Below are 121,896 nucleotides of genomic sequence, written 5' to 3'. Positions count from 1 at the left end.
AATACATCCAGTGTGCTCTCCCTGAACAGCCTCGTGTGCTGACCAGTCAGCCCCAAATGCTAATCCTGGCAACGTCACTCATGTGACGGCAATCTAAATCCCCATTTTCCATTCTCAATATGTGCAGAGGACCTCAGTTCTCCCAACCGAGTATCTCTGGCTTCCCAATTTCCACGCGTCCACTCTTATCAGACCTGCATCCACCGTCAGGTATTCTAAGTCTGTTCATAGTAACTCCATTCCTACTGCCTTTAAAATGATGACAAGTTCTTCAAAATGTTTCACTTCTGATCTTCAACTTTTCAGTCTTACTTCCCATCACACTCTCTCTTTACAGTTATACCCCGCTAGGCCATCCTTCACTTCTCATTCCCTTTACGTGGGAATGCCCTTTTCTCCAAATCTTCCTTAAAAAATGCTTCTTCTGCAAAAACCCTCATTTCCTCTCATCAGTCCTTCCCTGTGTTCCTTCAGCATGGTCTTTGCTCCTCCACACAAAACTTATTTCGATCGGGCTTACTAGACTCGAGCGTCATCACTTTCAGATCTCTCACGTCCAGCTTCTAACTCAGGGTCTCAGACACATATGCACACACTGACGGAATTAAATGAAACACGTCACCAATCATGAAAGCAGAGAGAGACAACAGGATACGGTAAATGATGTCAGACAGAAGTCTAACTTCACAGAACATAGTTGAAGTTATCTTTTAGTTTCAAATGAAGTCCAAAGACATACTGCTATAAAAGCTAAGAAAAAAAAAAAAAAAACTCAATCCACAAAATCAGTACAAATCAATTTTCAATAACATAGTCAATGGATCTCAATCCACAAAATCAGTACAAATGAATTTTCAATAACATAGTCAATGGATCTTTTAAGGAGCAGTACTAAAATAAATGTAATGCCTCAATTAACATGAATTGCTTCAATTTATTTGGTGTCACTAGGGTATTATGATTGAGTGGAAATTTACTCAACAAGGTTGGCGGCTCTTGCCATCCAGTCTATCACGAGGTCTCTCCAATGACTGTGATGAGGCTGGTAACCACGTCTGCTAATGGAGCAGTAAGAGTCAGGTGGATACCTGGCCTTGCCCGTCCTTTCCTCAGAACCAGGCGAGTGTGAGTGCAGGTGAGGAGGGGTGTGAGCTCCCGATATGAGGGTTATCTGGAGCAAGAGTCGAGCAAGACAGAGGAGAGTCAACAGACTGGACATATGCAATGAACGAGCCTGCTAGCCTGCCCAGTACAGGCAAAGAGAACACCTGCATGGCGAAGCTGGAAATGCGCTGAGCTGAAATCCCTGGGTAGCTTTGAAACAGATCCTTTTAAAATACTTCTTGCCAAGTGGTCTGCTGTCCATGTGACTGCTGTCTCACACAGTTACTAAGAACTAGGTTAAGGGCATTGAAGCAAATTCCTTTCTTAAGATAATGTTTCTCTAGCAAGTTCAAACACCAGAAAAGTGTAGATAAGTCAGAAAACCAGGGTGATAGTTTAGCCTTTTCACAATTTATATAAAATCCAAATCTAAGAGACTTGCCCTAGTATCCCTTTAATCCCAAATCCATAGGAAATCTGATACCTGCCCAGAAAAACTTTTTACCAAAAATTTGTATCTTGTTTTCAATGAAAAACTCTTAATTTCATAATTTTCATATCACTTTTTTCTTTTTTATTTAAAATATTATAACCAATTAACATACTAAGATAACATTGTTTACATTCCAGTGGTGCATGTTTAATGACTAGGGCATGAATGATTAAAAACCACAATAATTATCTCAGCATTCCCTACAAAGTGCCCCATTTTGTTTTGTCTAGAGGAGGGGAGAGGAGAGGGAATGGAACACAGGGAAGGGAGAGGAATGAAGAAGGAATGGCATCACACAGGGAGAAAAGCAAATGTCAATTATCATACTTAGGTTTCAGGTTTCAAAACCTGTTGAACAGGATAAACTATGAGAAAATAGATGTCACAGTCCAGGTAGACAGCTAGTTCAGTTTTAACTTCATCATTCGGCTAAAAGATTAAGAGCTTCTCAAAAATATACCAAATATCGGGCCTACAAAAGTAATTTATTTCTTCGTAAAATTTACTAAGATTTATTCCTTTTGTAAAATGTAAAGAATGGACTGATATCACGAGCAGGTTTCTACTTACAAAAACAGACAGTAATAATGTCCAACGAGCACATCTAACACAATTTTCGAAGATACATAGTGAAACATTTTACAGGTGAGTCTCTCTTACTGATGCAAGGTATATCTTTTACATACTTATTGGTATAGTGTTGACATTGGCTATAAAGTACTTAACACACATAATTCACACTCAGTGAAGATCTAACAGTAAGGGCAACTGCTTACTTGGGAAAGCATAGAAAATTAGTGTGAGGTAGTTCAATAAAAACCTAGTTTAATTTGTAAGTTACTGTGAGAATAAACATTGTGCAAAAGTAATCCACAGGTAATATTTCTCAGAAGTTTCAGTAATGAAGAGAATCTAAATCAGAAACGGCCAGGAAGTGTTACTCTTACTAGACTCTCCTTAAGAGCACTTAACTAAGAGCAAGTTAGTTTGAAACTAATTAGGACATTTTTTCCTTACCAGTTTTTAATCATACCCCAAACTATACATTTCTGCTTCAATGCCCTTTACCCCTCCATCTTTCATGCTACTCAGGAAAAACTAGTTTCCTCTCATTGAGGAAAAACCTAAGAGAGATCAGTAGAAACACAATGCATACCGAAATGCACAGGATCCAGAGGCAACACTCGAGAGGGCTGCTAACGAGAGAACAGTGGCGTCTGCTTTTCCTACTGGCGAGCTTCCTGGGGTCACGGGGCGTCATGCACTCACTCTACAGCTAATGTGTGACTAGTGAACAACACTCACAAACACACTATAACAGGATTTTTGAAAAAAGACTATGTTTTTACCTCAAAATGTTGTACAGGCTTATGTCTAGGCAACAATGAGTAGTTACATCTTCATAGTGTAGCACATACTGGCCAATAGTGTGTACCAAGTCTTATCTGTTACCTCAAAGGGCTTCATTCGCCTGCTGCTGATTGCACCATCAGATATCCACAGCCTCTTCACCTTTTTAGACAACACAATAGTATCAGCATGGAAAAAAATAACAAAAAGCGCTTATGGGAAAGTCTGCCATTTTACATGCAATCAAGCGTCTTGCTATTGCTAAGGGGGTTGTGTGACAGCCTTCTCACTTAGGAGGCTGGTGTTTCTCTGAGGAAGTCTGGTGTGACGACACTGTGCCTTTACCAACATAGGGTGTGCATACCAGGAACAATCAGCGGCTGAGGCTGTATAACAAAATGAGAACTGTCCAGCAAACAGTATGAAAGCGTTGAGATGCTCTGTTTATGTCTATTATAATTAAGCAATCCCAACAATACAATCATTTAACAAATGGTCAGTTTATATTAGAGGGTAACAGAATAGTAACCAGGAAGAAATACACAGAAAGAATTACTTTCCTAACCTATAACGTTGAATACTAAATCTTGGTCTAAATAATTTTCTGACAGTAAGACCATGGGTATATTAAGTATTTAAAGTCGAAAATCCAAAGTTATAAGACAAGCAAGGTGGTTTTACATAAGTACTGCTTGACAGAAATCTTATTTCCATTTCTTTAAAAAGTGTTTAAGATGTTTTAAAGGTTCAAAAACTTCTAAAAATAAAAAGAACTAGCCCATCTTTAGTTTATTTAACACAGTTAGAGAAGAGGGAAAGTTGTATTGAGATACTGCATTTTAAAAACCCAGAGCACACAACACTTAAACAGACTTTGTTTTCAGGATGTATCTTAAGTGTACATGACTATTAAGAGTTTTGTTTTCTCTGAATCAACTGAAACATGCTGGTTGGCAAGTGGAGCTGGCATTTACAACAAATGATACTGTTGAAACACCTGGTTTTCCTTGCTGAACCAACACCTGTACCACGAGATGGCTTATCAGCAAGGAAACAGAAAACGAAGGGAGTCTTCTGGGAGCGTGGCAGTTGTTAAAGTGCAATAGTGAAATAATCTACTCTATAGAAATAAAGCTAGTTAACTGTCAAGCTAATACAAACTTAACACATTCGTGCTCAAATTCTCCTGAAACTGCAAATCCAATCCTATTTCTACAATTCAAGAGGTGTTATAGTCTCAAAACTTTATTTTGCCTAATAAAATTAATGCACCCTGTCATACAAGTAGAAAAGGAATTAATAAAAAGACTGCCACTTCAAGAGAGGCTGGAAGTCATGGCTTAAACAATCAAAAACAATCTTACTATTTCAAAGCATATAAAATGGCTGTTAATGTATTTTGATACTAAATATTGCACATTAACAATGACCTAAAATACCTTATTCAAAAGGAATTTTTCACTGAATACACGAACACCATGCCAAGTGGACTTTCATATGCCACACGCTGAATTGCACCAGTTCCTACTCCTGCTGGTCATTAATTCCATTGGGCTTTCTGCCTAGAACTTTTTGCTTATTTAAGTATGCATTTCCCAGTTCATTACAAGAAATCCCTCTTGTTCCAAAAATAATAAAAAGTGCCTGGGGCATTACAGACAACATATTTCAGAGATGAGACTTCAATGACATTTTACTTAAGAAAAATTCTGTTATAGAGAAATAATTTTGCAGATATAAAATGTAAACAATTAACATACAACCGTCAGGAGCAGCACCATTCTTACACTATTCAACATCCACATCGTGTGTGTTTATTGAAAATCAGGTATTAAAACAAATGAAAGACTCGGACTAAGTAACTACCACTTATGCCTGCTCTGCTCAATATGAAGAAACAGTCCTTAGAAAATGATATCCTATATATGGCTGTGCGCTACTATTTTCAGATGAACGGTATATTGCTCATTTTATACATCACCTACAGAAATCTAAGTAGGCTTTGGAACCTCCCAACAGCTAGTATAAATATGATTATGCCACAGGTAGAATCAAATGGCCAGAAACACCCTGAGAACTGGTGCTCGACTGACTGACACTCTAACAGGAAACTGAATAGGTCCACGGGCCCGAGGCTGTAGGAAAGAGAAAGACCAGACTCGAGGTCATTGCTAGGACCTACAGCCTGAGGAGATCAACTCAGTGTACACAAAAACAGGCTCATGGCTAGTAAAGGTGAACCATCTGTTTATTTGCATTGAAATGTATTATTCATGAAGTATCCTCTTGACTTTAGTGATCATAAGCTTTGAGCATGCCACAGATGTGCAGGAAACACCATATTCTCTTACTGTACTGTTGGTGGGTGGGATGTGGGGATAGGAAGGTGGTGGTGGATGCCCAACACTTTCAAAGACATGCTCTGAGTTATTCTGCCGTTTAGATGATGGGGCTTTTGCCAAAATTCACATAGGATTACCTATCAATTGTATGTAACTAAATTAGAATTGGCAAGTAGCAAATATTGGAGGTTTTTTTTCTTTTTTAAAACACGTTCATCATTTACAGTAGTTATTCCTGAATATAACTGGCTACAGGTTATTTTCCCTCACTCCTCTGGGGTTATTTCATTGATAAGCACATAACCCTAAAGGATAGCATCATGAACAAAACATTTGAAATAAATTCTAATAAAAAAAACTATAAAATCTTAAATAATTCATGATATAGGCAAGTCACCACTTAATAGTTGCTTTGATAAACAAAATCTTACAAATTCAGTAAAAAAAAAAAAATCAGCAGCATAAGATAAAGCAAATATGCAAAAATTTTAAACCATGATAAAATAATTACGTTTACATTATACAGTTAATTACAGCAAAAATACACAGTTCTGTTGCTGTTTTAAAACACAACTTAAGTTTTAAATTACATCACTTGAAATTAAAAAAAATAAACTACTTTACTACAAAATGAATTCTACATTTTGAAAAATCACTCAAAAATAAGACCACTGAATTGTTTTCAAAGTAGTTCTATCAATGACTAAACAACTGCCCATCCCTCCCACCCCCCGAGGCCCAAGTAGTCATCTACAGCAGCCCAGAGGCCCAGCTGACGCTTCTAGACTGCTGTCTGTATCCGAGGCCAAAGTCGGATCTGTTGACATTGAGGACACATCATTGACAGACGACGATGACGATGGATGCTGAGAGCCATTGATCACTGCTGCACCTGTGCTATGAGAAACAAAACAGCAAATCAGTTGCAGACAGAGTCGCAGATCGAGCTACTGGTACTGTACTGACTACTTCCAGTGGTCAATAATTGTTCTTTCAGTTTAAAAGGCTCATTAAAAATAATCACAAGTGACACGCAACACAGCACTAACTTACAAACACGTCACTGCAAGCTGCACGGTGAGAATTTGGAAAACGTCTGGAAACCTGGAGTCCCTGCCCTTTCTACTAATTTTTCAATTTCAGACAAGAACTGTCAATGCCAAGCAATATTTAGAAATAGTCCTATAGCAAGATTCATGAACTGGCTTCAGATTGTGTGTGAATAATACTGATAATACATGCAAAACTGTCTGTATTGCCTTTTGTTGTAAAGAGGATCTCAAGGGATGTATGACTCAAACAGTTAAAAAACTACAGCCCTAATAAATGTAAAGTAGTGCAGTGACTATGGAAAAGAGTAGGAAGGTTCCTCAAAAATCAAAAAGAGAACTGCCACTCAGTTCAGTTCAGTTGCTCAGTCCTGTCAGACTCTTTGTGACCCCATGGACTGCAGCATGCCAGGCTTCCCTGTCCATCACCAACTCCCGGAGTTTACTCAAACTCATGTCCATTGAGTTGGTGATGCCATCCAACCATCTCATCCTCTGTCGTCCCCTTCTCCTCCCACCTTCAATCTTTCCCAGCATCAGGGTCTTTTCCAATGAGTCAGTTCTTCACATGAGGTGGCCAAAGTATTGGGAGTTTCAGCTTCAGCATCAGTTCTTCCAGTGAATATTCAGGACTGATTTCCTTTCAGATGGACTGGTTGGAGCTCCTTGCAGTCCATGGGAATCTCAAGAGTCTTCTCCAACACCACAGTTCAAAAGCATCAATTCTTCACTACTCAGCTTTCTTTATAGTTCAACTCTCACATCCATACATGACTACTGGAAAAACCATAGCTTTGACTAGATGGACCTTTGTTGGCAAAGTAATGTCCCTGCTTTTTAATTAGCTGTCTAGGTTGGCCATAACTTTCCTTCCAAGGAGTCAGCGTCTTTTAATTTCATGGCTGCAGTTACCATGTGCGGTGATTTTGGAGCCATAACTTTCCTTCCAAGGAGTAAGCGTCTTTTAATTTCATGGCTGCAGTCACCATGTGCGGTGATTTTGGAGCCCAGGAAAAAAGGTCCGTCATTGTTTCCCCATCTATTCGTCATGAAGTGATGGGACCAGATGCCATGATCTTTGTTTTCTGAATGTTGAGTTTTAAGCCACTTTTTCATTCTCCTCTTTCACTTTCATCAAGGGGCTCTTGAGTTCTTCTTCACTTTCTGCTTAAGGGTGATGTCATCTGCATATCTGAGATTATTGATATTTCTCCCAGCAATCTTGATTCCAGCTTTGCTTCATCTAGCCCAGCATTTCTCATGATGTAATGTACTCTGCATATAAGTTAAATAAGCAGGGTGACAATACACAGCCTTGACGTACTCCTTTTCCTATTTGCAACAAGTCTGCTGTTTCACGTCCAGCTCTAACTGTTGTTTCCTGACCTGTATACAGATTTCTCAGGAGGCAGGTCAGGTGGTCTGGTATTCCCATCTCTTTCAGAATTCCCAGTTTGCTGTGGTCCACACAGTCAAATGCTTTGGGATAGTCAATAAAGCAGAAGTAGATGTTTTTCTGGAACTCTCTTGCTTTTTCAATGATCCAACGGATATCGGCCATTTGATCTCTGGTTCCTCTGCCTTTTTAAAATCCAATGGTTCACATACTGTGGAAGTCTGGCTTGGAGAATTTTGAGCATTACTTTGCTAGCGTGTGAGATGAGTGCAATTGTGTGGCAGGTGGAGCATTCTTTGGCATTGCCTTTCTTTGGAATTGGAATGAAAACTGACCTTTTCCAGTCCTGTGGCTACTGATAACTTTTCCAAATTTGCTGGCAAATTGAGTGCAGCACTTTCACAGCATCATCTTACAGGATTTGAAATAGCTCAACTGGAATTCCATCACCTCCACTAGCTTTGTTCGTAGTGATGCTTCCTAGGGCCCACTTGACTTCACATTCCAGGATGTCTGGCTCTAGGTGAGTGATCACACCATCGTGATTATCTGGGTCGTGAAGATCTTTTTTGTGCAGTTCTTCTGTGTATTCTTGCCACCTCTACTTAATATCTTCTGCTTCTGTTAGGTCCATACCATTTCTGTCCTTTATTGTGCCCAACTTTGCATGCAAAGTTTTGAGTTTCTTCAAAAAACTAAAAAGAAAACTGCCATATGATCCATCAACCCCACTCCTAGGCATATCTCCAGACAAGACTATAATCTGAAAAGATACACGCACACCAGCACTCACTGCAGCACTATTCACAACAGCCAAGACACAGAAGCAGCCTGTATGTACAATATAACAGGTCAATGGATAAAGAAGATGTGCTGCACACATACACACACACACACACACCTTGGAATACTACTCAGCCATAAAAAATAACAAAATAAAGTTATCTGCAGCAATATGGATGGCCTAGAAATTATCATTCTAAGTCAGAAAAACAACTACCATATGATGTCACTTACATGTGGACTCTAAAATACGACAAATGAATTTATCTATGAAACAGAAAAAGACACATAGAGAACAGGCTGGTGGCTGGCCTAACAGGAGGGGTGAGGGTGGCTGGACTGGGAGTGTGAGATGAGCAAAAGCAAATCTGTACTACTGTGCTACTGTGTATATGGATAACTGAAGCACTTCCCTGTACTCCAGAAACACAGCATTGTAAACCAATTATACTTCAATAAAATAAATTTTTAAAAATAAAACTACTGCCCTAATAAAAAATGCTTCATGACATCTTCTCACTGTAAAGTACAAACCATCCTTCTGATATATCCTGTTTTAAAGCAAAAGCCAGGACAAAGATTAAAATCATTTTAATTCAAAGGATCCTTGGTCCAACTGCCCCATTTGGTTACATGACTTGCCAGAGCCACACAAGTGCTCTAGATGGGTAAACTCGGGTCTTGTTATTTCAGTTCTAATAAGTACTTGATAAATGTACATATGGGCTTAATAAAGAGATAAACGTAGGGGAGACTCTTTTCCTTTACCAAAAGTATAGCCAAACAAGCATTTCCTAGATTTTAAAAAGTAACAGGAATACTTAACCTACAGAAAAATTCTCACAGTGCAACTGGGTCAGGAAGAAGAAACGACATTATGGGGCGGGGAATATGACTCATTCAATAGATAACAGCTTTTGAACTACTAAATAAGAATCACTGAATAAGAATCATTCCAAATTTGAGTATATTAAATAATGCATGTTATACAGAAGTTCTTAAGAACAGATTTATGGAATAAAAAGCAACAGTTTTCAAACTGAGTAATAAAAATTTTTAGGGTTGAGTTTCAGGGACCCAATGATGTTAAAACTTAGCGAGTTGAAAACCACTGCTCCAGAACCCAGTACCTCAGTGTTTGAAATTATCCCTCCTTTCTGTCCAATGACAAGAAATAAAACATTTAAATATGAACGGGCCTCTGAGAGCTTGTCTTCAAGTCCAACAATGAATTAACTAGGGGACTTGGAATAGGCAAATCTTTAGGGCGCTGGCAGGGACTGGGAGACAGAGAAGAATGAAACCTCAAGGGACGGAGCAGGGGATGGGAGGTGCACTGGCAAAGGAGGTGCGCGGGATGCCTCAGGGCTGACAGGAGAGAGGAGAAGGAGGGGTGTGATAACCTAGAATTCTAGACCCAAGAACCTTCTAAGCGCCCAGTCACAGTACAATGATGACACTAAACTCTTAGAAGTTCAATTCTGAGTATCATTTAGAGTCTGTCATCTACAGATTAAAATCACTTCAGAAAAAAAAAAGTTCAGTTCGTACAGCACTACAGGATGCACCTTTTCTGACTACAGCATACAATCCCACCGATGGCTTCAAAGACCTGTACTGAAACATTCAAATCATAAGAGTGTTTTATCACATATACTTTCTCATGCCTCTATTTTTAATCCAAATTTTATTTTATCCAAATTTCTTAATTTAATAAAAATTAAAATTTAAATGCATCATAAATTAGTTAACTTTTTAATCTGAAAATCAAATACCTAAGGAAAAAAAACTTGTTTACTCTGACCTTTCAAGCAATATAGTAAATTCTCAGTAAAGTCTCTGAATGGCAACAATATGGAAAAATCTTTAATTTATCTGGATCTGAAAGTCTTTAATTTCTGGATCTGATATCTTTTATTTCAGGTATCTATCATTTCCCTCTCCGTTACTCTCTACATACTCAAAGGCATGCAAACTCATTTTAATATTACATAAACCAAAATAAAGACAAGAGGAAATCCAGGGGGCTAAATTATATATTTACTTTTTAAAATCAAGACAAAATGGTATTATGAATTCCTGATATTTTGAGTAATTAAATATTGTTTCTTCTGTTTTTGCATATAATCAAGAACTGAATATTTTTACAGCATTAATTTACTAACACTCTTCTTTGCAAGCTGTAACTGAGAATCTAGAAAATGTCTAGAAACTTCTAGTCCTGTCCTTTCACTGACTTACTTTGTCACTAAAATTAAAGGTTGTCTAGGATTAAAATTTTTCACTTATAAATTAAGAACAAATACAACTGCTGTATCTTTCATGAGATGATTAAGTTTACTCAAACATTTGACATGATGTGCCACTGACTAGGATATTATGCTAAAGTATAAAAGTCTTCTAAATAATGGATTTTTCAAATTCAATTTGAGCCTCCATCATGAACAATTCACTTACATGACTACTGCATATCAATTACAAAGCCAATTAATTAACTCAGTTATTATGTGAAGTCACTTAATCGTGTCCGACTCTTTGTGACTCCATGGACTGTAGCCTACTAGGCTCCTCAGTCCGTGGAATTTTCCAGGCAAGAGTACTGGAGTGGGGTGCCATTTCCTTCTCCAGGGGATCTTCCCAACCCAGGGATTGAACCCGGGTCTCCCGCATTGCAGGCAGACGCTTTACCATCTGAGCCACCAGGGAGCCACCAAAAAAACTCAGTTATTAAAGCATTTATAACAGACCCTTCGTTACAACCAATTGTAGGTATAAGCTGTTGAAACCAATTTATATTTTCAAGAGAATCTATATTATAATTTGGAAGACTGCATTTCTGATCAAGGATTTAAAAAACAAAGAATTAAAATATAAGCAAAAATGTCATAGAAAGCTACAAAAATTATTTAAATATATGTTTACAGTATAAAAAACTGGGCACCTGAAACTGCAGTTATAAATATTACTTCATAAACAAGATGCTAGATATGATATCCCATTTTTTTTCTTAGAATTATTGTATATGAGTTTTAGAAGGATGATTAAAATGACACAGTTTTACTCTAATTCAAGACCTATCAGTGTAAACAGTATTCTTCAAGACTCAGCTCAAATTTAATCTCTCCCTAATCTTTGTAGCCACAAGTCTCTGCTGCCAGCCAGAGACCAAATTGGATGCTGGAAAAACCATGCCTTCTTGAAGTTACTGATAAACATGGCTTCAAGTATTCACTTTTCTACATAAAAGATTTGTAGTCTTATATCATTTAACTTTTCTAAACTGGTTCCTCATCTGTAAAATGTGCATACAAATCCCTTCCTTGGGGTTTTCCAGGGCTGAATGAAATGCAGTACAGAACCCACCTGTGTCTACCCTGTGGTATGTGCTTACTACGTATATGCTGTCATCTGACTCTTCCCTTCAAGTCTTCATGCTTTACAAGCACTCAAAGTTAACATGAGCTTATGATAAAAGAGAATGTTTAACTCATACAAAGCTAACATTCTTAAGAGATAGAATACCTTCTGACAGCAGTTTTAACACAACAATGCCAACAATAAAAAAGGTTTTAAATTTCAGTTCTTCAATGGGATGTCAGTATCACAGAAAAAGATGCGCATTTTATGAAGTCAGTTACTGATATATTAGTACAATGTACTGATAGAACGGTGTGCCAGTGCTTTCAAATTTAACCACAGAAACAGTATTCCTTATATTTACTAAACCTGGATACGAATGGTAGTAAATACAGAAAGAACAGAAAGTTTCAGGCCACTGAAGATTACGACACCAGAAGTAAACTGCAATCATAACTGAGCTTATATTGTAACCAACCTAAAGGAGAGGGCTGCCCCCGTATAACTCCATTCTTGGTTCTCTCCTCCAAGTCCATAACTTCTTTGTATATCAATTCTGAAAAAGAGGTAAATAAAAACTTTTCAAAGTCTGAGAGACAATCTCCCAAGATATGTATATGTTAAGTAAAAAATATTCACACACATTAAATACTTCGAATGGTGTCCTTGCAATGGTAGAAGGTTGAAAAGTGTCAACTAAAGGTTCAAAGGTGTTAATAACAATTTATCAATCCTCAACCATGAATTATATTGAAAGAAAAAAAATCTCTGTTGTAATATTCCAAAAGTTAGATTAAGATAGATCTGAGGTTAGAAGTTTCATCTTCTATACTCCACCAGGACTTTATACTATATCATTCTATACTACAAATACTCATTTAATTCTCTCAATGAGAGCTTGAATCAAATTTGTCTTACTAACTTCTATTTCCCAATAGAGCATAAAGCCTGGCATACAGCATGGTACACTGTAGGTACTTACCCAGATACCTGTTAAAAGATATAAATGCAAGAGTATATGGAACCTTCTTTAATCAGAAAAGAATACAAATACATCTTCATTAAAGGAAAAGAATCAGGTAGCTATCCTTCAACATCTTCTGAGTTGAAGCATGGCCTATTATTACTATACAGATTTCTTCACGAGCATCTCGTTCCTTAGCTAGGCTTCTGGATGGTGGGTATACGGCTGGCAGGGCCACTCCAACCGAGTCTGCCTGTCAACTTAAGACCTTTCTGGAGTATGCTAACATTGCCATTATTCTTCTCAGGTCATAAAGTTCTTTGAGGACTGCATAAAAGCAATGAATGCTCTTCTGAGAAAAATGTATACACAAAAAACGCTGCACAGAATTTCAAGGAGTCTGTAATTCATTAAACATTTGATAAATGATTTCTGACCACAGGGTATGGCAATATTCACGTTGATAATAAGGTAAAATAAGTGGATATGTTGGGATGAACAAGAGCTGGAGACACCGAAGTCTGCTTGTGATGGTAACCTACTTGAGCTAGGAAGAAGAGAAATAGGAAGTCTTTTGATAGAGGCAAGAACGGGAGATGTCTTTAAGAAACAAAAAGGAATGATAAGCATTCCAGATAGGAGGATTAAAAAGAGAGAGAGATAAAACAATATCTCTTTGTAAAAAGCAACCTAGATAGCACTTTGCCAACAAAGGTCCGTCTAGTTAAGGCTATGGTTTTTCCAGTGGTCATGTATGGATGTGAGAGTTGGACTGTGAAGAAAGCTGAGCGCCAAAGAATTGATGCTTTTGAACTGTGGTGTTGGAGAAGACTCTTGAGAGTCCCTTGGACTGTAAGGAGATCCAACCAGTCCATCCTAAAGGAGATCAGTCCTGGGTGTTCAGTGGAAGCAATGATGCTGAAGCTGAAACTCCAATACTTTGGCCACCTCATGCAAAGAGTTGACTCATTGGAAAAGACGCTGATGCTGGGAGGGACTGGGGGCAAAAGGAGAAGGGGACGACAGAGGATGAGATGGCTGGATGGCATTACTGACTCGATGGACATGAGTTTGAATAAACTCCAGGAGTTGGTGATGGACAGGGAGGCCTGGCGTTCTGCGATTCATGGGGTCGCAAAGAGTCGGACACGACTGAGCGACTGAACTGAACTGAAGGCAGAAGAACCAAACTAACCCAGGATACTAACTAGACAAATTAATCTGTAGTTAATGGCTTTGGCACTGAATTTTTTCTGTTATGATGCTAAAAAGGGAGTTTGTAGGTAGCTATTAAACTGCATTTGGGTAGGAGAAAAAGATACAGAACAAAAATAAGTATGTTTAAAGTAATCAAAAATCCTAGAAATATACAAATGAAAATACTATGTTTCACTGATTTTTAGACATACTTTTTTCAGTTAGCTTAATGGTGCGGTACAGCTGGCATTGTGTTTCTCTTTCTTAGTGGTATATAATAGTGTGTTTTACAACTGGGGGCCTATTAAAATTCCACAAAATATCATATATGTTTCCTGTAAATGTAATGATATATAAAGTATCAGGTTAGACATTTTAACACCCACTCTGATCCACAGTTTCTATACTCTTGTATACGACATGTTACACTGTCAGATGTACTAGGTTCCACCTCATTCTGTCGTCTTGGTGGGCTCTACAGAACCTTATTAATACTATATGTCTCCCAAGTCAACTGAGGGAAAACTAATTTCTGATTATTCCGAAGAAAGAATCAACTTAATTCCTCCCAAATAAACCTGTAAATGGACTACCTGCTTTGGTTTATACCTCCCCAGTCCCTTTTGCCTTCCAAGTATTTAGGTTCTTAGCTCTTAATAACATATCTTCTGTCCACCTGATTTTAAGTGACTTCTCCAAAGTCATGCAGATACAAAATTGGTCAAAATATTACATGACAACAATATAAACAGAAGCAAATGAGATCTAAAGGTAACTTGGCTCAAATGTCCCAGGGAATCTTTTAAAGAAAGAAATACTTTAACATTTCCAAGACTTTCAAAGCATTATTAATATTCAACCAAAGTAAAAAAAAAAAAAAAAAAAACCTACTCTGTTAGATATTCCTATACAATGCTGATGTGAGTGTAAACTGCTATAATTTCTTCAGAGAGTAATTAGAAACAGCTGAAAATATCCTTTGGCCCCAGCAAATCTCCTTTTAAGATCTTTCTCACAGGCATATTCTCAGATGTGCACAATACTACACAGCTGACTGCAATAACAACAGACTAGACCCAGCTTAAGCTCTTCAAATGGCTGTCAGAGCGACCCTGTGACACAGCCGCACAGCAGATCACTACCCAGCTATTAAAGCAGAGGAGCCGGGTATATGGAGCAAGAGGGAATAATCTCTAAAATATACGATAATATCAACAAAGCAATTGTGAGTTGCATACAACTGTATGTGATTAAAACAGGGTGGGAGAGGAGAAGGGGGAGACAGCACACACACAGGTTTGTGTATGCGCAGAGTATGAAAGAATATTAAAGTTCCTGAAAGTACAAATGTGCTTCTGTCTGGGGTGGGGAACATAAGGCATTAAGTTAGTGAAGGAAGGAGGTTTAGTTTCTACTTCTGCAAAATATTTTAAATCATATTATCAAATATCAGCTATGAATAACAGAAAATATCTTTCATCTCCCTAAAATGATGAATAAACAGCATAGAAAGCCAGAGCGCTCTCAGCTCCATCTTAAGAAATCTGGTGAATGTTACCTTTCCACTCTTCTATTGTGTGTTCCCTTTCATCTAACTGCTTGTCAGGTATCTTTGGTGGTGGCTGAAAAACAAGGTAACAAAAATTGAGTCAGTTTATTCAAAGTATATAAATTCCTTATAATTACTTGAAATATTAATCATGCAGAAGCCTTGGAAAAACACACCATTATACCAAGACTGATCAATGATCAATGCTGATTTTGTGTAGACAGACTAATTTGGGAAGACTCCATGACAGGAAAAAAGATGCTTAACAGTCTTTTTTTTCTTGTTTTTGCAGCTAGTATATTTTATTTACATCACAGAATTGTGCTATGCTTTGGGCACAGTAATTTGTTTACAACAAAGTTAAGATGTTTTCTCAAAGAGCTCAACTTACAAGGTAATAAGGCAAAAAGGCAAGAAACAATGGGAGGGAAGTTTATTTTGTGTAGGAGGTACTTGGATATGTTCATTCTCTAAAGGAATTTTTAATGCAAAAACAGAAAGCACCATCATCATTTATTTATATTTTTATTTAAAATTAAAAAAATATACTCCAAACCTAACTTCAACTCTAAGAGTACAATATATTCTTCAAACATTCAGAAAAGAACTTACAGCTTCTGCTTCAGAAGGGTCATACCAGACATTGATATACGGGTGCTGGAGAGCTTCGTCTACAGAAATCCTTTTAGATGCGTCGATTACCAGCATTCTGGATAACAAATCCCTTGCCTGACTGGCTGCAAAAGTAATGAGATGTTTATGTACACGTATCTCATAAGGTTTTAAAATTATCAATCAATTTCAGAAACCTGAAATTATCATTTACTAAAAAATGCTTTAAAAAGAATAGATTTACTATAAAATTAGATCATACATATGATTAAAAATATAACTAAAAGTAACTAAAACCTCACAGTGTTCCATTACTCAGAAATAATGCTGAGTTACGTCCCATAACAATATAAATACACCCCCATAAAAACCTCCTCCACAAACAGCCACCTACCCACAATGGAATTAAAGGTAATATTTTAAAAAGTACCTTTAAGTTTGTTGTGTTCCGAGTCAGCTGGGAAAAGTACATCAGGGAAGAGTTTCTCAAAGCTATATCCGGCATATTTAGGTCTGTTTTCAACATAAGTCCTTACTGTTGGTTGTAGTTTCTTCATGAATTCAGGACATGGTGTTCCAAGCTGTTCAATAACTTTATTCCACTGATCAATATCTAGTATCAAGTAGCTAAGAAAAATACTGTGCATCTCATGTTCAACATATCAGTCATATCCATATTAAAATAACATGAAAATAGCAATTTAAAATTCTAAGAAAGAATGTGGCAGTTATAAATCTTATAGCCACCTTGCAAAAGGCAATGACTGTAGGTGGACAAAAAGAATCAATAACAAGCTTTTGTTAACCTTATTTATTATGTGTATGTGTGTGTCTACTAATACTGATTTTATCATTAAAATGGAAGCTTAAACTCACAAATTCCAAATACAAATAATGAGTGGCTCAAAGAAAAATGGTAATTACTACCCATACAGACTCTAAATATAAATGACACAATTTTGAACATAGAATTTGCCTTTTCTTCTAGCTTATCAGAAAATGTGACTGCATTTTTGAGAAGATAAGAAATATTTATTATCTGTCCTGCTTTTCCAAGTTTTCTAAACTAACAGAAAATAACCAGTAGCAATAAAAATGACGGCATTTCTTTTTGCCATTTGTTTAGCTTATGTTAACTAAAATTAAGTTTAAAGCTCTGAAATCTGAGAAAATGACTCACTATTTTGGTTAAGGAATAAGGCTAGAATTCCCTGGTTTCTTTCCTTCTAGTCTTTAGTCTTTATACTTCAAGTGCTCCCCGTGGATTAAGACCTAAAACTTTCTTACTGTAACCCAGTGAATACGGTTTCTCCCATTCGTCTTCTTCAAACTAAGTGTCACTCGCTGAGAAACACCTAAAAGACCACTGCTACTATAAATACCAGAAGTAGTCAGATGAACAAAAATCGTGAACCCAACCTATTCATCACCATATTCAACTATTACTGCTGAAACTCTCAGATGGAAAGATCAGTATGTTATGTTGAGAAACGAGACAACAACGGAAAGACACAGAACACACAGAACATTAACAAAAAAGAAGGTGGGGGGGGGGGGGCAAAACAAAAGGATGACCAGAAACGACAATTTCAAAATTCATAGTATGTCCTAAGTACTTCTAGACTTACTCAAGTGTATAATTATTAGAAAAATTTAATGCAAGCCATGATTTTTGATTTAGGTTAAATAAGTCAACTCAAAGCCAACAAGTAATTGTGGATAATTAACTTGAGTAGTTTTCAGAATTAACAAATGAGACAACCAATGAGGGAAAGGAAAGTCTATGTCAAATAGCAGGTGGTATTTTGAAAGAGTAATTTAACAATACTTTATTAGGGAGAGACAAAATACATTATACCTGATCAAGCTGAAGTGCTGTCATACATTTTGACCTTTAGAAACTACACTTTAGGCCAAAGATAAGGATACGATCTGTACCTGGGAACAAAACACCACCTTTGATCATTTCTCCCATGATGCACCCAACTGACCAAATGTCAACTGAAAACAAAATGCAATGACATTAACATAAAGATTTTGGTTAAAATAAAAAAATATATAAACATTAAAAAAAATCACGCACACCATGTATACTTCAAAATTAAAGAAAGCAGTATAAAATAAAAATGGGTGACAGTGAATGTGCTCTGACTACCAGCAGAGACTGTATGTCCTACTGCCAAATGCAGCCTACAAACATTACCGAAATTTTTGAACTATAACAGCCACAAACTTTACGTCTGTTTAAAAAACCCCACGTGTATGAATGTACACTATATTCATCTTCATTAGAGAACATAAGGGAGTTCATCACCTAACTAATCAAACTGCTGCAGCAGCACAAGGATACAGTCCCTTCCTGGAAAGAGGATTTTGTGGCAAACCATTTCTCCCATAATGCACCCCACAGACCATAAATCCACTATATGTTTGCAGCACAAAAGAAGGAAAAGCAAAGCAAAAGGTCGTTAAAATCAAAGAAGCATAATATGACTGCATTATATAAACATTGCAAAACATCACAGAAAGAAAAAAGTGACTTTAATTTTAGCTAATGGAATAATTTAAAACATAAAATATTTTTCAAAAGGCTTTGATTCACAAAAGCAAATGTGAAGTGTAGCCTTTTAGCTACATATCTAATTTAAAGGGAGAGCTATGCACAGAAATCACATGATTGTAAAACCTATAGTTTGCCCCTGAAAATTTACTGATAAAATATGAAAAGGAACCAACACAAATTTATAAATAAGGCTGAAAATGTACAGGAGGTACCAAAATTTAAAAAATAAAATCTTGATACTATTTGGAGGGTCAACTGTGCATTATACTCTCTCTTTAAGTAAAATAACAGAAAAAAGCATGAGCAGAAACAGTCTAGCGTATTAAAACATTGAACAGAAATAATGTTTCTATGAATAATTACAGTTAAAAAGTTAACCTAAAGGTCTTCAGAAACTTTCAAGCTGGAGTTCATAAATTTGTTTTGAGAAGTGCTATGTTTACTCTGAATAGAAAATCATTTGTTTTCTTGGCAACACCATGTTGCATTTACTCTACTACCCCAAAGGGAACAAGTACATAGAGAATGAACAAACAGTCAAGAAAACACAGCCAAGAAAGTATATTTCATGTTTTCCACCTAAAGTGTTTTAAGCCTGTAGAACTAAACCACTTTTGGTGTAAGAAGCTGGTTTCGGCTGAACACAGCATGAAAGCTCCTGCAAATTTATTATCTACAGAGTCTCCCACTAGACTTACTGACCCTTGCCGACTTTATTTTTTATTTTGGCCACACGGGATGAGCAGGGATTGAACCTGCATCCCCTGTGGTAGAAGTACGAGTCTTAACCACTGGACCACAGGGGAAATCCTGTGACGCTTGTTAGTTTTAAATGAGAGTTCCAACCAATGTTGAAAAGAATGCGCCGAACACAGAAATGAGCAATTTGAGGATCTCCACCTATTTCATTAAAACTAACCACATACCCTGACACTTTATATCTTTGGGTTTGAAAGCAGATAAAAAGAGAAGGTGCTTACAGTTTAATACCAGAAGGGGAAGAATAAGCAATTTGAAGGGAAAGTTTTAGTAATATGCATTTGTTTTTGAAGTCTGAAGACTTCAAATCTTTTAATAGCAAAAGAATAAAAGAGCAGGAATAGATGTTAGAGATGTACCTTTAACCATGCAGGATGACTTGGGAACTTAAAATCTGTACTTTCTAATACACTCATAAGGAGACTATTAGCTCATTACAGAATTTTAGGAGCTATATTTAGGAATAAATTTTGGAAATCCTGTGGAACTAAAGTTTCTCTAAAATTTCACATTAGAATACATACAAATCTTTTTTATCTATGGCATAATTCAACTTCCAAGGATAAAATTTTAGAGGGAAAGTTATATTCACCTATCAGTTCAGAGAAAATTTTTTTCCAGGGTTTTCATTTCTGGCAAAAATCTATTACAATTTTTCCTTGTGGATTTTATAGAGAACACCAAGCTTTAGTTAAATATCTAGGACACAATTTATGTACATAATCTTGAGAAAAACATATTTTAAAACATTTCAAAAGCTACAAGCATGAGAGGCTATTGCAAGCATTGTCTGGGCTAATGAAGGCTTTCCTCAGAATATGACAAGCCTGATTCAAACATAAAAAGAGCTTTACAGGTCTAACTGCTTAGTCTATTTGGCAGTTTAAATATACCCCGTTATCTCACTTTCCAAAAAGCTTTGAGGGTAGCTTGCAATAAAAGACATATATATAAACAAAGTTGATAAAAACAGGTGTAGGATGGGTGAGAGGTGCCACTAAAAGGTGGAAGTTCTTATATTTGACCTTGCTGGCTAATGTAGTTATCAATATTAAGCATTATATTTGACTCAGTTTCCTGGAGACAAAAGAAAGAACGCAATAAAGTGAATCTATATAATTCTTATCTAAGAAAGGAAAGTATGTCAACTCTTTACATGACAGTTTTTCTGTCATGTGCTGATTTCTACTAGGGAGCGCCTAAGATCACAATGCCAAGATGAAGTGACACACCGCACATTATTCATGACAGTCAATGGTTTTACAGCAAATACAAAGACGATGATCATGTTGTCACTTGAAATAGCAATTCTCCAAAAAAAAAAAAAGAGAGAGTCTAATACTAAATCTAACTCACTGGATTTTACAGGGTGTAAGACAATTTTAGGTCAAGAGTAAGACAAGAGAACAGCATGTTTATTTAAGAACAAAAGAATAATACTGATAATAAATGTTTAAAGTGTTTTTAACTAGCTCAGATAAGAATATTAAGCTAAAATCCTCACTTCAAAGTTATCTTTTTTAGAAAAAAAGAATCCTCAAAACTGATTTGATACAGTTTCCTGATTCAGAGTAAACTGCTGTTTCAGAGTCTTTTGCTAGAAAAAATGTCTATGTCCTACTTTATAAAGTATTTTCAATTATCACATTTTAAAAGTTAAAGTCAATAAAATCATGTGTAGACTTATTCATCTTCCAAATGACTGAGATTCAGCAAACTTTCTTAGGTAGAAATATGTGTATGTATACATTTTTTTAAAATTCATGAACTACATGCCTGATCATTTTCTTCAACCTAATTCTAGTGTTAATTTATGTAACTGGCTATATTCGCACATAATAATGCCATTTCTTTAAGGTTGGACACAAGGGCTTTGATGAAACACCATTTCCTCTGAAAGGTCACCTTCAATTAATTATCCATCAGCTTTGCACAACAGCCTTACTGTAGCTCTTAAAGTCTGCACTAGGTGCTACTGCTATTAACTTTAATGTCATGGGACAGGAAATGTGTGCAAATACCATTAATGCAAACTCAGATCACCCCTAAAGCTGCGGGCCCACTATACACTTCCTGCGCCCATGTCAGAGTGCTCATCTTCACGCTACAGGCAAGAAGATGGTATGTATTCTATATACGTATTCTGTTACGGGGGCCATGGTAACAAATTCTTTATTCGATGGTTGTACTGATGATTATGTATTTGTATTTAAATAAACAGGGGCCCCAAGTTTTTCCAAACTTTTATGACAAAATTTGTAGTTACTTCCAAAGTCTTGATAAACATCTCAAACAGCGATAATTTTCTTTATGCATTTCAATTTAAGTATTTACATAAGAAATCTGATAAACAAAAGCAAATAAATCTGAACAGAATTTCAAGTAAAGAGTGTTTGCTGACCGTTTTCTTTGTAGCCCATGCCTAGGATGACCTCAGGTGCTCTGTAGTAGCGAGTCACTACGTAAGGTGTCATCATAAAACTAGTTCCTGCAGTCCTGGCCAGTCCAAAGTCAAGAATCTTCAAAGTGCAGTCTGATTTTACTACTATATTACTGGGCTTTAAGTCCTTCAAAAATAAAAATACAAAAAATGACTGCTATGATATAAACAAATATTTTGCAGTATACTCGTTATGAATGAGATCTCTTATAAAACAATTCATGCTAATTGTTCATTTTTCTCAAACTGTAATTGTTACCACTGCAAAGATTCATCATAAATAGGCAAATCTGAGAAATTAGCTTGATGGCATTTTTAATTTACAAATACATACAGTAGTTATTAGAAGTTAGTAATGTTTTATTTGCTAGAAAATATGATTAACTAGACAGTTTCAATCAAGGGGTGTAAAAGCGATTTGGAATGGCATCTCAGAGCTCATGTAAGAACTTTCATGGTTAAATAAAGAGAGAGAATCATAAGTTAGCATTTATATTCACTTGTACACTAAATTACTAGCTTTTAAAATTCTCATTTTAAAATCACAGTAAGCTTTATATAGATATTATATACCAACAACAGGCCATTCTATGTCAACCCAACCACATGGCATTTGACTTTTCAAACAGGCAGATGTTCCACTCTGAAGGACCAAAGTAATCATCATCAGTTTTCCCATCACTGATCTCTCACCGAAAATCATACAAATTTGTTCATACAATTTTTTCCTACAGAGGCAGGACACCACTGTCCTGGTGCCACTAACCCATAAAATCACCTGCTGCTGATGCTGCAAAGTAACGTCCGTGAAAAGCTACCCACGTGAACCCAACCTCAAGGAATTCTATGTTACAAGCATAAAAAGGCAGCAGCATAAATACTCAAGGCTTCAAGTTCAACCCATCTTGCCTTTTAGCTACCATGAATCCTATTATGAACGGAGAGACCAAAAAAAGCAGGCCTATAATTCACATATATTGAATATCAATGATTAACAATACAGAAAACTGGCCTGAAAAATAATGATTAATTACTCTTGCAATGTCTATATCCAGCAAAATATGTATACTGTCTTCAGCCTATTTTGATAAGCAATCATAGATGGAGTTAGAAGATATGTCACCTATTTGTTGTTGCTGCTCAGCTGCTAAGTTGTGTCTGACTCTTTGCAACCCTATGGACTACGGATGGCATGCCAGGTTCCTCTTTCCTCCACTATCTCCCAGAGTTTGCTCAAATTGATGTCTATTGAGTTGGTGATGCTATCTATCTCATCCTCTGCTGCTCCCATCTCCTTTGCCTTCAATCTTTCCCAGCACCAGGGTCTTTTCCAATGAGCTGGCTCTTTGCATCAGATGGCCAAAGTATTGGAGTCACAGCTTCAGCAACAGTCCCTTCAATAAATATTCAGGGCTGATCTCCTTTATGACTGACTGGTCTGATCTCCCTGCAGTCCAGGGCTCAGCCTTCTTTATGGACCGACTGTCACATCTGCACATGACTACGGGAAAAACCACAGCTTTGACCAGATGGACCTTTGTCAGCAAAGTAATGTTTCTGCTTTTTAATACGCTGTCTCGGTCTGTCATGTCATCGATCGGTTTTATCAAATTAAAAATAAGTATCAACAGGCTTATGGAACAGAAGATGCACATTTTTATCATTGCTATCCTATAAATATGTGGTCATTATTTCCAAAATGCAATACCTCAGCAAAGAAACACTGCATATTCAAAAATAAATATGAGCTTTGATACTATTTCAATGTCTATCATGTTGGTTAATGATTTAATGGCTCATTGTAGTACTGCATTCTAGTCTAGGAATAAGATTTCAACCTTAAACACTTTACTCTGGAAGAAGAACAAAATAAAAAAATTTTTAAATAATCATTTTTTGTTAAGGGAAAGAAACTTTCAAAAAAGAATATAATCTGAAATTCATCCTTGTATATCAGTATGTATGGGCTTCCTAGTGGCACGGTAGTAAAGAACACGCCTGCCAATGCAGGAGATGCAGGTTCAATCCCCGGGTCAGGAAGATCCCCCGGAGAAGGCAATGGCAATCTACTTCAGTATCCTTGCCTGGAAAATCCCATGGATAGAGGAGCCTGGCGGGCTGCAGTCCTGAGGTGGGGAGGAGCCGGACGCGACTCAGCACCTGAGGACACACACACCAGCGTGCACCCTCCCACAGGCGCTGAGCAGCACTGCTCTCTCTATCTCTGAAGGGCTGAACTCGTATGAATGTGTGACAGGAGCAGTGGACTAACTTAATATTCCATCCTCTCTACCACATTTTTCCAGCCTGTGATTAATTCTAGTCAATGGGATGTGAGTGGGAACTAAGAATAGAAGGGCCAGTTTCTTATACCCTAGCAGTGGACAATCTGAAAGAGAAATTAAGAAAATAACTCCATTTATAATAGTTTCCAAAAGAATAAGATACCTAGGAAAAAATTTTAACTAAGGTCCTGAAAAGACTTGCACACTGAAAACTGTAAAACATAGAAGATTTGTCACAGACTACATTGCATTCCCCGCCGCCCCCCCATCAAGTGCAAACATTGAAGTCCTACCCTTAATGTGACTATATCTGGAGACAGGACCCTTATAGAGGCAATTAAGGTTAAATGAAGCCATAAGGGTTGGGCTCAATGCACAAGAACTGGTGTCCTTATAAGAAAAGAAACACAGACACCAGAGTTTGTCTCTCTTTTTACAAGCACGGAAGGAAGGGCATATGAGGACACGGCAAGAAGGCGGCTACCTCCACATCAGGAAGAGAGATCTCACTAGAAACGCAATTTACTTGCATGTTGGTCCTGGACTTCTAACGTCCAAAAACTGTGAGAAAATAAATTTCTCTTGTTTAGGCCACCTAGTCTGTGCTGTTTTGTTATGGTACACAAAATAGACTAATACAACCTAAGTGGAAAGACAACCTATATTTGTGAATTGGAATACTAAATATAGTTAAGACAGCAAAACTACCCAAGCAACCTACAGAGTCAATGAAATCCTTATTATTATTACAATTCCAATGGCCTTTTCAGTGGAAATGGAAAAGCTGATACTCAAAATTCCTATGGAATCACAAGGAGACCTCAAAAGTCAAAATGATATTGAGAAAGAGTGAAGGTGATGGACTCGTACTACTCCATTTCAAAATTCACTACTCAGCTGCAGTGTTCAAAATAAAGCGGTACTGATAAAAGCACAGACACAAAGACCAATGGAGGTGGGAACGGAGAGTCCAGAAATAAAACCCTATGTCTACAGCCAACTGAATTTCAGTAAGGATGCCAAAATCATTCAGTGAGGAAACAACGGTCTCTCTTAATAAATGGTGCTAGGACAGCTGGATTTCCACAAGCAAAAGAATGAAGTTATTAGCACCTTATCTCAGATCATATATGAAAATTAACTCAAAATGGGTCAACGACCCAAACGTAAGAGCTAAAACGATCAGTGAAAGACTAAGAGTAAATCTTTATGATCTTGAATTCGACAATGGATTCTCACGTAAGACACTAAAAGTACAAACAACCAAAGAAAACATAAACTGATTTTAATGAAAATTAAAATGTTTGCATATCAAGAGAGATCAAGAAAGTGAAAAGACAACATACAAAATAGGAGAAAATATTTACAAATTACTCATCTGATAAGGATTCAGTATTCAGAATATATAAAGAATCCTGATAACAACAAAAAGACAAACAACTCAATTAAAAAATGGGCAAAGGGCTTAAATAGATATTTCTTCCAAGAAGATATACAAATACAAAACAATCGTGAAAAGATGCTTAATGTCATTAGAGAAATGCAAATTAAAACCACAATGAGATACCACTTCATACTCACTAGGATGGCTAGAATGAAAAAGTCATTAGGAATCAGCAAAGATTTGGGGAAATTGGAATTTTTGTGTACCATTGCTGGAAATGTAAAATGGTGTACCCACTGTGGGGAACAATTTGCTGGTTCTTCAGAAAGTTAAATAATACATTCTCTATGTTTTTGATATTTGATAATGAAAAAAAAACCTTTGCTTGTTTATTTCTGAAAAATAATTGTATTTAGTGATTATTTTAGATAGTGATATTATAGCATTCATCGTGTGTAAATTATTTCATATAGGGAAGAGTTCTGACCTGTACCTATTATGGTTCTTATTGAAAACAAAACTGTATGTGCATTTCTGTGATGTTATGAATACATTTCTACTTTATTTTGAAACATTTGCCAAACTAATTACTATAACACTGTATAACATTAAAAGTGTTCATGGACTGCTTAGCATTAGAAGCAGACTGTGTCCCCAAATTCTAAAACAGCAGCAAATGATGCTGCTTGTATAAAGCCTAATAATAATTTTTAGACTAATTTCCACAGTGCCCTGTTGGCGTTAGCACTACCATTGTACCCTGCTGTATAATAAACAATCTTAGACATTTATCAACTGTTGATACAAATGTTAGTCCCTAACCACTTTTTATATGTTTTAAATTTTTGAAATTCAAGTGTACCTGCCGTAACAAAATAAACACTAGACTATCACACACAAAAAAAAAAAGACCCAGCAATAAAACTCCTAGGTAGATACCCAAAAGAACTAAAAACAGGAACTCAAATACTTCTACCTTAATGTTTTTAACAGCACTAAAAGCTAACAGGTGGAAATAACCCAGATGTCCATTAATGGATGAACAGATAAAATGTGGTAAATATATACAAGAGAATATTCACCAGTCATAAAAAGGAACGGACTACTGATACACACCTTAATACAGGTGGAACTGAAAACATTATGCCAAGTTAAAGCAGCCAGACAAAAAGCTCATCTACTGTATGACTCTACTTATATGAAACATCCAGAGAGGTAGATCCATGGACACCGAGAGGAGACGGGTATATGTCAGGGTTGGGGAGAGAAGGGATGGGATGACCACCAGGGCTAGGTAGTTTCCTTTTGGAGCAATGAAACTATTTTGAAATTTGCTATCGGTAGTGGTTGCACAATGCTGTGAGTGCACTAAATATCACTGAACTGCACACTCTGAAATACCGTGAATTCTATGTTACATCAATTTAACCTCAATGATTAAAAAAAGATATGACCATTTTTTCTACTAACCCGGTGAATAATTCCAGCAGAGTGAAGGTGCTTGATCCCACACAGCATCTGATAGAGCAGGTAGGACATTCTTTCATGATCTAGCTCCATCTGAATCACTTGACAAAGATTTGCATCCATGAGCTCCATGACTATGTAACTTTATGGGCGAAAAAAGATAACAGCTAAAGTATGCAGTAACAATCAAAGAATAATATGTATCAACAAAATTTTAATTATTACACTTACACATCTTGAAATTCTTCTAGGGATTTCTGTGGTGTAAAAACATTCAAAAGGCCAATTATCTGTGGCAAAAGCAGAGAAATAGAAAATTTTTCATTTGGAAACTGCAAATACATGGATTAAAAAAAAGCCACTCTCTGTATGAAGTTTTTCAAGTCTAATGTTCTAAGCTTAAGTAATTGCCTTATCTTATATATTAAACCTTCATGGCCAGGGCTGGGGGCAGGGAGAGAAGCAGAGCACAGAGGATATTAAGGGCAGAGACAAGACTCTGAATGAGACTATAATGGTAGATATATGCATCATTACACAGTCGTCCAAACCCACAGAATGTACACCACCAAGAGTGAACCCTAAGGCAAACTCTGGACTCTGGGTGATAAGTATATGTCAATGTAGGTTCACTGATTATAAAAAAATGTACCATTCTGGTGGGGGATGTTAATAATGCAGGAAGCTATGCATGTATGCAGGCAGGGGATATATGGGACATCTCTGTACTTTTCTTCAGATTTGCTGTGAACCTAAAACTGCTCTAAAACACAGTCTTACACACACACACACAAACTATACCAACAGAAGAGCTCCAGAAAATCCATTCCATTTATGCACATTCAATTATTATGGACCTATATTATACAGTCCTCTACATAATCTGTAAGCAAATCTTAAGTACTTTCTGCCAGCTTTTATACAACTCAGTACTTTTATATAACCTCAGCCCTTTTGACTCCTGGTTCTTCATAAAACTGCACTTTCCCAGATTTCCTCATTTCCCATCTAGTTCACCAGTTTATCCATAGGCATGCAATCTTTTCCACTATTCTTTTTCCAATCCTCCTCCCTTCTCTATTTGTACCCTTTTCCTGGGTGATACTATGTATGTTTTTTCCTCCAAATCTATATGGATAATTCCAAATACTCATTAAAGGTTCTTCAGGTTTATGAGTCTCAGATTCTCATTGCTACTTCACATGAGGTCTCTCAAAATAATATAAAATTGAATTCATTATCCTTCCAACCCAAACCTCTTACTTTTCCAGAGTATCTTCTTTTTTACAACAGAAAGCACAGAGTGATTTTTTACTCTTTTTCTCAATATCTGAAAAGTGAAAGTGCAGTCTCTCAGTTGTGTCCAACTCTCTGTGACCCCATGGACCCCATTTGCACCATAATAAATAAAAGAATGCTATCTATTCACTATTATCAGGGTAAATTTCAACCTCTTTTCACCCCCTGTGCTGTTACATATGTTGAGGTGTCTAACATCTCATCTAGACTGTTCATGCTGTAATAACTTCTAACACTTGGTTCCCTAACAATGGTTTTCTGCAAATCCAGCTACCATTTTACTGTCTATGATATATGGTAATAAAAAGATAGTATTACTCACCTTTTCAGAAATCTAAAGCCACCAAAAAAATTTCTAAAACTCCCCTGCAGTACATTCAAAGCCCTCCATGACAGGACAGCAACCCACTTCATCTCTTGCTAAGCCTTCTATTAAACTTGATACTTGAGCAAGAAGGCTGTTTCTCAAAAACTGCCAAGGCCTTTAAACATTCTATTCCCTATGTTTGTCACTTTCTTACTAAATGCTACCAAATCTTCAAGATAGGCTTTTTTCGTAGGGTCTGACAATGCCTGGTTCTTGACAGAGTGGAGTAGTCTACTTTGGCCCCACAACATCGATGTTATTATGGCATTTAATACACTGGTGTGCTTTCACAACTGCCTCTTACTCCTTTTCGCAATTCTGACATATAAGAAAATACCTGACACATATTTTTGAAATGTGTTGACAATTATACTTAGAATGTTTTTCTGGACATAAACTTCATGCAGCAGAGCCCGTGTGAGTCATTTAAGCATGAGGCTTTGCTCACAGAAGACATCCAAATACATGTTCAGTACATGTTCAGTGTTAAAATTCTGAAAAATAATTTTCAGATAGGAGAGGGTAAAACAGATTTGTTTAAGACAGAGGAATAAGTATCCAACTGTTCTAAATGAATGCCTCCTAACATGTCTAACCAGATGAACTACACACTTGGAGACTTGAAGAAATAGTAAAACCATTCTCACTAATATCTAGTCAATCCCAGAGTAGAAGCCTGGTATCAAAGGATATCAGTGGTTTCTCAGAACTGAGAACGAGGGAGATGGGGGAATGTGAGCCAAAGGAAGAGGGTTTCTTTGTAAGGTGATGAAGACGCTATAGAACCTACTATGGTGATAGTCACATATATCAGTGAATTAACTGAAAACCAATGAATTAAATGGATTAGTTGTATGTGAATTGTATCATAATAAAGCTGTTACATAAAAAAGATTAAAATGGATAGCTGTCTTCTTTTCCAAAAGAGAAATGAAGAAAATTGCATCAGTTGTGCACTGGACAAACAGAAGTCAAGGGCTGATTAAATGGGTGGCACAGGACCACTTTGAAAGAAGTAAACATTACTAGAAACATGTACAAATTCACTGAGAAACTTCACTTCTGTGAACAGAAACAACGACAGCAATGATAACAAAGAACAGCAACAGATTGGAGAAATGCCACCAGACATATAATATATGGATTTCAGAAAGGCATTTTTGAATGAAAAAATATAAAAGGGTGAAAGTCATATGCCTAAGTTTTTATAACCACTAGAAAATAGAACTGGGAATGTTTTACTAATTTCATTTAAATATTTTTTAAAGTTTCTGCTAAACTGCTTTATCCAATATTATTAAATAAAGTTCCAATGTCAAAGAATAATGGGAACTAATTCATCTATGTGCAAAGGTTCCAGTTTTCTGAAATGTCAGCTTAACAGAAAACAAAAAGCAGATGAGATAAACCCTACATAGAGTTCTAAAACATCTACCTGTTTAAAATTCCTCTTGAAAAGTAGATGTCAGAAAATTACACAATCTTCATTTCATAAAGTATTTTTCATCTAATATTTAATAAAGTTGAGAAAAATTTCACAATGCAGATACACTTTTAAGCAATGTTTCAACCCAAAAGAACAACTTAAAACACCTACTATTTTACAAGATTTTGATATTCAGGTATTCATGAAGAGGTCTTGATTTTCCACTTAAGAAATGTTCTGAATGTTCACTTACATTTTTGTGATTTACACATTTCATGAGAACTAGCTCTCTGTAAGCACGCTTAGCATGAGTTTGATTCTGAAATGGCCGACTTAACTTCTTGATTGCAACGTTTCTTTCAAGAATGGCATCATAAGCTGCACTGTAATAAAAAATTTCAAAACAACAAAAATTTAATCAAAAATCTGCAAACTTAATTATGAAACATTCATGTAGATTTCTCACTTTCTCCAAAGATAAATGCAACTCAATCAATTTCCAGCCCTTAGTACTCAACACGTTTCTTAAAATATTAATGGATTAAAAGCAAAAATGAACTGTGAAGAAAGAGGCTGTGTTCACTGGGGGTCACCCCAGACCCACCTGGCACACAATGGGCACATGATGCACAAAGCTGTAACGAGCACTCAAGTCCAACAGACACACCCGAGAGCCTACACGAAGGCCTCACCCAAATCGACATTAAGACAAGACAGGATAAAAATACATGTGCTCATAAATTCTACTCAAAACACCTGTTGAAGAATCCTACATCACCTTCTCCTCTTCAGACACAACAAAATGAACACAGAAAGAGCAAAGTACATATAAAGGCATCCACATGAAAGACTATTTTATAAAAGTAAACACAAAATTTGTTTTGGAGGCGCAATTAAAAATCAAGGTATTTATAAATGCTAGATTTCAGGACACCAGAAGCCACCTCATAACTATTAATGAAACACCTATAATTCTGGGAAATATAACACTATATTCATTAACTCTTCATCTCTCTACCATATGACACTGATAAATGGTACATTTCACAAATGGCAGGTCAAAGAAAGTAAAGCACAAGTAAGGTAAAGTGCCTACAAGTTATAGAATAGTATGACTGAAGAGATTTAAAAAATCATTTGGATTAATCACTGCCTGACATAGGGCCAGAGAGGCTAACTAATTTGTTCAAAGTCAGCCAGAAGGTTGAAGGCAAAGCTGAGTCTAGAAGACTGAGACATAAGGTCATGCTTTTCCTGCTGCTGCTGCTAAGTCACTTCAGTCGTGTCCGACTCTGTGCGATCCCATAGATGGCAGCCCAGCAGGCTCCCCTGTCCCTGGGATTCTCTAGGCAAGAACACTGGAGTGGGTTGCCATTTCCTTTTCCAATGTATGAAAGTGAAAAGTGAAAGTGAAGTCACTCAGTCGTGTCCGACTCTTCGAGACTCCATGGACTGCAGCCCACCAGGCTCCTCTGTGCATGGGATTTTCCAGGCAAGAGTACTAGAGTGGGGTGCCATTGCCTTCTCCGGCTTTTCATCCTGGACCATTATAAAAGATGATTTCTCTTTATGTAATACTTGGAAAATCAGCATTTGTTGTTGTTTAGTTGCTAAGTTGTATCCAACTCTTTGCAGCCCTATGGACGGTAGCCCGCCATGCTCCTCTGTCCATGGGATTTCCCAGACAAGAATACTGGAGTGCGTTGCCATTTTCTTCTCCAGGTGATCTTTCTGATTCAGGGATAGAACTCACATCTCCTATACCAGCAAGGGGATTCTTTACCACTGAGCCACCAGGGAAGCCCAAAGGTAGCATAATACTGATTAAAATTGTTCTCTAACCTTATTGGAACCTATTCTCCAACCTAAATTATTCTCTAACCTATTCCTAATAGAGGAAAACAATAGAATGGGAAAATAGAGATCTCTTCAAGAAAATTAGAAATGCCCAGGGAACATTTTATGCAAAGATGGGCTCAATAAAGGACAGAAATGGTATAGACTTAACAGAAGCAGAAGATATTAAGAAGAGGTGGCAAGAATACACAGAAGAACTGTACAAAAAAGACTTTCACAACCCAGATAATCAGCATGGTGTGATCACTCACCTAGAGCCAGACATCCTGGAATGTGAAGTCGAGTGGGCCTTAGGAAGTATCACTACGAACAAAGCTAGTGGAGGTGATGGAATTCCAGTTGAGCTATTTCAAATCCTGAAAGATGATGCTGTGAAAGTGCTGCACTCAATATGTGAGCAAATTTGGAAAACTCAGCACTGGCCACAGGACTGGAAAAGGTCAGTTTTCATTCCAATCCCAAAGAAAGGCAACGCCAAAGAATGCTCAAACTACCGCACAACTGCACTCATCTCACACGCTAGTGAAGTAATACTCAAAATTCTCCAAGCCAGGCTTCAGCAGTATGTGAACCGTGAACTTCCAGATGTTCAAGCTGGTTTTAGAAAAGGCAGAGGAACCAGAGATCCAATTGCCAACATCCACTGGATCATTGAAAAAGCAAAAGAATTCCAGAAAAACATCTATTTCTGCTTTACTGACTATGCCAAAGCCTTTGTGTGAAAGGGAAAGTCGCTCAGTCGTGCCCGACTCTTTGCGACCCCATGGATTATACAGTCCATGGAATTCTCCAGGCCAGAATACTGGAGTGGGTAGCCTTTCCCTTCTCCAGGGGATCTTCCTGACCCAGGAATCAAACCAGGGTCTCTGGCATGGCAGGCAGATTCTTTACCAACTGAGCTATGAGGGAAGCCCTCACAGCTTGACTGTGTGGATCACAATAAACTGTGGAAAATTCTGAAAGAGATGGGAATACCAGACTACCTCTCCTGCCTCTTGAGAAACTTTCAGGCAGGTCAGGAAGCAACACTTAGAACTGGACATGGAACAACAGACTGGTTCCAGAGAGGAAAAGGAGTACGTCAAGGCTGTATATTGTCACCCTGCTTATTTAACTTATATGCAGAGTACATCATGAGAAACGCTGGGCTGGAAGAAGCACAAGTTGGAATCAAGATTGCCGAGAGAAATATCAATAACCTCAGATATGCAGATGACACCACCCTTATGGCAGAGAGTAAAGAACTAAAGAGCCTCTTGATGGAAGTGAGAGAGGAGAGTGAAAAAGTTGGCTTAAAGCTCAACATTCAGAAAACTAAGATCATGGCATCTGGTCCCATCACTTCATAGCAAAAAGATGGGGAAACAGTGGAAACAGTGGCTGACTATTTTTTTAGGCTCCAAAATCACTACAGATGGTGATTGCAACCATGAAACCTAAGACGCTTACTTCTTGGAAGGAAAGTTATGACCAACCTAGACAGCATATTACAACGCAGGGACATTACTTTGTCAACAAAGGTCCGTCTAGTCAAGGCTATGGTTTTTCCAGTGGTCATGTATGGATGTGAGTTGGACTGTAAAGAAAGCTGAGCACTGAAGAATTGATGCTTTTGAAGTGTGGTGTTGGAGAAGACTCTTGAAAGTCCCTTGGACTGCAAGGAGATCCATCCAGTTCAACATAAAGGAGATCACTCCTGGGTATTCATTGGAAGGACTGATGTTGAAGCTCAAACTCCAATACTCTGGCCAACTCATGCGAAGAGCTGACTGATTTGAAAAGACCCTGATGCTGGGAAAGATTGAGGGCAGGAGGAGAAGGGGACAACAGAGGATGAGATGGTTGGATGGCATCACCGACTCAATGGACATGAATTTGGGCGAACTCCGGGAGTTGGTGATGGACAGGGAGGCCTGGTGTGCTGTGGTTCATGCGTTTGCAAAGAGTCAGACACGACTGAGGGACTGGACTAATTGGAAACTTGAGTTTTTTTGGTGGTTATCTTACTGTATTAAATATAGCGAAGAAATTATGTATTAAGAAATTGGCACTGCATAAAAGGATACATCTGTACATTCTATATACCATAACTATTGCCTATATACATATATATATACATACACATACCAAAACATATTATTTTTATTAGAAAATGCCATTATTTACAGATATGTTTTTCCCAAATTAAAAAAAAAAAAAGGCAAAACAAAAAAAACCAGAGGTCATGCAAATGTTTAGAATTTTTGATTGTTTCAGATAAAGCATGTTATATTTTTAACCATTAACTTCATTCCTATTAATTTTTTATCTACTGTATCAAAGTAATCTTTCAAAGTCTAAAATTGAAAAATACAAGTATCTCATTGAACTATTTTGTATCCAAGGAAGTTAGATTTCTAATTATTGATTCTTAAACGTGCACAAATTAGAAACACCTGGGTATTCAGAGGCCCCAATCCAGACCCAATGAATCTTACTATCTAAAACTGGGGCCCAAAATAATGTCTTTTAAAAAAAATTAAGTTCTCCAGTTGATTCTGACAATAAGACAACAGTGCCTTTAAAAAAGTTATTATTTGTCTATTTCATAGTCATGTTTTGGAAGGAATAATCAAAAATTTGAAGGCATTTATTCCTTAGGACTGGTGTTACTTTCCAAAGCAATTAAAAAAAAAATTCTGGTACATAAATTTCAAAAAGCACTTACCTGAGGATTAAGTGAAGGTACCTGTTGAGGCAGTCCAAGTGCAGGTTGGAAAAGAATTTCCAGACACAGAGTATTTCAGAAGGGAGTGAGTTTATTAAGCACATAGAGCAGAGATCATACGGGCACTGCAAGCGCGGTGGACTGGGGAGAGTCTACAGTTTTCGTGAGCTCACAGCCCATTTTTACAGCCTCAACATAAAGGAAATTCCTAGGTGACTGGCTGGGGTGCTACAGGTGTTTACTGGAGTGGGCATCGTTGCCTAATTTGGAGTCAGGAAGCTTGTTGGCGATGATCGGGGGCTCCTGGCGACAGTTACAAGGGGCTCAATTAGCTTTGGAGATGACCCTGGTCCTAGGTCCTGCTTCTGTGGCCTTGGGGCACAACTCAACAGTACAGAAACTACATTTTTCAAATACCATTAACCATTTTATAAATAATATATTCCTCACAACAACCATGCATATATTAGGTGGGGAAATAGGCTACAGAAGAGTAAATTTGCCATGCGTCACAAAGTTAATAAATCAAAGAGCTAGAATCTGAATCAAGAGTTTGCTTTCAAAATTCTTACAACATTGATAATTACCACATTATTTTATTCAAATTTAACTTGTGGTTAAATGTGATTAGTTAAAATGATAACCAGTCAGCCAATAATGCTTTGTAAAATGACCCAGCTTCTGTAATTTGTGACAGTATAAATTACAGCCCATAAATTAAGAATACAGAAAAGAGAATAGATATTTTTGTTGTTGCTGTTCCGTCACTAGATCATGTCTGACTCTTCGTGGACCCATGGACTGCAGTATACCAGGCTCCTCTATCCTCCACTATCCCCCGGAATTTACTCAAATTCATGCCTGTTAAAAGTTGGTGGTGTTACTGTTCCCATTACACAAATTTACTGATTCTAATATTTCACCATTATTCTACTGAAGTTTTTTAAAAGAAATATATTATTATTGGTAAAGCCCTTTCCTTTTCCCTTATTCTCAGAGGTAAGTACTACTCTGAGTTTGGTGTTTATGAATGTTTTTACATCTTTGCGTTCATAAATTATACACGATATTGCTTTATATATTCTAAACTACATATATATGTATATTCTACATCTTGCTTTTAAACTCAACATTACCTTTCTGATTATCCTTGTTGATACATATAGCTCGTTCATTTTAAATGGTACACAGCATTCCACTGTGCTTCTCTTCTCCTACTGACAGATTCGATACTATTCCCAACTTTGCTATTGTAAATGGCATTGCAAAGGACCGTGCTAGATATGTCTCTTTCTGGACATACGCAAGAGCTGTGTGCAAGAGTTTTTCTTGAACCTGGAAGAACTGCAGGATTGTAAACACTTAGGATTTTTAATAGATTCAAAAACAAATCTGGTCCAAGAAGAGGTAATACAGATATAATTATGCTTGAGTGAGGCTTAGACTCCCCAACACTAGCTTATTATGCTAACTTATCATTAACAGAACTGTCCCAAAGAGTGTTTTGATTTTCAGTTTATAAGGAATCATAATGATCTATAAAGCCTAGGTCTTTTGTAGAAATTAGCTTGTAAGTCAATTTTAAAGATACATATAGTTTTGAAATACATACGATGAGACGTTAGCTGACTTTATTCCCCAGTGTAAAATAAGATTTATGAAATTCCAGAATTTCATTACAGTGTAAAAGTGATGATTAAGTGAAGCGTCTTACTGAACAGTTAGTTATGGGAATAGACATAGAATTAATAAGCATGCCACTTATTCATTCCTGATATAGATACTTGTCTTTATGTGGCTTAAGACCAAGTATTTAATCATAATTTACACTTAGGGATGACAGAGCTGATTTATAAAGTTATGTTTTCTGAATAATAATAAAAAACCTTAATGTCAGAAGAAAACAACTTATTATTACAGCTTTAATCTTATAGTTTTAATTTAATTTTTTGAGGCAAGCTAAACATTTACCATGGAATTTATGAGAGGAGAAAACAAAGCAGTTAATGATTTTTTTGCCTAACTTTGGAAGTAAAAACTTACCATACTATTCCTTGGGCTCCTGAACCTATAGGTTTTAAATTCTGATACCGTTTCAGGACTGTGAATGTAGAATCTCCAATCTCTACACTATAAAAATTGCTGTCACGCTTGCTTCTGCTCATGGTGGCAAGCAATTAATTTAATGGCTTCATCCAAAAATTCACCACAAAGCTGCAAAATGGAACAAAATGTGATGTTAACAAAATGAATTTGCTTAATCTTAAAATTCAAGTCATTACTCTGTTCACAGATTGCTAGATCATGTTAAAAGAGCTGCTTCATTACAAATCACAGTTAGAAAGAAAAAATACCACAGAGCCTAGTTAGCATCTGTTACACTTAGAAATAACTGATAGTTTAAAAAAGACAAAAACAAAAAAGGCAAATATTATAACTAAACATGTTTTTAAGATCACTTACAGTTTAAAAATTTAAACTAGTCCTTTTCATGTGTTGATTATAGTGTTAAAATCTTAATTTTTGTAACTGATAAACTTTCATTCAAAAACAGTCCCCCATCTGATTAAGTGCATGTGGAAGGAACAGCAAACTGGCAGGCCAGTCGTCTCCTATCCTCCTGCCAAACAAGCAGAGCACCTGCTGCCGCTGCGGCAGCTCCTGACGCCCAGCAGCAACATCTGGGTGTGCTGTCTGTGCTGAGGCTGTCATGGCTGAAAAATGAGAATAGGATAGAAAATACAAGATTAAAAAAAGAGATAAGGTAAAATTACTTTAAAAATAAGAAAATACAAGTGAGAAAAGCACTTAGTATCCTGAGATAGGAAACAAAACGGTACTGCTTTAAACTGCTTGGGTCACCTAAAGCATAACCTAAGTTCTGACCACAGTCTTTTTTTTTAACCATTTGTCTGATTAAAGCCAAAGCAGTCTTTTTCTACCCATCTGAGTACTGGTTACTGACAAACCTCATCACCTATCCTTACTAGACAAAACCAGCCTATTGTTAAAGGCACGCAAACGACGTCCCTGGTGGTCCAAGGTTGAGGCTCTGTGCTTTCAGTGCAGGGGTACAGGTTTGATCCCTGGCCACAGGGAACTAGGACCCTACATGGCATGAACTACAGCCAAAAGATAAAACAAAATTAAATGAGTCTTAAAATGCATGCCATACAGTTCCGTATCCCAGGATAAGCTGAGAAGCCAATGAGATCTAAAGGACTTCTCATGCGTATGGTCTTCAGACAATGCTAACAAGAGAAACAACAAACGCCCGAGCTCTGCTGAGACTTCTAACGCAAAGATTTAATCTGAAGTGTGCTAAATGCTTACTGTGTGTCAGGCACTACGATGTACCCTGGGGCCACATCATGTGGCGCTTCAAGAACCGGTTACTAAGAGCTGAATTCGTAAGAGTAGGATAGAAACCACCAGAAAGTTAAAGTACAGAATAAGAGAGTGCCTTGACCAGCTGCTACTTGGAGGTTACACTATTAGAGGAGAGGGAGCAAGAGCTGGAAGAAGAAAACTAGTGAGCTACTGAATACAAATGAAAGAAATAAAATGAATAAGTTTTAGATATGTGGAGTTAAAAATAAAAGTTAAACAAAAAGTACAAACAGTATAGGCTTTAAAGGAGAAATAAATTAATTGAAAGCAATTGAGAAGGTAAAGAAACTAATTAGACAAAAGAAAAGCCCAGAGGAACATCTCCAAAATCAATAACTGAACTAGTCATGTAATACTCCAGAGAATACTGTCTGAAACCAAAAGTCTCATTAACTTTGCCTAGGTTGAAAGACCCTAGATTTGTCAATTTCTACAAAAAAGCCTGTGGATATACTGATTGGAACTGTACTGAGTAACAAACATCAATTTGGGGAGAAATGATACTATAACAATTTTGAGTTTTCTGATACTCATTTCAGTTTTCTGATCCATATTCATGATATTCATTCATTCACTTGGTTCTTCTTTAAGCTCCCTCAGCAACATTTTATAGGTTCCAATATACAGATCTTGCAAAATTCTGTTCAGCTTCTCCATAGTATTAACAACTTTTACATGCTATTGTGGATGTTTTTATTTTCACTTAAATTTCAGTTGTTCATTGCTAGTACAAAGAAATACAAGTTGTATAATAACTTCATACTAAGCTCACTTGTTACTTACTTAGTAGACTTTTTTTGTTCTACATACGCAAGCAGTTCCTTCTTCATTTCCAGTTGGGATGGCTTTGACTTCCTTTGCTTTCCTCACTACAATGACTATAATCCTGAAAAGAAGTGGTATGACCAAACATCAGTCCCCATTCCCTATCAGGGGGAAAGCATTCAGTCTTATACCACTGAATGTGATGTAAAGTGTGATACAAATTATTGGACTTTACTAGATGCCTTTAACAGGCTAAGAAAGTCCCCCTCCAAGCCCTAGTTGACTGAGTTTCTATCACTATAGAACATTTAATTTTGTCAAATGATTTTCCTGAATCTATTCCAGTAATCACAGTTTTTCCTTCTTACTTAGTAGGTTCATATAGTGAATTACACTAACTGATTTTCAAAACTTAAACCAAACTTATATTCCTGTAACAAATCTTACTTGGTCAAAGTGTTATCCTTTTTTTGTTTTTAATAACTACTGATTCAGTCCCATCACATCATGGCAAATAGATGGAGAAACAATGGAAAAACACTGATAGACTTTAATTTCTTGGGCTCCAAAATCACTGCAAATGGCGACTGCAACCAGAAATTAACAGATGCTTGCTAAACTTAGCAGTGGCCACAGGACTGGAAAAGGTCAGTTTTCATTCCAATCCCAAAGAAAGGCAATGCCAAAGAATGCTCAAACTACCACACAATTGCACTCATCTCACACACTAGTGAAGTAATGCTCAAAATTCTCCAAGCCAGGCTTCAGCAATACATGAACTGTGAACTTCCAGATGTTCAAGCTGGTTTTAGAAAAGGCAGAGGAACCAGAGATCAAATTACCAACATGTGCTGGATCATGGAAAAAGCAAGAGAGTTCCAGAAAAACATCTATTTCTGCTTTACTGACTATGCCAAAGCCTTTGACTGTGTCGAGCACAATAAACTACAAAATTTTGAAAGAGATGGGAATACCAGAACACCTTTTCTGCCTCTTGAGAAACCAGCATGCAGGTCAGGAAGCAACAGTTAGAACTGGACATGGAACAACAGACTGGTTCCAAATAGGAAAAGGAGTACGTCAAGGCTGTATATTGTCACCCTGCTTATTTAACTTCTATGCAAAGTACATCATGAGAAACACTTGGCTGGAAGAAGCACAAGCTGGAATCAAGACTGCCGGGAGAAATATCAATAACCTCAGATATGCAGATGACACCACCCTTATGGCAGAAAGTGAAGAGGAACTAAAAAGCCTTTTGATGAAGGTGAAAGAGGAGAGTGAAAAAGTTGGCTTAAAGCTCAACATTCAGAAAATGAAGATCATGGCATTTGGTCCCATTACTTCACGGCAAATAGATGGGGAAACAGTGGAAACAGTGGCTGACTTTATTTTTGGGGGCTCCAAAATCACTGCAGATGGTGATTGCAGCCATGAAATTAAAAGACACTCATTTCTTGGAAGGAAAGCTATGACCAACCTAGACAGCATATTAAAAAGCAGAGACATTACTTTGCCAACAAAGGTCCATCTAGTCAAAGCTATGGTTTTTCCAGTGGTCATGTATGGCTGTGAGAGGTGGACTATAAAGAAAGCTGAGCACCAAAGAATTGATGCTTTTGAACTGTGGTGTTGGAGAAGACTCTTGAAAGTCCCTTGGACTGCAAGGAGATTCAACCAGTCCTTCCTAAAGGAGATCAGTCCTGGGTGTTCATTGGAAGGACTGATGCTGAAACTCCAATACTTCAGCCACCTGATGCGAAGAGGTGACTCATTTGAAAAGAAGGACCCTGATATTGGGAAAGATTGAAGGCAGGAGGCAAAGGGGATGACAGAGGATGAGATGGTTGGATGGCATTATTGACTCAATGGACATGAGTTTGGGTAAACCCCAGGAGTTGATGATGAACAGGGACGCCTGGTGCACTGCAGTCTGTGGGGTGGCAAAGAGTCGGACATAACTGAGTGACTGAACTGGCTAGCATTTTATCACTACTATCAACCTTTTTAAAAAGCCAGGTTTTAATTTCTGATTTTCTTTTGTACTTTTGTATTTCTTTGGTTTCTGCTTTTGCCTTTACTCCTCCTTTTGTTTTGGCATTACTCTTATTCTTTAGTTTCTTTAAACAGAAGCTTAAGAGTAATGATTTGAGAACTGCTTTTTATAATATGCACACTTAATACTATTAATTTACCCTTAAAGCAGCACTTTATAGCTTCATTCTACAATTTTTTACCGTATCTATATTTAATTATAAAAAAGTAAAAGTTTATATAGAGCTTACTTTATGCTATGTCCTATTTCAAGTGTTTAATAAATACTCTTTTACCCTCACAACAGTCCTATGAGGGTTTTCTATTAATAACTGCTTATGGCTAGAGAGTAAATTCAGTCCCTGCTACCGCATCTTATTGGAAGCCCCACACACTGCTTCTGTCTGATGCTGCATTACATTAAGAAAGGACCTATTGTTTTTTTCATTTTACAGGTGATAAAACTGAGTCTTAATGATTACAAAGTTAGTAAGGAGTAAAGTGAGGGGTTTTTGTGTGTTGTTTGTTTTGTTTTGAGTCCTTCATCCATGCACTATATATACTGAGTCCAAAATAAACCAGTCTTGGTGCTGAAGAAGATATAAAGGAAGAGGAGAAGTTATAAACACGTTACACATGTTAAGCATGTTGAGATAGATCCCTGAGACATCCAAACGGAAATATCAATTTGTTAGCTAGATACAGAACTGAACCTCAAGGAGATGTCTGGGTGAAAGATACAAATTTAAGAGTTGGCATTGTTATTAAAGCAATGAGAAAGAATGGTATTACTCAAGAGGATGTTGTAGCAAGAAAACCTTGAGTCAGCTTTGTGGATACCCACAATTTAATGAGCAATTAGAGAAAGATAAGCCAACAAAGAAGTCAGTAAAGATGTAGCCAGAGACAGATAGAAAATGGGGAGAATACACTGAAGAAGCCAAAGGAAGAGTGTTTTAAAGAACAGAGTGGCCAAAAGTACTGAATGCTATAGAAATGTCAACTAAGCGGAGTGATGGGAGTAGAAACTAGACTGGAATGAGCGTAGGTGAGAATTACAAAGTGGGTGTAACTATGTCTTTAGAGAACTTTAGCAAAGAAGATGAGAGGAAATTGATGGAGAATGATATATGGTCAAGAAAGGATGACCAGATTAGATACAATATATAACATTCTACAGCATAGCATGCATAACATATATAATACAAAGACAACCTGAGCATATTTATCTGTTAACAGAAAGGACTGCAAAAGGTGGGAAGGGTGAGACGAGGAGAATGAAAAAGAAAACTAAGGTTTCAGTTAGAATAATCTCTCTGAAAACATGGAAAGAAATGGGATCCACAGCATGTGTGGCCATACAGACAAAGATACGAAAGTAGCAGTGCCACCAGAAAATGCCTTCAGAAGACTAAGGCAGAAGGGACAATTTCCAAGGCACCTTTGCATTAAGGATACCGGGGAGACTTAGAGAGGGTGCATTTGGCATACTATTCGCTCCATGATGAAGCGGAAGCAGGAAGAGTGTGAGGAGGCAATGATACTGAGTCTGATAACTCATTCCCCTACTCAAAAAGGCCTCTTTGTGGATTAAAAACAACAAAAGTATAAGTAGAGAATTTAGATGTGACTGCTTACGTGGCTCATAGGAAACAGAGAAAAAACAGGCATTTATTATGCCACTTAATAGATGAGTAACTTAGGCTGCTGCTAAGTCACTTCAGTCGTGTCCCACTCTGTGCGACCCCATAGGCGGCAGCCCACCAGGCTCCCCCGTCCCTGGGATTCTCCAGGCAAGAACACTGGAGTGGGTTGCCACTTCCTTCTCCAATGCATGAAAGTGAAAAGTGAAAGTGAAGTCGCTCAGTTGTGTCCGACTCTTCGAGACCCCATGGACTGCAGCCTACCAGGCTCCTCCGCTCATGGGATTTTCCAGGCAAGAGTACTGGAGTGGGGTGCCACTGCCTTCTCCGTAACTTAGGCTAAAAGTGATTAACATGCAACAGAATGTTGTAGACATGATGAATTTCAGCTTTAGCTTTCAAAATATTCCTCTGCAAGAACACTACACTCATGTCAACGTGGCTAAACTAGCACTCCCAAACTCCCATGCTCTGATTTACTAATTTCCCTTTCTTTTTTGGGGAAATATTTTTCACCTCTTTTTTTTGTATCTATGTAAATTATATCTACAGAGAGAGAGAGAGAGAAAGATAGAGAGAGAGAGAGAGAAAGTCGCTCATTCATGTCCAGCTCTTTGTGACCCCATGCACTGTAGCCTACCAGGCTCCTTCATCCATGGGGTTTTCCAGGCAACAGTACTGGAATGGGTTGCCATTTCCTTCTCCAGCGGATCTTCACGACCCAGGGACTGAACCCAGGTCTCCCGCATTGCAGGCAGACGTTTTACCATCTGAGCCACCAGGGAAGCCTTCTATCTACCAAAGACTAGTTTAAAAATAATATTAATGAGGCCTTTTCCAGCTTGAATCTAATTTCTCATCAAAACTACCTTGCTGTATACTTGGATACGCATATTTTACTACCAGACTGTGTGGTCTTTCTGAGGGTAAGGACTGTGTCTCCTACACCTTCAGATTTACAAAACACGTCAGCTCTTCAAAAGAGATAAAATTTAATAACTGCTAAAAACGTTAACCAAGAACATGAACCTTTTTAAAGTAACAAATTAAAGTGTTCTGTTTATCTTTACCACTGTTTTCCTTCATAAGTAGGGGAAAAAAAAAAGACTGAATTAGGTTTTTATGACCGAAGGTTTACTTCTGTAATGTCTATACAAACAAACAAGACTCAACTGCTATCAGGCCGGTCATCCATGCAATGGTTGGTCTGGTGAGCCTGAATGTAGAGACAAACAAATTAAACTCAGTAGTTTTATAAAAAGTACTTAGGGAAAAAAGAGTGAGTTCAATAGAGCCATAAAGCCAGGCCTCACAGACAAAGGGAAATAATTCAGGCAATGCAATGAAGTTCAGAATTCAAGACAGCTTTAATCATCACATAATCTTAATAAGAAGTCTCTGGGGTTGAAGTGGAGCTTATCCATCTTTACTCATTTTGTTTTTATGGCTACCAACGGTGATGGTTAACTCTGCATGTCAAAGTCATGTTAACTCTGACTAGGCCACAGGTACACAGATACTTGTGAAACATTACTCGAGGTGATTCTGCGAGGGTGTTTGGATGACTTTAACATCTAAGTCAACTGAGTACAGCAAACTGCTCTCCTTAAAGTTGGCAGGCCACATCCAGTCTGCTGAAGGCCTGAATAAAAACAAAAAAGTTTATTATACTGCAAGTAGAAGGGAATTCCTCCTGCTTGACTGTCTTCAGGATGGGATATCGTTTTTTTCATGCTTTCAGCCCAGAACTGAAATAGTGATTATTTCTGAGTCTCGAGCCTGCTGGCCTTCAGGCTAGAACTTACATCATCAGCTTTTCTGGGTGTTAGGCCTTTACACTTGTGTTACATCAGCTTTCCTGGGTCTCCAGCACGCCAACTCAGATCCTGGAACTTGTCAGCATCCATTCATAGTCTCTCTCTCCCTCCCTTCCTATCCATCTATCCAGCCACTCACCCAACATCTAGGTTCTGTTTCTCTGGAGAACCTTAACTAACATAACATCTCATTCTGCTCTGAAGGTTTCTTCTGTGTAACTCCTGGCTTCTCATGGTGGCTGCATGCTGCCTTTTCTCTCTTCATCTGACTCTGCTCAAACATCAGCTTCTCAGAAATGCCTTACATGACTGTGTGTGTGTGCTCAGTCACTCAGTCGTGTCTGACTCTTTGTGGTCCCATGGACTGTAGCCCACAAGGCTCCTCTGTCCATGGAATTTTCCAAACAAGAGTACTGGAATGGGTTGCCAATTCCTACTCCAGGGGACCCTCCCAACCCAGGGACTGAACCCACATCTCTCACATCTTCTGCACAGGCAGGCGGGCTCTTTGCCACAAGCATCGCCTGGGAAGCCCTGTCTTACATGATTAGCCTATCTAAACTAGCACCTTCTAATCATACCCTCTTCCTCAGCCTGTTTCATTGTTCTTCAAAGCACTTACCACTACTGACATCTATCAGATGCTAATTATCTGTCCCCTCAAACATGACTTTCAAGAAAGCATAAACGTTGGTCTGTTTATGATTAAATCATTAGAGCCTAGAATAGTAACTGGCAAATACTGGTCATTCAAATAGGTGAATGAACGACAAACGAACAAACTGTAACTGTGTAAGTTCCCATTACAAACTGCCCTCATTCTCTTCCTCTCAAGGAGTAGCTTCCAGGGAAAAAAGAGGTATGTGATTGACTAGTTGAATCCCCATTATTGCTTTTTGTGCAGTTTTCATACCAGGCTATTTGACAGACCACTAGCCTTAGGTCAAAGGTCTGCCCTGGGCTTATCAGTTATGGCCAAGGTGGCAGAACCACAATCTACAGTATCCATCTATGCTAAGGAATTGCTTAGCCCTGCTTTCTCAGCAAGTAGATAATAGCCTTTTATACGACAGCCCTATGCATGTTAGTCTCTGTGATATCAGGTCTAACTAATGAAGTCTGACTACTTTCAGAGTATAATAAGAGATTTCCTGGCCTAACACTGAAGCCAATGTTTCAAAAATCCTATTAAATTTAATAAACTTACATTTTATATCACTTAAAAAACTTTTTTTTTATTGAAGGATAATAGCTTTGCAGAATTTTGTTGTTTTGTCGAACTCAATATGAATCAGCCACAGGTATACATATCTCTGGTTCCTTTTGAACCTCCCTCCTGTCTCCCTCCCCATCCCACCTCTCTATGTTGATACAGAGCCACTGCCTGAGTTTCCTGAGCCACACAGCAAATTCTGGTTGGCTATCTACTTTACATATGGTAATATAAGTTTCCATGTTACTCTCTCCATGCATCTCACCCTCTCCTGCCCTTTCCCCATGTCCATAAGTCTATTCTGTTTCTCCACTGCTGTCCTGTAAATAAATTCTTCAGTACCATTTTTCTAGATTCCGTACATGTGTGTTATAATATTTATCTTTTTCTTTCGGACTCACTTTACTCTGTAGAATAGGTTCTAGGTTCACCCACCTCATCAGAACTGACTCAAATGCCTTCCTCTTTATGGCTGACTGATATTCCATTGTGTATATGTACCACAACTTCTTTATCCATTCATCTATCAATGAACATCTAGGTGGCTTCCATGTTCTAGCTATTGTAAATGGTGCTGCAATGAACAATGGGATAAATGCGTCTTTTTCAATTTTGGTTTCTTCAGGGTATATGTCTAGGAGTGGGATTGCTGGTTGTATGGTGGTTTTATTTCTAGTTTTTTAAGGAACCTCCATACTGTCTTCCGGAGAAGGCAATGGCAACCCACTCTGGTACTCTTGCCTGGAAAATCCCATGGACGGAGGAGCCTGGTAGGCTGCAGTCCATGGGATCGCTAAGAGTCGGACACGACTGAGCGACTTCACTTTCACTTTTCACTTTCATGCATTGGAGAGGGAAATGGCAACCCACTCCAGTGTTCTTGCCTGGAGAATCCCAGGGCCGGGGGAGCCTGGTGGGCTGCCGTCTATGGGGTCACACAGAGTCAGACACGACTAACGCGACTTAGCAGCAGCAGCAGCAGCAGCAGCATACTGTCTTCCATAGTGGCTATATCCATTTACATTCCCACCAACAGTGTAAGAGTGTTCCCTTTTCTTCACACCCTCTCCAGCATTTATTGTTTGTAGACTTGCTGAGCATCTTTTCATGTTTGTTAGCCATCTGTATGTCTTCTTTGGAGAAATGTCTCTTTAGGTCTTTTTCCCACTTTTTGATTGGGTTGTTTTTCTAGCACTGAGTTGTATGAGCTGCTTGTATATTTTGGAAATCCTTCGTCAGTTTCATTTGCTATTATTTTCTCCCATTCTGAGGGTTGTCTTTTCACCAGGCTTATCATTTCCTTTGCTGTGCAAAAGCTTTTAAGTTTAATCAGGTCCCACTTGTTTAGTTTTGTTTTTACTTCCATTACTCTAGGAGGTGGGTCACAGAGGATCTTGCTTTGATTTACATCATCGAGTGTTCTGCCTATGGTTTCCTCTAAGAGTTTTATAGTTTCTGGTTTTACATTTAGGTCTTTAATCCATTTTGAGTTTATCTTTGTGTATGATGCTAGGAAGCGTTCTAATTTCATTCTTTTACATGTAGCTGTCCAATTTTCCCAGCAACATTTACGATGACGCTGTCTTTACCCCATTGTATATTCTTGGCTCCTTTGTAAAAAATAAGGTATCCACAAGTGCATGGGTTTACTTCTGGGCTTTCTATCAGGTTCCATTGGTCTATAGTTCTGTCTTTGTGCCAGTACCATACTGTCTTAATGACTATAGCTTTATAATATAATCTGAAGTCAGGAAGGTGGATTCCTCCAGCTTCATTCTTTTTCAAGAATGCTTTGGCTATTTGGGGTCTTTTGTATTTCCATATGAATTGTGAAATTTTTCTTCTAGTTCTGTGAAAATGCCATTGGTAATTTGATAGGGATCACACTGCATCTGCATATTGCATTTGGTAGTATAGTCATTTTAACAATATTGATTCTTCCTACCCGGGAACATGGAATATCTCTACATCTGTTTATGTCGTCTTTGATTTCTTTCATCAGTGTCTTATAATTTTCTGTGTACAGTTCTTTTGTCACCTTAGGTAAGCTTAATCCTAGATATTTAATTATTTTTGTTGCAATGGTGAATGGGATTGATTCCTTACTTTCTCTCTCTTGATTTTTCATTGTTCAGTTCAGTTCAGTTGCTCAGTCATGTCCAACTCTTTGCAACCTGAAAAACCACAGCATGCCAGGCCTCCCTGTCCATCACCAACTCCCGGAGTCCACCCAAACCCATGTCCATCGAGTCAGTGATGCCATCCAACCATCTCATCATCTGTCATCCCCTTCTCCTCCTGCCCTCAATCTTTCCCAGCATCAGGGTCTTTTCATATGAGTCAGCTCTTCGCACCAGGTGGCCGAAGTATTGGAGTTTCAGCTTCAACATCAGTCCTTCCAATGAACACCCAGGACTGATCTCCTCTAGGATGGACTGGTTGGATCTCCTTGCAGTCCAAAGGACTCTCAAGAGTCTTCTCCAACACCACAGTTCAAAAGCATCAATTCTTCGATGCTCAGCTTTCTTTATAGTCCAACTCTCACATCCATACATGACCACTGGAAAAACAATAGCCTTGACTAGCCGGACCTTTGTTGGAAAAGTAACGTCTCTGCTTTTGAATATGCTACCTAGGTTGGACATAACTTTCCTTCCAAGGAGTAAGAGTCTTTTAATTTCACGGCTGCAGTCACCATCTGCAGTGATTTTGGAGCACAAAAAATTAAAGTCTGACACTATTTCCACTGTTTCCCCATCTATTTCCCATGTATTGATGGGACTGGATGCCATGATCTTAGTTTTCTGAATGTTGAGCTTTAAGCCAACTTTTGCACTCTCCACTTTCACTTTCATTAAGAGGCTCTTTAGTTCTTCTTCACTTTCTGCCATAAGGGTGGTGTCATCTGCATATCTGAGGTTACTGATATTTCTCCCGGCAGTCTTGACTCCAGCTTGTGCTTCCTCCAGAGCCCAGCGTTTCTCACAATGTACTCTGCATAGAAGTTAAATAAGCAGGGTGACAATATACAGCCTTGACGTACTCCTTTTCCAAATAGTCTGCTGTTCCATGTCCAGTTCTAACTGTTGCTTCCTGACCTGAATGCAAGTTTCTCAAGAGGCAGGTCAGGTGGTCTGGTATTCCCATCTCTTTCAGAATTTTCCACAGTTTATTGTGATCCACATAGTCAAAGGCTTTGGCATAGTCAATAAAGCAGAAATAGATGTTTTTTCTGGAACTCTCTTGCTTTTTCCATGATCCAGCACATGTTGGCAATTTGATCTCTGGTTCCTCTGCCTTTTCTAAAACCAGCTTGAACATCAGGAAGTTCACGGTTCACGTATTACTGAAGCCTGGCTTGGAGAATTTTGAGCATTACTTTACTAGCGAGTGAGATGAGTGCAATTGTGTGGTAGTTTGAGCATTCTTTGGCATTGCCTTTCTTTGGGATTAGAATGAAAACTGACTTTTTCCAGTCCTGTGGCCACTGCTGACTTTTCCAAATTTGCTGGCATATTGAGTGCAGCACTCTCACAGTGTCATTTTTCAGGATTTTAAATAGCTCAAGTGGAATTCCATCACCTCCACTAGCTTTGTTCGTAGTGATGCTTCCTAAGGCCCACTTGACTTCACATTCCAGGATGTCTGGCTCTAGGTGAGTGTGAGTGATCACACCATTGTGATTATCTGGCTCATGAGGATCTTTTTTGTACAGTTCTTCTGTGTATTCTTGCCACCTCTTCTTAATATCTTCTGCTTCTGTTAGGTCCATATCGTTTCTGTCCTTTATTGTGCCCATCTCTGCATGAAATGTTCCCTTGTATCGCTAATTTTCTTGAGAAGATCTCTAGTCTTTCCCATTCTATTGTTTTCCTCTATTTCTTTGCACCGATTGCTGAGGAAGGCTTTCTTATCTCTCCTTGTTATTCTTCAGAACTCTGCATTCAAATGGGTATATCTTTCCTTTTCTCCTTTGCTTTTTGCTTCCCTTCTTCTCACAGCTATTTGTAAGGCCTTCTCAGACAGCCATTTTGCTTTTTTGCATTTCTTTTTCTTGGGCATGGTCTTGATTTCTGTCTCTTGTTCAGTGTCACAAACCTCTATCCATAGTTCATCAGGCACTCTGCCTATCAGATCTAGTCCCTTAAGTCTATTTCTCACTTCCACTGTATAGTCATAAGGGATTTGATTTAGGTCACACCTGAATGGTCTAGTGGTTTTCTCCACTTTCTTCAATTTCAGTCTGAATTTGGCAATAAGGAAGTTCATGATCCGAGCCACAGTCAGCTCCCGGTCTTGTTTTTGCTGACTGTATTGAGCTTCTTCATCTCTGGCTGCAAAGAATATAATCAATCTGATTTTGGTGTCGACCATCTGGTGATGTCCATGTGTAGAATCTTCTGTTGTGTTGTTGGAAGAGGGTGTTTGCTATGACCAGTGCATTATCTTGGCAGAAGTCTATTAGCCTTTGCCCTGCTTCATTCTGTACTCTAAGGTCAAATTTGCCTGTTACTCCAGGTGTTTCTTGACTTCCTACTTTTGCATTCCAGTCCCCTGTAATGAAAAGGACATCTTTTTTCAGTGTTAGATCTAGAAGGTCTTGTAGGTCTTCATAGAACTGTTCAACTTGAGTTTCTTCAGTATTATGGTCAGGGCACAGACTTGGATTACCGTGATACTGAATGGTTTGCCTTCGAAACGAACACATATCATTCTGTTGTTTTTGAGACTGCATCCAAGTACTGCAATTTCAGACTCTTTTGTTGACTATGATGGCTACTCCATTTCCTCTAAGGGATTCCCGCCCGCAGTAGTAGATATAATGGTCATCTGAGTTAAATTCACCCATTCCAGTTCATCTTAGTTAGTATATAGAAATGCAAGTGATTTCTGTGTATTGATTTTGTATCCTGCAACTTTGCTAAATTCACTGATTAGTTCTAGTAATTTTCTCATATGATCTTTAGGGTTTTCTATGTACAGTATCATGTCATGTGCAAAGAGTGAGAGCTTTACTTCTTTCTGATCTGGATTCCTTTTCTTTCTTTTCCTTCTCTGATTGCTGTAATTAGGATTTCCCAAACTATGTTGAATTAACAGTGGTGAAAGTGGATGTCCTTGTCTTGTTACTATCTTAGGGGGAATGCTTTCAGTTTTTCACCACTGAGAACAATGTTTGCTGTAGGCTTATCATACATGGCCTTTACTATGTTGAAGGAGGTTCCTTCTATGCCCATTTTTGGAAGAGTTTTAGTCATAAATGGATGCTGAATTTTGCCAAAGGCTTTTTCTGCATCCATTGAGATGATCATACGGTTTTTATCTTTCAATTAGTTAATATGGTGTATGACATTGATTGATTTGCATATATTGGCATATTTGAATATATTGCATTCCTGGATAAACCCAACTTGATCATGGTGTATGAGCTTTTTGATGTGTTGCTGAATTCTGTCTGCAAAAATTCTGTTGAGGACGTTTGCATCTATGTTCATCAGTGATGTTAGCCTGTAGTTTTCTTTTTTGTGTGTTGTCTTTGTCTGGTTTTGGTATCAGGGTGATGGTGGCCTCATAAAATACGTTTGGAAGTGTTCTTTCCTCTGCAATTTTTTGAAAGGGTTTTAGAAGGATAGGCACTAGCTCTTCTCTAAATGTTTGCTAGAACTGTCCTGTGAAGTCATCTGGTCCTGGGCTTTTGTATTTGGGGAGATTTTTGATCACAGCTTCAATTTCAGTGCTTGTAATTGGGTCATTCATAATTTCTATTTCTTCCTAGTTCAGTCATAGAAGATTGAACTTTTCTAAAAACCTGTCCATTTCTTCCAGGTTAGCCACATTGCCATATAATTTTTCAGAAGTCTCTTATAATCCTTTGTATTTCTACAGTCTGTTGTAACCTCTCCTTTTTCATTTCTAATTTTGTTGATTTGATTCTTCTCTCTTTTTTCTTGATGAGTCTGGCTAAGGGTTTGTCAATTTTGTTTATCTTCTCAAAGAACCAACTTTTAGTTTTATTAATCTTTACTATTATTTCTTTCATTTCTTTCTGCTCGGATCTTTATGATTTACTTCCTTCTACTAATTTGGGGTTTTTTGTTCTTCTTTTTCCAGTTGTTTAGGTATAAAGTTAGGTTGTCTATCCGATGTTTTTCTTATTTCTTGAGGTAGGATTGTATTGCTATAAACTTTCCTCTTAGGACTGCTTTTGCTGCATCCCATAGGTTTTGAGTTGTGTCTTCATTGCCATTCGTTTCTAAAAATTTTTTTATTTCCCTTTTGATTTCTTCAGTAACCTGTTGGTTATTTAGAAATGTGTGTTTAATTTCCATGTGTTTGTGTTTCTTACAGTTTTTTTCTTGTAATTGCTATCTAGTCTCATAGCATTGTGGTTGAAAAGATGCTTGAACAATTTCCATTTTCTTAAATTTACTGAGGTTTGATTTGTGACCCAAGATGTGGTCTATCCTGGAGAATGTTCCATGTGCACTTGAGAAGAAGGTGTATTTTTCTACATTTGGATGGAATGTCCTGAAGATATCAATGAAATCCATCTCATCTAATGTATCATTTAAGACTTGTATTTCCTTATTAATTTTGTTTTGATGATCTGTCCATTGGCATGAGTGGGAGTGTTAAAGTCTCCTACTATTTTTGTTTTACTGTCAATTTCTCCTTTCATGTCTGTTATGTTTGTCTTATGTATTGAGGTTCTCCTATGTTGGGTACACAGATATTTACAACTGTTAGGTCTTCCTCTTGGATTGATCCCTTGATCATTATGTAGTATTCTTCCTTATCTCTTGTAATCGTCTTTATTTAAAGTCTATTTTTCTGATATGAGGATTGGTACTCCAGCTTTCTTTTGCTTACCATTTGCATGGAATATATTTTTCTATCCTCTCACTTTCAATCTATGTGTCTTTAAGTCTCAAGTGGGTTTCTTGTAGACAGTATATATATGTGTGTGTCTTGTTTTTGTATCCATTCAGCCAGTCTGTGTCTTTTGGTTGGGACATTTATTCCATTTACATTTAAAGTAATTATTGATATATATGTTCCTATTGCCATTTTCTTAATTGTTTGGGGTTGATCTTGTAGATCTTTTTTCTTCTCTTGTATTTCTTGACTATATAAGTCCTTTTAACATTTGTTGTAAATCTGGTTTGGTAATATCGAATTCTTTTAACTTTTGCTTTCTGAAAAGCTTTTGACTTCTCCATCAATTCTGAATGAGATCCTTGCTGGGTACAGTAAGCTTGGTTATAGATCTCCCCCTTTCAGTACTTTAAATATGTCCTGCCATTCCCTTCTGGCCTGCAGAGTTTCTGCTGAAAGATCAGCTGTTAAACGTATGGAGTTTCCCTTATATGTTATTTATTGCTTCTCCCTTGCTGCTTTTAATATTCTTTATTTGTGTTTAGTCTTTGTTAGTTTGATTAGTATGTGTCTTGGCGTGTTTCTCCTTGGGTTTATCCTGTTATGGGACTCTGTGCCTTTTGGACTTGATTGACTGTATCCTTTTTCATGTTGGGGAAATTTTCAACTATAATCTCTTCAAATATTTTCTCATACGCTTTCTTTTTCTCTTCTTCTTCTGGGACCCCTATAATTCAAATTTTAGTGCATTTGATATTGTCCCAGAGGTCTCTGAGGCTATCCTCAGTTCTTTTCATTCTTTTTACTTTATTCTGCTCTTCAGAAGTTATTTCCACCATTTTATCTTCCAGCTCACAGATTCATTCTTCTGCTTCAGATATTCTGCTCTTGATTCCTTCTAGAGTATTTTTAATTTCAGTAATTGTGTTGTTTGTCTCTGCATGTTTATTCTTTAATTCTTATAGGTCTTTGTTAACTGATTCTTGCATTTTCTCCATTTTGTTTTCAAGGTTTTTGATCATCTTTACTACCATTATTCTGAATTCTTTTTCATTGCCTATTTCCTCTTCATTTATTTGTACTTCTGTGTTTCTAGTTTGTTCCTTCATTTGTGTAGTATTTATCCACCTTTTTTTTTTTTTTTTTTAAACTTACTGTGTTTGAGGTCTCTTTTTCCCAGGCTTCCAGGTTGAATTTCTTTCTTTCTTTTGGTTTCTGCCCTCTAAGGTTGGTCCAGTGGTTTGTGTAAGCTTCTTATAGAGTGAGATTGTGCTGAGTTTTTGTTTGTTTTTCCTCTGATGGGCAAGGCTGAGTGAGGTGGTAATCCTCTCTGCTGATGACTGTGTTTGTATTTTTGTTTTGTTTGTTGTTTAGATGACTTGTCCTGCACAGGGTGCTATTGGTGGCTGGGTGATGCTGGGTCTTGTATTCCAGTGGTTTCCTTTGTGTGAGTTCTCACTATCTGCTATTCCCTAGGGTTAGTTCTCTTGTAGTCTAGGGTCTTGGAGTCAGTGCTCCCACTCCAAAGGCTCAGGGCTTGATCTCTGATTAGGAACAAAGATTCCACAAATGGTTTGTTATGGCATTAAGTGAGATACCCCAAAACAAGAAATCAAAGATGAACCCCAGACAAATGGCAGTTACAAAATCAGGCCAATAATAATTAAAATAATGGGATATACACATATAAATATAGACCCATGAGCACAGTCAAAACAGTCCAACAAAAATAAAGTACAACAAATTGACCCAGCAAACAAAGGAAATCAAAAATTACATTTACTAGTGAAGAACAAAACTAACTAAAGCACAAACTAGAAAACAAAACTACAGCAAGGTGCCAGGTGCAGAATAAAGCAATGAGAACAAAACTAACAAATATGTTGAGAGGAAAGGAAAGAAAGAAAAGAAAGAAAGAATAGATATGCAAAGTTAAATAGAGGTAGATGAAGATTTATATATATTAAAGATTAACTGCAAGGGGAAAATATAGTAGAAAAGGCAAAGAAAGGAATCAATATAGAAAAAATATAATAGGTTTAAAAAAATTTAAAGTTAAAATTATAAAAAAGAAAAAAATAAAGGAAGAAGAAAGAAAAAAGGGAAAAAAATGAAAACTCCACAGAACTGCAAAAGCCCAATGTAGATGCAGAGGTTTATAACAATAAAAAGTGTGGCTGAATATACATATACACCCATAAACAAAATCAAAACAAAAGTCCAACAAAAATAAAGTACAATAGATTGACCCAGCGAACAAAGGAAACCAAAACTTATATCTACCATAACAGAACTAGCTAAAGCACAAACTGGAAAACAGAATTAAAGCAAGGTGCCAACTGGGTAATAAAGCAATGAAAATGAAACTAACAAGTATGTTGAGAGGAAAGCAAAGAAAGACTGACCCGGTGAACAAAGGAAACCAAAAATTATGTCTACCAGAACAAAACGAACCAAAGCACAGACTGGAAAACAAAGCTACACCAAGGTGTTAATTGGGGAATAAAGCAATGAAAATAAAACTAACAAATATGTTGAGACTAAAGAAAAGAAAGAAAAGAAAGAAAGAATAGATATTCAAAGTTAAATAGAAGTAGATAAAGAAGATTCACACATATTAAAGATTAACTGTAAGGGGAAAAAACAGTAGGAAAAGCAAACAAAAGAATAAATGTAGAAAAAATAATAATAGGTTTAAAAAAATTTTTAAAGAGAAAAGAAAAAGCAAAACAAAACTGCCCAGAACTACAAAAGCGCAACACAGAGGCAGACGTTTATAGCAACAATAAAGATGTGACTGAGGAAAAAAAGCTCAGAATCTTAATTAGATTTCATAGTGACAATAAAATTGACAACTACAACAGAGGGGGGAAAAAAAGAAAGAAAATCCAAAAATAATAAGTGTTTTTCTTGAGTCACTGCTGTCAGAGTCCTCTCCCTCACTGAGAATCACAGTCCCCCTCACCTCCCTAAGATGCCCTCTAACACTGTGCTGATCTCTGGACCTGCTGGGGGGGCAGCTCAGATTCTAATCTGGTCCTATGCCTCTGTGTTCTTGCCGCCAATGTCCACAGCTATCAGAACTAGTGCGTTTTCTTTGTGGGAGCTCTCAATGACCTTTTATATATTGCATGGACACAGAGTCTGCCTAGTTGATCGTGTGGATTTAATCTGCAGCTTGTACAGCTGGTGGGAGGGTTTTGAGTCTTCTTCCTTAGTCACACTGCCCCTGGGTTTCAACTGTGGTTTTATTTCCACCTCTGCATGTGGGTTGTTCACTGGGGTTTGCTCCTGAGGCTGCCCTGTAGGACTTGGGTTTGCCCCTGTGAGGGTCAGGTGTGGAGGTGGTGCAGCTGCTTGGGTCACAGGGGTTCTGGCAGCACCAGGTACTCAAGGGGGTTGGAGGCTAGGGCAGCTGGAAATATAGTGCTCCCGAAGGGTATGGCAACCAGTATTGGCCAATACGCTCCAGTATTCCTGCCTGGAGAACCCCTTCCCTAACAGAGAAGCCTGGCAGGCCACAGTCTACAGGGTCGCAAAGAGTCAGACACTCCTGGAGCAACCCTACATGCACAGGCATAAAACATTTTTTGCTTGTGGAAGCTCTCCCCAGTGAGAAAAATTGACCCGGCAAACAAAGGAAACCAAAAATTATGTCTACCAGAACAACTCTCACTCTACTCAGTGAGACTTGAGTGTGAAGGTGGCTCAGCTGCTTGGCTTGCAGGGACCCTGGCAGCCCCAAGTGTGCAGGGAAATGGACTGCCTCCACCCCAGGAGTTATGGCCCTATCAGAGTCTTTTTTCAAGCCTCTTGTAGCTGGTGATCAGAAGGCCTCCTTGGCCAGTTTTTCTCCATAGCTCTGCCCATTCAGGCACTTAGATGGCTTCCTTGCCTGGGGTCCTTCAATATCACAGTAATCCAAGTCTATGCCCCAACCACTAACGCTGAAGAAGCTGAAGTTGAATGGTTCTATGAAGACCTACAAGACCTTTAAGAACTAACATCAAAAAAAGATGTCCTTTTCATCATAGGGGACTGGAATGCAAAAGTAGGAAGTCAAGAGATACCTGGAGTAACAGGCAAGTTTGGCCTTGGGGTACAAAATGAAGCAGGGCAAAGGCCAACAAGAGTTTTGCCAGAGAATGCACTGGTCATAGCAAACACCCTCTTCCAACAACACAAGAGACGACTCTACACATGGACATCACCAAATGATCAATACTGAAATCAGACTGATTATATTCTTTGCAGCCAAAGATGGAGAAGCTCTATACAGTCAGCAAAAACAAGACTGGGAGCTGATTCTGGCTCAGATCATGAACTCCTTACTGCAAAATTCAGACTTTAATTGAAGAAAGTAGGGAAAACTACTAGGCCATTCAGTATGACCTAAATCAAATACCTTATGATTACACAGTCGAAGTGACAAATAGATTCAAGGGATTAGATCTGATAGAATGCCTGAACAACTATCGACAGAGGTTAACACTGTACAGGAGGAGGTGATGAAAACCATACCCAAGAGAAAAAAATGCAAAAAGGTAAAATGGTTATCTGAGGAGGACTTACAAATAGCTGTGAAAAGAAGAGAAGTGAAAGGCAAAGGAGAAAAGGAAAGATATACCCACCTGAATGCAGAGTTTCAAAGAACAGCAAGAAGAGGTTAGAACGCCTTCCTAAGTGAACAATGCAAAGAAATAGAGGAAAACAATACAATGGGAAAGACAAGACATCTCTTTCAGAAAATTCCTTAAATCTTAACATAATGATAACTTTTAGAACAATGACATACATTTAAGGCCACACTAAACACAAGATGCTCACCCTATGGGAGACATAAAGGATCTACTAAAACAGAACAGTAGATACCTGCCTCCCAGTGCCGGGAGCCAGCATGAGGAGCTCCGCCCGTGGCAAAGGTCATGAGGAAGGAGGCTCGGCATACGCAAAGGCAGGATCGAGCCTCAGGAGTCCCCCTGGAAATTCTCGAGCATCTACCCCCAAAACCAGAGTCTGCCTACTTTCTGCTTTGTGCTCTCACCTACACCTCTGACTTTACAGGGGGCTGTCCCCCACTACCTCTCTCTGAAAAAAGAGTTAGCTTACAGCTCCAGTTAATAATTCCTGGGTGTGATAGTGTTTCAACCTACAAACTCCTTTGGAAGTCCTCTAGCCTGCCTGAATAGGTTTTTCCGGCCACATGTGATTGCTCAGAGCCTCCTAACTGTGAAAGGCATGAGATGTTCTAAACTGTCTAAATACAGATTCCTTTGAGCAGTTAAAAGATTGATTAGAAATTGTATTGGTGAAGGGTTTTTCACTTGTAGGGTCAATGTTTGCTGCTAAGTTTCCATATCCCTTACCTGCTGTGTCCCTGGCAGTGTATTGATTAATATAATTGGTGTAAGTAGTAGCTTTAATGTTTGTAACCTTGGACCCTTGAGTTAATTCTTTTTCTTGTTATAGCCCACCACACCTTCGCTCTGTAGGAATGCAACTTTATCTAATGCTTTTGGAGGGTGGCGCCTGACTAATCACCTTTAGAGAAAAATAAGTTTTCTGAAGAAAGGGTCTCAAAAAGTTAACAGGCCTCCGGGCCAGAAGATGATGCAAATCACCTAAACTTTTGCATATGATAAGTTTGCAGGAAGAAAGCCTGGCTTACTGCAGGACTCTACCCTTTCCCCCACTATCCTCTATGTGTAACTTAAGGTATAAAAACTACTTTGGAAAATAAAGTGTGGGCCTTGTTCACCGAAGCTTGGTCTCTCCATGTCGTTCTTTCTCTCACCTTCTGGCTGAATTATTCAGCCTCTTTTCTCCACTGAATTTCCTCACTGAGCTATCCTTATTAAATCACTCTTTATATCCTTAATTAACGTTTAATTAAGCAATTGTTCCCTGATCCTCGCCGACGCCGTCCCCACTTCAAATTCCCTGGATCCACCGGGGCTGGACCCCGGAATCCAAGAGCCTAGTAAGTTCACTGAGATGGACAGAATTTCAATTGTTTAAATATTAATTGTTTGTACAATTTAAATTGTCATGTATCTGCAAGATATGCCTAGTTGGATATTCCAAAGTTAAAACTAAATTCATGTATGATGAAATGTCACTACCATAAGCATTAAAATAATAAAGCTTCCATGAAGAAGTTAGAATCATAAAACTAATTCATCTGACTCAGACTTTATTAAAGTAAGAGCCTAAGTGAGGGCTGAAATAATGCGCCTCTAAATTTGAGTCTCTTACTTTTCCTTTGTTCTCTGTAGGCACTGCTTTCTTACAAAGAAGAGGTTAGGATCTACTCTCAGAGATCCTTTGTAAAAAAGTAGAGAGTAAATTGTTTAATCATCAGTATAGTTATCATTCTTTAAGCTACCCTCGATCGCAGAAAGAAATCATTCCAGCCAAGAGATAACTTTTGTGACCAGGCCACTACCAATTCCTTCTATTAGGAGAATCTGACCCCTACCCACAAAGAGGCCTGGTTTGTACATTTTTTTAAATTTGTTTTTAAATCCAGGATAATTGTTTTACAATGTTATGTTGGTTCCTGCTGTAGAGCAGTGTGAATCAGTATACATATATCCCCTCCCTCTTGACACTCCCTTACACCCTCCACAGCTTGTACTTTTGCAATTGGATTTTCTAAGACCTATCCCATAAAATAGATTTAATTCTTTTTTGTATGTGTAATTTTTAAAAATTGAAGTATAGTTGATTTACAATGTTGTATAAGTTTCAGGTGTACAGCAAAGTGATTCAGATATATTCAGTCTATTTCTGTTTTGTAAATTACTTCAATTTGTATCTTTTACTTTTTTAGATTGCATATATAAATGATACCATGTGATACTTGTCTTTCTCTGGCTCACTTCACTTAATATGATAATCTCTAGGTCCATCATGTTGCTGCAGATGGCATTATCTCATTCTTCTTAATGGCTGAGTGATATTTCACTGTATACACACATCTTAGATGAGTTTACTTGAGTAGGTTTATTTCATTCCAAATAATGCTAAGACAGGTGTCCCTCCACAATGTTTATATTTTGAGGAAGACTAGCTAAACAGAGGCAGCTATATGGAAACCTCATAATTAGTTTCCAAGATTTTACACCTTCAAGTAACTTCTTAAAGACCTCAAGACTTTATAGCATGTTGATAAATGACAGAAACCAACACAATATTGTAAAGCAATTATCCTCCAATTAAAAATAAATAATTTTTTAAGAAAGACTTTATAGCACTGTCCTCATCAATAAAGTAATATGCATCTGGTTACTTTTTAAACAAATGATGGTAATTTTATGTAATGGAATCCAATATGGTTATGAAATGGTTATCAACATTTCAGTTCGATGGTATCCAAAATTTTAAAATCACTTTGTTTGCAAAATGGCAAAAACCTCAGAATATTAGGAAACTGGTTCTGGAGTTCTCAACTGTATCTAGATTATTAATGTTAGTGGCTAAAATGCAACCAATATTGTCAATGACATTCAATTAAATAAAAATAGGTAACCTAACTTGTAAGAATATACTATTTCCCAAGGTTTTCAAAAGGTATTTTCATTTTAATGTTAAAAAATTCATACATGTACATTCTTATAACATTTTTATGAGCTCTTATACAAAAAAGAGTACCCAGTTGTAAGGGCACCTATGCACAATGCAGCACCTGGGCAAATTCTTCCACTATCCAAAAACTGAGCACACAGAATACTTCTTGAGAAAGAGTCAAATGCCTGACATTTTCTAATAACTTTTGTCAGGTCTTTTAGTAATAAGATTCTCAGGTTCACAAGAGAAGAAAATGTTGACCACATTCAACCACCACCAGAGGTACTTTCTAAAACCACAAATTGGGAACAGCAAACGAGAAGTATCCCAGAAGCATCTTACAGGGAATTTTATTCATGTTAGTTAATTCCACATATAATTACCACGAGGTTTATCTTGCCAGCTATAATCAGATTTTTTTTTAAGTGCTAGGTAGGTGTTAGAAGAAAATGATCCCATGACAAACAGCTTTTAGTAATTAAATATGCATGTTCCCAGCATGACAAAACAAAACCAAACCCTGAATTTCAGAGTAAATTACACCATGTTTCAGATGGGGAGAAAAACAGCACTTCCATTTGATCGTATTAACCAGGTATGACAGTTCTAAGTTGAAGTTATGCAACCTTAGTAAAAAGGTTTAACTGTTCAGCTACAAAACTATAATCAGTCACTCAGAAACATTCAAGGTTTAAGTTCTATCTCATTTTCAAGTTGCCCTTCACTGGATAAGACCTACAGCTTAGGCCATAAAAATCTCCTTTTCTCACTAACACAGTAACAGCAACAAAAGCCAGAGACTAACAACAAATGTTTTTCCCCACATAAATCTACAGTAGATATCAAATGTTTCTCCTCTAATATTCCCCCTCAAATTCCCTAAAGAGATACATGACTTTCTGGAGTAGTACAATAATTTACATACAGAAAAATCTCATTAAGTCACTTTGAAGACAATTTAAACATAACATGTGTTGTCCAACACACCAAATAGCCGAGTGATAAAATAATTTGCTTTTTGGGGTTTGGAATTTTCTGATTCATAAATGTTAACAGTGTTAACTACTTTAAGTATATTTATTTGTTCCTAAACAGCTCTCTTAACAGTTTTAAACTATAACACAGTGAAGTACTTTGAAGGAAAAAAATCCTTGAGTAATTATGTCAAATGACCTAGAGAAGAAGGCCTCAAAACACAAGGCACATTGCAAGCACTCAGTATTAAGAACAAGTCCTAACAGTGCTCAAAAGGCCCAGGTACAGTAGTGACGTGTACCAATCACTAATTATGACACTCTGAGGCCTTAGAAAAGTAAATACTTCGTGTACTCCATTTCAGAAAGCCAGAACCCGGCTAATAAAAAACTTTAAAGCAAAGTCATGTTTTTTAAATGTCATTATACTGGAGAGATTTTAAAAATCGCATATAGTATGCATCATTCATTGGCAGTAAGTCACAGATGCCATGGCTGCCAAAAAGTCATAGTTAACCCTCACATCTTTACAACCTCCTTTCACGTTCCACTATCTCTTGGCCCCTCTGGAGAGCCACTCAAGACTTCCCAAATCCACTGGCCCCTTCATTAACTCCTTTTTAACCTAAGTGTCTCTGCAAATTGCTCAAATGTTGCAAGTACCGTTTCTCTGCTCCTAATTCCCACTTCTTAAACATACACAGTACCAAAGACAACCATATCACCCTATATATTACCCTTCCTTGGTAAATTCATAGCTTTAGCTATGATTCTCAATTCTGTTTTCAGCCCTGACCTCCCTCCTGTATTTTCAACTGCCTCTTAATCGTATCAGTAAGGATATTCAATGAGTATTCAAACTCTAGGAGTACGTCAAAGCTGTATATTGTCACCGTGCTTATTTAACTTATATGCAGAGTGCATAATGTGAAATGCCCGGCTGGATGAAGGACAAGCTGGAATTAAGATTGCAGGAAGAACTATCAATAACTCAGATATGCAGATGACACCACCTTTATGGCAGAAAGCAAAGAGGAACTGAAGAGCCTCTTGATGAAAGTGAAAGAGGAGCGTGAAAAAACTGGCTCAAAACTCAACATTCAAAACACAAAGACCATGGCATCCGGTCCCATTACTCCATGGCAAATAGATGGGGAAACAATGGAAACAGTGATAGACTTTATTTTCTTGGGCTCCAAAATTACTGTAGGGGCTTCCCTGATAGCTCAGCTCGTAAACAATCTGCCTGCAATGCAGGATACCCCAGGTCGATTCCTGGCTTGGGAAGATTAGCAGGAGGAGGGATAGGCTATCCACTCCAGTATCCTTGGGCTTCCCTGGTGGCTCAGATGGTAAAGGATCCATCCACCTGCAATGTGGGAGACCTGGGTTTGATCCCTGGGTTAGGAAGATCCCCTGGAGAAGGGAATGGCCACCCACCCCAGTATTATGGCCTGGAGAATTCCAGGGCCTATATATAGTCCACGGGGTCTCAAGGAGCCAGACACAACTGAGTGACTTTCACAAAATTACCGCAGATGGTGACTGCAGCCATGAAATTAAAAGACACTTGATCCTTGGAAGAAAAGTATGACAAACCTAGACAGCATATTAAAAAGCAGAGACATTATTTTGCTAACAAAGGTCCATCTAGTCAAAGCTACTTTTCCAGTAGTCATGTATGGATGTGACAGTTGGACCATAAAGAAAGTTGAGTGTCGAAGAATTGATGCTTTTGAACTGTGGTGCTGGAGAAGACTCTTCAGAGTTCCTTGGACTGCAAGATCAAACCAGTTAGTCCTAAAGGAAATCAGTCCTGAATTTTCATCGGAAGGACTGATGCTGAAGCTTCAATACTTCGGCCACCTGATGAGAAGAACTGACTCACTGAAAAAAACCCTGATGCTGGGAAAGACTGAAAGCAGGAGGAGAAGGGGATGATAGAGGACAGAGAACGAGATGGTTGGATGGCAACACTGACTTGATGGACATGAGTTTGAGCAAGCTCTGGGAGCTGGCAATGGACAGGGAAGCCTGGCATGCTGCACTCCACGGGGTCGCAAAGAGTCGGACACAACTGAGCAACTGAACTGAACTGAATCAGAATGCAGAAATCACAGGCCAAACACACAAATGTCTGTATGAGTTGCCAAAGTAGTGCACTTGAGCCATCTAGTGGATAAAAGAAAAAGTAATGTTAATTCTGTTAAGAAAGTGCATTTTAAGGCTATAGCTTTCCATCAATATACTGTATAACTTTATCCCACAAGTTTTAATATCTTTTTTCATTAATTACACATATCACTTTTAGTAGTTTTTGTTTATAACTACTGTTGCATGCAGATATTTTAAATTTTGTCTTCTAGACTCTGGACTTAGCGATGAGCTTTTAGATATGACACCAAAAGCACAAGAAACAAAAAGGGGAAGAATGAGTTGAAATTCACCAAAATTAAAACCATCCAAGGATAATATCAAGACAGTTAAAAAGACAACTTATAAAACAGGGGGAAATATTTGCAATTAATATCTGACAAAGGTCCAGGATTCAGAATGTATAAAGAACTCATACAACTCAACAACATAAAAATAAACAACCTAATCAAAAAATGGGCAAAAACATTCTCCAAATAAGACACTCAAATGGCCAGTAAGCACTTGAAAAGATGTTCAGCATCATTAACGATCATAAACATCATTAACAATCAGGCAAATGCAAATCAAAGCGATGAGACCCACTAGGATGGCTAGCTTTATCAACCAGACAGACAGCAACAAGGGGTCACTGCACGGATGTGGAGAAACCACAACACCTGTGTACTGCTGGAAGGAATATACAATGGTGCGACTACTGTGGAAAAGTCTGGCTACTGCCTAAATAAATTAAACAGAATAATCATACGACCTAGCAATTCCAGTCCTGGGCATATATCCAAAAGGACTGCAAACAGGCACTCAACAAAATCTCATACACCCACATCCATAGCAGCACTAACTCACAGTAGCCAAAGCTGGAAAGAATCCAGATGTCCATCAACTGCTTAAAGAATAAACAAAAATGTTTATATGATATACATATAAAATGAAATATTGTCCTGACGTAAAGAGAACAATGTACTGATATTACTGATACCACATGAATGACCTGAACTGAAAACACACAGGAAGTGAACAAAGCCAGTCATAAAAGGGCGTTTTTATGTAAAGTAAAGTAAGTTACTGAATGGTTGCATTTATGTGAAATATCCAATAGGCAAATCCATACAGAGGAAAAGCAGATTAATGGGTGCCAGGAGCTGGAGTTGGGAGACTGAGGAGCGACTACTTAATGGGCATAAGGCTTCCTTTTGGGGAGATCAAATGTTCTGAACAATATACTGATGATGGTTACACAACACTGTGAATGTACTAAATGTGACCAATATTAAATTCCATGTTATATGCACTTTAAATTTTTGAAAAATGACCAAAAAAGACAAGCAAATGTGATAAACCTCTGGTGACACTAAGCAAAAGTTTAAGAAAGAAAGCACAACCCCCTCAACATCAGTGGTGAAAACACTGCCGCGACAGCAGATGCTACAGACATGGGACAGATACAAAGGATACTACAAACAGGTCTTAAGTCAGTGTTTTGTGTACTTGTTTATCAGTTAATGAGAAAGCTGAAAACTTAATGCCAAAGAATGCTCAAACTACTGCACAATTGCACTCATCTCACACGCTAGTAAAGTAATGCTCAAAATTCTCCAAGCCAGGCTTCAGCAATATGTGAACCGTGAACTTCCTGATGTTCAGCTGGTTTTAGGAAAGGCAGAGGAACCAGAGATCAAATTGCCAACATCCGCTGGATCATGGAAAAAGCAAGAGAGTTCCAGAAAAACATCTATTTCTGCTTTATTGACTATGCCAAAGCCTTGGACTGTGTGGATCACAATAAACTGTGGAAAATTCTGAAAGAGATGGGAATACCAGACCACCTGATCTGCCTCTTGAGAAATCTGTATGAAGGTCAGGAAGCAACAGTTAGAACTGGACATGGAACAACAGACTGGTTCCAAATAGGAAAAGGAGTTCGTCAAGGCTGTATATTGTCACCCTGCTTATTTAACTTATATGCAGAGTACATCATGAGAAATGCTGGACTGGAAGAAACACAAACTGGAATCAAGATTGCCGGGAGAAATATCAATACCCTCAGATATGCAGATGACACCACCCTCATGGCAGAAAGTGAAGAGGAACTCAAAAGCCTCTTGATGAAAGTGAAAGTGGAGAGTGAAAAAGTTGGCTTAAAGCTCAACATTCAGAAAACGAAGATCATGGAATCCGGTCCCACCACTTCATGGGAAATAGATGGGGAAACAGTGGAAACAATGTCAGACTTTATTTTTCTGGGCTCCAAAATCACTACAGATGGTGACTGCAGCCATGAAATTAAAAGACGCTTACTCCTTGGAAGAAAAGTTATGACCAACCTAGATAGCATATTCAAAAGCAGAGACGTTACTTTGCCAACAAAGGTTCGTCTAGTCAAGGCTATGGTCTTTCCTGTGGTCATGTATGGATGTGAGAGTTGGACTGTGAAGAAGGCTGAGCCCCGAAGAATTGATGCTTTTGAACTGTGGTGTTGGAGAAGACTCTTGAGAGTCCCTTGGACTGCAAGAGATCCAACCAGTCCATTCTGAAGGAGATCAGCCCTGGGATTTCTTTGGAAGGAATGATGCTAAAGCTGAAACTCCAGTACTTTGGCCACCTCATGCGAAGAGTTGACTCACTGGAAAAGACTCTGATGCTGGGGGGGATTGGAGGCAGGAGGAGAAGGGGACGACAGAGGATGAGATGGCTGGATGGCATCACTGACTCCATGGACGTGAGTCTGAGTGAACTCTGGGAGTTGGTGATGGACAGGGAGGCCTGGCGTGCTGCAATTCATGGGGTCGCAAAGAGTCGGACACGACTGAGCGACTGATCTGATTTGATCTGATACTCTCTCCTTTCTGGGGGGTGGGGGGGTTGATAAACTGCATAGTTGAATTTTTCAAATTTAGCCCAACATTTGAAATTAATGGCTTACTACATTTTATATTTAGTGTAGTTACCGGTATGTTTGGATTTACATCCACCACTTTATATTTTCTACTTATTCTGTGAACTATTTATGTTTTTGCTTGTTGCATTTCTTCTTCTGGATTTCAGTTCTTCTTTATCCCATTTTCTATACTATTTCAGAAGTCATTCCTTCAGTTTTTTTCAGTTGCTAATCTTCATATAACATGCATGCTGAGTAATTTAGACTCTGAAAAGTTGTATATCTTTACTCCTCTTACCAACAAGCACCTTAGAATGCGTAATGCTATTCACCCTTCTCTGGTTTATATATTATTATTAGCGTATATATTAATTCCATTTTTAAAAGCCCATGAGACATGACTACTGTTTTCTACAAATCATTACCTGTTTAGACTTATTAAGCCACTTACTACCTCATGTGTCTTTCATTCCTTCTTACATTTCAGGACTTTCATCTGAGAATCACTTCTCCTGCCTAGAGTACATTCTTCAAAATGTCCTTTAGTGAAGAATTGCCATCTATTTGAAGTGTCTGAATTTCCCCTTTTCCCTTGGTGTAGAATTCTAGATTTTTTTCTTTTTATTTATGTTTCAATGACTTCTGAGTGTAACACCATTGAAGGTAAACCTCTCTTCCCTCTCTAGATAATTTTAAGGTCTTTTCTTTGTCTTTGATCTTCTGCTGTTCCACTGAAACAAAGCTGAGAATTTCATTTACCCAGTTTGGGCTCCTGTGGTTCTTGAATGCACAGGTCAGCATTGCCCAAAAGTTGTACAAAATTCTTAACCATTATCTTTTCAACTGTTGTTTGTTTCCAGTCTCTTTTACAGAAGGCCATTCAAGTAATTATTTAGATATTGTTGGATGGCTCTCGACTTTTCTTTCATAGTTTTCATCTGTTTCTCCTGAAACATGCAGGATAATTCCTTGTTTCTTTCAATCCATTATACTCTTCTTCAAATTTACATGTATGGTTATATCCAACTACTGAGGATTTTCTAAAAGTTTCAATTAGTTAGATTCAATTAGAATTTTAAATTGTTAAATTCTAGCTGCTTTAAAAAATCTTTTGGGTTAGTTTTATAGTTTCTTAAACTTGGTATATATTTTAACATGTCTATAAACTTACTAAGCAGTTATTTTATATTCTCTGTCTGATTATTCTTACTTACTCGCTGGTCTCCTGCTGACTCCTGCTCATGGTCCTCAGTTTTCTTGCGCTGGAACTTTCAGCTGTCGCTTGCTCTACTAGCCTGGAATTTTGTATCTGGAAAAGCTTTCAGCCCTGGGATAAAGATGAGCTTCTCTTATGAGAACCCATATTTGCTTCTACCAAGAGCTACTGAGACTCAGTGCAAATATATGATCACTACCATTAGAGGGGTACCAAATTAAATTATCTCAGGGAAATTTTATTAGACCACCAAGGGGGTATTGAAATCAAATTGCACACCACATGAGTAACCACCGTTTGTTCAAAATTCTCAGCAATGATCTTGCCCCCACATATCTACACTAATAATTTTCATAGTGTGGTTTCCAAACAGCAAAATCATTGTGACCAGGGAACTTGTTAGAACTATAAACTTTCAGGCCTTATCCCATACCCATGGCCTACAAGCCCTGTAGATGTCTACTGCGAATCCGTGTTTCAGCAACCCTCCAGGTGATTCTATTGGAGAAGGAAATGGCAACCCACTCCAGTATTCTTGCCTGGAGAATCCCAGGGACGGGGGAGCCTGGTGGGCTGCCGCACAGGGTCGGACATGACTAAAGCGACTTAGCAGCAGCAGCAGCAGCAGGTGATTCTAATGCATATTAAAACCAAGAAGCATAGAGAAAAATCAATTTTCTTTGCAGTACTGAAGAATGGTGGGATTGGTGGGGGGGTTTCCAGTTCAATCCTCTGAGGCTGAGCTTTTAGGATAAGAGGACGACTTATTAAATTTATCATCTCAGAAAGACCTTATTATTCCTCAAAGTTTCTCAATGCTTCCTGAGGCTGAGGAAAGGAAACTTAAGTTTACCAAGTTTCAAAATCACCCTCTGGATGAAAGCCAATCTGTGTCACACAATTAACTTCTCAGAGATTCTGCACCTTGAGGTTTTTTATTTTCTCTGAGAATTTTTCACCTGATGTTTTAGCTAGGATTTCTTTTTAACTTTTTATTTTGAAATAATTTTGAATTCACAGGAAGTTGCAAAGGTAGCAGTACAAAGAGGTCCCACATACTCCACACCCAGTTCTTCCCAAGATTACATCTTACTGAACTACAAATATAAAATCAAAACTAGGAAACTGACTTTGGTACAATATGTGTATTTCTATACCACGTTATCACGTGTAGATCTGTGTAACGATCACCACGATGATCAGCATACAGAACTATCCCATTATCACAAAGACTACCCTTTGGTCGATCCACCTCCCTCTCCACCCTCTACCCCTCATCTCAGGCAACAGCCAACCAGTTAGTTATCTGTTCTCCATCTCTATAATTCTGTCATTTCAAGAATGTTTATATAAATGGAACCATACAGCTATTTTTTGACACTGTTTTTTTAACTCAGCAGAGTAGACTTTAATGTCTATCCAAGTCGTTGCACATATTACATTCCTTTTTGTAGATTAAGATTCCACAGTATGGACACACCACAGATAAGTTTAACCATCCATCTATTGCAGGACATTTTAGTTAACAATTTCTGGTTGTAACAAATAAAGTTGCTATGAAAAATCATGTACATGTCTTCACATAGACAGTTTTTCCTTTTTCTGAGATAGATGCCCAGGAGTGTCACTAGTAGGTCATATGATAAGAGTACGTTATTTTTTAAGAGACTGCCAAATTGTTTTCCAGAGTGGCTGTACCATATTACATTCCTACTAGCAATGTTTAAGAGATTCAGGTATCTTCATCCATGCTAGCATGTGGTACTGTCATTTCAAAAATTTTATCTATTTATTTATTGACCGTGCTGGATCTTCGTTGCTGCACGGGGTTTTCACTAGCTGCAGCAAGTGGGGGCCACTCTAGTTGTGGCGCTCCAACTTCTCCTTGCAGGGCTTGTCTCGTCTCTGAGCATGAGCTCAAGGGTGTCCGGGACTCAGTAGCTGTGGCCCAAGGTCTCCAGAGCATAGGCTCAGTAGTTGTGGTACATGGACTTACTCGCTCTGCAGCATATGGGATCTTCCCAAACCAGGGACTGAACCCATGTCTCCTGCACTGGCCAGTGGATTCTTTACCACTGAGCTACGAGGGGAGCCTGGTACTGTCATTTTTCAAATGTAATCATCTTGAAAGGTGTGTAGAAGTATCTCATTGTAATCTTAATTTGCATTTCCTAGTGTCAGTGATGCTGATATCTTTTTATGCGCTTATTGCCATCCACATATCCTGTGTGTGTGTGTTAACTGCTCAGTCGCGACAGACGCTTTTTGACCCCACGGACTGTAGCTTACCAGCCTCCTCTGTTTATGGAACAGTCCCTTCTTCAGGGATGTTTCCAACCCAGGGATCGAACTCAGGTCTCCTGCATTGCAGGAAGCTTCTTAACTGTCTGAGCCACCAGGGAAGCCCATCCTCTTCAATAAGATGGGTCTCTAGGTCTCTAGCCCATTTTCTAACTGGATTGCTTTTTTCATGATGAGTTTTAAGAGTTCTTTACATATTTTAGTTATGAGTCCTTTGTCAGATCGGTGGTTTGGTAATATTTTCTCCTTGTATGTAGCTTGTCTTTTCATTCTTTTGATAGGGTCCTTCACAGAGCAAGTGTGTTTCATTTTGGTGAAGAACATTTTTTTTTCTTATATTGTGCTTTGGGGATCACGTCCAAGAACTCTACATCAAGCTCTAGGTCCCAGAGATTTTCCTCTGTATCTTCTTTTAAAAGTTTTAAGGTTGCAGCATTTACATTTCAATCTATGAATCCATTGTGAGTTAATTTTCATATAAGGTGTGAGGTTTGGATTGAAGCTCACGTGGTTGTCTATGGATATCCAAGTGTGGGTGTCCATCATTTGCTGTATAGACTATCCTGCCTCCACTGTCTTTTGCATCTCTATCAAATCAAGTGGCCTTATTTGTGTGGAGCTGTTTCTAGTTTTCTCTCTAGTCTCTTCCATTAACCTACAGGCCTATCTATGTGCCAATCTGCACTGCCTTGATTATTCTAGCTGTTTAATAAGTCTTGACATTGAGTGGAGTGAAATGGCCCACTTTATTCTTCTTTTCTCAAAAGCGTTGTAGCCACTCTAGTTCTTTTGCTTTGCATATAAATTTTAGCATAATTTTGCTAAACCAAAAAAATCTTCCTCCCCATCCCACACAGTTGATGGCAATGTAAGTTGGTGCAGTTATTACAAAGAAAAGCATGGACATTCCTTAAAAAACTAAAAATAGAATCACCATATGATCAGCAATTCCATTCCTGGACATACATTCAGAGAATACTCTACCTCAAAAAGACACATGTACCCCAACGTTCACAGCAGCACTGTGTACAACAGTCAAGACACGGAAGCAGTCTGAATGTCCATCAACAGATAAATGGATAAAGAAGATGCAATACACACACACACACAACAGGATATTACTCAGCCATAAAAAAGAATAAAATGATTCCATTTGCAGCAACCCGGATGGACCTAGACGTTATGCTGTCAAACACTGTAAATCAAATATACTTACAATAAAAATTTTAAAAATCAAACACTTATAAACTTCCCAATGGAAACAAAAATCTTCCTGAGATTTTGACAGGAGCTTTTTAAACTTGTGTACCCATTTTGGGGAAACAGATTTCTATTCTCTGCTGAGTCTTCCAACCTATAAACAAAGTATACCTCTGCATTTATCTAGCTCGTACATTTCTTTAAGCAGCATTGTACAATTTTCAGTATACAAGTTCCATAAATGGTTTATTAAACTCATATCTAAGTATTTCTTCTTTTGAGCAATTGTAAATGACAGTGAATCTTTATTTTGGTTTCTACATGTGCATTTACCACAGAAACAGATTTTTGTTTGCCAGTCTTGTATCTGTGATATTGTTTAACTCACTTATTAGTTCTACAGGTCTTTTTACAGCTTTCTTGGGATTTTCTACACACATGACCATTGCATAGGCAAGCAGAAGAGTTTAATTTCTCTTTCCATTCTGTACACTTTGTCTCCCCATCTTACTGTGCTGACTAGAACCTCATCTTGAATGAGCTGTGAGAATGGACATCCTTGCCACCTTATTCCTAATCATGGGGGGAAAGTATTCATCTTTTCATCAAGTATAACTTAAACTGTATCTTTTCTGCATATGTTCTTTATCAAATTGAGGAAATTCTCCTCTTTTTCTAGTTTTCTGAGAGCTTTAGTCATGAATGGTGTTCAACTTTGTCAAAACCTTTTCTACAATAACTGATACAATCGTGATTTTTTTCTTCACTATCCTGTTATTATGGTTGATTATACTGACTAATTTTCAAATACAGAGCCAACTTTGCATTCCTAGAATTAAGTCCACTTGGTCATAGTGTATTTTTTAAAATATATTTCTGAATTATATTCTACTTATAATTTAAGAAATTTTTGCATCTATACTTAAGAGGGATATTGGTCTGCAGTTTTTTATTTTTCTGTTATTGTCTCTGTCTGACTTTGTTAGCAAGGTTATTACTAGCTTCATAAAATGAAATTAATAAGGATTTCTTCATTTTACATACACTGTGCAGAAATAGTGTGAATTCTTTAAGAATTTGGTAGAATGCTCTAATGAAAACAATCAGGTCTGGTTTTCATTTTGAAATTTCAAATTTAATTTCCTCAATAGTTTAGGGCTATTTAAAATTACCTATATACCATGATGTGTGAGTTGTGATAGCTTGTACTTTCCAAGTAATTGGTTCATTTTATCAAAGCTGTTGAGAATTTACATTTTTTTCATTTGTTACAAGTGTGTTTATAATTGTATGTTGAAAAATTTTCTCCGTGGCTGCTTGAAAATCCTTGTCAGATATTCCGACACCTGTGTTATCTTGCCATTGGTGTGTATTAACTCTCTTTTCTAACTTGAGTTGAAACATTCCTGGTTCTTGATACGATACTTTCGATTGAAACCTGCATATCTGGGGTACTGTTATGACACTATGGATCTTATTTAAAATCTTGTTATAGTAGGCTCCTTCTGCCTCTGCTCTGGTAGGGGAAGAAGGATACGGTCTCATTGTTGCCTGGCAAGGGTGGAAGTACAGGTTCCTCCCCAGATTCTGCTGACGGATGATGGGAGGGGAAGGGAAAGGAAACTTGTCATACTGGGTGAAGGTGGCAATTCCGGATCACCAGTAATACTGCCGTGGCTGGAAGAGCACATTATTACTCCATCCCCACTGTCCCCCGGACCCATCTATCGTCTCTACCGACACCACCGGAGGGAGGGGTTGCCTTGTTATGACTGAGAAGAATGAAAGTCTAGGTCCTCACTTGGCTTCTGCTAATCAGGGTGATTTTTTTCTGTATATCTGGCTGGAGTGTAATGGTTACTGCCTAAAAGTTTTCTGTCTCACTAGGCTATCCCATTCCTAATTCCTGACTAAAGAAGATGGACTTTTCTTGAGGCCTTTGGTGCCAGACCTTTCTGGGTTGCCAGCTTCCCCATACCCACATTAGAACACATGAGGTAACAAACTCAGTACTTTCACAGTCATACTATTATTTGGGTTCTGAGGGCCTAGGCCCACCTACCTTTACCTCTTCATTTTTCAGAGTCTTACATCTGTTTTATTCATAATGTCCATGGTTTTTACCTGCACATAGCAGGAGGAATAGAGAAACGTGTATTCTACCTTTATGGAAGAAGTCTACACTGCATCACTTTTAAGTTTACTTTCATATTTTCTTCAGGGTTAGGGTTGGATAGGGAGATAGGTGTGTATATGTGAAAAATCAGATCTTAGACTCAAAATAAGCGTTCCTATTTCATTTTATTCTCGACAAATAATAGTTAACTTTACTAAATTCACAAAATATTTAGGATTGGCTTTCTAACAGAAACTAACAAAGAACCCAAAGCTTGTATACTGGCTGACTCACAGCAGTTAGGAGAGAATGGATCGTAGAGAAATAAAGTGGGGAATTCACAAAAATACTGGATTAAGCCATGAAACCGGTTTCCTGACAAGCTTATGGAAATCTGTAACATTTCCTATGGCCTTATTTATTCTCTGCATACTTTACTCTCTGAGGTAAGTATGTTAAAGTCTCCCAACGGGATTTATCAATAAAAAAAGACCCTTTCTATTCTGTTTACTGTTTCACACCTTGAATTCTACCATATCATATATTACCATTATACTTGGTTTCCTTTACAATTTCCTAATCTTTTTTTTTAAAGTTCATGAATTTGTTTTTTAACTTTCAATCTTTCTGCATCACTTTGTTGTAGATGATTTTCTTTTGAAAGTATCGATTCAGATTTCGTTTTCTGCCTCTCTCTGGATCTCAGCAGGAAAAGACGAATGAGACACATGCACGACCACACCACAACCTGACCTGGACTTCCTGAGCTCCTACAGCGTTTTCACTTTGTCTTAGCGATTGTAACGGCATGATTTTGGCAAACATATATATATTATCTGTCCATAAACTATAGGCACTGGGAGGATAGTAAAAATCTTTTATTACTTTTTGAAAAGCTTCCCAAAGTACTTATACATTGCCGTACTTATAAAAGATATCCAACAAATATATTTTGAATTAATCAGGAAGATTAATCTCTGCACTAAGCATTGTGTGGCTAGAGAATATATCAACAATGAAATCCTAGTAAGCAGTCTGCCAGTTTAGAAACGTACATTCAGAATGACTACCAACAAGATATTCAATCAGTTTCGGTAGAGAGGCCTGATGTGAAACCTCCCAAAGCAGGAATGAGCAGAATTGCTTTGCTTAAGCCATGATGAAAAACTAATGACTAGTGGGAGACAACAGCAGATGGCCAATCTGGCGACAATCTTAAACAGGGGCAGCTCTTTAGGAATACAGACAACAGGGAGCTATAAATAGTTCCAAAATCTGTAAACTCAAAAGTAGCTCAAAAAAAGGAGCTCACAAAATCTGTGCAGCTTTAAAAATGTATATAGAGAAGCAAATCTGTTACCCTAAACTTACTAGGCTTCACCTGGACCATATTTACTTACAATAATTTTAAGAGATGACCAACTACAGCTGTTTCCAAGTTATCTATGGTCACTGAGGAAATCCATTTAATAGAGTCAAAATAGCATGTGATCTTTATTTATTCTGATATTGCTCTATTTTAGCAAATATTGAATTTGCATTCCTTAAATGCATCCTAAATGGGGCAAAGACTGGGGATATATCAGAAATGTGCTATGTTCAAAGGGTAATCCATCGAGATAGAATTTAACTACTACAAATCCACATATCAAATAACTCAGGTCTTTAAATTAATACATTTACAGCACAAATTTTCCATGTATTTTTCTGTATGGTACTACCCTCTTTTCTCTGCCTCCTTCACTCTGGCTTTCTATCCTCAAATGCCTTCTCTTGAAGATAGTAGAACAAAAAAATCATCCAAGTTTCAGAGCTCCCTTAACTTTCAGGCAAGTTAAGACTACTGTCAACTGAACCTTTCACTTCAGGTCAAGTTGGTTAATTAATTTGGGAACTGGGCCAAGTGCCCACAATCTCACAGAAAAGGGTAAGACAAAATTCATCATGATTCTCACTCCTCATTAAAAAAAATAATGCCCAACCAAATGTTCATCACCATCCCCAGAGGAGTTCTATACTTCTCTGACCTTGACCAAGACCTCTATTCTCAATGCTCCCACACCACTGTACGGAGCCACTATAACTGTAGCTACAAATTCCCCTATAACCTTATCTATTTATTTATTCGATTCTTTGCTTTAAATAGGAGAAGGGAATGGCAACCCACTCCAGTATGCCTGCCTGGAGAATTCCATGGACAGAGGAGCCTGGTAGGCTTCTCTGTCCATGGAATCGCAAAGGGTCGGACACGATTGAGCGACTAACACACTTGCTTTAAATGAAATCTTGTATTTCAAAGCACTACTTCTTCCGCTGTTCTCTCAGATGGTGGTAAAGGTAGGTATCTTTCTTACTCCCCACTGCCACCTAAGCTTTCTACCCTTAGTGTCGGCTCTTCATATCTGCAAATACAGAACCTCTGGATACAGAGGGCTGACTGTTCTATGCCTTTTTATATAAGGGACTTGAGCATCCACAGATGTTGGTATCCACAGAGAGACCTGGAACTATCTTTATATTTTGTTACCAATGCTGTTATTACATTTTAACTCAGATCCACAGTTAGATTACCTAGAGAAAAAATATGTCAATTGTCCAATATTACCCATTACATGGATACATTAAATGGAGTTCAATTCCTTTAAAACAATGGTTCTTGAAGCAACTCTAAAAATAAAAATTAACAAAGCTGACTTCTGCTTCTGGCATGGTGGAGTACTAGGATCAGATTTACCCTCTTTCAGTAAGGAGGCAGAGGAGAAAATGGGACACTGTTATCAGACACAAGGTAACAGAGAAATCAGGCCTTCAACCCCTGGAGGGAAGAAAAGGGAAACTAATAAGCTGTCTTGCAATTTCCCTCCTCTTCTGCCTAGGGGCCCTTTCCAGACCACTGTGCAGAACAGCCACAATGAAAGGAGCACAGCAGCCTCACAGAGCTGAGAAGCCAGATAAGGAAAGCAAAAGTGACTGGAAATCTTGAGGCCAGAATAGAGACAAGAGAGCCACTCAGAGGAAAAAGAGCTCCAGAAATCAGCATAGGATTCCTCTCTTCTTTCTTTAGCCAAATACTAATTTACACATGCATAAGGCAAAACTCCATAAGCTGGAAAAGGACAACTACCAGGGAGCTATAGATGTACAGTTTCCAAAACTTTTTCAGAAACGACAAAAATTACCACCACCTTTTCCCCTGAAACTATGCAAGCCAGAAACTACAGGAGACTATAACTTTAAACTGCTGAAAGATAAAAGTGTTAAATCCAGAAATGTATATCATTCGTCTTTTTCATTCTCATTCTCTCACAGATGTACAAGAGTTTTCCAGAGTCTAAGAAATCTGAGAATCGACAACAGATTATACTGTTTTTGCTTTTGTATAATAGTTTATTTTTCATTAAAAAGTTAACTTACATTAACCTGCAACTGGTTTATTATTTTGTAAATGAACTGATAAAGTTCTTTAAGTTCTTTAAAGTTTTGAAGTTCTTAATTTTAATTACTAATAGGTAAATTTTGATTGCTATAGCCCACAAAAAGAAAACCTGTTTGACAGCCTCAATGATTTTCATGTAGATGTTCTGAGACTATGAAGTCTGAAAGTGACCGCTTCAGGTACGGGCTTCCCAGGTGGTACTAGTGATAAAGAACCCGCCAGTCTAGGCGGAACCAGAGATCAACTTGCAACGTCCGCTGGATCATCGAAAAAGCAAGAGAGTTCCAGAAAAACATCTATTTCTGCTTTATTGACTATGCCAAAGCCTTTGACTGTGTGGAGCACAATAAACTGTGGAAAATTCTGAAAGAGATAGGAGTACCAGACCACTTGACCTGCCCCTTGAGAAACCTGCATTCAGGTCAGGAAGCAACAGTTAGAACTGGACATGGAACAACAGACTGGTTCTAAATAGGAAAAGGAGTTCGTCAAGGCTGTGTATTGTCACCCTGCTTATTTAACTTATATGCAGAGTACATCATGAGAAACACTGGGCTGGAAGAAGCACAAGCTGGAATCAAGATTGCCGGGAGAAATATCAATAACCTCAGATATGCAGATGACACCACCCTTATGGCAGAAAGTGAAGAAGAACTAAAGAGCCTCTTGATGAAAGTGAAAGAGGAGAGTGAAAAAGTTGGCTTAAAGCTCAACATTCAGAAAACGAAGATCATAGCATCTGATCCCATCACTTCATGGCAAATAGATGAGGAAACACTGGAAACAGTGGCTGACTTTATTTTTCTGGGCTCCAAAATCACTACAGATGGTGACTGCAGCCATGAAATTAAAAGACGCTTACTCCTTGGAAGGAAAGTTATGACCAATCTATACAACATATTAAAAAGCAAAGACATTACTTTGTCAACAAAGGTTCGTCTAGTCAAGGCTATGGTTTTTCCTGTGGTCATGTATGGATGTGAGAGTTGGACTATAAAGATGAGTGCAAAAGAATTGATGCTTTTGAACTATGGTGTTGGAGAAGACTCTTGCGAGTCCCCTGGACTGCAAGGAGATCCAACCAGTCCATCCTAAAGGAGATCAGCCCTGGGTGTTCACTGGAAGGACTGATGTTGAAGCTGAAACTCCAATACTTCGGCCACCTGATGCGAAGAGCTGACTCATTTGAAAAGACCCTGATGCTGGGAAAGATTGAGGGCAGGAGGAGAAGGGGACAACAGGGAATGAGATGGTTGGATGGCATCACCAACTCAATGGACATGGGTTTGGGTGGACTCCGGGAGTTGGTGACAGACAGGGAGGCCTGGCGTGCTGTGGTTCCTGGGGTCGCAAAGAGTCGGAGACGACTGAGCAACTGAACTGAACTGAACTGTCAATGCGGAGACATAAGAGATGCTGGTTTGATTCCTGGGTCAGGAAGATCCCCTGGAAGAGGGCATGGCAACCCACTCCAGTATTCCTGTTTGGACAATTTCATGAACAGAGGAGCCTGGAGGCTTATGGCCCACTGGCTCACAGACGGTCAGACATGACTGAAGAAACTTAGTACAAATGCACACTTTAGGCACGGTGGATTCATCTAATTAGTGTTCTGTTGTGATGCCACTGAGCTCCTGGGAAAGATTTTCATTACAAATTCAATTTCTCTAATAAATACAGTTTTGTTTTTTCAGTCTAGGTAATGCATTATCTTTGAAAAGAATCTGTCCATTTCATCCACTTTTATTAGCAGAAAATTGTTTACAGTATTCCCTTAATCTAGGATATATTATGACATCCTTCTTTTACTCTGCTGCTGCTGCTGCTAAGTTGCTTCAGTCGTGTCCAACTCTGTGCAACCCCACAGACGACAGCCCACCAGGCATCCCTGGGATTCTCCAGGCAAGAACACTGGAGTGGGTTGCCATTTCCTTCTTTCACTCTAGATATTGATAATTTGTGGCTTCTCTCTTTTATAATCATCAGTTTGATTAAAGGTAACAATTTTACTGATTTCCCCCTCAAAATATTAATTGTATCAATTTCAGCTCTCCCAATACTTGAAACATTTGGGTTTTGGTGATGGCAATGGTGGTGTGATCAAATACATAAAGGTTTAAAAGATTTGCAGATCTAACTCAACCAGTATTTTCCAAATTACCAATGCATAGGCAAACGATTTATTTAAATTCAAGACAGACCAATGAGTTTTAATAGAGCAAGAAAATTTTATTTATATGGTTCTAGATTTCACATTGCAATTAAATTGTTAAATTTTGGCGCAATAAAAAAGAGGAAGATCTAAATTATCTGTATGATGAAACGAGAAGTACACACAAGCACTTCTTTTGTATACTGGAAAATAACTGTTGTCTGGGAAAAAAAAAAAAAAAGCACCATGCAACTTTTTGAGTTGTGAGCCATTTTTTCATAAAACACTGGAAAGAAATGGACAAACTATCACTTGGACTAAAGTCTCCAGAAGACATTTTCTCAAAAATGGCAGTCAGCTCAGTACTTCAAGGAAAACAAACGACAGTATTTACTACCAATGATAAAACTCTAACTTTCAACTTAAAATTAAAATTTTGGAAAATTTGTATCTGTCCCTGGGAGTCTTGGCAGCTTCCCAAGATTCTTCTGGTAAGACAGGTAGTGAGAGTAACAAATGATTTTTTAATTTTATAGAATGTGGCAGCTCAAGGTTTTGCTTTCAGGATCCCTTAAGCCCTTTAAAATTATTGAAAATACCAAAGAATTTGTATTTATGTGGATTGTACCTATCAATATTTACCGTATTAGACATTAAAGTTGAACATTTAAATTTTTAAAACTTATTTTAAAATAAAATAAACTTACTGCATGCTAATATAACTACCATTTGGATAGAAAACAACCATTTTTTGAAAGCTGGTGAGAAGCGTCCCACTGTGTCACAGTTTTTCAAATCCTTTTCCTGTCTGGTTTAATTTCAGACAGCTGGAATTCTCTTATGTGGTTCTGCACTCACTCTGTTGCCACATCACAGGTCAGGCCATATGGCCACTAAAAAACTCCTGAGAATAAGCATGAAAAAGGCAAATAGCATCTTAGTATTACTGTGAAAACTGCTGAACTTCATGGAGTTCTGGCAATTCCTTCCTATGTTTTCTACTGTTAAAGAGATGATAATAAATCTTAGCAAACTAGTAAACTAAGGTATAGAAACCAATGTTGTAAATCTCTTCTTTTATAAAAATCCTCACTTTATTAGGACACATTTCTTTAAAGCAAAATGTATTTTTTAGACTTTAATCCCTAATCAAATCAAAGCAATTATCACTACTCTAGTCCCCAATTAATATAAACTAATATGACTTTTAGATCTCTCATAATAAACACATACACGTGAGTCCATGTACATAAATATATGTAATTTCTTACACATGCATGGAATATATGAAAATAAATACACCAAAACACTATTAGCAAGATTATGGATAGTTTATCTTTTTATCTTTCTTTTCCCCTCAATTTTCTATGTATTTGCATTTGATTTTTTAAAAAATGGGAAAATGCTCCTCACTACTCTCTTCCTCGCTTTGGCACTGGATAATTTTCTTTCAAAAAGAAAATTTGCCCTGACCTTAGGAAACCAGCAGGCCTTAGTAACTATAAGGAGGGAAAGAATAAGAAGAAAATTTCACCAGGAAATAGGATGCAGTGTACCCTACATCAACATATCAAAGAACTAGAATCTAGAATTCTGATCCCAAAACCTAGGATTTCCAGTAAAATATGTTCTTCTCATAAAACAATACATCTTATATAGTGTCAGCAAGAACTATGTACACCAATGAACTTATAAATATTTAGCTCTGCAGTTTATTAAGTATTCTCACTTACTCTCTAGTCTCCTTTAAATTTAAATTCATACTCTAAACAGATTTAATAAAATCTTTTAAAAATAGACCTCAGTCTTTCTGAAGATTATCACTGTACAATGTCTGTGTCTTGGCCAAAAATAATTTCAGTAAAGGGCCAATAACTCAGAGCAATGAAATACAAGGCTCTAACTTCCTCTGGTTAGAAACCTCAAAACTACATTACTTATACAACTGGTTTGCACTGCCGCACCCACTATGCCATAATTAACATGAAGAGAAGGGAGAACATGATGTTGCATCACAAACAGCTTTTACTTAACCAGCAGAGGAGAAGCAGCACGAAGCCGTGATTAAAACTCAGACTTTAAGGCAGACTGTGTGGATTCAGATTCTGGCCCCACCATCCTGGGGAATTAATTTTATCTGCCTCAGTTTCCCCATCTGTAAAATGAAGGAGTGATGAGTCACTCAATTATGTCTGACTCTTTGCGACCCATGGACTATAGCCCGCCAGGCTCCTCTGTCCATGTGATTTTCACAGAATAATAAATAATCTCTATCTACAAGGTTGTTAAAAGGATTAAATGAGTGTTAATATTTGTAAGATGCTGGCACAGTAAATATTTTTAAAAGAAAAAGTAACAAAGCCCAGAAGTTAAAGTTCAAACACTTTAAAAAATAAATGATGACATAATTGTAGAAATGCAGTAAGCCAAATCAGATCATTTAGAATACGGTAGCTTCTTAAAATGGTATAGTAATGTGCTGTTCAATTATCTCTTAATACAGCAGGAGTTCAAACTGCTGAAGTACAAATCACTTTGAGGGACTTCACAAAAATGTGGCTTTATGTAAAAAAAAAGTCTTTATATCCACATACACTGAACAGAAAAAAGGTTCTGTATGTGAAATAAGTAAGATTCTACTGAATACTAGCATGGACAGGAGAGACCTCAATTGTTCTGTAGACTACCAAAGAAAGCAAAAAGGATGATCCTGTGTGGCAAATCTATTCAAAATGTGAATGCAAGAAATGAACAATTACATAAAATTCAGACTGAAACTAATTTTCTACAGAAATGAAGTGTTCCAGATTGAGGCAGAGGATGTACACGTTGAAATACAGACATACATCTTCCACTGGCAGGAAGCACTCAGTGACCAACCAGGTTAGGTCAAAATGACAGAAGAGTCACCCTAAGAAATTCCCACTGACCCCGTCTGAGACAATTTGAACATCAATAATAATAATAATGACATGTAAAGCAAGCAGGAAAAAAAAAAAGAATTAAAGCAAACATCAATAAAACTGAAGACAGGAAAATAGAGGGAAAAAAAACACCAAAGCTGTTTTTTGAAAATATGGATAAAATTAATAAATGTATAGCTAGGTTAAGGGAAAAAAAGAGAGAGTGAAGACACAAATTACCAACAAAAAGAGGGATCCATCACTACTGACTGCAAATATGTTAAAAGGACAGATGATAAAGGAGATGAAACAGATCAAATCTGTGAAACGACAATCTACCAAAACTCACACAGAGAAACAGATGCTCTGAACAGGCCTGTATCTACTGAAGAAACTGAATCAATAGTTACTAACCTTCAGCTCAAAGTGCCAAGTCCAAATGGTTTCACTGGTGAATTTCACCAAACATACAAGGAACAAAAAAATGAAGATAAATTCTCTATACTCTCTTACCAGAAAACAAAAGCAGAGGAAATATTACCAAACTCATTTTGTGAGTGCTGCATTATCCTAATACCAAAACCAAACACATTACAAGAAAACTACAGAACAGTATCTCTTTTGAACACAGATGCAAAAATTCTAAACAAAATATCTGCGGTTAAATTCAACAATGTATAAAAAGAATTCTATACCACAATGAAGGGGTATATTCCAGGAAATCAAGGCTGGTTCTAAAATTCATAAATGTAACCCACCACATCAAAAGAATAAAGAAGAAAAATCATATAATCATACCAACAGAAGAAAAAGCATTTGACAAAATCTAATACCTATTCATGAGCTTCCCTTGTAGCTCAGATGGTAAAGAGTCTGCCTGCAGTGCAGGAGACCCAGGTTCGATCCCTGGGTCAGGAAGATCCCCTGGAGAAAGAAATGGCAACCCACTCCAGTATTCTTTCCTGGAAAATCCCATGAATGGAGGAGCTTGGCAGGCTACAGTCCATGGGGTCACAAACAGTCGGATACGACTGAGCGACTTCACTATTACCTATTCATGATTAAAAAATTTTTTAAACTCAGAAAACTAGAAATAGAATTTGAGAATAGGAATTCCTCAATCTGATACAGAACACCTTAAAAAAAAAGTCTACGGTTAACATTATACTTAAAGGTAAAAAACTGGATTTCTTTTTTTAATTTAATTGCTCATTCATGTAGGACTCTTTGAGACCCCATGGACCCCGCCAGGCTCCTCTGTCCATGGGGATTCTCCAGGCAAGAATACTGGATTGGGTTGCCATGCCCTCCCCCAGGGGATCTTCCCAACCCAGAGACCGAACCCAGGTCTCCCCCATGGAGGATTCTTTACTGTCTGAGCCACCAAGGAAGCCCATGAATACTGGAGCACTCCCTTCTCCAGGGGATCCCCCCAACTCAGGAATCAAATTGGGATCTCCTGTATTGGAGGCAGATTCTTTACCAACTAAGCTACAAGGGAAGCCCAAAAAACTGGATACTTTCCAAGTTCAGAGACAAGGTAATAAACATGTCTTCTTACCACTCCTATTCAATATCATACTGGAAGTTCTAGCTATTGCAGTAAGACAACAAAAGAAATTAGAGAGTACAGAGATTGTTAAAAGAAGAAAACTGCTTTTGTTTGCAAATGAGATGATTTATAAATTCCCACCAAGTGGACCAAAAAAAAAAAAAAAAAAAAAACCCTCCTAGTTGATACAGTTGTTTCTATTTGGGTATAAATCAATAACTTTGATACTGCTATACACATACACATACTGGAATTGAACAGCCAAGTAAATGGATGGTACATGGCAGGAGGCAGGTTTCTCGCTATTGGAGGAAATTTATGACCAATTAGGGCAGGATGCCAGAATGATTCATGTGGTAATGGATTAAAATGGAAGACAGTAAGAACTCATATTAACTTTACTACTGACATAGATGGTTACACAAAGAAATATTTATAGACATGTATATAGACACATTTATACACGTGTGTTAATATATACACATTCATTTTTTTTTTTACTCTGTCTGCTCAGAGTGCCTAAAAGAAACCATATCCCAGAAGCAACCAGCACATTTAGCACCAAGATTTTATTATCTTTACTGGAGCACATTTAGTACCCAGATCTTATCATCTTTACTGGAGAATTAGCACCATTCTCCAATAAACTGAAAGAGGACTCCCTGAAGAAATGGCTGATTCTAGGTCTGGGACAGAAAATACACAAGACGAGCTGGGGGCATCTTGCAGTGCCAAAAAGTAAAGACAGCCTCAAAAACAAAATCGCCCACTGTGACAGAGGTAAGTCGGAGGGCACAGCAGCCAGCTGAAACAGGTCTCAATAACCAAAGCTGGAAAAATCTACACAGAACACTTTAAATACCTACAAATCTACACTGATATTAATGACTGAATAAATTAACAACTGGGAGAAGAGACACATCTCTTGTGCAGAAGGCTGCTAAATAACTACTGTACCCTCCCCTCAAGGAGAAAGGGTGTAACTCCGCATTCTTCAAGGCTGCACACAGTGACTCCTTCCCAACAGTATACACAACCAGGAAAGGGGTGAGTGGGAGATCTGACAAGCATTACCTCAACCCGGCCATCAAGGCCACCATCAACAGTCGTAAATCATGCTCATGGAATATTCCCTTGATATTATGGATGAAAATGGCACTTAACCTCTGTGATCTTCCTCTCTAAAACCCATGTGTGCTGGGCTTAGTCGCTCAGTCGTGTCTGACTCTTTACGACATGCACTGTAGCCTGCCAGGCTCCTCTGTCCATGGGGATTCTCCAGGCAAGAATACCAGAGTGGGCTGCCATTTCCTTCTCCAGGAGATCTTTCCAACCCAGGGATCAAATCCAGGTCTCCCTCATTGCAGGCGGATTCTTTATCGTCTAAGCCACAGGGAAGCTAAAACCTATAACTCTAGTCTAAAAATAAGAAAAACACCAAATTCCAATAAAGGGATATCCTACAAAACATCTCAAAACTACCAAGGTCATCAAAACATTCAAGAAATGTCTGAGAAACTCAAAGCCAAGAAGATCCTGAGGAGACGTGACAACTAAACGTGCCGTGGCCTCCTGGATGGCACACCTGAAGCAGAAAAGGACACCAGATCAAAGGAAAACGGAATGAATAACGGGCTTTAGCCAATACTACTATATCAGTATTATTCACTCATTATGAGAAATGTACCATCATAACGGAGGATCTAGAGAACAGAAGAAACTGGGTGCAGGGTTTATGGGAACTCTCGTAATATGCTCTTGTCTTTTTTCTATAAATCTAAAATTCCTAAAAAATAAAGCCTAGGAAAAAAAGGAACAGTGACTAAACGACTGCAAACCCCATCCCTCCAAACCAAAAATTTCTGCGAACCAAAGGAGAGAAATAAAATTATTTGACACCTTTGGAGAAGACTAGTCACCAATTTTCAGAGTTGAAATCTAGTTCTGTGTTTCAGAGTTGAAAGAATTCTCAGAGTTAGAGTTGATACATCAAAGGAAAATAAGCATATCCGTCATCTTTTTGAACTGTACTTCAATCTCAGTTGATGTAGGAAGGGTCTTTTTAACGGAGGACAGCTGGCTAATAGATCCAGAAGGATCTTGCATCACTCTGCAAGCCCAAATGAAATAACTAGTTTAGATAAGGTTCATCAATACATGCTAGAAACATCAGGTAAAATGCTTCTCGGAAACAATATTTGTAGGGTATCAAAATATCACCTCACTGGTCAACTGCTAATTGCAAAAGGGAAGGAGGAAAGTCAACTTTATAATGAACTGATTTAGTCAATATCATCTTAACCAAATGATCACATTTCAGGTAGACAATCTGATATGACCTGTCTTATGTTATGAATCAATACAATGTACACAGGAACACCTAAGTCAAAAAATCTAAATATAATGCAGCCTTTAGACCCAAAGGTTAGAGATAAAAGTCAAATACCATAAGAAAACAATCAGACAAATCTAGAATGCCAAGAATATTCTATAAAATGATTGGTCTGATCTCTTCAAGAAGTCAGTATCAGAGAGAAAAATGGAGGTGGGAACAAGTTAAAAGTGACTAAACCAAATGTAACGCATGAACTTAAAATTCTGGCTCAAGAAAGCCCACTACAAATGCACAACTTGAATACAGACTAAATATTAAGGCTGTCTTCTCCCAAATATGACATTTATAAAACAATGTGTTTAATTTTAGGAGATGCTTTAGGGGTCAAATGCAGCCCCCATAAAAAAGTCTCTATTAGGAGAGAAATCAACAAATATACCAAAATGCTAACAACTGCATCCAAGTGGCAGTATTCAGGTGCTCACTGTCCTGTTCTTCCAATCTCTCTGTACGCTTGAACACTCTTAACGAAAGCTGGGGCAAGGGTAGGGGTGGAAGAAGAGTCATTAAAAAAAAAGCTGATTAAATGGCCGTTTGTAAACCACCAGAAGACAGTAACAGCAGGCTCCATGGGCAGGGGTGAGAAAGAAGCACAGGTTTTCAGTCAGTCTCCTATGACGTACACACTGCATGATACTAGGAAAGCAAGAACATGAAAGACACAGAATCAGTTTAAGAAAGAATTCCTATCTTCTAAAGTTTAAAGTATCAACCAAAACTCTACTGATAAAATGACCTAAGACTGAACACCTCCAACATCTCTCATTTTTTCAGAAGAAGAAAAAAAAGAGAGACTATAAAAGACGTTATTTCCCTTTTCAACTGCAATGGTTGATGAGTGATAAAAACTTTCGTAATTCTGAAATTTCAGAAATGTATGACCGCCCTGAAGGGTCAGCAGCATAAATGGATTCATGAAGACCGTAAGTTAATTTACACACATAAATACATATGAAGATGGCACACCAGATCAAAACCAGCAACATTTCATGTAACTGGTATTAACAAGGTTCACAGAATTAAGTTCTCCCTGCAATCCCTTACTATATTAGTGGCTTAGTGGCTGTGCTAGTATATAATCCTATAAGGCACAATCATGAACTCCAGCCCAAACGTCAATCCCTCCATTTAATGACTTAGACGGCTACCCTGGGGTTTCTCTGTAGAACAAATTTTAAAATTTTCTTCAACATAACTATGCAGATACTTCTCGTTGCCTCCTCCACACTACCTAGGACTCTACAGCCCTATAACTAAGACAATATCATGTCAAAAGTATGTGCTTTTGCTTCTGTATGTGACTGATCTTTTTAATTCCTGACACACATGAAAATGTTACCTTATCTTCATCTCTCCCAAACCTTGCAAAAACATCATTTTCTGACAAGTATTTCTTCCCTTTTCTAATCTTAATCCTATTTTCCTTTCTCTAATAATTGGTATAATGTATATATGATGAAGAATTGATGCTTTTGAACTGTGGTGTTGGAGAAGACTCTTGAGAGTCCCTTGGACTGCAAGGAGATCCAACCAGTCCATTCTGAAGGAGATCAGCCCTGGGATTTCTTTGGAAGGAATGATGCTGAAGCTGAAAGTCCAGTACTTTGGCCACCTCATGTGAAGAGTTGACTCATTGGAAAAGACTCTGATGCTGGGAGGGATTGTGGGCAGGAGGAGAAGGGGACGACAGAGGATGAGATGGCTGGATGGCATCACCAGCTCGATGGACGTGAGTCTGAGTGAACTCCGGGAGATGGTGATGGACAAGGCGGCCTTGCGTGCTGCGATTCATGGGGTCGCAAAGAGTCGGACACAACTGAGCGACTGGTGACTGATCTGATCTGATCTGATCTATGATGAATATATACCACATATATAAGAATACTGGTACTCAAACTCTCACCCTAAAATCACATACAATAGAATTTCAAATAAGGAATTTCATGACATAAGCCTTCATTAAGCTAATAAGTTGCTTTCCCTTATAATAGTGAACTGCCAAGTAATCCATGAGAGTTGGACCATAAATAAGGCTGAGCACCAAAGAACTGATGCTTTGGAATTGTGGTGCTAAAGACTCTGGAGAGTCCCTTGGATTACAAGGAGATCAAACCAGTCAATCCTAAAGGAAATCAACCCTGAATATTCATTGGAAGGACTGATGCTAACACTGAAGCTCCAATACTATTGGCCACCCTGATGTGAAGAGCTGACTCACTGGAAAAAGACCCTGATGATGAGAAAGATGGAAGGCAGGAGGAGACGGGGATAACAGAGGATGAGATGGTCGGATGGCATCACTGACTTCATGGACATGAATCTGAGTAAGCTCCGGGAGTTGGTGAAGGACAGGGAAGCCTGGCATGCTGCAGTCCACAGGAGTCACAAAGAATCAGACACGACTGAGCAACTGAACTGAACTGCATCACTAGCCAGTCCCTGGATTCGTCACGCTATGATTTCATTAGTAAATGGGACTTTATCTTTTTCTGCCATACCTTCACCCCAAATTTTCAAAAAAAAAAAAAAAAACCCTTTCAGTAGTCTGTCACCATTGTCTGGCGTGAAAAGCCAATTCACTGGAAAAGACCCTGATGCTGGGAAAGATTGACGGCAAAAGGAGAAGGGAGCAACAGAGGATGACATGGTTAGATGGCATCACTGATTCAATGGACATGAATCTGAACAAACTCCAAGAGATAATGTAGGTCAGAGAAATTTGGTGTGCTGTGGTCCATGGGATCACAAAGAGTCAGACACGACTTAGCAACTCAACAACAACAACTGTAATAGAGAAGTGGGTAATTTAGACTAACTCAACTTCCCTGGTGGCTCAGACGGTAAAGCGTCTGCCTGCAATGTGGGAGACCCGGGTTCGATCCCTGGGTTGGGAAGATTTCCTAGAGAAGGAAAATGGCAACCCACTCCAGTATTCTTGCCTGGAGAATCCCACGGACGGAGAAGCCTGGTAGGCTACAGTCCATGGGGTCGCAAAGAGTCAGACACGACTGAGCGACTTCACTCACTCACTCACTCACTCTTACTGAAAGCAAAGAGAAAAACTGGACATCTCACAGGCAAAAAGAAAAAAATTACAAATACTTCTTCAAAGGCATCAGACTGCTAAAAAGGCAATAAAGCGGTATGGAGGCAAAGATCTGGGACAGTAAGAAAATCTTCAGAGGTAAGCCAGGCATGAGAGGGCCATTTTCTCAGGGTGCATCTGCCAATTCCATAAAGGTGGCTGGAAAGCTGAGCTGAACTTTTCATATTTACAAGATTGGCGGAGAACGGGTGTTAAATATTAGAGGTAAGGAACCAACGAAGTATGGGGTTGGAGAAATAGGGGGTAATAAAACACTTGGTTTTATCTTGGGACCCCCTAGGGTAATATCCTAGGATTAAAGAAAAAATAAAATAGACCAGCCATGGCACTGCCCAGCTTGGAAACATTTTTGTCTCTAAATGGATTAAGATGATCCTTGTTAAATTATGCCTATAATTTTTCACATATAATACCTTAATAAAAAGGAAGAGAGTAAGACAACATGATTAAAAAAAAAAAAAAGAAAGAAACTGACAATGGCCTATAGGAAAACACAGAGGATCAAGATAAGAAAGTTATCTGATACAGAAATGCTTAGTGTACCAAAAAAATTTTTTTTTAACTGTGAGCTGGCCCTGTACAAAAGTCCACTAACCTCAATCAAAATATCAAATCATGCATTTCCTAATCCTTAAATTCATCTAACTGATTCTTTAGAAATTCATAGTTGTTCTAAAACTTTGGTCCACATATATCCAAAAAGAACATGATACCTACTAAAATTAAAAAAAAATAAAGTCAGCCTTCCAATCTAAAATATATTCACGTGCCCACAGTCAGGCCCTCTCACACGCCCTATTGGTACAGTCCCCGAGGCGGGCACAGCCCGCTAAGCTGCCGCCAGAGAGAGGTTGCGGCCACAGCTCAAATCAGATGTCTGCAAGCATTTTACATCACAGCCAGTTACATATACACCTCTGTGTGTATCTGTATGTAAGAACACTCAATTGAAACACAATTTCATAAAACAGTTCTTACTATAGAAAATAAGCAAGACATGGTGACTGACATAAGGACAGACATATGGATAAATGGAATAAAAGTGAGTTGGGAAAAAAGATTTTAAAGACAACAACAGTAAGACATTTGAACAAGAAAGTACAATGTAGTTGACCCTTGAGCCCCCACCATGCAGTTGAAAATCTACATATAACTTTACAGTCGGCCCTTCTTATCCACATCCTTGGATTCATTCAACCCTGCATCTTGTATGCAGCATTACAGTTACGTATCTATTGAAAAAAATCTGCATAAAAGTGGACCAGTGCAGTTCAAACCATGTCGTTCACGGGTCAACTGTTTTTCAACAAACAGTGCTGGGACAACTATATATCCATATGAAAAGAATGAAATCAGATCCCCTCCTCACATCACACACAAAGTAACTCAAAAAGAACCACAATGCTAAATGCTAAATGTAAGAGCTAAAACTATAGAACTCTTTGGAAGAGACACAGGGGTGATCTTCATGACCTTGAATTAGGCGGTGATTTCTAAGATAAAAACACCAAAAGCACAAGCAACAAAGAAAAATAGGAACTTGTGCACGAACGCTCACGACGGCATCACTTACTACAGCCAAATGCCCATCGACTGAAGAGTGGTAAAGAACATGTGGTGTATTTGTACAAACGAACATTATTAGACCACAGAAAATAACGACATACTGACACATACTACAAGATGAACGAACCTTGAAAACATTATGCTAAGTGAAATAAGCAGCCATCACAAGAGACGACACATTACATACTGTCCAGAATAGGCACACTTATTACAGAGACAGGAGGAGAAGGTAAGCAGTCACTTGGGGCTGGGGCTGGGGCAGGAGGTGCGGTTGGGTATGTGCACAGGCAGGAACAGGAAACGACTGCTAGCTAATAAGCATGGAGTTTCTTTCAGGAGTAACAAAAATGTTCTAAAATTAGTTGTGATGATTGCAATACTTCATGAATATATGAGAAAGACTTTGTATGTGTACTTCAAATAGGTGAACTGTAATGATACGTGAATGAAATCTCAATAAAGCTGCTAAAAAATCCTTATCTTAGCCCCTTATTACTTGTGATACACCTTGACATTTTCTATTCTATTTCACTTAAAAATACAACACTAGTCATGATATCTCAAATTCCTTCTACAATCCACAAAGAGGTCTAGGCTAGCAATCCTATGTCTTGCCAAAAACACTGCCATTCTATGTCCTCTAACAGCTGAACTGATGGCCACCTTCTCCTAGCTACTAGCAAGATTAATCTCACCACACCTTACATCCCTGAGTCCCACTCTTCCTGATCCTCTATGATTTCCCAAACTGTCACTGCCACACTGCTTGTGTATCCTCCGTTTCACTCAATTTCTCATCTGCTACCCCCCAAATCCTTTACCAGAACTTCTGAGATTTCTAACCGTGACCAGCAACAGAAAATTTATACTACCTTTCCTATTCCTTCTCATTAACTACCTTCCCTCCATTTCTCGCCCGCTGATTAGAGATGTCAGCAACTGATTCACAGTCTGTACCTTCACTCCTCTCACCATTCACGCAGACTGACTGACCCCTTTAATACTGCAGCCCCTTTAACTCTTCGGCCCCCCCTCTTCCATCTGCTCCACCTCAGCAACCCATCCCAAGGCCACGCTGGACATTGTCACTGCCAGAAACTATTACATCTGTCAAACCACTACTTCAAGCATCTCACTCTGACCATCAAGTCCAACTCCCAGTTCTCTTACTTCCTGTGACCACACCAGCAACAGCTCGAGCCAGACTGTCCAATACCCAGATACCACCACCTCCTTACTATTCATCCTGACTGTAGCTCCTTTCTTGTCCACACTAGACTGCATGATTCATCACCATTCCTCTAAACGCTCCTTCTAAAATGCCCTCATTTCTCTCTTCCTTTCATTAAAAAAAAGTTTTTAACTAAAAATTTTTTATAATTGTATTGCTTTCAGGTGTACCACATAGTGATTCACTATTTTTACATATTATATTTCATTAAAGGTTATTATAAGATAGTGGTTATAATTCCCTGTAATACATAATATATCCTGTTGCTTATCTACTTAACGCGTAGCAGCCAGCCTCTTAAATTCCATACCTGCCATGCCCTTCCTCCTCCTCCTCCTCCAACGGGAACCACTAGTTTCTTTTCTATGTCTACAAGCCTCTTTCTGTTTTGCTATAGACGTTCCTCTATTTTCTGTTTTAGGTTCCACATATAAGTGCAAATGGCAGAATTTCATTCCTTTATACTGACCTAGTTTATGTGTCAACTTGGCTGGGCTACAGTTCTGTTATTTAATCAAACAGTAATCTAAGTGTCCTTGTGAAGGTTTGTAGATGCGTTTAACATCCACAACTGAATAAAGATTATCCTCATTAAAGCTGGTGGGCCTCGTTCAACCAGTTGAAAGGCCTTAAGAACACAACTGAAATTTTCCTAAGGAAGACAAAATTCTGCTTCAAGACTGCATCATCAGCTTCTGTCCAAGAGATTCTTGCCAGCCTGCCCTACAGATTTCTAACTTGTCAGTCCCCATAACTGTGTAACCAAGTGCCTTGAAATTTCTTTCTGTACACATACATACAAATGTATTTCCTGCGGATTTGCTTCTCAGGAGAACTCCGACTGATACACCTGGCAAAACCTCACTCCAGAGGAACTGAACCACCTGCCTTATCTGTGCTTGTAACTATTCAGAAAAATACTGCTGGGGGAGCCTGCAGTAATCACAAAACCAGGCTGATTGATACCACTTTAAATTCATGACTTCTAACTCTCAAATGAACCATCAATACTTCTTACCAAACTGCTTTAAACACTCCCATCCGCCTCTGGCCATACCAATCTCACTGATAAAACAGAAACCAGGAGAGAAGACAAAACCAAAAGGACGTGCCTTCATCCTGCAGCCTCCAAACTCCCTCAGAAGGACACACAGCTTTTCTACGTTCCCTATCTTATGGAGGAAATGTCCAGCAGAGGCCAGTCTCTCTGCCTGTGCCATCTCCTTCCCTGTACATTCTCCTCTTTACCCACTGAACCCCACATTTTTCTGACCAACTCACTTCTCTGTTCCATTTCATAGACATACTAGAGAAACAGCATTTGCAAATTTTCATATAATCTGGAATTAGGGAAAGACTTGCTAACCACGGCATATAATTTAGAGGTCAGTAAAGACTAGTAAGCTTAAAGAGAAAAAAAGTCAGCATGACAAAACCATCATAAGCAAATTTAAAAGACAAACAGTAAACTGGAAAAATATTTCCAAGAAATTTCATTCAACTATTTCCTTATAAAAATAAATCCTACAAATCTAAGAAAATGAGTAATAAAGCAATAGAAACTTAGGCAAGGTTATGGACAGTTCACAATAAAAATACCAATTGCTGTTCAGTCGCTAAGGCGTGTCTGACTCTTTACAACCCCATGGACCGCAGCATGCCAGGATTCCCTGTCCTTCACTATCTCCCAGAGTTTGTTCAAACTCGTGTCTATTGATTTGGTAATGCCACTCAACCATTTTGTCCTCTGTCGTCCCCTTTTCCTCCAGCTCAGTCCTTCCCAGCACCAGGGTCTTTTCTAATGAGTTGGCTCTTCATGCCAGGTGGCCAAAGTACTGGAGCTTCAGCATCAGTCCTTCCAATGAATATTCAGGGTTGGTTTCCTTCAGGATTGACCAGTTTGATCTCCTTGTCCAAGAGACTCTCAAGAGTCTTCTCCAGCACAACGATTCGAAAGTATTGCTTCTTTGGAGCTCAGCCTTCTTTATGGTCCAACTCTCACCTCCATACAATAATCCTTAAAGAATGAAGGATGTTTAATCTCACTCATACTGGCAATGAGGAAAGAAGCAGGCATCCTTACACAGTGCTGGTGAAATGTGTAGTGGTGAAACAGACTCTACAGATGGCACTGCAGCAGTATCTATCAAAATTATAAATGCACACACACACTCTGACCAAGCAATTCCATTTTCGAAGTGTCTCCTACACATTTCGATACAAGTGTGAAATTATGTATGCATAAAGTAACCCACTGCACCATGGCTCCTGATAGCAAAGTGTTGGAAACAACTTGAATGTGCCTCAGAAAGGGGCTACTTAAATACATGCTATGCCTGTGTAACATTGGACTATTTAATCTTCCCCAAAGTCTTGTGTTGAAGCCCTAGCCAACCCCTGCATAATACCCTAGGGCAATCAGATTTACAAGAGGTCATGAGAATGGGGCCCCATGATGGCATTAGTGTCACAAAAAGAGGAAGAGAGAGCAGAGCACTCTTTCTCCATATGAAGACACAGCTAGAAGGTGACATCTGAAAGTCAGGAACAGCTCTCACTAGGAACCAAATCTCTTGGCACCTCGACCTTGAACTTCCCAGCCTCTAGAACTGTGAGAAATAAACGTTAGTTTTTTACGCCACCTAGTTTATGGTATTTTGTTACAGCAGCCAAAGCTGAAACAAGTCCTATACCATGAAGGTACTAAAAAAAAAAAAAGGAATAAGAATAAGCTTGCTGTTTATGGACTGATAAGACTAATATGAAATCATCTCTAAGCTAGACAGTTAAGCTAAAAACAAAAGGTAAAGGGTATGTGCACGGTCTGCAACTTAAAAAAATAGGGGAGGCAAAGGACATACATACGTAAGATACACAATCTCCCACTGGCAACTGTGAAATCCATAAAGCTCCAAGAAACACAAGTTTCTCAAGTTCAGCACAAATCTATTTGGTATCAAACCTATTTGACCAAAAATTCCACAAGACTACTTATAGTCTTTATTTATCCCTACTATCTATTTATGCTTTCAATACAGCAATACTAACGTGCCTCATCACAGACTGGCACACTACCTCCTGCACGCGCTTCTTGATAATATACCAGAAGCACTACATTATCTTTTTCACAAGTCCTTCCTTCCTCCCCACCCATAAAAAAACCAAACCTTAATTCTGAAATACATCCAGACCAAAGGTTTTGGAAAGGAATTATGTATCTATATTATCTGCACACACATTAACAACCTTTGGAAGGATTCATGGGAAACTCAACACCGTCTCCACAATAAGGAATGGAGCGGCTGGGCTGCAAGGCGTGGAAAGGAAGCTTTCTGCTGTATATTTATCTAATCGCTGGAATTCTGAATCAAATGATTATACTGCTTCGGCAAAAGATAAATAAAATGTAAATAAAATAAAATCACTAAGACTTAAATTCTCAACAGTAACAAAGCCAGACACTTTGGTTTTTTGACTGAAAAGCGACTCCTAGTCACAGGGAAATCTATACAGGGCTAGCTTTCCTTTATCTCACTTTTGGTTGGCCCAAGTGGCATTTTAGAGAGACCACCCTCGCAGAAGCAAGGCAGGGAATGGCGGGCTTCCATCCCATTAACAGCTTTTAGGAAACCGCGATCTCCTGTTGTCTTTCATGCTCCATGCCAAGCAAAGCACGTGTGTCTGACAATTTTTCTTTTCTAATGTTCTCATCAATATGATGTGGCTTAGGCCACTGAGCAACAACAAGTAGTAAAGCCACACTTATCAATAACAGAAAAAGGCTCAAGAAAGTGCTGCAAGCATCAATCTAACCCTCCGTATTCGGAGCTTCAATACAGTAGTTGGAGGATTCCGGGTCACAATTTGACTTGCACCTTTTCATATGCTTATTTTGATGTCCTGTTACGTTCCACACTGGATTCCAAGTGACTATAAAGGTATGCCTTTTCTTCTGATTTAGATGTTAACTGATCTGTACCACACTCTCAACTTTAACCAGAAATTAGGAGAGAAGCACCCCACTCCAGCACTTTTGCCAGGAAAATCCCATGGATGGAGGAGCCTGGTGGGCTGTAGTCCATGGGGTCGCGAAGAGTCCGACACGACTGAGTGACTTCCCTTTCACTTTTCACTTTCACGCACTGGAGAAGGAAATAGCAACCCACTCCAGTGTTCTTGCTCGGAGAATCCCAGGGACGGGGGGAGCCTGGTGGGCTGCCGTCTATGGGGTCACACAGAGTCGGACACGACTGAAGTGACTTAGCAATAGCAGTAGCAAAAGAGAGAAGAAGTTTTGCTTTTTGTGGTTTATCTAGTCAGTATATTTTAAAAGGCAGGGCTGAAGATGTTTGGTTCAGAAGCCCCAAATGCCCCAACATCCAGCCAGCTCTGAAGCCTGATGCTTAAAGAAACTCCCAATGAAATGCATAACAACACTTGGTTTTGGTCCTGATTATTGGTATTAGGACCTAAACGCACTTATGTTTCTTCGTATCTTCCATTAAGTTGCACTCACTGAAAGCAGAGACTAACTTCTACTCCATGTGGCCCCCACAATCACTTAATACCTGATTTGGTACAGAGTGCCTTCTCAATAGATACTGCATGTGCAAAACGCATCACGTCATAGTCGCTGTCCGCAAGAAGGAACAAGAAATTTGGTCTACCAAAATAACCACACAAACAAAACAGAGAAAAGAAAAACAGTATTTCCAGATGCTACCTAACAAGCTCTAGAAAATGGCTAATGAACTACTGTGGTTACCCAGTCTCTAACAAATTTGCACTTTTCACACAGAATCAGAGATCTCAATAAGATTAAATTTAAAAGACGTGACAGTACTCCATTTTCTTCAAATGTGGGTACACGATAAAGTTATTCACAGCTCCTGGATTCCCATTCCTTCAGATATCTGTCAAAATAAACCCAGGAAAGCTTTGGCAATTCTCTACACGGGAAAGGTAAATGTGGCAACTTTTCCTTTATTATCTGCTTTGGGAACATTTCCAAATTTTAAGGCAGAGAGGATTACTGATCCATTGTGAAATCATTTCAGAATTCAGATTAGGTGCCCTTGGCAGTGATGAGCCTACTGGCAGGGCCGCAATTGGAGACACACGGAACAGACTCGTGGACGCAGCAGGGGAAAGAGAGGGAGGCGGATTCAGAGAGCAACCTGCAAACACACGCGTTACCATGTGGACAGAGACGGCCAGCGGGGGCCTGCTGGGCGATGCGGGGGACAAACTCTGCTCCCCGACAACCTAGAGAGGCAGGGCGGAGGTTCAAGAGGAAGGGGATGTATGTACACCTATGGCTGATTCATGCTGACGCACGGCAGAAAGCAACACAATACTGTAAAGCAATTAACCTCCAATAAAAAAGCAAAACTTAAAAAAAAAAAAAAACAGAGGACATGATAAAATTTTAAATAAAATCCCAGAGACTCAGAGGAGAAGGGGAAAAAAAACTGGTGTATTCTGGAGAATCTGACTGGATACTGTACATCAAATTGGTTTTAAATTTACTTGGCATTTTAAATTTGCTCCAAGTTAATAACTGGTGATAACAATAGCTAGCTAAAATGTCCTTAATACTTACATCTAGTCTTCTAGGTACTGTACACGCAGTACCTTATTTAAATCTCACAGACCTATGAGATTATGTGCTATTACTATTCTCACTTGACAGATAATATATGCAGGTCAGGAAGCAACAGTTAGAACTGGACATGGAACAACACACTGGTTCCAAATAGGAAAAGGAGTACATCAAGGCTGTATATTGTCACCCCGTTTATTTAACTTATATACAGAGTAATCATGAGAAACACTGGACTGGAAGAAACACAAGCTGGAATCAAGATTGCCGGGAGAAATATCAATAACCTCATGACACCACCCTTATGGCAGAAAGTGAAGAGGAACTCAAAAGCCTCTTGATAAAAGTGAAAGAGGAGAGTGAAAAAGTTGGCTTAAAGCTCAACATTCAGAAAACTAAGATCATGGCATCTGGTCCCATCACTTCATAGCAAAAAGATGGGGAAACAGTGGAAACAGTGGCTGACTATTTTTTTAGGCTCCAAAATCACTGCAGATGGTGATTGCAACCATGAAACCTAAGACGCTTACTTCTTGGAAGGAAAGTTATGACCAACCTAGACAGCATATTAAAACGCAGGGACATTACTTTGTCAACAAAGGTCCGTCTAGTCAAGGCTATGGTTTTTCCTGTGGTCATGTATGGATGTGAGAGCTGGACTGTGAAGAAAGCTGAGCGCCAAAGAATTGATGCTTTTGAACTGTGGTGTGGGAGAAGACTCTTGAGAGTCCCTTGGACTGCAAGGAGATCCAACCAGTCTATTCTAAAGGAGATCAGCCCTGGGATTTCTTTGGAAGGACTGATGCTAAAGCTGAAACTCCAGTACTTTGGCCACCTCATGCAAAGAGTTGACTCATTGGAAAAGACTCTGATGCTGGGAGGGATTGGGGGCAGGAGGAGAAGGGGACGACAGAGGATGAGATGGCTGGATGGCATCACTGACTCGATGGACATGGGTTTGGGTGAACTCCTGGAGTTAGTGATGGACAGGGAGGCCTGGTGTGCTGCGGTTCATGGGGTCGCAAAGAGTCGGACACGACTGAGCGACTGAACTGAACTGAACTGAATGCTACATATCCAGAACTGTTACATAAACTGAACTAGCCTATACCATATAGCTAGTTAGATCTGGAGTATGGACTGGAACTCAGGGCTGACTCTAATGTTCATGCTAGCAACCACAACTAAGTCTGAACACCTTAACATTGTTAAAAAATGATTACATTTTAACCAAATCCAATGCACTACAAAGGTATATGGAATGGAGACATATATCAATATTTGTGCTGCATTTGTTATACAACCCACCACCCTGAAAAAGAATGGCAGTTAATAAATACTCTAAAAGGCCTTATACATATACACACTCACATATAATTTTAAAAACTAGATTTCAATAAAATTTGGCCTTCCCAGATGTGTTCGTTTGGGAGAAGCCTCATCATCTTTTAAGAGAACATAAATTCACTGTTTAGATATGCCTTAAGTTCTATTCATGATCATAAGCTTCTTGAGGCTAATAAACTCTTCTTTTTTACATTTTCCACTAAGTATCTGAAAGCACAAAATCTCATTAGTAAGCTTGGTGCTACGGAATGAATAACATATACCAACCGAAGAATTCCTGGGGCTTTCCAGGTGTGCAGTGATAAAGAATCTGCCTGCCAAAGCAGACACCGGTTCGATCCCTGGGTTGGGAAGATTCCCTGGAGTAGGAAATGGCAACCCACTCCAGTATTCTTGCCTGGAAAATTCCATGGACAGAGGAGCCTGGCGGGCTACACTTCATAGGGTCGCACAGAGCTGGACATGACAGTACGAGGACAAAAGAACTCCTGGCTCCCAGTAAGGCTTTATAGTTGATATGTAAATATAGATAGTACAGAAAATATTGTTTCAATAATTTTCTCTGCTTCTGTACATTACAAAGTCTAAGTTTCATTGTTGTTCTTGACACAGGATTTTGGTATCACCCAAGAAAGACTCTCTTGTCCCAGAAGGTTTTCTAAAGAACCAACTATCTGGGGAATAACCTTTCTATTTAAAAAAAAAAAAAAGCTTCAACAGCCTCAGTTTACAGTTCTAACCAAAAAGATAAGCCACTTGTCTACAGCTCTAGGGCCTGTTGACAACAAAGAACTGAGAAGTTCTGTCATCTAGATCTGATTCCTGGAAATGTCTATTTCTACTATTGCCCTAATGGACAGAAGTAAGGGCAGCTTACTTTAATAAGCTCCTGTCACCTTTTCAGCAGCAAAGTTTGTTGACTCAGAACTCATTTGTGAAATCAAAGTTCAAGTTAATCTGCATTAGAGCAAGAAGACAAAGCTACTAAATATTGATGTAAAGAACCCATGACTAAGACAATTAGCATCATAGCTCACAGAAATAGGCAAATGACTTCTATCTAAAGCTATGTGCCTATAATGACTTCCTTGAACTACATGAATCAGTAAGACTACTATCCATACTACTGACTTGAGCAGAGATCTCTAGAGAGCTGGCATCTTAATATCAGACATTACTTTACACACGTGCAACAAAGCAGCTCAATTATCTGGATGACTCAAATATGTCAAAACTCAACTCACTGACAAAGTCAAGACATTAAGAATCAGGCTTCTATTCAACAAGCTTTTAATTGCAACTAGGATAATTTGGGACTAGTCACTTAATAAATTACTTCAAGTTGTTTCACTAAGCATTGAGAATCATCACAAGGTTATTTCCATAATATTAGGCACTGGGCAAACAGCTAAGATTCTAACTTCATTAATTTTGATAGAATTTACTCTTAAACTAATTTCCTTCCAAGCGACCTTTCTCCTGGGATATAAAGGATATAGTTTTTTGCTCTTCCAGTACAATTAAAGGGAGCCCTTTTCAAATTCATTAATGGAATATACTTATTACCAGAATCAGTGCTCTCTCTTCCTTTAAAGATAATGTAGAGTGGAATAAGGAGTAACTGCTATTGAGTATGGGCTGTCTTGAAAAAGTTATTTTTTAAAGCCAACAGAATTTAGAAAACCAAGCAAAAAACTCTGATTTGACAAGTATAGCATGTATAGCATGACTGTGGGGATCCGTATCAGTAACCCTCACTGAAATCTGACATATTAACTAGGTAAAGCAATAAAGCTTAGTATCTCAAGATTTTCATCCTTTATGTTAATAAAGTATCATTTTATTTATTTGTTCTCTAAATCAGAGAATAAGTTCACCTCAAATTCTTTTATATCCAAAGCAAATGCTAAAATATACTAAGTGGAAAAGAGATGTAATGTGGACAAATTATTATTATTTTCAGTTTTAGGCCCATATGCCTCACCAATAGTATTAGTACAATGAAGAATTTAGAATTAAACATTTCTAACAAAAATTTTTATGCAATTTGTTTATTTTAACTTTTCTGCCTAAAAGAGTATTCAGAAACTTTTCAAGTAATATTCACAAAAGGTAATATTCACAATCAATATAGACCCTGTTGAAATATCACTGTGTGTGTGTCTGTGTGCACTTATCACACACAGACACACTCACATATTTAAAAAAATATTTTAGACAAGGTTTAATTTTAAGATAGTCAATGAGTTAGAAGTGATAGGAAAAAAATTAATACTGAAGTGATTCAAAAGCCCCTATTTTCATGACAGATAATATATATATGAATTGATCATTTAGCCATCTGGAAGTGAATTTGCTTTAGGCTTCCAAAACTATACAGAGAACATTAAAATGTTTTTGTTAAGGCTTGATGTTATCAGCTCTAAAGAGCTTTTCATCAATCTGATTTTCATCGAACACTTACTATATTCCAAGCTAGGTGTTAGAGACACAGATGCAAGACAGGCCTGTCCTCAAGGAAGTCACGTTTTGATTGCTTGTTACATCAGGTACACACTAAACATGTTCACTCACACATCTGACCTCCTAGGCTTAACCCACAGCAAGGGATTCAGAAGTAAATATTACAAATGACTGCAAGGAAATACATAAAAGCTGTTGTACGTTTAGACCAAATATAACCCTACTTCTTAATAAGTAAAATGTTACACTAGAAATTCCAGATATACTACTAAAAATAGTAAAATAACCCAAAGCATAACTATACCTTCTTTAACACACATCACTTATACAATCGTCTAATTTAAAGGTACATCTGTTATAGTTCAGTGTAAGTATTTTCTTCCATCAGAGGGTATTTCTCTCTGCCCTCAAACTCCATCTGGGTACAATACTGAACAGTTCCTGAATGAATGAATGAAACAAACAGATGTTCTCATTACCAAGGAGGTACTCGCTAGATGCTTTTCTTAAAACACAATGGACTGACACACCAGAATTCTACTAGAAAGATCAGTGAGTTTCAGGGGCAAAAATAGTAACCACTGCACATTGTCTGACACCGTGTAGTCAACACGTTACTACGTTAGTTCACAGTAAACATATGATGGGAAACTTTCAGAAATTAAAACGAAAAGTGCTCATCACAGTACTTCAAAGCAGACTTGGCTCCCCTCGAAGGACAGGGAACACAAGTGCAAGACAAAGAGAAGGGAGGCTGGGGTGAAAAAGTCAAAAGGTCGCCACGGAGTGACCCTCAAGAGAAAGGCGCGCTGACCACTGAAGCTCGCGCTGAGCTGGACGGACACCTCCTGCCCAAGCCTCGAGCCCCAGCGCTTCCTCGAATCCGGGAGCTGAAGGCCACTCCAGCCTCTTTCGGCACCGCTGCCTGCGTTCGCTCAGAACATCAGCACAAAGAAACCACCGAGACACAAAACACTGTCCCCGTGGGCGCCGGGCAGGCGTCGCGACCCGGCCACCGGAGCGCTCTTTGCGGGTCCCTGCCGCCGGGAGAGGTAGCCGGGGAGCAGCGGGCCGACTAGGCGCCTTCGTCCAGACCTTCGCCGAAGTGTTTTAGAACTTGCCACCCACCTCCCGCTCCATTTTCCTCTCCCGACGTGGGCGCTGGACCCGCGCGAGGAGGGCGCGCGAGGACCGACGGGCGGAGCTGGGGCCGAGGGGCGGCCGGGACGCGCCTGGGTCCCGCAGCCCCACGCCCCCCGGCCGGCCCCCGCCTCCTCGGCCGCTATTGTTCCCGCGCCGCCCCCGCCGGCCGCGCGCCCCCCGCCCGCCGCGCGCTCCCGTCCTCATTCCCGGGAGGGGGTCACGGCTGAGCAAAGGCGGTGGCGGCGGCACAATAACATAAACACGGCGGGGCCGCCGGCCGCCCTGGCCCTGAGGCACTTGCCGCACTCACCCGGCAGCGCAGCGAATGGCGACAGGAAAGCCCGGCGGCGGGAACCGGCGCCGTCTCGGCGGTCTCCGCAGCCGTTACCCAGCGCTGCTCGCGGCTCCGCGATCCGGGCCGCGTCGTCCGGCCTCCGCCGCTCCGCTGAGTAACAGGGACGCGGGCCGTCACCGCGCACGCCCGCTCACGTCACCGCGCAGGACCCCGCCTCCGCGCTTCGCGAGCGGCCCATGGGGCGGGGCAGCCCGGGGGCCCGGATTGCGGGGGCGGAGTCCGCAATCCGGGGGCGGGGCTACTGCAGGGGGGTGGGCGGGCTTGCGGAGGTCGCCTGGAGGCGGAGCTACGAGAAGAGCGTGTGAGAGTCTCCAGTGAGGGGTGTGGCGGAGTGCTGAACGGGGCGGAGATTTGCTCCTGGCGCGTGGCGGCGTGTGGCCTGAGTGCCCCGCAGCTGTGTGGGGGCGGTCCGCTAGTCCTAGCCAAGGCCTCTGGGGCTCCTTGCCCCAGAGTTTGAAGGTCAGGTGCCTTCAGCCAGACCCGCCCGGGAATCTGGCACTATGGCTAGGGCTCACACCTGAGAGACAAAAAGCTCTTTACCATGACTGACAATACATTCCACTCTGAGGACACCTGCTTCGGGCTCAGCAACCCTCAAGCAAATATTCTCTTAAGCCACTTGGAAAAACCTGCCTCCTGTTTTCCCTAAGTCCACTTCCTACAGAAGTCACTGCATTATCCTATTTGTCTCTGGGCCCCACAAGGCATGTATATGTTAGTTAGAGAAGCGACAAATTGGCAAGCCCTTAAATATCCGGCAAGTGGAAAGATGTCTAAATTACATACATGTTTGCAATAGAATACATTTTAGAAGTTTAAATACCATGTGTTCGAGGGATTCTTAACGACACAGGAAAATGTTCATCATACTTCATTAAGAGAAATAAGCAAATCTATTATACATAGATAGAATGATCCTACTTATATACTGCACGTACACAGAAAAAAAAAAAGAAACGTGGCAAATTATTTTAACAACCTAGACAGCATACTGAAAAGCAGAGACATTACTTTACAGACAAAAGTCTGTCTAGTCAAAGCTATAGTTTTTTCCAGTAGTCATGTATGGATGTGAGAGTTGGACCATAAAGAAAGCAGAGCGCCAAAGATTTGATGCTTTTGAACTGTGGTCCTGGAGAAGACTCTTGAGAGTCCCTTGGACTGCAAGGAGATCCAACCAGTCAATCCTAAAATAAATCAGTCCTGAATATTCACTGGAAGGACTGGTGCTGAAGCTGAAATTCCAATATTTTGGCCACCTGATACAAAGAACTGACTCATTTGAAAAGACCCTGATGCTGGGAAAGATTGAAGGCAGGAGAAGAAGGGGATGACAGAGGATGAAATGGTTGGATGGCATCACCAACATGATGGACATGAGTTTGAGCAAGCTCCAGGAGTTGGTGATAGACAGGGAACCCTGGCATGCTGCAGTCCATGGGATCACAGAGTCGGACATGACTGAGTGACTGAACTGAATTGATTTTAACAGTAGTTCATCATTGGACTATGAATTGGTTTTCTTTTATATTTTAAGTATTTCCCCGTGGTTTCCAAATTGTGTTCATAATCAGAAAAAAGTATATTACTTTAGTAATGAATAATACATATTTATTGAATAAAGGAGTGAATTCAGGTAGTCTTCCATGTCATGTTGGGCTGGCCTGTTTCCAGTGATTCTGAAATGAAACATAAATTCATTTGTTCATTCTCTTCCTAATTCCTCCCTCTCTCTCAGGCTTCTTTATTTCCTTCCTTGCTTTATTTCTCAAATAAATATTTATTGCATGCCCATTCTGTGCCAAGTACTTTGCTAACACTGGAAATAGGATGGAGCTTACAGACTTAATCATTATAATATAGAAATAATAACAGTAAGCAAATGCAAAATGATCACTGCATTATAATACAAAACGATATGGATACATATTATTATGGAACCAGTTGATGAAATTAATAAAGCCAGGAAAGTCTTCCTTGAGGAACTGCCTCTTGAACTGAGAACAGATTCAACCAGGCTAAAAATATTTGTTCCAGACAGAGGTAATTTAGTGTGCAAGAGTCATGTGATGACAGGGAGCAGGGTGAGTTTGATAAATCGAGGAAAAGACCAGTGCTGCTGGAAAAGCAAGGAAGAGGAAGCTATGAGACGATGTTTGAAAGATTATAAAGGAACCAAGCCTAGTACAGCCATACTACACAGGCTGAAAAGCTTGTCTTCATCCCAAGTGCAATGGGAAGCACCTGGCATGCTGTAGCAAAGTGTGTGGCATGGTCAGAATGGCATCTTGAAAAGATTACTTGTTGAAAAGAGGCCAGGTAGACACAGAAGTAGTCTAGATGGCAGATGGTGGAGGTTTGCTCTAGGGTGGTGGTCATGGAAACAGTCAAAGGACCCTCTGGGAGATCCAATACACAGAACTTGGTGATGGATTTAGGTGGGCAGTGAAGGAAACGGAGTTATTATGGAAAAGTCGTTAAGTTTTTTTGCATGTGGCCAAAGATGGGATGTGTGTACTGGTTCACTGAGATGGGAATCTTGGAAGAGAACAGGGGTTGCATGGAAAGATTGTGAGAGCAAATAGTTTGAAGGTTTTGATCTGCCCCAAAGAGATGCCAGGTTGGAAGGTGGTATTCAGAGCTGGGATCAGGTGGATAAGAGAAGAATCATTGATAGACAGTGATGACTTAAAGCCTTGGGGGTGGATCAGTTAGCCAAGGCCTGAGTGAGAAAAGGTACTGAATGAGAAGAAAACATGGCTTGGAGCCAGGCTTGAGGAACTTCAGCACTGAATTAATACAAAAAGATGAGCCTGAGAAAGAGCTGCCAAGAGGAAGAAGGAAAACCAGGGGAGAAGGATTCAGGAAGGAGTGATCAGTAATATCAAGTATAAGAGGAAGCTTAAAATCCTGGAGTACTTAGATCCAGAAGTAGTTTGAAGTGGGCTAAGGAATGAATGGGAGATTGAAAATGAAAATGGTGGGTAATGATGAGTCAGGAAGTGAAGGAAGACACAAGCATATTTACATCTGGTAGGGAGACTGTTAGGAGGGAAAGGTGGAACAGAGGGAAAAAGCATGAGTCTAAGTTTCCTGGGAAAGCGGGGTGAAGGAAAGGGTGGAGGATATAAGACTGGACAGGCAGGCGGAAGTATTGACAGGTACCTCCTACTCCCCACCAGATAAGATTGAACACCTGGAGGTAGCAAAAGACAAAATAATCAGAGCAGTTGTGAAGTGAGTATTGCAGAACAGAGCTCCCAGTTTTCATACCTAGTTCTATAATGCTATTAACAGCCTCTCTTTCCACAGGAAGAGCTTCTGTTTAAGCCTCAGCCTTCCACTGTCAGCTTCCACTTATCTACATCTAGAAAAAGACATCCTGCATGTTTATATTCGTATATGTGCATGTATGTGATTTCAGAAGGCATTTCACTCTTTGTGATCGAATGTTATCATCTGTGATATTCTGCAAATTCAAAATCCTTTCCGTAACCCAGACATGGCTCTGGGCCTCCTTCTTCCTTCTCATGGCATTCTTCCTTGTTAACTGGCTGTAGTTTCTTGTAAACCTATTGAGAGCTGACTCAGTAAAAGAAGAGCTGAGGAATTGTTTCATTATTGGCTCTTTGATAAAGTTCTACCCCTGCCTGCCACAGCTTAGACATACCTGTGCTAAACTGCCCTCTTGCCATCCACATCCAGCTTTGAAGGTATTCAATATTTATCCTCTGGAGGGAAAAAAAGGGAATTGAGTGGGAGGGAAAGAATATATCATTGAAGTCCTGTAACAATAAACAAAATCCTTACTGTTGTTTTAAATAAATATATATTTAGGAAGCTTCCCTGGTGGCTCAGAAGGTAAAGCGTCTGCCTGCAGTGCGGGAGACCCTGATTCGATCCCTGGGTCGGGAAGATCCCCTGGAGAAGGAAATGGCAACCCACTCCAGTACTCTTGCCTGGAAAATCCCATGGACCTAGGAGCCTGGTAGGCTACAGTCCATGGGGTCACAAAGAGTCAGACACGACTGAGCAACTTCACTTCACATATTCTGGAAGAAGACTTTTCATCAGGTGTCTCAACAAGGATTCTGTGCCTCATTTACAAATCCTTTCACCTACATTTCCTCCAGCCCAGTGAAGTTTGCCATTTGTACTGCAGAAAATTCATCTTAGGTCCCGGGGTAGAGAGAAGAGAGCCATTCACTACTGGTCCCTCTTCCTTGACAGTTTTAGGGAGGACACATCGCCCTTGCATCTCCATCTCCATCTCTATTGCTGTCTTCATCCCCACCTCCATCTCCATCTCTGTCTCTACATCCATTTCAGCCTTCATCTCCATCACCACCTTCATGGCCCCCCCGCCTTGCCCCTCAGATGTAAACCTGGAATTCATATTAGATTGGCTTGCATTCAGAAAATGACCTTTTAGTATGGAGTCCCCTATGAATTCCCAACTTCTGCCAAAAGTTCTACACATTTCCAGCTAAATTTAGAAAGGCTTTTTGTAGTGTTATTGGCTAGCAAGAAGGAGCTTCTGGCATCCCTATAGAGTTAAGAGTCACTTTCTTCAGGTGGCAGGATTTTGAGCCCCCCTGCAAAGCAGAAGTGTTGCTAAGAGAGGTGTTTACTGTGATCACCTTGGCAGAGGCCTCTGGCCAGGATTTGTCTCCTGTCCCTGACTCCGGCGGTGACCTGGAGTCCTCCAGTGTCCTGAAACGATGTTCTTGTTTCTAGAAAGCAGAGGGTAAGAGACCATCTGGTAAAGGAATGTCAACAGCTCCATTATCCTGTTCCTAAGCAGATTCCCATACAAAAACATTTCTGCTTCTCTGAGGTAGGTTTCATTGCCCCTCGTGCCCAAACTAGCAAGATTAATTCTTAGCTGCATCAGCCTTCCAGCTTGAGGCTTACTGTGGATCTAAGAAGAGGGCAGAGGAGAGTAGAGTTTCTGTGTGGGGGAAAGGCAGAGGGAAATGCCATGACCCTTCAAGGTATGGACCATTTAAATGAAAGACAACTACACAGGGAAGAAAGTGAGCATTTCTTCCTGAATCTAAGACAGTTTATGCTCCAACTGATGCTTGACAGATCAACAATCCAGCATAAATAGGGGAGAAAATTAATTCTGGAGGTGCTAAACCACACGAAGACTGGATAAGGTCTCAAACCCAGCCCTCTTTCCCTACCCCTCACTCACAGTGTTCTATGTCCTTGTAAAGCCAAAGTGTGGTTGGTAAATGTCAGCCTATGCAGAGCAGAGAGCAGGACTCCCCCTCCCTTGGAATCAGCAGGAACAATAGGGATATCACAGGTAAACTTCCCAAAGGCAGGACCACGGCATGAGGTTCTATCACCAAGCAGCGAAGCAAGGCTGTGCCCACAAAGAGATGAGGATCATCCTGTCTGGATCCTCTTGTGCACATTCTTAGAGAAGATGGGACCAAACTGATAGATTTAAATACATGGCTCATTCTACCCTCACAGAAGGGTGGGCATCAGGATCTTGGAGGTAGAATTCCCCATTGTGTCAGAGGTCAGCAGCCCTGAGAGGGAGACTGGACGGGGCTGGAAGAAGCAAGCCAAAGAGCAAACCAAATATTAGGAGCTAGCTTGTGGGGCAAAGATTTTAACCACAAAAGAAAAAAAAAAAAAAAACTACACAGAAACGAAATTCCCCTGAAGAGACTAGCGAAGGCACTAGACTTCCCTTCACCCCAAACAGTCCTATAAAGCTTATAGATCTGAGGGAAGAAGTACAGGAGTACCAAGAAAATTCAAGTTCAAGGATTTTTGAGTGGTATTCAGTTGCAATCGAAAGTCAGGCTTCAAAACGGTGTGTGTGTGTGTGTGTGTGTGTGTGTGCATGTGCTCAGTTGCGTCCAACTTTTTGCAATCCCGTGGATTGGAGCCCACCAGGCTCCTGTGTCCATGGAATTTTCCAGGAAAGAATACTGGGGTGGGTTGCCATTTCCTACTCCAGGGAATCTTCCTGACCCAGGGATCGAACCTGCATCTCTTGTGTCTCCTGCATTGGCAGGTGATTTTTTTTTTTTTTTAAACCACTGACTCACCTGGGAAATCCCTCAAAATGGCATAATGTGGATATTTCTGTAGAATCTTTCTCAACTCAGAGAAATAAAGATAACACTTGGAGGGAGTGTCCAGGAGCTGGGGTTTTCCTGAGCATGTTGAATGAAAGGGTGGAGGGCAAGGAATTGAAAGTATTCCTGGGAAGATCAGGATAAAGCCTGTGGGGTCCAGGTTGGGCAAGAGGTACAGTGAGGCAAGGAGTATGGTGAGGCCGGTAGAAGACAGACAGACTGGGGCAAAATTCACACAAGGAGCAAGGGTTTTCAGTACTTTAGGACTGAGAATGGTTGTCAGTGCACATAAGGGCATGCCTGAGGGAGCTGGCCAGAGAGGAATTAGACGAGACAAGGTAGTTTAAGTTTCTGACGTGGAGCAGCCCCTAGGCATGTTTGCCACTCTGAAAGGTTGATCTGAAGCAGAACTAAAAATCACTCATGAAGTGAGTAGTCAAGGAACTGCTAGTGTTTGTGTTGGACAGGCAGAGCTAGATGTCTCAGATTGTCCAGGATGGGCCCACTTTACACCTGTTTCCCCAGTGTGTTTATTAACAGCACTTCCCATACTTTCAAATGCATTCTTTTACGTTTGAATGATGATTAATTCCAGTGGCAGCGGCAGCGGTGGCAGCGATGACCATGGCCCAGGGGTGAAAAGGGGATCTGCACGGGGGCAGGCCTGGGGCCTCAGCCAGAGGCACCTCCCTGGGGAATGTGCACACATATGAATTCTTTGACTTGAACTCGAGGACAGAAGGGCTTCCCAGGGGGCTCGGGGGTAAAAAATCCACCTGCCAATGCAGGAGACACAAGAGACGCGGGTTCGATCCCTGGGTCAGAAAAACTCCCTGAAGTAGGAAATGCCATGGAGAAGGAAACGGCAGCCCACTCCTGCATTCTTGCCTGGAGAATCCGCGTGGACAGAGGAGCCTGGCCGGCTGCAGTCCATGGGGTCACAAGCAGCTGGACACAACTGAGGGCACATGCACACGCACAGCGGCAGGCTCTGCTCCTCCTCAAATAACTTTGTTAGCTGTAAACTGTACGTTTTTAGAAAATACAGATGCGACACAGACATTGCAGTAAATTGTATCAGGGTATTATTAGAGTTCTTCAAAAAGTTTAGAATACCTGGTTTTGAAAACTGCTGTGACATGGCAAAGCAAATATCTACAAGCTTAGAAATTAAGGTTAAGGATTGTTTTATTCAATGAAAATGAATACCATTTTCATGTGAAGCTACAGATGAACCAATTATTAATGACGAAGACAATTTAAAAATTGATTTTTCCTTGTAATTGATGATACAGCAATAAAGCAATAATGCACAAATAGCTGTTTTAAATTACACACAAATCATGAAGCAGCTTTTCGTTTCTTGTTCAACTTTGCACAAGTTACAGAAGGTATCAGAGGAAATATTAAAACGACATTGCATAAATTTACATTTAAAACTGTAAGACATAAAATGGAGATACATTTTCTTTTAGAAAAAATGTTCTTTAATAATCATCATTTCCAAATGTACTAAAATTTCTATTTTAAAATAATTTGTCAGAAATTTATCCTGATGTTATTACAGCCTATAAAATACCACAGCACCAATGGCTGTTGCATCCATAGAAAGATCCTTCTCAAAAAATTTATTTATTTATTTATTTATTTTAATAATTGCCCGGGGGACGCGGCCCCAGGGCCGGCCGACGCGGGAGGCCGGCCGACGCACCCGCCCGCAAGCCGGAGAAGGGGCAAAATTTATTTTTATTTTTGGCTACATCGTGTGGTTTGCAGGATCTCAGTTCCCCAACCAGGGATTGAACCGTGGACTGTAGAGGTGAAAGTCAGAATCCTAACTACTAGGCACCACGGAACTTTCCTCAAACTTAAAATTATAAAAAATTATTTGTTATCTTCACTTGCCAAGAGCGACTGATGTCATTTTTAATTATATCAATTGAAAGTTAATTTTTTAAAAGTTGTTAAACTATAAATTTTGATTACCTGACAAATGAATTTGCAGAAAAGTGAGTCAGAAAATTATTATGATCAATCAAGAACCATAATAGCAAAGTATATTTAACTCAGATGACCATTATATCTACTACTGTGGGCAGGAATCCCTCAGAAGAAATGGAGTGGCCATGATGGTCAACAAAAGAGTCCGAAATGCAGTACTTAGATGCAATCTCAAAAACGACAGAATGATCTCTGTTCGTTTCCAAGGCAAACCATTCAATATCACAGTAATCCAAGTCTATGCCCCAACCAGTAACGCTGAAGAAGCTGAAGTTGAACGGTTCTATGAAGACCTACAAGACCTTTTAGAACTAACACCCAAAAAATATGTCCTTTTCATTATAGGGGACTGGAATGTAAAAGTAGAAAGTCAAGAAACACCTGGAGTAACAGGCAAATTTGGCCTTGGAATACAGAATGAAGCAGGGCAAAGACTGATAGAGTTTTGCCAAGAAAATGCACTGGTCATAACAAACACCTTCTTCCAACAACACAAGAGAAGACTCTGCACATGGACATCACCAGATGGTCAACACCGAAATCAGATTGATTATATTCCTTGCAGCCAAAGATGGAGAAGCTCTATTCAGTCAGCAAAAACAAGACCAGGAGCTGACTGTGGCTCAGACCATGAACTCCTTATTGCCAAATTCAGACTTAAACAAAGTAGGGAAAACCACTAGACCATTCAGGTATGACCTAAATCAAATCCCTTATGATTATACAGTGGAAGTAAGAAATAGATTAAGGGCCTAGATCTGATAGATAGAGTGCCTGATGAGCTATGGAATGAGGTTTGTGACATTGTACAGGAGACAGGGATCAAGACCAACCCCATAGAAAAGAAATGCAAAAAAGCAAAATGGCTGTCTGGGGAGGCCTTACAAATAGCTGTGAAAAGAAGAGAAGTGAAAAGCAAAGGAGAAAAGGAAAGATATAAACATCTGAATGCAGAGTTCCAAAGAATAGCAAGAAGAGATAAGAAAGCCTTCTTCAGTGATCAATGCAAAGAAATAGAGGAAAACAACAGAATGGGAAAGACTAGGGATCTCTTCAAGAAAATCAGAGATACCAAAGGAACATTTCATACAAAGATGAGCTCGATAAAGGACAGAAATGGTATGGACCTAACAGAAGCAGAAGATATTAAGAAGAGGTGGCAAGAATACACAGAAGAACTGTACAAAAAAGATCTTCACGACCCAGATAATCACGATGGTGTGATCACTGACCTAGAGCCAGACATCCTGGAATGTGAAGTCAAGTGGGCCTTAGAAAGCATCACTACGAACAAAGCTAGTGTAGGTGATGGAATTCCAGTGGAGCTATTTCAAATCCTGAAAGATGAGGCTGTGAAAGTGCTGCACTCAATATGCCAGCAAATTTGGAAAACTCACCAGTGGCCACAGGACTGGAAAAGGTCAGTTTTCATTCTAATCCCAAAGAAAGGCAATGCCAAAGAATGCCCAAACTACCACACAATTGCACTCATCTCACACGCTAGTAAAGTAATGCTCAAAATTCTCCAAGCCAGGCTTCAGCAATACGTGAACCGTGAACTTCCAGATGTTCAAGCTGGTTTTAGAAAAGGCAGAGGAACCAGAGATCAAATTGCCAACATCCGCTGGATCATGGAAAAAGCAAGAGAGTTCCAGAAAAACATCTATTTCTGCTTTATTGACTATGCCAAAGCCTTTGACTGTGTGGATCACAATAAACTGTGGAAAATTTTGAAAGATATGGGAATACCAGACCATCTGATCTGCCTCTTGAGAAATTTGTATGCAGGTCAGGAAGCAACAGTTAGAACTGGACATGGAACAACACACTGGTTCCAAATAGGAAAAGGAGTTCGTCAAGGCTGTATATTGTCACCCTGTTTATTTAACTTATATGCAGAGTACATCATGAGAAACGCTGGACTGAAAGAAACACAAGCTGGAATCAAGATTGCCGGGAGAAATATCAATAACTTCAGATATGCAGATGACACCACCCTTATGGCAGAAAGTGAAGAGGAACTCAAAAGCCTCTTGATGAAAGTGAAAGTGGAGAGTGAAAAAGTTGGCTTAAAGCTCAACATTCAGAAAACGAAGATCATGGCATCCGGTCCCACCACTTCATGGGAAATAGATGGGGAAACAGTGGAAACGTATCAGACTTTATTTTTCTGGGCTCCAAAATCACTACAGATGGTGACTGCAGCCATGAAATTAAAAGACGCTTACTCCTTGGAAGGAAAGTTATGACCAACCTAGATAGCATATTCAAAAGCAGAGACATTACTTTGCCAACAAAGGTCCGTCTAGTCAAGGCTATGGTTTTTCCTGTGGTCATGTATGGATGTGAGAGTTGGACTGTGAAGAAGGCTGGGCGCCAAAGAATTGATGCTTTTGAACTGTGGTGTTGGAGAAGACTCTTGAGAGTCCCTTGGACTGCAAGGAGATCCAACCAGTCCATTCTGAAGGAGATCAGCCCTGGGATTTCTTTGGAAGGACTGATGCTAAAGCTGAAACTCCAGTATTTTGGCCACCTCATGGGAAGAGTTGACTCATTGGAAAAGACTCTGATGCTGGGAGGGATTGGGGGCAGGAGGAGAAGGGGACGACAGAGGATGAGATGGCTGGATGGCATCACTGACTCGATGGATGTGAGTCTCAGTGAACTCTGGGAGTTGGTGATGGACAGGGAGGCCTGGCGTGCTGCGATTTATGGGGTCACAAACAGTTGGACACGACTGAGCGACTGATCTGATCTGATCTGATATTCATTATAAAAATTATGGCACCAAAGGTAATTAATATGAAATAATATCAAATTACAGCAGCAAAAATGCAATCGTTTTTGTAATTTGCAGGTTTATGCTGTTACTCATGAATCATTATTGTTGTGGTGCAGTCACTAAGTGGTGTCCAACTCTTTGAGACCCTGTGGACTGCAGCATGCCAGGCTCCTCTATCCACCGTTAACCCTTGGAGTTTGCTCAAACTCATGTCCATTGAATTGGTGATGCTATGTAATCATCTCATCCTCTGCCACACCCTTCTCCTCTCACCTTCAGTCTTTCCCAGCATCAGAACCTTTTCCAAGGAGTCAGCTCTTCCCAACAGGTGGCCAAAGTATTGGAACTTCAACTTCAACAACAGTCCTCCCAGTGCATATTCAGGATTGATTTCCTTTAGGATCGACTAGCTTGATGTCCTTGAAGTCCAAGGGACTCTCAAGAGTCTTCTCCAGCATCACAATTTGGTAAGTAGTAAAATACTTTAAAGGGAAAAATTTTGTATTTTAGTACCTTTAATCGGAGAAGGCGATGGCACCCCACTCCAGTACTCTTGCCTGGGAAACCCCATGGACGGAGGAGCCTGATGGGCTGCAGTCCATGGGGTCGCGAAGAGTGGGACACAACTGAGTGACTTCACTTTTACTTTTCACTTTCATGCACTGGAGAAGGAAATGGCAACCCACTCCAGTGTTCTTGCCTGGAGAATCCCAGGGACGGCGGAGCCTGGTGGGCTGCCGTCTATGGGGTCACACAGAGTCAGACACGACTGAAGCGACTTAGCAGCAGCAGCAGCAGCAGCAGTACCTTTAATGATGGGCTTCCCTGGTGGCTCAGTTGATAGAGACTCTGCCTGCAATGCAGGAGACCGGGTGGGCTACAGGCCATGGGGTCACAAGAGTCGGACACGACTTAGCAGCTAAACTATCACCACCACCTTTAATGATGTATTTTTTCCTGCTTTTTGAAAAAGGGGCCTCCTGTTCTCATTTTGTACTGGCAATTATATAGTTGGCCCTGACTTGGGCGTTGAATTTACCCAGACTGATTGTATTATATGGCATAGAAACATTTCCAAATACCTCGTGAATGTCAGGAAATATGGAAAGAGCAGAAGAAAGGCTTGGCAAAGACATAGAAGACCTCTCAAAACAGGAGGGCTTGGGCCATGAGGAATAAGAGCTTGCACTTGCCATGAGGACTGAAAAGGCAGCAGTGTCTTCAGGGAAGTCAGGGGCACTCAAGGTAAGGAGGTTAAAGAAATGTCTCTATGGAATCCCTTGGTGGGGGCGGGGGCAGTTGTTGATTGGTCTGTTTCCCCTCAGCAAGGTTCAAGAGAAGGTAGAGTCAGGGGCAAGGAATTCTTCTCAAGGATGAGGTTGTAAGTGGGGGCTGCCTTACCCTTCAAGGAGGTTAACTTTTAATTCTGTTAAGATTTGCACAAAGCATTTGCATTATTTGTTTGTGCCAGTCAATATCCCCGCAGGAAATAGCCTCACTCAAGTGGGGTAATTAAGGAGAGTTTAATAAGGACTATCTCCAGAGGTGTGGGAAGGGTTAAAGGGAACCACCAGGAGGCGATGCAGCGTCTTGGGGCTGCCAACAACCCGGGAGCCTGAAACACAGGTGGTCTCGAGGGGTGAGGAGAAGCAGTGGTTTAAGCACCACGCCAGGGCAGTGAGAGGAAAGAGCCACTTGACAGGAGCTGTGGTCTGTGGTAGAAGGATACAGACAACCCTCAACACATGAGTAGAGAGGGAATGAGCACCCTGACTTCTCACCTTCTGTCTCCTGCCATTGCACGTTGCCTCCCATCGGCCAAACAGAGCCCCAGGCAGAAGGCCAGGGAGCCCACTCTGTGTATACAGAGGAGTCCCGCCCGCCCGGCTCAAATCGTAGGGCAGGTGAGAGGGTGGAGAGTGGATCTGCAGGGACAAGATATTCTGCAAGGGATATGTGTACATGGTGTATGTATTTGTCATTGTTGTATAGTCACTAAGTCATGTCCAACTCTTTTGCAAGCCCATGGAGTCTGCCAGGCTCCTCTGTCCGTGGGATCTCCCAGTCAAGAGTACTGGAGTGGGTTGCCATTTCCTTCTCTAGGGGATCTTCCTGACCCAGGGATCGAATTCACGTCTCCTGCATTGGCAGGTGGATTCTTTACCACTGAACCACCATGGAAGCCCACCCGTTATATATATTCCATATGTATTACATATGATATCTATCATCTATTATAATATAACATCATATTTTATATACTATAATCTTGTCAAGGATAGAGGGAACTAGAGATCAACATATACACACACACACACACACACACAGTATGTGTTAGTCACTCAGTCGTGTCTGACTCTTTGCAACCCCATGGACTGTAGCCTGCCAGGCTCCTCTGTCCATTGAATTCTCCAGGCAAGAATACTGAAATGGGTTGCCATGACCTTCTCCAATGTATATTTTATATATATAATTAATTACCTGTCAATACATACATATTATAGAAGAAACATAGCCAAATTAGAACTTGGGAAGTATAGAAAAATTATAACAAAAATTTATCACTTGCTAATAATTGCTTACATATTTCTGATTCTTTCAAAACTCTATGAATATAAAGCTAGCCAGAAAGAAGAGTGCTTTCTAATTTTCTTGGCTACACTTCCCCTGGGGCAGGCAGGAGCAACCAAGGACCTGAGTTCCATGGAGAAGAGGAGGCAGCTTCTGGTTGTGTGTGTAAGTGTGTGTGTGTGCGTGTGTGCGTGTGTGTGTGTAGGGTGGAGGTACAGGGCAGACACCTGGGTCAGATACCGGGGCTTTAGGGTGGAGGCTGATAGTGTAATTTCCTTCTTGCTCTGTTTAAATGTATCCATGTTTGAACACGATCCTCACTGGCCTAGAGCCAGGTACAAAAGGTGTGGGCCAGTCCACCTGCCCCCTGCAAGGACTAAAGTAGGGTGGTGGTGCGGTGCAGATAGCAGCAAAGAAAACGTCTAGAAACTGCGTAGCCTGAGGTTGAAATAGGACACTTGCATTGTTCCAGGGTCTTGATGTCTTTGGCTGGATTTGTCCAGCTCCTAGTCATTCTCTTCAACCTGATTCTCTCCCCTCACATGTAAAATGCCAGGAATCTCATCTTCCCTCCACACCCTGTGCCCTTCAAATCTTCTACCTCGTCTTTCTTTTCTCTGCTCCCCCAAACCAACTGAAGACTCCTAAGGGGGCTCTGATGTCAGTCACAGACAGATCTTGTCATTCCTGTGTCCTGCCCCAAGACACTCTGGTTTTAAGAGATGAATCTTTAAAAGGAAATTTTCCAGTATTTCTAAACAGAGTTCCTCCGTTAGAACTCACTGGATGTACCAGGAGAAAGTTCACATCAAGAAAATACTGAGGCCCAAGACCTTAGTATTTGGTCAAATTCCTCCGGTCTCCGGGGATCCCAGAATATCTCTTGGGCCTGCTTGTGAGTTGCTGACCCGTGCAGTCCATCATTTTCCCAACGCTTGCCAAGGATGGCGGGCCTTGGAGATCACAGAGAATTTACCCTCATTGAGCTTACTAGTTCTTCTATGTTAGAGTCGAAAGGGTGAGAAAATGGAAACATCCAATCCAAATTAATGCTCACTAGAATCCAAGAGACACAGGATTGCTCTACAAAGGGTTTTTGTCAGTGCCTGCCCCAAATGTGATATCCGTACAAGTATAGAGATGGGCCAGATCACACTGGGAATGGCCTCCAGGCAGCCATGCTGCGCTCTCTTCTCCACCCCGATGGCGCATGGAGAACCACCAGCTCCCAATTAAACACAAATTTTAAAGACCTCCAAAATGAGTGTGCAAGTATCCTTGCGTTTTAGGAATTTTCCATTGGTAGCGAAAACTTCATTGTAATGAGCATTTGTTGCCTATCTTCTAGAGAATGTGGGCTACTTAGAATTGCAAAAATAGGGCCTTATAGAACACTGAGTGGAATAGTAGAGGGAAATATGGAGGGGTGATCTTCCAAAACCAGGACAAGTAAAACAATGGAATTCATGGCACACTTAAAGAAGACTTTCCCATTGATGGTCGCACTGGATGACCAAGACAGGTTAAAAAAAAAAAAGATAATACAAAGTCAAGTTGTTTTCTGGTTTTCACAGCTCCAAGAAGAGGTGGAGGCTTGTGCAGTGGGCTACCCACCCCATTCTGATTGACCGTACAAGCTTTATCAGCAAGTCCTATCTAACATTCAAGGAACAGATAATCCTCTTATTATATTACTCATTTTATGGAGCTATAAAATTTTATTTATAATTTTAAATAAATGAGCTATACTCATTTTATTTAGCATACCCTTTATAATTTAGAAGGTCAATAAAGAAAAGAAAATTATAAGCTAAAATCACACAAATGTAAATACAAAGTTTCTAGGCAAAATATTAACAATCTGAATCCAGTGATACATAAAAAGGATAACTATCATGACCAAGTTCAGCTTATTTCAGGAATACTGATTTAACCTTAGAAAATCAATTAAAATAATTGATGACAGTAGCAGAAGAAAGGGAAAATACCATATGATCATCCTAATGGATTCTAAAAAAGTGCTGGTTTTTCAAAACCCATTCATAGTAAAAATTGTAAGCAAACTAAACAGAAAATAATTTCCTTAGTTATTATTGTGTGTGTTTACTCAGAACAACAAACATCATCCTTAATGGCAAAATGCTGAAAACTTTCCCTCTGAATTCAGAGATCAAATGATGAAGCCCTGTTCCATTTTTAATCAATATTGTACCATTCAGCTCAGTTCAGTCTCTCAGTTGTGTCCGACTCTTTGCGAACCCATGAACCGCAGCACACCAGGCCTCCCTGTCCATCACCAACTCCCGGAGTCCACCCAAACCCATGTCCATAGAGTTGGTGATGCCACCCAACCATCTCATCCTCTGTTGTCCCCTTCTCCTCCTGCCCTCAATCTTTCCCAGCATCAGGATCTTTTCAAATGAGTCAGCTCTTCGCATCAAGTGGCCAAAGTATTAGAGTTTCAACTTCAACATCAGTCCTTCCAATAAACATCCAGGACTGATCTCCTTTAGGATGGACTGGTTCAATCTCATTGCAGTCCAGGGGACTCTCAAGAGTCTTCTCCAACACCACAGTTCAAAAGCATCAATTCTTTGGCGCTCAGCTTTCTTTGTAATCCAGCTCTCACATCCATACATGACCACTGGAAAAACCATAGCCTTGACTAGATGGACCTTTGTTGGCAAAGTAATGTCTCTGCTTTTGAATATGCTGTCTAGGTTGGTCATAACTTTCCTTCCAAGGAGTAAGCGTCTTTTAATTTCATGGCTGCAGTCACCACCTGTAGTGATTTTGGAGCCCAGAAAATTAAAGTCAGCCACTGTTTCCCCATCTATTTCCCATGAAGTGATGGGACCAGATGCCATGATCTTCGTTTTCTGAATGTTGAGCTTTAAGCCAACTTTTTCACTCTCCTCTTTTGCTGGGAGCGAGCTCCGCCCCTGGCAAAGGTCATGAGGAAGGAGGCTTGGCATACGCCAAGGCGGGATCGAGCCTCAGGAGTCCCCCTGGAAATTCTCGAGCATCTACCCCCAAAACCAGAGTCTGCCTACTTTCTGCTTTGTGCTCTCACCTACACCTCTGACTTTATGGGGGGCTGTCCCCCACTACCTCTCTCTGAAAAAAGAGTTAGCTTACAGCTCCAGTTAATAAAGTTCCTGGGTGTGATAGTGTTTCAACCTACAAACTCCTTTGGAAGTCCTCTAGCCTGCCTGAATAGGTTTTTCCGGCCACATGTGATTGCTCAGAGCCTCCCAACTGTGAGAGGCATGAGGTGTTCTAAACTGTCTAAATACAGATTCCTTTGAGCAGTTAGAAGATTGATTAGAAATTGTATTGGTGAAGGGTTTTTCACTTGTTGGGCCAATGTTTGCTGCTAAGTCTCCATATCCCTTACCTGCTGTGTCCCTGGCAGTGTATTGATTAATATAATTGGTGTAAGTAGTAGCTTTAATGTTTGTAACCTGGGACCCTTGAGTTAATTCTTTTTCTTGTTATAGCCCACCACACCTTTGCTCTGTAGGAATGCAACTTTATCTAATGCTTTTGGAGGGTGGCGCCTGACTAATCACCTTTAGAGAAAAATAAGTTTTCTGAAGAAAGGATCTTAAAATGTTAACAGGCCTCCGGGCCAGAAGATGATGCAAATCACCTAAACTTTTGCATATGATAAGTTTGCAGGAAGAAAGCCTGGCTTACTGCTGACTCTACCCCTTCCCCCATTATCCTCTATGCATAACTTAAGGTATAAAAACTACTTTGGAAAATAAAGTGCGGGCCTTGTTCATCGAAACTTAGTGTCCCCATGTCGTTCTTTCTTTCTCCTTCTGGCTGAATTTTTTCCTCTGAGGCGGGGAAGGTTGTCAAGCCTACTAATTTTGCCTGGGCTTCTAAGATCTGACCGGGGAGGCCTTATGTCTCCTCTCCTTCGGGAGAACGGGAGGACGCCTGCGGCCTTCGTAGGTGACGTAAATTCCCTGCTTTGGAATTTTATTCAGCCTCTTTTCTTCACTGAATTTCTTCGCTGAGCTATCCTTATTTCACCACTCTTTATATCCTTAATTAACGTTTAATTAAGCAGTTGTTTCCTGATCCTCTCGGACGCCGTCCCCACTTCGAATTTCCTGGATCCACTGGGGCTGGACTCCGGCACTCTTTGACTTTCATCAAGAGGCTCTTTAGTTCTTCTTCACTTTCTGCCATAAGGGTGGTGTCATCTGCAGCTGAGGTTATTGATATTTCTCCCAGCAATCTTGATTCCAGCTTGTGCTTCTTCCAGCCCACCATTTCTCATAATGTACTCTGCATATAAGTTAAATAAACAGAGTGACAATATACAGCCTTGACATACTCCTTTTCCTATTTGGAATGTATGTTCTAATATAATAAAGCAAGATAAGAAGTAAAAGGTAAAAGAATTGGTAATGAATAATTCAAACTGTTATTGTTAAGGAAGTATAATATATATAGAGAGAGAGATAATTCAAGAGACTCTACAGATTAATTATTATGATTAATAGACAAGTTTGGCAAAGTAATCAACATTTAAAAATTAATTATGTTTTTCTACATGCCAACAACAAACATAATAAAATAAGTACTAAATGAGTTAAAAGATACTTTAAATTTGTATAAAAAATATGGAGTACACAGATATAAATCTAACAAATTATGCAAGACCTCTATAAAAAAATTATAAAACTTAACTAAAGGCATTAAAAAAGACCTATAAATATGTGGAGAGATACACTGTGTTTGTGAATTGGAAGACTCTGTTGCAAAGTTGCCAATTCTCCCTGCTGCTGCTGCTGCTGCTGCGTCGGTTCAGTCAGTGGCCGACTCTGTGCGACCCCATAGGCGGCAGCCCACCAGGCTCCCCTGTCCATGGGATTCTCCAGGCAAGAACACTGGAGTGGGTTGCCATTTCCTTCTCCAATGCATGAAAGTGAAAAGTGAAAGTGAAATTGCTCAGTCGTGTCTGACTCTTAGTGATCTCATGGACTGCAGCCTACCAGGCTCCTCTGCCCATGGGATTCTCCAGGCAAGAGTACTGGAGTGGGGTGCCACTGCCTTCTCCCAATTCTCCCTAGATATACTTAAAGATTTAATGCAGTCATTATCAAATTCTTAAATAGGACTGCTGCTGCTGCTAAGTCGCTTCAGTCGTGTCCGACTCTGTGCGACCCCAGAGACGGCAGCCCACCAGGCTCCCCTGTCCCTGGGATTCTCCAGGCAAGAACACTGGAGTGGGTTGCCATTTCCTTCTCCAGGGCATAAAAGTGAAAAGTGAAAGTGAAGTTGCCCAGTCGTGTCTGACTCTTAGTGACCCCATGGACTGCAGCCTACCAGGCTCCCCGGTCCCTGGGATTCTCCAGGCAAGAACACTGGAGTGGGTTGCCATTTCCTTCTCCAATGCTTGAAAGTCAGAAGTGAAAGTGAAGTCGCTCAGTCGTGCCCGACTCTAGCGACCCCATGGACTGCAGCCTACCAGGCTCCTCCGTCCATGGGATTTTCCAGGCAAAAGTACTGGAGTGGGGTGCCATTGCCTTCTCTAGAGCCCCATATTTTGACTTGGCCTTGGAAAGAATCCTTCCATTCTTCTGTTACTCTCTCTCCAACACTCTTTTCAAACAAAGCATCTTAAATACCTTTAAAGTACCACCTCGTTTTCACAAAGGAGATTCCTCTCCTCTCCAGCAGCCCTCACATCTGCTACCTCATTGCCATCTCTCTGGCCACCGTGACCTTTCCAGTCCCTGGCCCTATCAAATTCATTATCAGTCCTTGGGCAGATGGAGGGAGGTTCTTTAATTCTAAAATATAATTGCATTAATTAGACTGTGTTACCTGCCAAGCAGCCATTAAGGTCGGCTGGCATTTCATGACTGAGGCAGTTGTAGTTCCAGTGATGACCAGTAGGTGTCATGGTCACAGGTGGGATACTGCCTGCTGGGTCTGTCTTGCTGAATGTGGGACTGCCTTGTACTACTCTCGGAAAACCTTTCTTTTTAGCAACTTGACAGGGGCAAAGAAAAGCACCTCAGACAATATCCCCTACTCTTTTTTTCATTATGGGCTCCTCCCCATATTTGAGTAGGCGGGCCATTTATGGATTACAGCTGTCTCATCTATCAACGAAAATATTCAAGCAGGAAATGGTGGGAAGAGTGTGCCTGGCCCCTTTCTTGATGAACAAACCTAGGGGAACTTCTGCTCCTCACCTACTGAGTGCAGAGAGACTACCAAAGAATGGGCCCCTTTTCTGATTTGGTATTTCCTTTTTCACTTGGG

The 121,896-nt window shown here is 39.4% G+C and overlaps 1 protein-coding gene across 8 annotated transcripts; it reads right to left on the bottom strand.

The window, feature by feature from the left end:
• Positions 1-1,655: 1,655 nt before the first annotated feature.
• Positions 1,656-102,284, bottom strand: MAPK8 (mitogen-activated protein kinase 8). Of its 8 annotated transcripts, XM_027531019.1 has the most exons (14): positions 102,103-102,257; positions 38,924-39,026; positions 37,214-37,464; positions 36,794-36,964; positions 30,440-30,569; positions 27,326-27,384; positions 27,098-27,236; positions 21,920-22,085; positions 18,126-18,197; positions 16,627-16,809; positions 16,197-16,321; positions 15,594-15,657; positions 12,353-12,430; positions 1,656-6,181 (listed from the first exon to the last, which is right to left on the bottom strand). In XM_027531019.1, exons 4-14 carry the CDS (start codon positions 36,913-36,915, stop codon positions 6,036-6,038), a joined length of 1,284 nt encoding a protein of 427 aa, XP_027386820.1. In that variant the 5' UTR covers positions 36,916-36,964; positions 37,214-37,464; positions 38,924-39,026; positions 102,103-102,257; the 3' UTR covers positions 1,656-6,035. The 8 variants fall into 8 exon arrangements, with proteins under 8 accessions (XP_027386820.1, XP_027386819.1, XP_027386824.1 ...); XM_027531018.1 differs by lacking the exon at positions 37,214-37,464; XM_027531023.1 differs by lacking the exons at positions 18,126-18,197; positions 37,214-37,464 and adding an exon at positions 18,547-18,618 and having other exon boundaries at positions 1,656-6,186; positions 102,103-102,209.
• Positions 102,285-121,896: the final 19,612 nt, after the last annotated feature.

The sequence above is a fragment of the Bos indicus x Bos taurus genome, chromosome 28 (assembly GCF_003369695.1).
Source record: "Bos indicus x Bos taurus breed Angus x Brahman F1 hybrid chromosome 28, Bos_hybrid_MaternalHap_v2.0, whole genome shotgun sequence".
Taxonomy (NCBI): Eukaryota; Metazoa; Chordata; class Mammalia; order Artiodactyla; family Bovidae; genus Bos; species Bos indicus x Bos taurus.
Note: the sequence above shows the minus strand (reverse complement) of the source record. Positions and strands in the feature narration are given on the sequence as shown.

Excerpts from the sequence above, each read along its gene's own strand:
- MAPK8 (XM_027531020.1), bottom strand. The coding sequence starts at position 36,915 with ATGAGCAGAAGCAAGCGTGACAGCAATTTTTATAGTGTAGAGATTGGA. Across the intron at positions 27,385-30,439 it reads AATGTGTAAATCACAAAAAT|ATAATTGGCCTTTTGAATGT; the intron begins GTAAGTGAACAT and ends CTTTTGCCACAG. Across the intron at positions 22,086-27,097 it reads CTGCTGGAATTATTCACCGG|GACTTAAAGCCCAGTAATAT; the intron begins GTTAGTAGAAAA and ends TTATTTTTGAAG.